This window comes from Amblyraja radiata, chromosome 30, assembly GCF_010909765.2.
Source record: "Amblyraja radiata isolate CabotCenter1 chromosome 30, sAmbRad1.1.pri, whole genome shotgun sequence".
In the NCBI taxonomy this organism is placed as follows: Eukaryota; Metazoa; Chordata; class Chondrichthyes; order Rajiformes; family Rajidae; genus Amblyraja; species Amblyraja radiata.
The window spans coordinates 28,572,103-28,716,281 of NC_045985.1; the positions used below are offsets into that span (position 1 = coordinate 28,572,103).

Genomic DNA, 144,179 nt, shown 5'->3' on the forward strand with positions numbered 1-144,179 from the left:
CAGTAGATATCGGCAGGTATTGTGAAAGTCCTCTGTGATCATTCCCTCTCAAACACACACCAACCATTCTGGATATCGTGAAGGGTGAGCTTGTCAGGGGAAAACAGCACCAGCCTCGTCTGTAGCATCAAGGAGGTTTGGCTGGACATCATGGGAGGGGAAAAACCAGGAGAGTGATATAGAGCCCAGAAACAGGCCTTTCGGCCCAGCTAGTCTATAACAACCAAGATGGCCTGTCCCAAGCTAGTCCCATTGGTCTATATTTGCTTACAGAATAAAATTCTAGCCTGACAAACTTCTGACTATAGCTCAGGCCCTCAAATCCTGGCAACATCCTCGTAAATCTTATCTGCACCCGTTCCAGCTTATTGACATCCGTTCCGTAGCAAGGTGACCAAAACCCAACACCATCGTTGAGGTATAACCTCACCAATGCCTTGTACAACTGTAACATAACATCAAACATCAATATGCAATACCCTTACTGATGAAGGCCAATGTACCAAAAGGCTTCTTGAGCACCTTATCTACTTGTGACATCACTTTCAGGGAACTATGTACACGAACATCTTGATTCCTCTGCTCTGGAAGTTCGGCATGTCCTCAATAACCTTCACCAACTTCTACAGAAGTGACATCAAAAATATTTTATTGGGATGCATCACAGCCTGGTTTGGGAACAGCTCCATCCAAGACCACAAGAAATTGCAGACATAATCCAGACCATCACCTTCCATTGACTCTATCTACACTTCACGCTGCCATGGCAAGGCCACCAACATAATCAAGAATCAGACTTACTCTTCTCCCCTCTCCCATCATGCAAGAGGTACAGAAGTTTAAAAATGTATATCTACAGATTTAGTGAGTTTCTTCCCAGTTATTATAAGGCAACTGAACAGCACAACATTATCCACTCTCCAGTCACCAGGCTCCTCGCCCAGCTGTTGATTTGTGTATCTGTCCATATGGTGCCAGCGCAATAACCTGGCCCTCAACACCAGCAAAACCAAGGAACTGATTGTGGACTTTGGAAGGAGTAGGAGGGGGACCCACAGCCCCATTTATATCAATGGGTCGATGGTTGAAAGGGTCAAGGGCTTCAAATTCCTGGGCGTGCACATCTCTGAAGATCTTTCCTGGTCCGAGAACACTAATAAGATAAGATAAGATAAGATAAGATAAGATAAGATAAGATAAGATAAGATAAGATAACCTTTAATGTCATTCAGACCGAAGTCTGAACGAAATTGAAGCAGTCATACATACAATACAATACAATAAAAAACAACAATAAACACATATTAACATCCACCACAGTGAGTCCACCCAGCATCTCCTCACTGTGATGCAGGCAAAAGTCTTAGGTCTCCAGTCTCTTCCCTCCTCTACTCCCTCTGCGCTGAGGCGATACCCCCGGGCGATGTTAAAACCTGTCCCGCGGCTCAAACACCGCGGCCCGGGGTGGTCGAAGCTGCCGCCCACCAGTCCTGCTGACGCAGCCGCTGGCCCGCGGCCGAACCCTGGACTCAGGCCACCGCCGCCAGAACACCGTCCAAGCCACCGGAGCACACTTCCAGCACCGAGCCGGATCGCCCTCACGTGAGTACTGCCACCGTCTCAGCCCCGCGCCAGGCCGCCCCGACTGGGCGCCGCTCCTCCCTCGGGCTGGGCCGCCCCGACCGGGCGCCGCTCCTCCCTCGGGCTGGGCCACCCCGACTGGGCGCCGCTCCTCCCTCGGGCTGGGCCGCCCCGACCAGGCGCCGCTCCTCCCTCGGGCTGGGCCGCCCCGACAGGGCACCGCTCCTCCCTCGAGCTGGGAACGCCGTACCTCCCCGAGCTCGGCCACTCCGACGGGAGCACCGTTCCTTCCTCGGGCCGGCCGTCCTCACGGGAGCGTCACAGTCCTTCACGGAAGCCCTGTTCCAGCCCCAAGCCGGGCCGCCCTCACGGGAGCGAGCCCAGTGCGAGTCCTGGCGGGCTCTGCCTCCTGAGCCTCGAGGTCGCCAGCTCCGCCATTAGGCCTCAGCGCAGACGGAGGCAGAGAAGGGGAATACGACAAAAAGTCGCATACTCCCGCAGGGAGAGACAGCAAGCCCCGTTTCAACCCCCCCCAAAACAGAAACTAAAAACCAAAACTAGACTAACCAAAACGAAAATAAACAACACAAAAAACACAAAACAAACAGGACTGCCGGAGAGCCGCTGCAGCCAGAGCCGCGCCGCCACTAGGAGATCAAGAAAGCTCATCAGCGCCTCTACTTCATGAGAAGATTACGGAGAGTCGGTTTGTCAAGGAAGACTCTCTCTAACATCTACAGGTGCACAGTAGAGAGCATGCTGACCGGTTGCATCGTGACTTGGTTCGGCAATTTGAGCGCCCTGGAGAGGAAAAGACTACAAAAAGTAGTAAACACTGCCCAGTCCATCATCGGCTCTGACCTTCCTTCCATCGAGGGGATTTATCGCAGTCGCTGCCTCAAAAAGGCTGGCAGTATCATCAGAGACCCACACCATCCTGGCCACACACTCATCTCCCTGCTACCTTCAGGTAGAAGGTACAGGAGCCTGAAGACTGCAACAACCAGGTTCAGGAATAGCTACTTCCCCACAGCCATCAGGCTATTAAACCTGGCTCGGATAAAACTCTGATTATTAATAACCACTTTCTGTTATTTGCACGTTATCAGTTTATTTATTCATGTGTGTATATATTTATATTATGGTATATGGACACACTTATCTGTACTGTAGTAAATGCCTACTATGTTCTGTGTGCTGAAGCAAAGCAAGAATTTCATTGTCCTATACAGGGACACATGACAATAAACTCACATGACTTGACTTGACTTGATCTCAGGGTGCTTGAAATTTATTCTCTAGCTTCCTACAATGTCCCTGGATATATCTGATCGGACTCGGGAGATTTATCCACATTCATACACCATAGGATGTCCAGCACCTCATCGATGGTAATATGGATGTCCTCAAGACATCAACTGTCCCAAGTTCCCCAGTCTTACAGTAAAAACTGAGGAGAAATCTTTGCATCTTCCTTGCCTTGGTACAACAAATATTATTCATTTATTCAAGAAGGCCCAGTGAGTCTTACATCAGTGTTGGGAAATTATTGGAAACAAATTGGAGCAACATTATTTATCTTCAATAGGAAAGGCAGGGTTTTATTTGGGATTGTCCATGTGATATTTTTCATGGGAAGACATGTCTCACTAATTTGACTCATTTATTTGGAGGCTAAACATAACGGTGAGGGTAGTGAAGTAGCTGTGGGCTACAAGAACTTTAGTAAGGGTCACATGGCAGGCTGGTACAACGGGTTTCAGTCCATGGGATCCAAGGAAAATTGACAAATTGGATACCAAACTTATAGGAAGCAGAAGGTGGTGGTAACAAGGTTAGGATGTGCACAGTGAATGTTCAGGCACAGGCAGAGCTGATGAACAGAGGAATCTAGGGTACATCCACATACTGGGGAAAGTAGCTGCAGCACAGGTGGATAATGTGATGAAGAAGAAGTAAGGGATGGTTATCTTCGTCAGGTATGGCACAGAATATAAGAACAGGGAACTCAAGGTAGTTAGACTTCATTATTAGGAGGATCGATAGGGGCAGGTAATACAGATCTTTGTTGCCATCATGGGGGTGTTTAAGACAAATAGGCAGAGGTTTCGCGTGAGGTGCTAGGTAGGGATGTTTTACCCCAGAGCGTGGCTGCAATCTGGAAGGCACTGCGTTAGTGGTCGGTGGAGGCAGAGATTCGCACAATTATTTAAACACACTCTTCAATGGTCGAGGCACAGGAGGGTACGGATCTCATGGGGTCAGTGTAGATATGTACAGTGGGCTCTATGTAAATGGTGGGCCGTTCCTGTTATATGCGACTCTAGGAATCATTCTCTTCAGTCCCAGCAGTGAAGGACGGGTGAAACTGCGTGAGGAAGCTGCTGGAGGCGTGACCGTGATGGAAAGTCCCGGCTCCGCTTCCCCGGCCCCTGCACTGATCCCTGTCCGGTAACAACTGCGGGCGGTCTGATAGGAGCAGCGGGAACCCAGCGCTTTGGTGGAAAGTCCCTGTGTCACAGGTTGGACCAGTCGGGGCTCAACCCTCGGGGCAATGACAGCTTGTGTTTACAATCCACAATAGCAACGGGCTGCTTTATTGTTTGATTTCAGATATCACATTCATCAACAGACTCAGTCTGACAGACAACACACTCTGTGGCTCGGGTCACGGGTGGATCTGCCGAAGTCAGCATTGAATCACTCAGGGAGTGATATATATCAGGAGCCTACAGCTAGGATTAAGGTAAATGGAAACATATCAAAAAGGATCCAGTTAGAGAGGGGCACAGGGCAAGGATGCTGTCTTTCTCCTACTCTCTTTGTTTTGTATATCGAACCCTTAGCACAAGCAATAAGGCAGAGAGAAGACCTGCACGGGGTCAAAATAGGGGGGAAAGAACATATAATTGGTCTTTTCGCTGATGATATCATTATTTTTCATGAACGACCAGATATATGTCTCCCAAATCTAACGAACCTATTTGAAACATATGGGTACTACTCAGGGTATAAACTGAATATAACAAAAACACAAATTCTTTCATTCAATTATTCTCCATCCCAACAAATCAGAGATGCATATAATCTGAAATGGAACTCTAAAACAATGCAGTATCTTGGTGTAACTATAACCAAAACACTTTCCAACTTGTTTGAAACTAATTATAACAAAATTGAAGAAAACATCAAAAAGGATGTTGAGAGGTGGTCGACCCTTCCTCTAGACTTCAGTGCCAGAATACAAACGGTAAAAATGAATATCCTACCTAAACTACTATATTTATTCCAATCTCTCCCAATTAATGTTCCCCGGGATAAATTCATAGCCTGGGATAAAATGATCTCTAGATTCATTTGGAATAGCAAAAAACCAAGAATAAAACTAACAACACTTCAACTGCCGAAAAGCAAGGGTGGAATGGCTTTACCAAACCTGAAGAAATACTTTTATGCAGCTCAACTCAGACCTCTGGCTTGTTGGTGTAGACCTGATTATGAATCTCGATGGAAAGAAATGGAAAGGGAGATACAGGGTTACCAGACCCAGATTTTGGTGGGAGACAAATATCTGAGAGGGGCTTTGAGACATGCTATGGATCCAATAGTAGCATTTACGTTAGAAATATGGAATGTTATAGTGGAAAAACACAAATTAAAAAGAGGGGTTCACGCATTGAAGTGGTTCGCATATGACTCAAAGTTTAAGCCAGGAATGTATGATTCAAAATCCAAAGAATGGGCACAAAAAGGCATAACGGCAATGTGTACCGTTTCAGAAAATGGCGAGTTTATGAGCTTCCAAGATTTAAAGTCAAAGTATGGTCTCGGAAACAAAGATTTTTTTAGATACTTGCAATTAAGAGACTACTTTATAAAAGAGATAAGGCCAGAACTAGATGAAACTTCAAATAATGTGATCAAGGTGATTGTGGATGCATACAAACAGAAGGGGTCTCGGGTCATCTCTGCTTTCTACCAAGCTCTGGTGGAAAGCGGGGGAGAATCAACGCTCTACATAAAAACAAAATGGGAAGCAGAATTAAAGTTTCAAATAACAGAAGAAGAATGGTATCAAATGTGTGAAACACAATGTTCATCCACAAGCTCACTAGTATGGAGAGAATTTTGCTGGAAGAATCTATCTCGCTTTTTTATAACACCAAAAATAAAAAGCAGACAACTTGCTGTCCAACAACACTGTTGGAGGCTGTGTGGGAGTACGGAGGCAGACCACTCGCATATTTTATGGAACTGTGTAAAGATAAGGCCATACTGGGAAAATGTTAATGCAGGTGTAAAAAATATCTTGGGTTATAAAATCCCAAATACTTGCCCTGTGATGTATCTGGGGCGTATTAAAGATATTGTAAAAATAGAAGATACATATTTGATTAAAGTTTTGCTTGCAGCAAGTAAGAAGGCCATTACCAGGCAGTAGCTTAATGAAAAAAGTCCAAAACAGGAACAGTGGCTAGAAATTGTGCGAGACATCTTTAATATGGAGAAATTGACATATTCCTTGAGGGTCAAGGAGAATTCATTTGAGAAGATCTGGGAAAAATGGACTGTTTATTTGAGTCATGACACCAATTAGATAAATGCCGAGCTAGATATGGGAAGATTGCGTTATATAGAACTAGATGGTATGTTTGTATGAATGTTGAATTATCTCCAGATAACTAATCAATGTAATGGTTTTTCTTTTTTTAATTTGGTAAGTGAACCACACGGTCTTATTCCAATTTTTTTAATTTATTTACTTCTTCCCCCCCCCCCCCCCCCCCCCCCCCCTCCCATCTACTTATTTTTTAAATTTTGATTGCTGTTTTTCTTACTTTGTTTTATTTATGGTGATGGTGTTGCACTGTTTTGAAAATATCTCTTAAAAATCAATAAAAATTTAAGTAAAAAATAAAAGAATCACTCAGGGAGATGTCAGCGGCAAACAAACCACACATTGTGTCCCGGGATCAGTCCCACCTCACGGAACGCCATTAAAATAAAGCCCAGCAAAGTAGACCTTGTGTCGGGAAGCATTAAAGTGGCGGCAATCGGAAGTCTATCATCAAGTTTTAGAGCAGATAATTAAAGAGAAATGCTGGAAGACAAGGTTATTGGGCGAGAGCCCCGGCTACTGTGGGAGTTCCCTCCCGACAGACAATCAGTCGGCAACAGAGAGCGCCGCTGAAAGTTTCCTCCCGGAGCGGGCAGTCCCGACCCCACAGTCAGGAGTCAGTATTATACACCTTGGCTGGAGGCCCCTACATTTTGAGGCCCTATGCTTCAGCCTATCAAGCCTATAGGTAAATCTAGCACTGCTTCATATAGTGTGGTGACTACAGCTGTGACTGAAACAATGTTGTAGAAATTTGGAGCATAACTTCCATTCTCGTGTGTGCTGTGTCCAGATAATAAACGCAAGTACCTCATGTCTAAATTACTACCATATCTACCCATACTTCCACCTTCAGGGATCCTTGCACTGGCACACCAAACATCGTGTTCCAATCCTCCTTCAGGTCTGACCATTCAGTGTGTCTTACCTTTATTGGTCCCCCCAAAGTACACATCACAATAATGAAGATTAAATTCCATGTCACATTGGCTGAGACCATCCTTCTCACAGTCAACATACCAATTTTCCTGCATTCTGCAAACTTAGTGTTCACACCTCCGTCATTGAGACTTACCAACCTTAGGGAAAAGAGGGACTCCTGTGTTTTACAGAGACATGACTCACCCCTTCCTCATCTGACTGTGCCATTCAACCTGAGAGCCTCTTGCTGCATTGGATGGACTGCATATCATCCTCAGGCAAAGTAAAGGGTAGAGGTGTTTGCTTTCTAATTAACTCCACATGGTGCTTGAACGTGACAGTCCCCATAACTGAAATATCTTACGGTGAAGTGTCGACCCTACTACAGGTTGAATACTAATTTTCCGGCACCCTCGATGTAGGAGGGAATTTTGTGCTATACCCATTTACTCAGATAGGCACAGGCACAAAATAAAACAGTTCGTAGATCAGTGGTGAGTCTATTGAACAAGTTGGTTTATTGAAAGCCTTATCAATGCACACCGGGAACACTGATGAAACCCAAAGTAAACCGCATCCACTGACTCGCCATTGTCTATCCTGCTATTTACCCCGAGGTCGGGTCGGGCTAGGGGACGAGGTCGGGTCGGGCCGGGGACGAGGTCGGGCCGGGGACGAGGTCGGGTCGGGCCGGGGACGAGGTCGGGTCGGGCCGGGGACGAGGTCGGGTCGGGCCGGGGACGAGGTCGGGTCGGGCCGGGGACGAGGTCGGGTCGGGCCGGGGACGAGGTCGGGCCGGGGACCTGGTCGGGTCGGGCCGGGGACGAGGTCGGGTCGGGGACGAGGTCGGGTCGGGTCGGGGACGAGGTCGGGTCGGGCCGGGGACGAGGTCGGGTCGGGGACGAGGTCGTGTCGGGCCGGGGACGAGGTCGGGTCGGGTCGGGGACGAGGTCGGGTCGGGGACGAGGTCGGGTCGGGTCGGGGACGAGGTCGGGCCGGGGACGAGGTCGGGTCGGGCCGGGGACGAGGTCGGGTCGGGCCGGGGACGAGGTCGGGTCGGGTTGGGGACGAGGTCGGGTCGGGCCGGGGACGAGGTCGGGTCGGGTCGGGTCGGGGACGAGGTCGGGCCAGGGACGAGGTCGGGTCGGGCCGGGGACGAGGTCGGGTCGGGCCGGGGACGAGGTCGGGCCGGGGACGAGGTCGGGTCGGGTCGGGGACGAGGTCGGGTCGGGGACGAGGTCGGGTCGGGTCGGGCCGTGGACGAGGTCGGGTCGGGGACGAGGTCGGGTCGGGTCGGGGACGAGGTCGGGTCGGGCCGGGGACGAGGTCGGGTCGGGTCGGGGACGAGGTCGGGTCGGGTCGGGGACGAGGTCGGGTCGGGCCGGGGACGAGGTCGGGTCGGGCCGGGGACGAGGTCGGGTCGGGTCGGGGACGAGGTCGGGTCGGGTTGGGCCGGGGACGAGGTCGGGTCGGGGACGAGGTTGGGCCGGGGACGAGGTCGGGCCGGGGACGAGGTCGGGCCGGGGACGAGGTCGGGCCGGGGACGAGGTCGGGTCGGGCCGGGGACGAGGTCAGGTCGGGGACGAGGTCGGGTCGGGGACGGGGTCGGGTCGGGCCGGGGACGAGGTCGGGTCGGGTCGGGGACGAGGTCGGGTCGGGGACGAGGTCGGGTCGGGGACGGGGTCGGGTCGGGCCGGGGACGAGGTCGGGTCGGGCCGGGGACGAGGTCGGGTCGGGCCGGGGATGAGGTCAGGTCGGGCCGGGGACGAGGTCAGGTCGGGCTGGGGACGAGGTCGGGTCGGGCCGGGGATGAGGTCGGGTCGGGTCGGGGACGAGGTCGGGTCGGGCCGGGGATGAGGTCGGGTCGGGGACGAGGTCGGGTCGGGGACGAGGTTGGGTCGGGGACGAGGTCGGGTCGGGCTGGGGACGAGGTCGGGTCGGGCCGGGGACGAGGTCGGGTCGGGCTGGGACGAGGTCAGGTCGGGCCGGGGACGAGGTGAGATTAGTTTGAGGACGAGATTGTCGAGATGGTTCAAGAACGAGGTGAGGTTGGTTTGAGGACAGGGTCGGGTCGGGTCGAGGGCTGTGTTAGGTCGGGACGAGGACGGGGTTAGGTCGGGTTTGAGCTTCGAACGGTCGGGCCTAGGATGGAGCCTCGGGTCGAGACAGGCCCACAACAAGGTTAGGTAGGCTCAAGGACGGGGTCGGGTCGGGTCGAGGACTGGGTTAGGTCGGGCCTAGGATGGAGCCTCGGGTCTAGACAGGCCAAGGACAAGGTCCGGCTGAGGATGGGGTCGGGCTGAGGTGGACGGGTTATGTCACCAAGAACAAAGGGGCACCTGGTGGGGGGGATGAAAATGGGTGAGTACTTTTAGTTGCTTTTTCAGTGCATTTGTGGCGACTCTTTTGTGTACTTTGTGTCATAAACCACATCGGCTGTGATGTACAAAGAATTTTACTGCAGAGATTACCCAGCTTGGTACAAGTGACAATAAAGTATCATCATCATCATCATCACTCCCTTGGGAGAATGAGGAAACTCAGCATGAATGTCTCCAATGACTCTAACAAACTTCTATAGGTGCACCATGGAAAGCGTACTGTTGGGTGGCATCACAGCTTGGTTTGGGAGCAGCTCTGCTCAAGACCAAATAAATTACAGAGTTGAAGCTGTAGCCCAGTCCATCACACAGACCAAAGTCCTCACCATTGACCACGCTATGTTGGAATACCAGCCAACATAATCAAGTACAAGGCTCACTCCGGTCATTCCATTTTCTCCATGTTCCCGTCAGACAGAATGTACAGAAGCTTGAACGTGAACACCAACCGACTCAGGAAGAGCTTCTTCCCCTCTGTTATCAGGCTACTGAATGGTCCCTCCCATAAGCTAGGTACTGTTATTTTCACCTCTACCCCATTGCAGACATTGGACTTTGTGTATGAAAATGATGCACTACAGTGCTGAGAACTATGTATATTCTGCACTCTATCTACTTTACTCTACCTATTATACTTATGTTTGACTTGAAAGTATTCTTGCACAGTATTATCTGATCTGATTGCATAACATGCAAAACAAAGATTCTCATTTAACTTCAGTACACGTGACAAAATAAACCTAAATGATATTAGAACAAATTTGGATTGTTTTCTCTGGAATGTCAGAGGTTGAGGCCAGACATATATAGAGTACACAGGCACAGACATATATAGAGTACACAGGCACAGACATATATAGAGTACACAGGCACAGACATATATAGAGTACACAGGCACATACATATATAGAGTACACAGGCACAGACATATATAGAGTACACAATCAAAGTCATATATAGAGTACACAGTCACAGACATATATAGAGTACACAGGCACAGGCATATATAGAGTACACAGTCACAGACATATATAGAGTACACAGGCACAGACATATATAGAGTACACAGTCACAGACATATATAGAGTACACAGGCACAGACATATATATAGAGTACACAGGCACAGACATATATAGAGTACACATACACAGACATATATAGAGGACACAGTCACAGACATATATAGAGTACACAGGCACAGACATATATAGAGTACACAGGCACAGACATATATAGAGTACACAGGCACAGACATATATAGTACACAGGCACAGACATATATAGAGTACACAGGCACAGACATATATAGAGGACACAGGCAGAAGTTTTTTTGCAGGCTGGTAAAGTCAAAGACTAAAGGGCATAACTTTAAGGTGAGAGGGCCAAACTGCGTAGGAGATGTGAAGGGCAAGTATTTTATACAGAGGGTGGTGGATGCCGATGGTGGAGGCAGATATGATAGTGGCCATTACGAGTCTTTTAGATGGGCACATTGAAATGCAGAGAATGGAGGGATTACCTGCTTTTTATTCTACCTATTATACTTATGCAGAGTTATTAGTTTAAATTCGCATTATGTTCAACACAGACATTGTGCGCCACTGTTCTGTGCTATGTTAATCAGATCAAAATCGTTAATGCTTATAAGAATTAGTAAGTGCCCAGCTCCACTCGTTCTAGTTAGACATCCAATCACAAAAGTACCAAGACCCTCTGTCTCTAATTACCTGCCAAATTTAGATCTAATTAGCTCACTTGCCCTGTTCCACAGGCTCTAACCTTTTGGACCAGTGTCACATGTGCAACCTTATCAAAGGCTCGTAAACCACATCGACTGTGCTGTCTTCATTGTCAGACAGGATCTCCCACCAACTAGGTCAAGCTGACTCTGTGATTAATCTCTAACTTCGCAAGGGTAGATTAATATTGTCCCTCAGATATCTTTTTCCAATAATTTCCCTAGAACTGACATAAGGTTCAAGAAGGGTCTCGACCTGAAACGTCACCTATTCCATCTCTCCATAGATGCTGCCTCACCCACTGAATTTCTGCAGCTTTTTTGTCTACCTAAGGCTAGAAGCTAAAGCTAGCGTGAGGGCTCAATGGTGGAGGACACAGTCTAGGGTCCTTCTGCTGCTGGACTTGAGGGGCTGAGTCCGTGTAGAAATCTCTCAGACACATGAAGTTTGTCTCATCCCAGGAGGTGATGTACTCTGTACATGGAGGGTGTTCGTACTACAGACTTATGGAACCAATAATACCATGAGCATAGTGAGCCATGCACTGTTATAGTATTTCATGCACCTGGGCCGCGGATCAAACAGCACGGGCTTGATCGCTTACAACTGCAGATCGCTTACACCGAAGACAGACACAAAATGCTGGAGTAACTCGGTGGGACAGACATCATCTCTGGATAGAAGGGTCTATTCCTTCTATACACAGATGCTGCTTATCTCGCTGTTACCTGATCGGTCAGTGAATGATTCGCCTCACAGACATGTGAGCGCTGGCAGCAGCAGTGGTTTATCTGCAGTCCCACCAGCGGCCTCTGGGGGTCAATCCTCACCACTGGGGCAGATAAACACCGTCAACAGTGCAGTTCACCCAGCAACTGATGACGCGCAAGGGACTAGGCCTGTGATTGGGGAATACTGGTAGGGAAGTGGGAGATGTGACAGGACTCAATGGTTTCTGTTGTTTCCTGGTTTCACTTCTGGGGACTTTCCAGCCCAGATCCAGTTCCCATTGTCTGAAACCAGAGTGACTGGTTGGACAGGGACAAGCTGCAGCTTAGGGGGGCGAGGAGATGGGAGACAAGTTCACCTCATTTACTGGGGTCACTCACATTGACCCACATAAGAGATTAGTTTACAAACTTAAAGCACATGGCATTGGGGGTTCAGTATTGAAGTGGATAGAGAACTGGCTGGCAGACAGGAAGCAAAGAGTAGGAGTAAACGGGTCCTTTTCACAATGGCAGGCACTGACTAGTGGGGTACCGCAAGGCTCGGTGCTGGGACCCCAGCTATTTACAATATATATTAATGATTTGGACAAGGGAATTGAATGCAACATCTCCAAGTTTGCGGATGACACAAAGCTGGGGGCAGTGTTAGCTGTGAGGAGGATGCTAGGGGGCTGCAAGTTGACTTGGATAGGCTGGGTGAGTGGGCAAATGCATGGCAGATGTAGTATAATGTGGATAAATGTGAGGTTGTCCACTTTGGTGACAAAAACAGGAAAGTAGACTTTTATCTGAATGGTGGCCGATTAGGAAAAGGGGGAGATGCAACGAGACCTGGGTGTCATGGTACACCGGTCATTAAAAGTAGGCATGCAGGTGCAGCAGGCAGTGAAGAAGGCGAATGGTATGTTAGCATTCATAGCAAAAGGATTTGAGTATAGGAGCAGGGAGGTTCTACTGCAGTTGTACAGGGTCTTGGTGAGACCACACCTGGAGTATTGCATGCAACTTTGGTCTCCTAATCTGAGGAAAGACATTCTTGCCATAGAGGGAGTACAGAGAAGGTTCACCAGACTGATTCCTGGGATGTCAGGACTTTCATATGAAGAAAGACTGGATAGACTCGGTTTGTACTCGCTAGAATTTAGAAGATTGAGGGGGGATCTTATAGAAACTTACAAAATTCTTAAGGGGTTGGACAGGCTAGATGCAGGAAGATTGTTCCCGATGTTGGGGAAGTCCAGAACAAAGGGTCACAGTTTAAGGATAAGGGGGAAATCTTTTAGAACCGAGATGAGAAAAAAAAATTCACACAGAGAGTGGTGAATCTGTGGAATCCACTGCCACAGAAGGTAGTTGAGGCCAGTTCATTGGCTATATTTAAGAGGGAGTTAGATGTGGCCCTTGTGGCTAAAGGGATCAGGGGGTATGGAGAGAAGGCAGGTACGGGATAATCAACGTTGTATGATCAGCCATGATCATATTGAATGGCGGTGCAGGCTCGAAGGGCCGAATGGCCTACTCTTGCACCTATTTTCTATGTCTATGAATCAACTCCACAGCATCCCGCGATATCTATTAATGCCGGAACCACCTTGATTGCTGACCCCCATTAATCTTTGACTTGTTTAACCGCTCAAACTGGAGAGCCATCAGACGTAGCCTCCGTCCCTGTTGCCACACAGGATTTCACACGATCTGTGGCCGGGATTTCCCCGCGGTCTGTGGCCGGGCTTCCCCGAGGTCGTGACCGGGATTCCTCATGGTCCGTGACTGGGACGCGGTCCATAAAGGTTTCCCCGCGGCCCGTCCCGCCTTCGCCCCGAAATCCAGCAGGAACTCTATAAAAGAGATTCCTGCAGAAAAACCTAACCTGGAAAGTTAAAAACTCACCTGTTGGTTTCACTTACCACTCTCTCACCAGTGGAAACATCCACTCTATCCAAGCCTTTCACTATAGGGTAAGTTTCAATGAGTCAGCCGTTTGCGCAATGCGGATGACATAATGACGCGCAAGCTGGACTGGCGGACTCTTCACGTAGTCATTCACGTGACTCTGAAGTAAAATGATAGGAGCAGAATCAAGCCATTTGGCGCATCAAGTCTGCTCCACCATTCAATCATATAACCATATAACAATTACAGCACGGAAACAGGCCATCTCGGCCCTACAAGTCCGTGCCGAACACTTATTTTCCCCTAGTCCCACCTACCTGCACTCAGACCATAACCCTCCATTCCTTTCCCGTCAATATACATATCCAGTTTATTTTTAAATTATAAAATCGAACCAGCCTCCACCACTTCCACTGGAAGCTCATTCCACACCGCTACCACTCTCTGAGTAAAGAAGTTCCCCCTCATGTTACCCCTAAACTTCTGCCCCTTAATTCTCAAGTCATGTCCTCTTGTTTGAAGCTTCCCTACTCTCAATGGGAAAAGCTTATCCACGTCAACTCTGTCTATCCCTCTCATCATTTTAAAGACCTCTATCAAGTCCCCCCTTAACCTTCTGAGCTCCAAAGAATAAAGACCTAACTTATTCAACCTTTCTCTGTAACTTAGCTGCTGAAACCCAAGCAAGATTCTAGTAAATCTCCTCTGTACTCTCTCTATTTTGTTGACATCCTTCCTATAATTAGGCGACCAAAATTGTACACCATACTCCAGAATTGGCCTCACCAATGCCTTGTACAATTTTAACATTACATCCCAACTTCTATACTCAATGCTCTGATTTATAAAGGCCAGCACACCAAAAGCTTTCTTTACCACCCTATCTACGTGAGATTCCACCTTCAGGGAACTATGCACAGTTATTCCTAGATCCTTCTGTTCAACTGCATTCCTCAATTCGCTACCATTTACCATGTATGTCCTATTTTGATTTGTCCTGCCAAGATGTAACACCTCACACTTATCAGCATTAAACTCCATCTGCCATCTTTCAGCCCACTCTTTTAAATGGCCTAGATCTCTCTGTAGACTTTGAAATCATGGCTGATCAATCTCTTCCTCCTAAACCCATTCTCCTGTCTTCTCCCCATAACCCTTGACACCCGTACTAATCAATAATCTGTCTATTTCTGCCTTTAAAATATCCATTCATGACCTCCACGCCTTCTATGATCTCTGGCCCCGGGCTCTCTCACCAGTGGTAACATCCACTCTATCCAAGCCTTTCACTATAGGGTAAGATTCAATTACAAATACTAAGCCTTTGTAAACTCCAGCGTGTAGATGAGGCCCAGTGCCAACAAATGCTCATCATATTCCTGGACTCATTCTTGTAAACCTCCTCTGGACCCTCTCGAGAGCCAGCACACCCTTCCTCAGATATGGGGCCCAAAATTCAAAGATCAAAGAGAGAGATTATTTATTAGTCACATACACCTAGGTGTAGTGAAATGCTTCTTGCCAATGCAGCACATGAAGAAGGAATACAGACATAACATTAATAAGAGATTTAAACATAAAGAACATCCCCCCACAATGGCTCCCACCATGAGGGAAGGCACAAAGTCCAGTCCCCAACCCCAGTTCACCCATAGTCGGGCCCATTGAGGCCTCCACAGTTCCCTCTACGGAGGCCCGATGTTCCAGGCCGTTCTCGCCAGGTGATGTTGCTCCGGCGTCGGGAGAATCCTCGCAGCGGCCTGGGAACCCTGGAACGGCCGCTTCCGTACTGGAGGCCGCGGCTTCCAAAGCCGACAAGGCCGCGCCGGTTGGAGCTCCACTACTGGCGATCTCGTCGCGAGATCCCAGGCTCCCGGTGTAAAGTTCAGCGCCGCCGCCCGCAGCTGGTCGCTCCACAGACCCGCAGCTCCGCGATGTTTTACTCGGCGGTCTTCAGCTCACCGGAGCTCCAGCGCGGTGAACCGGGCAAGGCATCGCCCGCTCCGCGATAGCGCTCCAGCGCTGTGCCGCCGCCGAAGCCGTGGTTCTGGGCGGTCCCCGACAGGAAACGCCGCTCCAGGCCCGCTGGTAGGCCGCGAGGATGGGTCGAAGCTGCAGCTCGGAGAAAAGCTGCCTCTCCGACCAGGTAGGGACCCTGAAAAGTAGTTTCCCCCCCCCCCCTCCCCCACCCCCCACATAAAAAAGTCTAGAACTCCAGAAACAAAAACACTTTAACTAACTAAAAATAAAAAAAAGATGAAAAGACAGACAGCTGCTGGCTGGGCAGCCATACACAGGTCAGCGCCCCCTGTTGAAATTGCTCACGAAACTCCAATTTCGGCCTGACCAGCGCCTTATAGAGCCCCAGAATGACATCCCTGTTTTTATATTCTAGCCCTGTAGAAGTAAATTGGGTCTCACTCCTGAGTGTGGGGTCGGGACTGCCCGCTCCGGGAGGAAACTTTCAGCGGCGCTCTCTGTCCGGCGACTGCAGACCGATTGTCTGTCGGGAGGGAACTCCCACAGTAGCCGGGGCTCTCGCCCAATAACCTTGTCTTCCAGCATTTCTCTTTAATTATCTGCTCTAAAACTAGATGATAGACTTCCGATTGCCGCCACTTTAATGCTTCCCGACACAAGGTCTACTTTGCTGGGCTTTATTTTTTTATTTTAACGGCGTTCCGTGAGGTGGGACTGATCCCGGGACACAATGTGTGGTTTGTTTGCCGCTGACATCTCCCTGAGTGATTCAATGCTGACTTCGGCAGATTCACCCGTGACCCGAGCCACAGAGTGTGTTGTCCAAAGATCTTATAGCGAAGTGCGCGGCCCGGGGCAGCGGGGAGAGGGAGTGTGGGGCCCGGGGAGAGAGGCATAGGAGGGGGGGAGACATTGTAGTGAGGGGGCAGGCGAGGGAGTGCCGGGGGGGGGGGGGGGGGGGGGGGGGGGGATATATGGCCTAGTGTGTGTGAAGTTGCGGGGAGGTTTACAATGTTTCTTATTTACAATGTTTCTTATTTAATGTCCCTTGTCTAGTCTGAAATAAAGTTCGTTCTTGGATCAGAAGAAATATAATTGTGTGTGTTTTATGATTATATACATTTATATCACATTCATGTATGTGTGTTTATAAACATTTTATTCTTTAACAAGAATTAACAGAATTATGAACTAACAGAATTATGAATCTAACCCTATATCACACACACAAACTGTTCCCCCGCAATGTCAATTACCCTGCGAGTCGGGTCGGTTCCGGTTACTACAAAATCAACCCAAACACTGCTTGTGAACCATTTAAAAAGAAATGATTTAAAAAACATTAAAAAAGACAATTACCAGAGTCAAATGTTATTGTTGACAAGAAGTATGAACTGACAGATTTATGAATCTAACCCATACAAACTGTTGCCCCACAACATTGATTACACTGCGAGTCGGGTCGGGTCAGGTAGGCTCAGGTTACTAAAATGGGCGGGGAAAAATGCCCATGATCCCCTCCATAGCGTACTACACGTCAGCCCATTGCATTTCGCAGGAGTAGCCTATCTTGCTCCGCTATAAGATCTTTGGTGTTGTCTGTCAGACTGAGTCTGTTGATGAATGTGATATCTGAAATCAACCAATAAAGCAGCCCGTTGCTATTGTGGACTGTAAACACAAGCTGTCATTGCCCCGAGGGTTGAGCCCCGACTGGTCCAACCTGTGACACAGGGACTTTCCACCAAAGCGCTGGGTTCCCGCTGCTCCAATCAGACCGCCCGCAGTTGTTACCGGACAGGGATCAGTGCAGGGGCCGGGGAAGCGGAGCCGGGACTTTCCATCACGGTCACGCCTCCAGCAGCTTCCTCACGCAGATTCACCCGTCCTTCACTGCTGGGACTGAAGAGAATGATTCCTAGAGTCGCATATAACAGGAACGGCCCACCATTTACATGGAGCCCACTGTACATATCTACACTGACCCCATGAGATCCGTACCCTCCTGTGCCTCGACCATTGAAGAGTTTAAATAACTGTGCGAATCTCTGCCTCCACCGCCCACTCACGCAGTGCCTTCCAGATTGCAGCCACGCTCTGGGGTAAAACATCCCTCCTAAGATTCGCTCTAAACCAACCTCCCCCCCCCCCCCCCCCACCCCACCCCACCCCACACCACACCACACCTAGCATCACACGTTAAACCTCTGCCTATTTGTCTTAAACACCCCCATGATGGCAACAAAGATCTGTATTACCTGCCCCTATTGATCCTCCTCCTAATAATGAAGTCTAACTACCTTGAGTTCCCTGTTCTTATATTCTGTGCCACACCTGATGAAGATAACCATCCCTTACTTCTTCTTCATCACATTATCCACCTGTGCTGCAGCTACTTTCCCCAGTATGTGGATGTACCCTAGATTTCTCTGTTCATCAGCTCTGCCTGTGCCTGAACATTCACTGTGCACATCCTAACCTTGTTACCACCACCTTCTTCTTCCTATCAGTTTGGTATCCAATTTGTCAATTTTCCTTGGATCCCATGGACTGAAACCCATTGGACCAGCCTGCCATGTGACCCTTACTAAAGTTCTTGTAGCCCACAGCTACTTCACTACCCTCACCATTATGTTTAGCCTCCAAATAAATGAGTCAAATTAGTGAGACATATCTTCCCATGAAAAATATCACATGGACAATCCCAAATAAAACCCTGCCTTTCCTATTGAAGATAAATAATGTTGCTCCAATTTGTTTCCAATAATTTCCCAACACTGATGTAAGACTCACTGGGCCTTCTTGAATAAATGAACAATATTTGTCGTACCAAGGCAAGGAAGATGCAAAGATTTCTCCTCATTTTTTACTGTAAGACTGGGGAACTTGGGACAGTTGATGTCTTGAGGACATCCATATTACCATCAATGAGGTGCTGGACATCCTAAGACATATGAATGTGGATAAATGTCCCAGGTCTGATCGAATATATCCAGGGACATTGTAGGAAGCTAGAGAATAAATTTAAGGCACACTGAGATACACAAATCAACAGCTGGGTGAGGAGCCTGGTGACTGGAGAGTGGATAATGTTGTGATGTTCAGTTGCATTTTAATAGCTGGGAAGAAATTCACTAAATCTGTAGATATACATTTTTAAACTTCTGTACCTCTTGCATGATGGGAGAGGGGAGAAGAGTAAGTCTGATTCTTGATTATGTTGGTGGCCTTGCCATGGCAGCGTGAAGTGTAGATAGAGTCAATGGAAGGTGATGGTCTGGACTATGTCTGCAATTTCTTGCGGTCTTGGATGGAGCTGTTCCCAAACCAGGCTGTGATGCATCCCGATAAAATGTTTTTGATGTCGCTTCTGTAGATGTTGGTGAAGGTTATTGACGACATGCCGAACTTCCAGAGCAGAGGAATCAAGATGTTTGTGTACTTAGTTCCCTGAAAGTGATGTCACAAGTAGATAAGGTGCTCAAGAAGCCTTTTGGTACATTGGCCTTCATCAGTCAGGGTGTTGCCTGTTGATGTTTGATGTTATGTTACAGTTGTATAAGGCATTGGTGAGGTTATACCTCGACGATGGTGTTGGGTTTTGGTCACCTTGCTATTGAACGGATGTCAATAAGCTGGAACGGGTGCAGAGAAGATTTACGAGGATGTTGCCAGGATTTGAGGCCCTGAGCTATAGTCAGAAGTTTGACAGGCTAGAATTCTATTCTGTGCATCGCAGGAGTGAGAGGTTATCTTATGGAGGTGTCTAAAATCATGAGGGGAATACATTTGGTGAATGCACAGATTCTTTTACCCAGAGTAGAGGAATCAAGAACCAGAGGACATGAGTTTAAGGTGAGAGAGGAACATTGTAATAGGAACCTGAGGGGTAACCTTTTAACATATAGGATGGTGCGTGTATAGGAACAAGTTACCGGAGCTGGTAGCTGAGGCAGGTACTTTCACAGCATTTAAAAGACATTTGGACAGGTACATGAATAGAAAAGGTTTAGAGGGATATGAACTAAATGTGGGCAGATGGGACCTGTGCAGATGGGGCATCTTGGTCAGCATGGGCAACGTGGGCCAACAGGCCTACTTGAGTACTGAATGACTCCATGTCTGTTAGGTCCCAGCTATCTGCTCCCTTGCCTCCCAAAAACAGCCTGTGATCTATCTCATTGGGCCCTGGGCATTTCACTACTATTTTTGGCCTGAGGCATCTTCCACCTTCCAAATGTTAACATGTTACAGAATATCTCCGCCCCTCTTCCTTAAATTTCCCTCCACCACATCCTTCTCCTTTGGTGAATACAGAAAAGGTATTGACTTACAATATTGTCCACATCCCTTGACTCTAACCCAGATTGTGGCTTCATGTCCCTGCAGGGGCCCCACCTATTTCCTGACTACACTTTTTCTCTTAATACAGTTTGAACACCAATATTCCTGCACCCTCTGTTTCAGACCTTTCTGGATTATCAAATTTTCTGGACCTACAGAGGTCACTTGATAATACAACGACATCACACACCTGGCCCTCTAATGACCCCCCTCCCATCTCTCTAAAGTAGCATGGAGTGCCAGAAATAAATAAAACAAGTATAAAATGTAAACCGAATGTGAATGGAATGACCTGTTGATCCATTCCTGGCTCAGACTGTCTCCCTGGCCGTTTAGAGTCACAGTTTCTGACCCCACCCCGACTCACAAGGTGCAACAGCGAGCCCTACTTCATCCACCGCACCTTCCCGTGACACGGCTGTTGTTGTGAGTCTCGTTGTAGCCCCTGGCGACAGAGCTTTCTTCGAGTCATCGGCCCCTCCTCCCCCTGCCCTCCACCCCCACCCCCTCCTCCCCATTCAAAATCATTAGGAGAGAAGATTGAGAGCATAGTTGGTGCTCTCACACTGGAGGGACACGATGGAAAGAGCACTCGCTTTTCAGATGGCACAGATGCAAAAATACAGTTCAGTGGTGAGTCTATCAAACAAGTCAGTTTATTAAAAGGTCTTATCAATGTACGTAGGGAAAGCGTGAGCAAGCCCAAACTGCTTTAACAAGCCATAGTAACTGTACAATTGTTATATCCTCATGACACAATGGTTACTTGTGGAGTTGAAATAAACCATTAATCAATGTATCTGTAACCATCCATCTTTGTCTTTCCACATAGTTAACCTTAATCTTCGGTTTCCTGTTGTTTTGAAACTCTCCCTCTCATATATCTAAGTAAATACCATAAATATCAATGTACCTGAAGAGAGAATTGATGGGGTCTATTTATTTTTAAAAAGGCCGTTTGTCAACTTTTGGGAGACTAGCCTCCTAAACACAGTGACAACGTGCAGTTGTAATTTCAAGGTTGTATTGAATAAGCACCAAGACAGAACAGTGAACGACTATCGCCCTCAATACGTACGGAAGATCCAGCTATTTTAATTAAGCTGTGCTGTGAATGTTAAATACATTGACACATCTATTTATTACCTTCCTAACATTCTATGTTGGCCATTATTCCCATCATGCTTCCCCAGTATGTGAGCTCTAGTGTTAACCGTATTGTACCATCTTGCTTACAATTTCCAAATTTCTGACAACAGCTTCTGTTAGAGACAATCATAAATTGTCCCTAGTATGTAGAATAGTTCAAGTGGACGAGGTGATTGTTGGTCGACGCGAACTTTGTGCGGCCTGTTTCTGCGCTGTATCTCCAAACTTTAAAGCATAGGAATTGGGATATCTTTGATCAAATAGAAATAACCATCTTAGTGGTTTTGAAGCACATTAAGGTGGATAAATCCCCAGGCCCTGACCTTGTGCATACTTTAAGGAAGCTAGGGAAGAAATTGCAGAGGCCCTTGTAGAGATATTTACATCATCGTTAACCACGGGTGAAGTTCTGGAGGATTGAAGTGTGGTTAATGCTGTACCATTGTTTAAGAAGGTTCACAAGGACACGCCAGGGAACTGCTGGTTACTTAGCCTGATGGCAATGATGGATGATGCTGTTTTTAGCTTTAGTTTAATTTAGCTTATTATCACATGTGAAGGTACAGTGTAAAGCTTTTGTTGCATGCTAACCAGTCAGTGGAAAGACAATACATGATTACAATCGAGCCATCCACAGTGTACAGATATGTGATAGAGCAAATAATGTGAATAACATTTAGTGCAAGATAAATTCCAGTAAAGTCCAATTAAATATCATCTAAGGGACTCTAATGAGCTAGATAGTAGCTCAGGACACTCTCAGTGTTGGTAAGATGATTCAGTTGCCTGATAAATACTGGGAAGAAACTGTCCCTGAACCAGGAGGCGAGCCTTTTCACATTTCTGTACCGCTTGCCTGATGGGAGAGGGGAGAAGGGGAGTGGCCGAGTTGCGACTCGTCCTTGATTATTGCTGCTGGCCTTGCTGAGGCAACGTGAAGCGTAAATGAAGTCAATGGAAGGGAGGTGGGTTTGTGTGTGGGTCTGGGCTGTGTCTACAATTCTCTGCAATTTCTTGTAGTCTTGGATGGTGCTGTTCCCAAACCGTGCTGTGATGCATCCCCATAAAATGCTCTCTATGGTGCATCTGTGTAGATGTGGGTGTGAGTTGTTGGGGACATGCAAATTCCCTAAGCCTTCTTAAGGAAGTAGGAGTGTTGGTGTGTGTTCTTGGCCGTTACTGCAGTATGGGTGGTCCAGGACAAGTTGCTGGTGATGTGTAGGTATTTAAAGCTTTCAACCATCTCTACTTCGGTCATGTTTTATGAGGTTACACACCAGCGTGGCATGTCAGCACCTTTTTAATAAGTTAAACATTATTATTTGGTTTTCTGCTCACCTGGCACATATGTTTATTACCAACATCTTTTGGTCTACGAAACAAGCACTGGGGGTGGGCAAGTTACTGGAGGAGATTCCAAGGGACAGGAACTACCTGCCTTTGGATAGACAAGGATGAGTAAGGGAATGTTAGCACAGATTTGTATGTGTGAAATCATATCTCACAAATCTGTTTGAGTTTGTTGAAGAGGTAATCAAAAGTATTAACAAAGTTGTCCATATGGTCTTCAGCAAGGCCTTTGACAAAGTCCCACATAATCAGCTTGGCTGGAAGGTTAGATCACATTGGATCCAGGGAGAGCAAGCTAATTGCTTACATAATTGGCTTCAGGGTCGGAAGCAGAGGGTGATGGTGGAAGGTTGATTTGTGGACTGGAGACCCATGACCAGTGGTGTGCCTCAGGGATTGGTGTTGGGCCCAGTGGAGTTTGTAATTTATATAAACAGGGCTGCCAACTCTCACGCTTTGAGCGTGAGACTCACGCCCTCAAGCAAACTCTCACGCCCTCACGCTCATCGGACATTTCTCACGCTCAGTGGTGAGAAATGTTGTAATCACCGAAAATGTCAAAACTCGGATAAACTGCATGGTCCACGGGTGCTGGAGAGCAGGGGCTGCGGGAGGGATGGAAGCAGAACCAGCGGTGGGAACAGATGCGGGGAGCCGAGACTGGTGAGTTTGCGGCGCTGTCGAGTGTTTGCGCGGCTAGCGAGTCGCTCACTGCAGCTCTGGCCATGGAGCGCTCCGGACAGTGCGAGTGTCCCGGGCCGCGGAGCCGTCGGAAGCGTTGCGCCGCTGCCGCTGCAGCGAGAGTCTCTGTGCCGAAGGGACAGACTCTCAAAGGGAGGTGGAGAGAGAGAGGGGAAGGAGACAGGGAGACAGTGGGGGGAGAGAGAGGGGGGGGGGGGGGTGAGAGGAGAGAGAGGGGCGAGACAGAGGGGGCGGGAATGGAGAGAGAGAAGAGGGAGAGGGAGAGAGAGGTGGAGGAGGGGGGAAGAGAGAGAGAGGGAAGAGAGAGAGAGGGGCGAGAGGGAAGAAAGAGGGAAAAGAGAGGGAGGAGAGGGGAGAGAGAGAGGGGAGAGGGGAAAAGATAGAGAGATGGGGGGCAAAGAGAAAGAGGAGATAGAGACAGAGGAGAAAGAGAGAGGGGAGAGAAAGCCAGGGGGAGAGTGAGGTGGGAGGGAGAAATGGGGGAGAGAGGGAGAGAGATGAGAGAGGTGAGAGGAGAGACAGAGAGAGGGGAGAGTGTGTAGAGAGGGAGAAAGAGAGAGATAGAGAGGGAGGGAGAAAGAGAGAGAGAGGGGGGAGAGAAGGGGAAGAGAGGGAGGGAGAGAGAGGAGGGGGGGAGAGAGAGGGGGGAGATAGAGTTTGGGGAAAGAGAGGGGTGAGAGAGTTAGGGGAAAGAGAAGGGAGAGAGGGGGAGAGAGAGGGGAGAGATAGGGGAAGATAGGAGAGAGAGGGGGAGCGAGAGGGGGGGCAGAGAGAGTTAGGGGAAAGAGAGGGGAGAGAGAGTTAGGGGAAATAGAGGGGGGAGAGAGAGGGGACGTGAGAAAGGGGGAGAGTGAGGTGGGAGGGAGAGAGGGGGAAGAGAGAGAGAGGGAGAGAGAGAGGGGGAGAGAGAGGGGAGAGAGGGGAAGAGAGGAGAGAGAGAGGGGGGGAAGGGGGGAGAGAGAGGGGGAGAGAGAAGAGAGAGGGAAGGGGAGAGTGAGGGGTGAGACAGGGGAGAGAGGAGAGAGAGAGGGGGAGGGGGAGAGAGAGGGAGGTTGAGAGGAGAGAGAGCGGAAGAGAGGGTGAGAGAGAGAGGGATGAGAGTGAGGTGGGAGGGAGAGAGAGAGAAGGGAGAGAAAGAGAGGTGGAGAGAGAGAGGAGAGAGTGGGAGAGGGGGAGAGAGAGAGGGGGGGAGAGGGAGAGGGGGATAGAGAGGCAGGGCTGCCAACTCCCATGCATTGAGCGTGAGAATCACGCATTTCACTAAATTCTCATGCTGATCACAAATTTATCTCGCTCTGTTGTGAGAAATTCTGTGATCAACGAAAATTTCAAACCACTTATCAACCTCATGGGCCGCGGGTGTTGGAAGCAGAAGCAGTGGCGGGGACAGATGCGGACGGGGAGCGGGGCTGGCGAGTGTTTGCCGGGCTGGTGAGTCGCTCACTGCAGCTCCGGCCATGGAGCAGCCTCAGTGCAAGAGTCCCAGGCCGTTGGAGGCGTCGGAGGCGTCGAAGCGTTGCGCCGCTGCCGTGAGAGTCTCTGTGCCGAATTCGCCCGGGTGACCGGCATGGATCAGGCCAAAGATCAGGCCAAAGATCTTTGGATCAGGCTGCGGCTCGGTGCATCCTGGAGGACAACCAGTGGCTGCTGGAAGTACCAAGCACTGGGTAGATACGGTGGAAGATAGTGGACTTCAAATGGGGCTGGTTGGTGAAAGCATCCTGCTTGCCTGCTAGATTTTCACTTACTGTAACTGCAGGAAAAATGTTCCCGATGTTGGGGGCGTTCAGAACCATGGGTCACAGTTTAAGAATAAAGGGGGGGGCAGTTAGGACTGAGATGAGAACAAACTTTCTTCACGCAGAGAGTTGTGAATCTGTGGAATTCTCTGCCACAGAAGGCAGTGCAGGCCAATACACTGGATGTTTTCAAGAGAGAGTTACATTTAGTTCTTGGGGCTAATGACATCAATATGGGAAAAAAACAGGAAAGAGGTACTGATTTTAGATGAATAGCCATGAATAGCCATGATCATATTGAATGGCAGTGCTGGCTCGAAGGGCCGATGGCCTATTCCTGCACCTATTTTCTATGTTTCTATGCTTGAGTATACGGCAATAAAACTCGATCACTTGATTCTGAAGCATTCATGCATGGTGGAGGTATAATGTAGTCATAGAGTGATACAGTGTGAAAACAGGCCCTTCAGCGCAACTTGCCCACACCCGCCAACATGTCCCAGCTACGCCACCTGCTTTTGGTCCATACCTCCAAACCTGTCCTATCCATGTATCAGTCTAACTTTTTCTTAAATGTTGGGATGGTCCCTGCCTCAACTACCTCCTCTGGCAGCTTGTTCCATACACCCATCACCCTTTGTGTGGATAAAGTTACCCCTTAAAAAGTTACCTCTTAAAAATACTTCATACAAAAATCATTGAAATCATACTTCTACAGTGCACTAAAACATGATTTTAATACATTAAATTTCAAAAGGTTCCTACCCTGGGAGGGGGGACACCCTTCTTCCACACCCTCTCCCCACTCGGTTGCTCCACTCCCTCACCGGGTACCCCCAGGTCCAGTGATCAGTGATCGCACAGCCTCCCCCCTTTCAAAAACGCTCCAATCCAATTTAAAGCATATATATTGCATTCAAGTGTAAGTTAAAAGACTCGCTACAGTATGCACCATATTGCACAATTTCAAGCTGAAAAATGCAAATATTCCGTACCAATGGGAGAGGGACACCCTCCTCCCCCCCCCCCCCCCCCCCCCCCCCCCCCCCCCCCCCCCCGGTCGCTAGGCTCCCTCGGGCTTGGTCTTTCGCAATTTCTCACTCCCAACTCACCCAATGTTGGCAGCCCTGTATAAATCATTTAGATGAGAATGTACCATGAGTGGTTAGTAAGTTTGGAGATGACACCTGAATATGTGGTATCATATTCAGTGAAGAAAATTACAGTGGGATCTTAATCAGTTTGGTACTGGGCTAAGAAATGGTAAATGGTGTTCAATTCATATAAGTGTGAGGTATTGCATTTTGGAAGTCAGACCAGGGTAGCATTTTCACAATGAATGGTGGAGTTCTGAGAATGTTGTAGAACATAGGGTCCAAAGAGTAAGTGTACATAGTTCGCTGAAAGTAGTGTCATAGATAGGCAGCATGGTAAAGAAGGTGTTTGACACATATGCCTTCACATTCAGGACTATGAATACAGGGGATGAGGTTTTACATTACAGTTATATAAGACTTTACTTTGAGCATTGTGTAAAGTTCTGGTTGTGTAGAGGGCTGAACTATAGGGAGAGGTTGGACAGTCTCGGACTTCATTCTTTGGAGTGCAGGAGGCTGAGAGGTGACCTTACAGAGGTATACAAGATTATGAGAGGAATAGATTCGATGAATACATAAATCCTATTCTGGGCGAGTGGAATCAAAAACTAGAGGGCATAGGTTGAATGTGAGGGGGGAAACATTTTAAAGTATCATGAGGGGCAACATTATCACACAAAGAGTGGTGAGTGTACGGAACACACTGCCAGAGGAATAGTTGAGACATGTACTGTAACAGCATTTAAAAAGCATTTGGACATGCATAGGAAAGGTTTAGCGTGGGCAAATATAGGCAAATAAAGGCCAATGGGACTAGCTTGGGACAGGCCATCTTGGTTGTTATAGACTAGCTGGGCCGAAAGGCCTGTTTCTGGGCTCTATATGACTCTCCTGGTTTTTCCCCTCCCATGCTGTCCAGCCAAACCTCCTTGATGCTACAAACGAGGCTGGTGCTGTTTTCCCCTGACAAGCTCACCCCTCACGATATCCAGAATGGTAGGTGTGTGTTTGAGAGGGAATGATCACAGAGGACTTTCACGATACCACTGCTTGTCCTGACAGTGACCTATCACTGTCTGTCCAGTCCTATGGTGTAACCAGGCAGCCAAACATGCAGCCCGGGTTCAGCAAACTTTATGAGCAGCCTTGTGAAAATGGGCCCCTTCTGTGGCATTAGGTGGCAGTAACCCTTCCTCAGAACCCAGCTGTGATCACAATCACCTCATCTATTCACGCCTACGATTGCAGGCTCACCCAGCTCAACTTTACCTCATGGGAGAACCCATTTACCCCAGGAATGAACACAGTGAACCAGCATGCACTCTCCCCCCTGCAGGTACTTCCCTCCCTCAATAAAGAAAGTGAACCTGTGGGAGTACTCCAGCACGTGGCCTCACAGTTCCCTGTATGGTCAGACATCTTCAAACGTCACCCATTCCTTCTCTACAGAGATGCTGCCTGTCCCGCTGAGTTACTCCAGCATTTTGTGTCTATCTTCAGTTTAAACCAGCATCTGCAGTTCTTTCACACACATCTTCACTTTTATACCTTGTCCTTTGTAATAAAGGCTGCCATTCTCTGAGCCTGCTGCTGACTCCTTGAATCTGAATGCTGTGTATTTGTGTGTATCCTGGGTATATCCATGTGCCTGCCTAAATTTGTTGATATACTTGATAAATAGCAATGGGCCCAGTATGAATCCCTGAGGCATACCAGGTCCGTGACTGGTGCAGGAGGATCTGCCCTGGGAACTTAATATTCAGGGTTATACATCCTATAGAAAGGACAGGCAGGTGGCCAGAGGAAGGGGGGGTAGCTCTGCTGGTGAGGGAGGGAATTCAGTCCCTTGCGAGGGAAGATATAGCGACTGATGAGGTAGAGTCACTGTGGATTGAGTTGAGGAATTGTAAAGGCAAGAAGACACTAATTGGAGTTATCTACAGACCCCCAAATAGTAGCCCGGATGTAGGGTGTAAGTTGCAGCAGGAGTTAAAACTGCCATGTAACAAAGATAATGCCACTGTGGTGATGGGGGATTTCAATATGCAGGTAGACTGGGAAAATCAGGTCGGTTCAGGACCCCAAGAAAGAGAGTTTGTAGAATGCCTCCGAGATGGATTCTTAGAGCAGCTGGTAATGGAGCCGACCAGAGAAAAGGCAATTCTGGATTTAGTGTTGTCCAATGAACCAGATATGATAAGAGAACTCGAGGTAAAGGAACCGCTTGGAGGTAGTGATCATAATATGATTAGATTTAATCTGCAATTTGAGAAGGAGAACGTTATATCGGAAGTGGCAGTGATGCAGTTGAACAAAGGGGACTATGAAGCCATGAGAGGGGAGCTGGCCAAAGTAGACTGGAAAGGGATCCTAGCAGGAATGACAGTGGAACAGTAATGGCAGGAATTTCTGGGCATAATCCGGAAGACACAGGATCATTTCATTCCAAAAAGGAAGAAAGATTCTAAGGGGAGTTGGAGGAGACCGTGGCTCACAAGAGAAGTTAGGGATAGAATAAAACTAAAAGAAAAGATGTATAACACAGCAAAGTGTAGCCGGAAGCCAGAGGATTGGGAAACTTTCATAGGACAACAGAAGGAAACAAAACGGGCAATACGGGCTGAAAAGATGAAGTACGAGGGGAATCTGGCTAGAAATATAAAGAAGGACAGTAAAAGCTTCTTTAGATATGTTAAGGGTAAAAGAGTAGCAAAGTCAAATGTGGGTCCCTTGAAGGCAGACATGGGTGAAATTATTATGGGCAACAAGGAAATGGCAGAAGAGTTGAATAGGTACTTTGGATCTGTCTTCACTAAGGAAGGCACAAACAATCTCCCAGATGTACTGGAGGACAGAGGATCTAAGGGGGTAGAGGAACTGAAATAAATTTTCATTAGGCGAGAAATAGTATTGGGTAGGCTAATGGGACTGGAGGATGATAAATCCCCTGGGCCTGATGGTCTGCATCCCAGGGTCCTCAGGGAGGTGGCTCTAGAAATAGTGGACGCATTGGTGATCATTTTCCAATGTTCAATAGATTCAGGATCAGTTCCTGTGGATTGGAGGATTGCTAATGCTATCCCACTTTTCAAGAAAGGAGCGAGAGAGAAAACGTGGAATTACAGACCAGTTAGCCTGACTTCGGTGGTGGGAAAGATGCTGGAGTCAATTATTAAAGAGGTAATAATGGGGCATTTGGATAGCAGTAAAAGGATTAGTCCAAGTCAACATGGATTTATAAAAAGGGAAATCATGCTTGACTAATCTTCTGGAATTTTTTGAGGATGTGACAAATAAAATGTATGAAGGGGTGCCAGTGGATGGAGTGTATCTAGACTTCCAGAAAGACTTTTATAAGGTCCCGCATGGGAGACTGGTGACTAAACTTAGAGCACATGGTATTGGGGGTAGGGTGTTGACATGGTTAGAAAATTGGTTGGCAGACCGGAAGCAAAGAGTAGGAGTGAACGGGTCCTTTTCAGAATGGCAGGCAGTGGCGAGTGGAGTGCCGCAAGGCTCGGTGTTGGGGCCGCAACTGTTTACCATATATATTAATCATTTGGAAGAGGGAATTAGGAGCAACACTAGCAAGTTGGCGGATGACACAAAGCTGGGTGGCAGTGTGATCTGTGAAGAGGATGTTAGGAGGATGCAGGGTGACCTGGACAGGTTGAGTGAGTGGGCAGATGTGTGGCAGATGCAGTATAATATAGAGAAATGTGAGGTTATCCACTTTGGCGGCAAAAACAAGGGGGCAGATTATTAACTCAATGGGGTTAGGTTAGGTAAGGGGGAGATTATAACCATATAACCATATAACAATTACAGCACGGAAACAGGCCAACTCGGCACTTCTAGTCCGTGCCGAACACTTATTCTCCCCTAGTCCCATCCACCTGCACTCAGACCATGACCCTCAATTTCTTTCCCATCCATATACCTATCCAATTTATTTTTAAATTATAAAATCGAACCTGCTTCCACCACTTCCACTGGAAGCTCAGTCCTGACTAAAGCTCATATCGGGCCGCCCGTAGCTGCAACTGCGGAGGGCTTGGGGAGGCCCTGACCACGCGGAACAGTGGAGGAAGAGACTGACTTTGGTGCCTTCCCACACAGTGGGAAACTTTGATTCTGCTGTGTGGGGATGTTTTATGTCAAATTCCATAGTGTGTTGTGCTCTTTATTTTTTTAATTGTATGGCTGTATGGGAATTTCATTTCACTGTGCCATCTGGCATATGTGACAATTAAATGTATCTTGAATCTTGAATCTTGAATCTTGAAGCTTCCACACAGCCACCACTCTCTGAGTAAAGATGTTCCCCCTCATGTTACCCCTAAACTTCTGTCCCTTAATTCTCAAGTCAAGTTCAGCGAGACCTGGGCGTCTTTGTACACCGGTCACTGAAAGTTGGCGTGCAGGTACAGCAGGCAGTGAAGAACGCTAATGGAATGTTGGCCTTCATAACGAGGATTTCAGTATAGGAGTAAAGAGGTTCTTCTGCAGTTGTATAGGGCTCTGGTGAGACCGCATCTGGAGTATTGTGTACAGTTTTGGTCCCCTAATTTGAGGAAGGACATCCTTGTGATTGAGGCAGTGCAGCGTAGGTTCACCAGATTGATCCCTGGGATGGCGGGACTGTCATATGAGGAAAGATTGAAAAGACTAGGCTTGTATTCACTGGAGTTTAGAAGGATGAGGGGATATCTTATAGAAACATATAAAATTGTAAAAGGACTGGGCAAGCTAGATACAGGAAAAATGTTCCCAATGTTGGGCGAGTCCAGAACCAGGGGCCACAGTCTTAGAATAAAGGGGAGGTCATTTAAGACTGAGGTGAGAAAAAACTTTTTCACCCAGAGAGTTGTGAATTTGTGGAATTCCCTGCCACAGAGGGCAGTGGAGGCCAAGTCACTGGATGGATTTAAGAGAGAGTTAGATAGAGCTCTAGTGGAGTCAAGGGATATGGGGAGAAGGCAGGCACGGGTTATTGATAGGGGTCGATCAGCCATGATCACAATGAATGGCGGTGCTGGCTTGAAGGGCTGAATGGCCTCCTCCTGCACCTATTTTCTATGTTTCTATGTCCGAAAAACAACCTTACCATCACCCCCTACTTCCTTCCATTAAGCCAATTCTCTATTCAGTTAGCAAGCTTATAGAAACATAGAAAATAAGTGCAGTAGGAGGCCATTTGGCCCTTCTACCCATATCCCTTTATTCCGCTAGCCCCTAGAGACTAGTGGAATCTTTCATGACACTCTACCCCCCTAGAACCCCTCCCTTCCCCCGCACCTCCCCCCTGCCCATCCACCCCCCTATCCCTCCCCCCTGCCCATCCACCCCCCTATCCCCTCCCCCCTGCCCATCCACCCCCCTATCCCTCCCCCCTGCCCATCCACCCCCCTATCCCCTCCCCCCTGCCCATCCACCCCCCTATCCCCTCCCCCCTGCCCATCCACCCCCTTATCCCCTCCTCCCTTTTGTATTTACACTTAATTCTTCCTCTCCTTATATAACAGCCTTTTGTCTATTTTTCACCTCAGCCTTTGGATTGGGCACTGAGAGCCTGGAGCTGCGCTGGAGCTCAGACCAGGAGTGTTAACACAGAGCCCATCTCCCCACTGCCCAGACACCCTCTCCTTAGTTACATCTTCACCAACACTTCACCCCAGTCTTTGCCCCATGTAAACAGTAACGTGGGTCTCTCAATGGGCAATGCCCAGTGCCCACCGTCCAGTCTGGCAACATGTGTGTTTCACATTCCTGGATCCACCCAAAATGTGCACTGATTCTCACTTTCACAGCAGCTTCTGCCTGACAACCGGTGACTCAGACAATCTACAGTCTCACCTCACCGGGAATGTGGGAATCTGTAGAGGGCTGCTGAAGACATGGGTAGCTAATAGACTGGTTCCTCCAATTTGTGTGTGGCCTCACTCTGACAGTGAAGGAGGGTCAGGACAGAAAGGTCAGTATGGGAATGGGAATGGAAATGAAAATGTTTGGCAACCGGGAGATTGCATAGACCAAGGTGGACTGAGTATAAGCTTTCAGCGAAACGATCGCCCAGTCTGCGCTTGGTCTCGCTGATAGATAGGAGCCCACATGGAGAACATTGGATACAGTAGATGAGGTTGGAGGATGTACAAGTGAACCTCTGCCTCACCTGAAAGTACTGTCAGAGTCCCTGGATGGAGTTGGGCGAGGAGTTGTAGGGACAGGTGTTACACCACCTGCAGTTTCAGGTAAAAGTTCCTGGGGAGGGGGTGGTTTGGGCGGGAAGGGAAGAGTGATCCAGAGAGTTGCAGAGAAAATGGTCTTTGCAGAAAGCAGAAAGGAGTGGAGATGGGAAGTTGTGACTAGTGGTGGGATCCTGTTGGAGGTATTGAAAATGTCAGAGAATGATGTGTTGTATGCGACAGCTGATGGGGTGAAAGGTGAGGACTCGGGGACTGTCCCCGTTATGATTGGAGGCAGGGGGAACAAGAGTGGAACTACGGGCTACAGAGGAGACACATGTGAGGGTCTCATACATGATAGAAGAGGGGAGCGCCAGTTCCCTAAAGAATTAGGGCATCTCGGATAGAACAGGATGGGAACACCTCATCTTGGGAGCAGATGCAGCGGAGATGGAGGAATTGGGAGTAGGGGATAGAGTCTTTACAGGAGGCAAGGTGGAAAACAGTGTAGTCAAGATATCTGTGGGGGTCAGTGGTTTGTAATCAACGTTAGTTGAAAGTCTATCTCCGGTGAGATCAAGAAAGGGGAGGGAGGTGGAGATGGTCGAGGTGAATTTGAGTGCAGGGTGAAAGTTAGTAGTGGCTACTAAAGTCTATGAGTTCTGCATGGGTGCAGGAGGTAGCCCCCATGCAGTTATCAATGTAGCAGAGATAGACTTCGGGGATAGGCCCAGTGTTTGCCTGGAACAGGGATAGATCGACGTACCCAACAAAAAGCCATGGGCATGTACTCAAGAAAGCCATGCATGTGCCCATAGCTACACCTTTGATTTAGAAGAAGTGGGAGGAGTCGCAAGAGAAGTTATTGAGAATAAGGACCAGATCCACTAGGTTGTGGAGACAGTTCGTAGAGGAAAATGGGCTGGGTCTGCGGTTGAAGAAGAAACGGAAGGCTTTAAGGCCTTCCTGGTGGAGGATGGAAGTATAGAGTGACTGAACATTCATAGTAAAAATGAGGGAACAATCCCTGTTCCAGGCATCACATATAGTACAGCCCAGGAGCAGCCCTTCAGCCCATGATGTCTGTGTCAAACATGATGTCAATATAAAGTAATATCTTCTGCTTGCACATAATTCATATCTCTCTATTTGCTGCATATCCATGTCTAAAAGTCTCTTAAACACCATTATTGTATCTGCCTCCACAACCACACCAGGCACCATGTTCCAGGCACCCACCATTCTGTTAAAAAAAAAGTTGCACACATCTCTTCTGAACTTTACCCCTTGTACCTTAAAGCTATGCCCTCTAGTCTTTGACATTTCCTTCCTGAGAAAAAGCATCCGACTGTCTAACCGATCGATGCCTCTCACAATTTTATATACTTCTATCACATCAGTTACTAATGCTGGGGACAGATCAGTCTAACCTCTCTTTACATCTAATACCCTCCCATACAGGCAGCATTCTGGCAAACCTCTTGCACCCGCTCGCTCCAAAGCCCCCACATCCTTCCTGTAACGGGGTGACCAGAACTACACAATACTCCAAATGCTCTTAGCAAAATACTTTAAAGCTGCAACATGACTTGTTGATTCTTATACTTCATGCCCGGACCAAGAAAGCAATCTCACAATCTGCCTTTTTTGACAGTTTAATTACTTGTGTTATGGACCCCAAGATCCCTCAGTACACAGTTAAACAGATAAACTTAATCTCCAGTCACACACACACTGCACAGGCATACAATTTGATGGCTCTGTTCTAAATCCATTTTGGTTGCATGAATACTGTTTGTGTACAAACATGTCAGGTTTGAACCAGATTGGCCAGTTTATGGTTAGCCCCCTCTCTCAGAGAGCGATACTGTAACCACCGGACAAGTACTGTTTATAATGTGATTCGCCGGTCTGTGGGAGTAACTGCTCCATTCCATGGATCATTATCCGTGTCTATGAGAACTGACATTAGCACTTCATCTGTAAATGGGCCCCACACTGTAAGTCAGCATTGTCCCCAGTTGTGTGGCCTCCCTCCAACAGAACACAAACACCAGTGGTGGTGATTCAGCAGAAAGCAGCAGGATGAGAGTCTGTAACCAGTGTTATTGTCATCCCTATCACCAGGGAATTTGCTTCATATCAGACATGCAGGAGTAATCAATCATGGGCTCCACCTTTCCTTGGTCATCAGTGATTTGTTCAGCACCTTTCCATAGCTTTAGTTTTCCTCTCCCCTGAATCACAGTCTGAAAAAGGGTCTTGACCCAAAATGTCACCTATTCCTTTTCTCCAGAGATGCTGCTTGACTGGGTACAGCAGTGGGTACAGCAGTGGGTACAGCAGTGGGTACAGCAGTGGGTACAGCAGTGGGTACAGCAGACTGAGTACAGCAGACTGGGTACAGCAGTGGGTACAGCAGTGGGTACAGCAGACTGAGTACAGCAGACTGGGTACAGCAGTGGGTACAGCAGTGGGTACAGCAGACTGGGTACAGCAGACTGGGTACAGCAGTGGGTACAGCAGTGGGTACAGCAGACTGGGTACAGCAGACTGGGTACAGCAGTGGGTACAGCAGTGGGTACAGCAGTGGGTACAGCAGTGGGTACAGCAGTGGGTACAGCAGTGGGTACAGCAGTGGGTACAGCAGTGGGTACAGCAGTGGGTACAGCAGACTGGGTACAGCAGACTGGGTACAGCAGTGGGTACAGCAGTGGGTACAGCAGTGGGTACAGCAGTGGGTACAGCAGTGGGTACAGCAGTGGGTACAGCAGTGGGTACAGCAGTGGGTACAGCAGTGGGTACAGCAGTGGGTACAGCAGTGGGTACAGCAGTGGGTACAGCAGTGGGTACAGCAGTGGGTACAGCAGTGGGTACAGCAGTGGGTACAGCAGTGGGTACAGCAGTGGGTACAGCAGACTGGGTACAGCAGACTGGGTACAGCAGTGGGTACAGCAGTGGGTACAGCAGTGGGTACAGCAGTGGGTACAGCAGTGGGTACAGCAGTGGGTACAGCAGTGGGTACAGCAGTGGGTACAGCAGACACGGGGTGAAGTGCGATGGCGAGGAGGTCATAGAGTCATAGTGATACAGTGTGGAAACAGGCCCTTCGGCCCAACTTGCCCACACCGGCCAACAATGTCGCAGCTACACTCATCCCACCTGCCTGCGCTTGGTCCATATCCCTCCAAACCTGTCCTATCCATGTACCTGTCTGTTTCTTAAACAATGGGATAGTCCCAGCCTCAACTACCACCTCTGGCAGCTTGTTCCATACACCCACAACCCTCTGTGTGAAAAAGTTACCCCTCAAATCCTATAAAATCTTTTCCCCTTGAACCTGTGCCTACTGGTCCTCGATTCCCCAACTCTGGGCAAGAGACTCTGTGCATCGATCTGATCTATTCCTCTGATAATTCTGGATGGCAGAAGTTTCACAATGTGTGAGTCCAACAGTGGGCACTAGGTGGGTGGTGCGAAGATACAAACTCTGGTGCATCAACATAAATTTACCTCCTGACTGCTAACAATGAAACCCAGGTGAGGGGACATTGGAGGCCTTGCACAGACTGGAGGGGCCTGGCCCAGACCTGACAGTTAGTGTCCTGGTGACGGAGCTATTGGCTCTGTACCTGGAGCTCCTGAATGGTGACTCAGGGCCTGAGATTATTTAGTTTAGTTTAGAGATACAGCATTGAAACGGACCCTTCAGCCACTACTCACACTAGTTCTATGTTACCCAATAACCTCACTCCCTACATATTCCGGGCAATTTACAGCGGTCAATTAATCTACAAACCAGCAAGTATTTGGGATGTGGATGGAAATCGGAACACCCAAAAGAAACCCATGCAGTCACAGGGAGAACGTGCAAACTCCATACAGGCAGCACCTGAGGTCAGAATGAGAACACGTGTCTCTGGCACTGAGGCATCGGCTCCACCAGCTGTGCCACTGTGTTGCCTGAACTACAGAGAGGTTGAACAGGCCAGGACTTTATTCCTTTAAGCCCATGAGGATGAGTGGTGATCTGATAGAGATGTATAAAATAGCAGGCATGGATACAGGGTAAATGCACATTGTTTTATTTTCTCCAGTTTGACGAATCAAGAATTAGAGGACATTAAAGTGAAAGGGGAAAGATTTAATAGGAACCTGGTGGGTGTGTGGAACGAGCTGCCAGAAGTTGTTGAGGCAGGAACAATACTTCCTCTGACATATTGTTCCCTCTATTCACCTGGATCCAATCTGACATATGGAACCCAATAGGAATATATGTGGAGGAAAGATCATGAAATCATGTGATAGGAGCAGAATTAGGCCATTCGGCCCATCAAGTCTCCTCCTCCATTCAATCATGGCTGATCTATCTCTCCCTCCTAATCCCATTCTCCTGCCTTCTCCCCATAACCTCTGACACCTGTCGTGTTAGGTTAGATTGCAAGATTTAGAGGCATATGTGCCAAACGTGCAAATGGAACTAACAGTTGGGGCATGTTGGTCGACGTGTTGGGCTGGACGGCCTGTTACTGTGCTGTGGGCTCCCCCTCATCCCCACACACGCTGCTTGACCTGCCGTGTGTGCCCAACATTCCCTGCACATTGCAGTGTCTGCAGTGGTTTCCAATCCACAGTGGGGAGTGTGTATGGGGGCTTGAGTGGGTCGAGGGGGCAGGAGGATCACTGCGGGTTTGCCCTGCCTTCCTGTGGCAAGGCTGTGCGGAGAGATCGGTCGGGTGGTCCAGTGGAGGTCACTCATTGCTGGTGCAGGAAAGCCTAATCCTGCAGACAACCCGCTGCCGTTTCAGACTCTCACTGATCCATTCCAACCCCCAACCGGTGACGCCTGTGTGCTGTCACCTTTCACAGGCTGCTGCTGGGCTGTGGGGCGGAGATCCAGCCGGGCGAATCACCAGGCCGTGGGTTGGTTCATTCTGGTCCAGGGACTTTCCAGTTAGCACTTCCCACCCAGTACAACGCACGTCGCTGCTCGGTCAGACTCAGCTCTGATGCCGTTCCACAAGGTGTGCAGCCAAAGTTAACCCTTTACAGTCCAGTGCTTCCCTCTGAATCCAGGTAGCACCCCATCAGAGATTCCGTTGCAGGGAGCCAGGCCATTCGGCCCATCACGTCCACACTGACCAGTGGTGACAGTTACTGAAGAAGGGTCTCGTCCCGAAACGTCACCCATTCCTTCTCTCCAGAGATGCTGCCTGTCTCGCTGAGTTACTCCAGCATTTTGTGTCTACCTTACTAATGAATCCCATCTTCCTGTATTTATCACCATCGACGCCCTGGCGGTTCAAGTTGCTCATCGAGACTTGTTAGATGCTGTCAGTGACTCTGTTTCCATCACTCTGTCTGGCAGTGTGTTCCATGTGTTCACCAGTCCCCCTCCTAATCTCCTCCTCCGTATCCTAAATCCATTCCAGTACTCCAGTTTTATTCAACTCTGATATGAGAATATTGTCCCTTAGTCATTGTATTTACCTCAATCATGTCCCCTCTCAACCTCCTCCTCTACAGAGGGAACAGACACAGCCTCTCCAGATCACTGAACCGCTCCAACCTGGGGACTCTCCTCTGTACCCTCTCCATTGTAATGACATCCCCCCTCGGATGGGGTGACCAGAACTGCACAAAGTATTCCAGGTCATGTCCAACCATTATTGGTGCATAACGCCTTTACACTCTCATCTCAGCCCTCACACGCCCACCTCACCTGCCTTGCAGAACATGACCTTTCCTACCCGATCCTACTCTCTGTTTAAGGTGGGACCCCAATATCCGAGGGTCCCAGTGAGTCCCCAAACTCCATCATCCACAGCGAGTGTCCACAAACACGGCAGGAGGAGGAGCACATTCTCTCTCTCCTGTCCCATAATAGACAGAGGTAACTGATGGCAGGACAGCGTCCCATCTTGGCTTTATGACCCTCAATGGCCTTGGCTATTAATTGTGCTCACCATGTGTCATTGGATTTGTTCAAGAAAGTTTCACCCCTCCATTGCTCTGTACAAATTTCCATGAACAGTCACGAGTTAAGAGTGCTTTATTGTCATTTGTCCCCAAAACAGAACAATAACATTTTTACCTGCAGCAGACCAACAGATTTGTAAATATAGTACTCAGTAAATAATAAATAAACAGAAAAACTTAAATAAATAAAAACATAAGGAGGAAAGGGATAACTAGAGAGACAGTGGGACCCCTCAGGAATCAAGGCAGTCAGCTCTGTGTGGAGCCGCAGGAGATGGGCAAGGTCTTCACTGAGTATTTCTCCTCTGTATTTACCGTGGAGAAAGACAGGAAGACGGAGGAACTTGGGGCTGTAAATGGAATTGTCTTGAAAGCTGGAAGTCATAAGGTCATACATGTTAGGAGTAGAATTAGGCCACTCAGCCCATCAAGTCCCACCATTCAATCTTGGCTGATCTATCTCCTTTCTAACCCCATTCTCATGCCTTCTCCCCATAACCTCTGACACCTGTACTAATTAAGAATCTATCTATCTCTCACTTAAAAATATCCACTGACTTGGCCTCCACAGTGTCTGTGGCAAAGAATTCCTCAGATTCATAACCCTCTGACTAAACAAATTTTTCCTCATCTCCTTCTTTAATTTTGAGGCTATGATCTCTAGTCCTAGAGTCTCCCACTAGTGGAAACATCCTCTCCATATCTACTCTATCCAAGCCTTTCACTGTTCTGTATGTGTCAATGAGGTCCCCCCTCATTCTTCTAAACTCCAGCGAGTACAGGCCCAGTGCCAACAAACGCTCATCATAGATTAACCTACTCCTTCCTGGGATCATTCTTGTAAACCTCTGGATCGTCTCCAGAGCCAGCACATCCTTCCTCACATATGGTGCCCAAAATTGCTCACATTATTCCAATTGCGGCCTCACCATCACCTTAGAGAGCCTCAGCATTACATCCCTAGAAGACATGTGTTATGGACGAGGAGTTGCTAAAGGTACTATCGTGTTCGAAGGTAGACAAATCTCCAGGGCCTGAATAGATATATCTGAGGATATTGTGGAAAGCCCTGGTTCAAATTCACAAGGCGTCTTTAAATACAGGAGAGTTTCCGGAGAGACTGAAGGGTGGCAAATGTTGTGCCTCTTTTCAAGAAGGGTTGAAGGGAAAATGCTGGGAACTATAGGCCAGTGAGCTTAACATCTGTAGTTGGAAAGTTATTGGAGAATATTCTGAGGGATGGGATATACATGCATTTAGTTGGACAAGGGCTGATTAGGGATAGTCAACATGGTTTTGTACGTGGGAGGTTGTGTCTCACAAATCTAATTGAGCTTTTTGAAGACGTAACCAAAAAGGTTGATGAGGGCAGAGCTGTAGATGCTGTATATATGGACTTCAGCAAAGCAACCATTTTAAGCATGATATTTCAGTTAGGACATTTTACACACTTTACACAGGCCTTGCAAGTATAACCTCAACCTTTCCTCTCCCTAACGCGGCTAGGCGACGGCTGGAGGCCCTGCAGCAGCCTGGAGCTCACCTTGTTCGGGAGCCACTACAAAAGACTTAGTGTGCGGACCAAACTCTGGAAATGGAGCAAAATTTAGCAACTATCACCTAGACAACATGATTTTAGAAAGAGCAATTTTTATTCAGCAACAATAGAACAAACTGAGACGTCTCCTCGATTGTCCAAACAACTAACTAACAAAGTGTCAGACCCTCTGGCGAGGTGGGCCCATGTTCTGGCTGACATCAGTGGTGATGAATGAAGCACACTTTATTAGGAGTCTCACAGCAGTCAGTTAGGGCGTTTGGCCCATTGAGACAGTTTCCATCATCACATTTACACAAATCTTATGTTGATCTATTTTACTCTCCCCACATTCCTGTAAATCTCCCCCTTCTAGTGTTTGACGTCCACCCTGGGAGAAAAGTTCTGACTGTTTGTTTTATGCATGCATCTCATCATTTTATATACCTCTATCAGGCCTCCCATCAGCATTCTGGAGAAAACCATGCAAGATTTTCCACCCTCTGCCTATTGCTAATAACCCTGCACTTCAGGCAGCATTCTACTTGTAACCCTGCACTCCATGCAGCATTCTACTTGACAGAGAGCAACTCCTGATGTTATTGGAGACAGGCATCAAGTGGTGCTGAAAGACCATCAGACGGTGAAAGACTCTCCTTGGCCTGCCTGATACTTGGTTTCCCAGCACAGCAAGTGGTCCATCAGGGAATGTTGCCAATTGGCCCATTCCAGACTGCAGGACTACATGCTGATGGATGCACTGAAGCTTGATGCAGACAACACCAAGGCTCTTGGGGAGGATCACAGTCTAGAGCTTTGTTTATTGTATAAGCCCACGGACTCCCACGGCTATTTAGATGACACGTCTTCCCACCCCGCTTCCTGTATTCGGCTACACCACATCTGCACCCAGGATGAAGTGTACCGTACCAGGATATTGACGATGTCCTTATTCTTTAGGCAATGGGGGTTCCCCTCTCCAATCATAGTTGAGGCCCTCACTAGGGTCTCGATATCTCGCAGCTCTGCACTTGCTCCACCTCTCCCTGGTCATCACAGGGACAGAGTCCACCTAGTCCTCACCTTCCACCCCATCAGCACATGATCCGCCAACATTTTCCCCACCTCCAACGAGATCCCACCACCAGGCACATTTTCCCATCTCCACCCCCATTCCGCTATCCGCAGAGATCGTTTCCACCACAATTCCTGATCAACTCATCCCTTCCCACCCAAACCATCCATTCCCCAGGTACTTTCCCCCGCAACCGCAGGAGATGCAACACCTGTCCCTATACCTCCCCCTTTAACTCCATCCAAGGAGCCGTTCACTTCCACCTCCTCCATCCTCATCTCCTGTATCCGCTGTTCCAGGCGTGGACTCCTATATATTGACGAGACCAAGCGCAGGCTCGGCTATCGTTTCTCTGGCACCTCCTATCAGTCCGCCTAAACCCACCTGATCTCCTTGTTGCTAAATACTTTAACTTCCCCCTCCCATTCCCACACGGACCTTTTTGTCCTGCGCCTCCACTTTATAATTCAGCGTTAAATTTACTGTACGGAATCCTCCAGCACTAGTTTTTCACACAGGATTGTACCATGTATGGAACTGGTGTGACAATAAACCCCTTGAATCATGAATCCATTGTCAGACTGAGGCCCAATGCAAATTGGAGGAACAACACCTCATATTTTGCTTGGGTAGCTTACACCCCAGTGGGATGAACATTGACTTCTCTAACTTCAAGCAACACTTGCTTTCCCTCTCTCTCCATCCTTTCCCCAACCCAGTTCTCCAACCAGTCTTACTGTCTCCACCTACATATTATCTCTGTTTGCTTTGTTGTTACCTTCTCCCAGCTAATATAGAAACATAGAAAGTAGGTGCAGGAGTTGGCCATTAAGCCCTTCGAGCCAACACCACCATTCAATATGATCATGGCTGATCATCCAGAATCGGTACCCCGTTCCTACTTTTTCCTCATATCCCTTTATTCCATTAGCCCTAAGAGCTATATCTAACTCTCTCTTGAATACATCAAATAACAATGATCTATTCTTCATTTTTCTTGATCTCCATTCCCTTTGTCATATTTTCACACCTGACAATTCCTTATCTATGTATCTCCCACTTCCCTGGCATCAGTCTGAAGAAGGGTCTCGACCCAAAACGTCCCCCATTCCTTCTCTCCAGAGATGCTGCCAGTCCCACTGTGTTTCTCCAGCATTTTGTGTCTATCTTCAGTTTAAATCAGCATCTGCAGTTCCTTCCTACATATTTGTTTATTAATTTGTTGTCACATGTGCTGAGGTACAGTGAAAAGCTTTTTTATTTTGTGCTATCTAATCAAAGGAAATACTATACATGATTACAATCGACAAATACATGATAAAGGAAATAGCGTTTAGTGCAAAATAAAGTCCACTAAAGTCCGAATGAAGATCTCTGGTGAGATAGATGGGTCTCTGAGGTAGAAAGGTCTCCGATGCGGTAGACAGCGGCAGATAGCTGATGTATGTAGAATGTATTGACTTATAGGACTGTAATTGTTTGTATTGTGTTTCCTGTTTATATGTTTACTAATTAGATTTGAAATAAAATAAATGTGTGTGAAGACAGGCCAAACTCAACGATTTAGTCTCAAGGGGTTATAGATGCTGATTTCCAAAAAAAGACACAATGTGCTGGAGTAATTCAGTGGGTCAGTCAGCATTTGTGGAGAAGCTGATAGTAGGAGGGTGAAGAGAACTGGAAGAGAGGTAGGGGCAGGATAAAGCTTGGTAATTGATAGTTGGTGCAGACAAAATATGTACGAAGGAAGTTCAGATGCTGGTGTACATTGAAAATAACCCGTCTGTCTGCTGTCTGTTTGTCTGCTGAAGTCTGCTCGTTTGTCTGCTGAAGTCTGATGAATTACTTTTCTCCAGAGATGCTGCCTGACCCGCTGAGTTACTCCAGCATTTTGTGTCTGTCTGATTGGTAGGTGAATACAGGTGAGGGTTATTTTTATTGTCAAATGGTTAGACAAAGGCAAGAGACAAGGAGACAACAAGTCTGAGAAGAATATAAGGGTAGAAGAGGCATGAAATGTGAAGCCAGAGGAAAGAACAAAAGTGATCCAAACTCAACAATATTAGATTGACATTGACCCACTTTAGCCGGCAACTGATGACGACTCTCTGTTCCCTCGTCTCACTGGGTGAGGGTGGGAATAGGGCGGAGTCAATGTTGTGCAAATCAGTAGATTGTTTTGTTCGAACAAATACGGAACTGCAGATGCCTGTTTACCAAAGAAAGATACATAGGGCTGGAGTAACGCAGTGGGTCAGGCTGCATCCGTGGAGAACGTGGACATGTGATGTTTCGGGTCGGGATCGTTCTCCAGACTGATTACGGGGGGGGGACTGGAGTAGAATTATTTTGTTAAACCAGTTTCTAACAGGGTTGAACCTCATCCTGGGACTTTCCCGTTTTCACTTCCTTGCTTCTATTTAAAGGTTCTCTCACCAGCATGATGTATATTGCTGTTTGGCCAATAGTACGCTTGGTTTGTGCACGGAAGGTGCCTTCATTTGATGCTTCTCAACCTTTAACCAGTAGATTGGGAGTAGCTAAAGACATGCCAGCTATTTCCCACACATCTGTTCTCATTCCCACAGCAACCCCCCACACACTCACGCACACAACCCCCCCCCCCCCCCCCCCCTCCCCCCCCACCCCCCCTCCCCCACCTTCTGGATTGGCTCAGGATACTTCTCCTAGCCCATACCTTCCATTCCACCAGTCTCCACCTGCACACATCATCCTTCACAGTTTTCACCAGCTCCAGCAAGATTCCTCCACCAGACACAACTTCCAATTTCCTCTGCCTTCAGTAATTCAATGGGATCATTCACCATCATTCCCTGCTCCATCCTTCCATCCACTAACCACTCCGTGTTTTATAGCAGTTCCCAGACAAATGCAGGAATCCTTTCACCTCTTCTCTCCCCACCGCCCAGATACCAGCAGTGATTGACTAGCACTTATCATTACAGAGATACAGCACAGAAACAGGCCCTTCAGCCCACCGAGCCCACAACGATCTGTTTCCACATTCAATTATAAACTTGGGGCAATTTACAGTGGATAATTAACCCACATTATTGAGGATGTGGGAGGAAAGAAGAGCAACCAGAGGAACCCACACAGTCCCAGGGACAACGTGTAAACTCTCCACGGATATTTGAGGTCAGGATGGAACCGGGGTCGCCGGCTCTGGGCAGCATCTCTACTGGGCAGCACTATTGTCCACATCCCTGATCTCATTGAGTTATCTCATTATTCCAATGTAGTGGAAAAGACAAGCAGATTGGTAAATGGTTTGGCATAAAACGTGTGTTTAGTCCGTGATTTTGAGCTCCATGTTGCTTGTTGCTTCAATTGCAGAAACCCCACTCCACCCTGACCGTTCTGTCTGTGTGTGTCTACACTGTTACAGCCAGGCCCAACACACGCATCAATGCCTCATCTTCTGTCTGGGCAATTACAGACTTCTGGACTCAATATTGAATTATTCCACTTGAGGTATCTCATTCTTTACTTCTGTGATTCTGACTCTGTGTTTCTCTCTCCATTAATGTTGACCTGACATCAGGTCAGTAAAGGGTTCATGAGCCTGAGACCCGTGAGCTCCAGGTTCAAGAGCACCTTCTGCCCAACAATAATCAGCCTCTTGAACTACACTGCACAACATTGACCACAATTAACCATTCTTGACTCTCCTGAAACTGTTTCTTTCTCTATAGATGCTGCTCGACCTGTTGAACAAACACAATAGACCTGGTTCTCGCTCACAACTCAGCGACTGGAGGGGGAAGTGAATCTAAACGCATAAACTATTCAGTTCAACGCCAGTCAACAAATATCTTCACCGCGAATCATCTCCACTGACAGCAGCGCCTCCTCTCGGCACAATCCTGCCTCAATGCCGCAAGTTCAAGGCTTGGTGAAATTCAGAGCAAGTTTGTGTGTAGTTCACCTGGAAACTGCTGTCGCGTACGAATCCCAGCTGGTGATTGGCTCATCGGCCCTCAGTCGCATGTCAGTTATAGACAGATCCATCAGAAAGCGAGTGAGATAGAAACTGGCTTCAGAGAGAAACCGGCGCCACATTGAGCGGAGCTGGTGCTGGTGCTGGTGCTGGCGAGGAGACGTCGCGATTGTGGGACAAGGGAGATCGAACATGGGAGCTGTTTACTTGTCTATGTTAGCGATGGCTGTAATATGCGGAGCCCGGGCTGGAGAATGTAAGTCATTCAATTGTAACATTTAACAGAAATTGACGTCGGAACTCTCGGGATTAGCTGGTGTTATAATGAGTACACAAGAATAATTCTGATCTCACTTGGGTCTATTGTAACTGCATAAAGATACAACATATTGGAGAAACTCAGTCTGAAGAAGCGTCCCCGGTCCGAAATGTCACCTGTTGATGTTCTCTAGTGATCGTGTCTGATTCGCTAAATGATTCCATCATGTTGTGTTGTTTGGTGACCCAGCTTGTGCAGTTCCTTCATTCTCTATTATAACTGGGTCTCAGGATCTCTTATTTTCACAACGCTGAAGTAACCCTCACCTCGTTGATGTCTCTCGGCGAGTACAGTCCGGGTCACACAACCCTCACGGTGTCTAGAATCCCGAGCTCACTCTCTTTATATGGAAACGTTGCTGGTCTGAGATTGTACTGGATTGATCCAGGGAATTTGAGACGTCTGTTCCGAGTGAAGGAACAGTCTGTGACCGGATGGGAGTGGGAGCGGGGAGAAAGCCGGGGGGTGACGGGGAGGCAGCGAGGGTCGGTGAAGATCTCTTCCGCCCGATAAACCCTGGGAGTGGTGGGAGTGAATTGAAGTGGAGACTGTGGTGTGTGTGTCGGTTGAGGAGGTGTCGGGGTAGGGGGTTACATTGACTGCCAGAAACTGGCTGGCCGGTGTTTAGGGTGAATAGTAGGTAGGATGCATTGGATCTGAGGAGGATATTTTTCCACCTGGAGAGTCGTTGGCATCTCGCCCTGTCCCGGTCTTACATCTGCAAGTTATTGGTGACAGACTTTATCTTCATGTGGAAAGGCAGGTTGAATAGGAATAGTCGTCATAGGTTTGATCATGGGAAATCCTGCCTCACTAGTTCGTATGAGCCCCATTGTTCAGCTCTTTGCTCCCCCCAGATATAAAATACCTGAAGAAGGGTTTCGGCCCGAAACGTTGCCTATTTCCTTCGCTCCATAGATGCTGCTGCACCCGCTGAGTTTCTCCAGCACTTTTCTGTACCTTCGATTTTCCAGCATCTGCAGTTCTTTCTTAAACACAAATATAGAGTTCCCCGGGACCACGCCTTTCATGCCACTGGCTCCATATCCAACAAATCATTCTCCAACATCCCCACTGCCTTCAACATGATCCAATGCCCAGTCACATATTCCGATCGCCACCCATTTCTGCTTTCTACCGAGACCGCTCCCTCGGCAACTCCTTGGATCACTCATTCCTTCCCACCCACTCTCCAGGATAAGTCATTATCCCCATTAACCGCCGGATAAGTATCACTTAGCCCTCTACCTCCACTCTCGACTCCATCCAGGGACCACAGCAGCCCTTCCAGTTGAGACAGAGGTTGACGAGCACCTCCTCAAACCGCGTCTATTACAATCAGTGCTCCCGGTGTAACCTCCTTTGCATCGGCAAAGCCAAGCATAGACCAGGCAACCATTTTGCTGAACACTTGCACTCGATCTGCCAAGGCCGGCAGGAACTCCCAGTTGCTAACTGTTATGACTCCCCTACCCATTCCCACACTGATCTTTCTGTCCTGGGCCTCCTCCATTGCTGGAGTGAAGCAACATACACATTAGAACAGTACCTAATATTCTGCTTGGGTAGCTTACAACCCAACGGTATGAACATTGAATTCTCCAATTTCATATAATACCCCCCCCCCCCCCCCCCACACACACACACACAGTAACCCCACCATTTTGCCTAACCCCTCCCATTCACACCACCCCAGTCATCGGGCTACTTTCACCTTCCTTGTACATTCAGCTCCCATTCTCGAATCACCAATTTTCATTTTATCCCCCTGTTTCTCTTCCCCCTAACCCCATTCCACTCATATCCCGCCCTCTGGCTTTACATTTCACTCCTCTCCTTTGACATTTGTTTGACTCCTTCATTCATATGGCAACCACCCCCAGCACCTGTATCCACCGCTCACTTTGACAGGTTTTGTCCTGCCCCACCCGTTTTTCAGCTTTCTCTCTCCACTACAATCAGTCTGAAGAATGGATTTATAATTGTTCACCATTAGGATCATAGTTTAATATCTGTGTATATATATATTTTAAAGTCAGTATTTATTCTGTTTAATATTTGGGTTGATCAGTTCAATGTTGCAGCTTATTAATGTTCAATATCAGTGTGTGTGTCTTTGCTCCACACTGATCTCACTGTCCTACATTTCCTTCACCTTGGAGAAAATTGATGCAAAGTATTCATTTATTACCTCTCCTACATCCCCAGACTCCAAGCACAAAATGCTGGAGTAACTCAGCGGGCCAGGCAATGGGTGACGTTTCGGGTCGAGACCCTTCCTCAGACTGATGTCAGGGGAGTGGGCGGGACAGAGATATAATGTAGTCGGAGACAGTAAACCTGGTGGGAGAACTGGGAAGGGGGAGGGGGGAAGTAAGGGCTATTTGAAGTTAGAGAAGTCAATGTTCATACCAGTAAGCTACTCAAGCAAAATATGAAATGCTGTTCCTCCAATTTGCGCTGGGCCTCACTCTGACAATGGAGGATGCCCAGGACACCAGGAGTTTGTAGTTTGTCTTTCTCCAGTTTAATACATTCCCACAAGGTCCAGCCCTCTCCCTATTCAAAACAATCTTAAAACTTATGAATAGACACAAAATTCTTAGTAACTCGGCAGATCAGGCAGCATCTTTGGTGAAAGTGTATAGGTGATGTTTTGGGTTGGGCCTGAAGGTGCTGCCTGTCCCGCTGAGTTACTCCAGCACTTTGTGTCTAACCAGCATCTGCAGTTCCTTTGATTAAAACTGGCACTGGAGAGGCAACATGCCACCCCTGAGTCCTGTTTGCTGCCACTGAATCTCCTGTCCGTACCCCTAACTAATGAGTCTTCTATCACGATGGTTCTGTCTGACTGTTCCCTTCCCTGCCTCAGAGCCAGGCCTGACACTGCAGACCAGACCACAGTTGCTGCTCACCCCCGGCCAATCCTTCCTCCACAACAGCATGCAAAGGGGCATATCAGTGGTGGAGGGGAATGGCCCTCTCTGCCTACTCCCTTTCCTGGTGGTCACCCATCAGGTGAAACCCAGTTAAGGGATTCATTTTTTTTACTATTCTGGGTTTAATATTGTGGAACTTGGGTTTAATAACAACAAGCATAAATATTAAATTATGTTCATAAGTTCTAGGAGGAGAATTAGGCCATTCGGCCCATCAAGTCTACTTAAGTAATTTAATGGCGGCTGATGTATTGTTCCCTCTCAACCCCATTCTCCTGCCTTCTCACCATAATGCCTGACCCCTGTACTAATCAAGAATCTGTCCATCTCCACCTTAAAAAGTTCAATTGACATGGCTCAGCTGATCGTGATAATGAATTCCACAGATTCACCACCCTGACTAAAAAAATTCTCTTCCTCCTTCCTAAAGCAATGTCCTTTTATTCTGAGGCTATGGCCTCTGGTCCTCTAAATCATATTCATATTTGTAACATTACACAGGATCCATAGTGAGGATCCCACACAATAATGCTCAACACTTCTGCTCTGCAAGGATGTGATCTCGCCCCTTAACAGAGTCCTTATTCATTCACGACTGTGCCAAATCTGGTTCCAACTTACAAGTTTGCAGATGACACCTCTGTAGTGGGCCAGATCTCAAGCAATGACATCATGGAGTAACGAAAGAGATAGAGAGCTTGGTAACATGGTGTCAAGACAATAAACCCTACCTTGATGTTAGCAAGGCAGGAGCCAGTTATTGACTTCAGGAACGGTAGTTAAGGGTTATGGGGGGGAAGGCAGGAAAATGGGATTAGGAGGCAGAGATCAGCCACGATTGAATGGTGGAGTAGACTCGATGGACCGAATGGCCTAATTCTACTCCTATAACCTGTGAAGCATGGCCCCGCCACATCAATGGTGCTGAAGTGGAGATGGTTGAGAGTTTCAGGAGCCTAGACGTAAATATCACCAACAATTTGTCCTAGACCAACCCACAGCCAAGAATGTACACCAAATTCCTCATACTACATACTTGCTCAGAAAATGAAAGATTTTTGGCATGTCCACAATAACTCACCAATACTACAGATGCAGTGTTGGGATGCATTACAGCTCGGTACGGCAACTGTTGGCCCATGATTGCAGACAGTCGTGAATAAAGCCCAGCCTTTCAACACCCACCTCCACCCCCATCAACACCATTTACAATTCATGCTGTCTCGGGAAAGCAGCCAACAAAATCAAGAAACACTCACACTGTTGTTCCCTCTTCTCCCCTCTCCCATCAGACAGAATATATCATAGAAACACAGAACATAGGTGCAGGAGGAGGCCGTTTGGCCCTTCGAGCACATACCGCTTTAGTCTTTGGTGAATCTGTGGAATTCTTTGCCACAGACGGCTGTGGGGGCCGTTAATGGATACTTTTAAGGTAGAGATTGATCAGTGATTGTGTGGAAAAGGTATGAGAGTGGGGTTGAGAGGGAAAGATATATCAGCCATGATTGAATGGCGGAGTAGGCTTGATGGGCCGAATGGCCTAATTCTGCTCCTTCAACTTAAGAACAAAAGCTTGAAAGTACGTATCACTCGATTCAGGAATAACTTTTCCGCTACTGAATGTCCCTCTCGTAAGCTTAGGATCTTCCAATGTACCTCATTGCAGCACTTGCACTTCCCACCTCCTTCCTCCCTCTTGCCACCTCCCTTCTCCTCCCCTCTCACCTCCTCTCCCCTTTGTCCCTCTCACCCCTCCCCTCTCCCCATATCACTCCCCCCTCCCCCCCCCCCCCTTACTGCCCCACCTCTCCACTCTTGCTCCGTCACTCACTCCCTCCTCATTTACCCCCCTCCCCTCTCACCCTCTTCCCCCTCACTCTATCACTCCCCCATCAACTACCCACCTCACCTTCCTTTACCCTCCTGCCCCCCCTACTCGGCCCTCCCCTTCTCCATTCTCTCTTTACCCTACTGCCTGCCCTACCCATATTCCTACCCCCTTTCCCCTGTATTCCCTCTACTCCCGAACACCCTCTCCTCACTCCCCACTTCCACACCACCTTACCACACCCCTCCACCCCCTCCTGCACTCCTCCCCTCCCCTCAGCCCCCCTTCTCCCCACCCCTACACACTCTCTTGTCCCTCTACCTCCACTCCCTCCACTACCACTCTCCCACTCCCCCACTCCCCAAACCAGAGGACTGGGAGAGATTTAGAATTCAACAGAGGAGGGCAAAGGGGTTAATTAAGAGAGGGAAATAGAGTATGAAAGAAAGCTTGCAGGGAATATAAAAACTGACTGTAAAAGTTTCTATAGATATGTAAAAAGGAAAAGATTTGTGATGACAAATGTAGGTCCCTTACAGTCAGAAACAGGTGAATTTATAATAAGAAACAAGGAAATGGTAGGCCAGTTAAATAAATACTTTGGTTCTGTCTTCACTAAGGAAGACACAAACAATCGCCCAGAAATACTAGGGGACCGAGGATCTAGTGGGAGGGAGGAACTGGAGTAAATTCACATTAGTCAGGAAATGGTTTAGTTTAGTTTAGTTTAGTTTAGAGATAGAGCATAGAAACAGGCCCTTCGGCCCACTGGGTCCGTGCCGACCAGCAATCCCCGCACATTAACACCATCCTACACCCTCTTGGGACAATTTTACATTTACCAAGCCAATTAATTTACAAACCTGTACTTCTTTGGAGTGTAGGAGGAAATCGAAGATCTCGGAGAAAACCCATGCAGGTCACGGTGAGAACGTACAAACCACGTACAGACAGAACCCATAGTCGGGATCGAACCAGGGTCTCCGGCGCTGCATTCACTGTAGGGCACCAACTCTACTGCTGGACCACCTTGTCTAATGGTCTTAGGTAAACTGTTGGGACTGAAGGCAGGGACTAACGTGTGGCACGGTGGCGCAGCGGTAGAGTTGCTGCCTTACAGCAAATGCAGCGTCAGAGACTCGGGTTCGATCCTGATTACGGGTGCTGTCTGTACGGAGTTTGTATGTTCTCCCCCTGACCTGCGTGTTTAATTTTTCAAGATCTTCGGTTTCCTCCCACACTCCGAAGACGTTCAGGAGAGAGAAAATGGGGAATTTTACTTCGGAGTCACGTGAGTGACTACGTGAAGAAGACCCCGTCCAGCTGCACACGCGTCATAACGTCAGACGCATTGCGCAGCAACCGGTTGTAGAGGGGCAGAGCTCCTCCAGCGGTAAGTTTTAAAAAGCCTGAAGGTAAGTGCTTTCACTTTACTACAGGTCGCTTTCTTCGGGGAATAGACTTGTAGTTTGTATGATACAAGTTTATAATGGAGAAAGTGCGTAAAGGAAAGGGGAGGCGTACCGCAAGCAAAACTCGGGTAGACCGCGGGTCTGCGAGTAGTGGGCGCCCGCTTAACTAGTCGGTGGCAGCGAGGCCATCGAATGCAGAAGTAGCATTGCAGAATGCAGAAGCCATTGAAAGCACCGTCGCAACGCCGTTGGGTCGCAAGGCCAGCAAAATGTCTGTTCGGTCAGTGGACTCTGAGGAGTCAGACCCAGAGGGTTCCCCTCCTCAGGCAGACATTATGTCTGCTTGGGTCACAAATTTAGAATGCCTCATGGAAAAAATTATTTGTCAGGACCCACTCCAGGTGGAGTACAGTCCGCGTTGGCCTACGGGAGAGCCAGCGCAGGCAGCGCCTGAAAAAGGTCAGGCTAGGCGTTGGCCTACAGGACAGCCAGCGCCAGCAGCGCCTGAAAGAGGGCTGCCTATGCGTGGGCCTACGTGAGAGCCCGCGCGGGGAGCGCCCATAAGAGTGTTTCCTATGCGTTGGCCTACGGGAGAGCACCTGAAGCAGGGATACCACATCGCCCTCACCATGAGGGGGATTATTTCACGGGTCAACAAGATTCAGATGACGAATCATATGAGGACTAGAGCCCAATAACAGAGCATAAAATACCAGGCCTGGCCCAAAAGTTTGCCATTCCCAGACTAACTGGGGAACCATTGGGGGATGAATTGGCAATGACAATAAATTACTTGCTCTCCCATCAGCTCCAGGAACTCACTATGGACGAGGCTGTCAAAAAATATGAAATCCCGCAGAATTGTGCACTTTTAGCAGTCCCAGCAGCTAGTAATGTAATATGGGGCTATTTGGGCATTGCAGTACGCACACAAGAAATGAAATTACAGCGGGTACTGAAGTTGCTGGGATCAGGCATTACGGCTTTCGCCAGAGGCTTGGATGAGGAGCACGTGTCAGTATCACAACAGGATGCCTTAGCACGCATGTGTAGTGCGCACTTTGAAATAAACCGTATTCATAAAAGTGCTATAAGGCCTAACATACACCCTAAGTTTGCGGGGTTCTGTAAACCAACTAATATTCAATTACCTAATCTGCTTTTTGGAGAGGATCTGGCCAAAAGGGTAAAAGACCTGAATGAAGAGTCAAAAACCGTGGGGATGATGAAGCTACCGGTGCTCGGCAGATCAATTCGAAGGCAGTTTCCCTACCGACGTGGGGTGACTGGGGCCGGGGAAGGAACAAGTCGGTCTTTCCCGTATATGCGTTATTGCCGCACTGCTCCTGGGACACGTGGAGGTTACAGTTTTCCCACTAGGAGCAGGGAACAACATTTTTCACCAGCAAACCCCGAGGTAGTTGGGTCTGGTCCTGATAGAAACATATTAAGTGTTTCACACTTACAAGTTGGAGGGAGGTTACATTTCTTCCTAAAAGAATGGCAAGAAATAACATCTGATGCATTTATACTGTGCAGTATAGTGGGGTTTAGAATTGAATTCTACCCAAATTTGGGTCCCCCTACTCAGCATGTTTCAAGCCGGACACGTATTTTCTCACAAGAAGAGAATAAGGAGATTCAGTCAGAACTTGAAAAATTGTGTAAAAAAGGGGTAATTGAGAAGTCAGTTCGCCAACGCCACCAATTTGTGTCAAGTATTTTTCCTAGAGCAAAAAAGGATGGTGGGTGTAGAATCATTCTCGATCTGACGAGTCTTAACCCCTTTGTACAGTATAAACATTCAAAAATTGAGACATTTGCCAATGCTATACAGCTAATTTCGAGAAAATGCTATATGGCTAGCATAGATCTTCACGATGCATATTACTCTGTGCCTGTGCATGGTAATGATCGGAGATATTTAAAATTTAGCTGGATGAGTCAATAATGGCAATTTAAAGCATTGCCTAATGTGTTAACCTCAGGTCCTAGATTATTTACCAAATTGTTAAAACCAGTCTTAGCACTACTAAGAGCTCAGGGCCATTTGGTAATGGCCTATTTGGATGATATTTTGATTGTGGGGGACACTCGGGCTACAGCGGAAGCCCGAGTGTCCCCCAATTTTCAATTCCAAGCCTCCTAGACCCAGGTATACAGTAATCTGGAATATAAGGGATTTGCTGATGCTCCTTCGTCAATGGACTCCTATTTCAGCTGTCTTTGGCCAAAGTTACCATGAAGGTAGTCATGCTCATGACACTGGTTTCAGCACAGAGTTCAGACATTGCAGAAACTACGAATAGACAGGATGGAAATAGCTGCCATTACGTTCTATGTCTATGATTTGCTCAAACAGGTCACAGGGTGTAAGTTGATTTTTTCAGTATATCCTACAGATCCACGTCTATGTGTAGTGTCACATTTATGATGTTACATTGAAGCCACCAGAATCTTAAGAGGGGAAGAATCAGCATTCTTTATCAGCCATAAGAAGCCGCATAAGAAAGTGTTCAGACTATCTCAAGCTGGCTAAAGCAGATGCTGGTTGATGCAGGTATTGATACTGACAAATTTAAATCTCATTCCACCAGGGCTGCATCAACATCGGCGGCCAGGGATTTGGACGTCCTAATAAACCATATCCTCGCGGCCGCAGGATGGGCAAGTGAACGGATGTTTCACAAGTATTACAATAAGGCGATTACAAAACCTGGGATATTTGGTGGTGCTGTTTTGGATTAAGTTTTAAGTTTCCCCCTGGGATAGAGAGGTTACTATTGTTTTTGTTGTGATAAATAAACCATTAACTGTTTGCATCAATGTTATGGTTATGCATTGTTGATTACTTTACTCATTCAGATTCAATCAGTGCAGTGAGACGCCTGGATTTGAATCTACGGCTTGAAATCACAGAACTTTAAAATCTTCATGTAGTCACTCACGTGACTCCGAAGTAAAATAGTAAGATTAAACGAGAACTTACCAGTTTGAAGTTTGATCTTTATTTTATGAGTTACGATGAGGGATTACGTGCCCTCCGCCCCTACCCCTCATAAAGGTCATCTGGTAGTTCTAGTTTTCACATCTTACTATTATACTTCAGTCACTATTATTTGTGATTTCACACCACTGCTTTGAAGATTGATGCGTGTGCGGCTGGACGGGGTCTTCTTCACGTAGTCCCTCATCGTAACTCCTCATAAAATAAAGATCAAACTTCAAACTAGTAAGTTCTCGTTTAATCTTACTATTTTATTATTGAGCGGCGGTGCGACTCACATGTCTGTCTTTTAAATTTTTTTATGTCTAGTTAAATGTAGTTGTTCGTGTTTTTAATAGTGTTTTTAACTGTGTATATGTGGGGGGCTGGGGGACTTAAAAAAAATCTCTTCCCTATACAGGAGACCCGACCTTTTCCCTGTCGGGTCTCCGTTGTCGTTGGGGCCTAGCACCGTGGAGTGGCCTCCAGCTGGAACGACCTGGAGGCTCCAGTCACGGAGCTTGCGGAGCTGCGGACTTACCATCGTGGGGCTAGCCAGCCTCGGAGCGTGGGGAGCGGTGGTGGCTTGCTGCTGCGGCCCGACTCTGGAGCTCGGAGGCCACAGAAATGCAGCTTCTGTGGACTGTCAGGATATCGGGAGCTCGCGGGTCCGGGTGGAGACCGCTTTCCGGAGCTCCCGCAACGCAACTTCTCCAGCCCGTGTCGCGGGTTTGGAACGACCCGGAGCGGGGCCGTACATCGCCCGGCGCGGCTTAATGGCCGCGGGACATTCCAGCGCCCGCCGGGGGCTCCAACTTTGTGGCATTTAGACCGGGAGCGGAGCCGTACATCGCCCGGCGCGGCCAAAAATGGCCGTGGGACTTAACATCGCCTGCCTGGGGCTTCAACATCGGGGGGAAAATGGAGAACAGGGGAGAGAAAAGACTTTGCCTTCCATCACAGTGAAGAGGTTCACTGTGATGGATGTTTCTGTAAATTGAATTGTGTGTATGTCTGTAGGAAATTGTCTTTGTTTGTATGGCTGTGGAAACAGAGTTTTGTTTGATCCTCACTGAGGTTCAAATGACATGTAATGTAATTAATATTGTATTGTATTGACCAGTTAGCCTTACATCAGTAGTGAGGAAGATGCTGGAGTCATTTATTAAAGATGTGAAAGCAGCGTACTTGGAAAGCAGTGTCAGGATCGGTCAAAGTCAATATGGATTTATGAATGGGAAATCATGCTTGACTAATCTTCTGGAATTATTTGAGGATGTAAGTAGAATGGATAAGGGAGAGCCAGTGGATGTAGTGTACCTGGACTTTCAAAAAGCATTTGAGATTAGTGTGCAAAATTGCAGCACATGGTATTGGGGTTAGAGTTTTGACATGGATAGAGAACTGGTTAGCAGACAGGAAGCAATGAGTTCAAATTAACAAGTCATTTTCAGAATGGCAGGCAATGACTAGTGGGGTGAATAGAGAGAGTACAGAGGAGATTTACTTGAATGTTGCCTGGGTTTCAACAACTAAGTTACAGAGAAAGGTTGAATAAGTTAGGTCTTTATTCTCTGGAGCGCAGAAGGTTAAGGGGGACTTGATAGAGGTCTTTAAAATGATGAGAGGGATAGACAGAGTTGATGTGGACAAGCTTTTTCCTTTGAGAATAGGGAAGATTCAAACAAGAGGACATGACTTCAGAATTAAGGGACAGAAGTTTAGGGGTAACATGAGGGGGAACTTCTTTACTCAGAGAATGGTAGCGGTGTGGAATGAGCTTCCAGTGGAAGTGGTGGAGGCAGGTTCGTTGGTATCATTTAAAAATAAATTGGATAGACATATGAATGAGAATGGAATGGAGGGTTATGGTATGAGTGCAGGCAGGTGGGACTAAGGGAAAAAAAGTTGTTCGGCACGGACTTGTAGGGCCGAGATGGCATGTTTCCGTGCTGTAATTGTTATATGGTTATATGGGTGCCACAAGTCTCAGTGCTGAAATCCCAGTTATTTACAATATATATTAACGATTTAGACAAAGGAATTAAATGTAACATCTCCAAGTTTGCGGAAGACATAAAGCTGGGTGGCAGTGTGAGCTGCGAGGAGGATGCTATGAGGCTGCAGGGTGACTTGGACATCAATCACTGAAAGTAAGCATGCAGGTACAGCAAGCAGTGAAGAAAGCTAATTACATGGAGGTCCTTCTGTAGTTGCACAGGGCCCTGGTGAGACCACACCTGGAGTATTGTGTGCAGTTTTTGTCTCCTAATTTGAGGAAGGACATTATTGCTTATGAGGGCGTGCAGTGTAGGTTAATGAGGTACAATCCCATGATGGCGGGACTGACATATTCACTAGAATTATGGAGGATGAGAGGGTATCTTGCAGAAACATATACAATTCTTAAGGGATTCTTAAGGGATTGCACAGGCTAGATACAGGAAAATGTCCCTGATGTTGGGGGAGTCCAGAAATGAGCTTTCAAGCTTATTTCTAGGAAAGGCAAGATGTCTGCAAATATTTTTTTAATTTTCACCTATTTACATTTAAACCATGAACTAAATAATTGCAAACAGGTTGACTGTAAACTGTTGGGAGTTCTAAATGAAGTATATTCAATTCAATTCAACTTTAATGTGATTGCATAAATACAAGTATGGGTACAACGAAATGCAGTTTAGCGTCAGTCCGTAGTAATAGTACAATATAGAAATAAAAATACAGAATAAGCAAACAATGTGGACAGAGAGACTGGAGAAATCTATCGGCGGGACTCCAAGTTCAGCAATGTGATAGTGTTGTTGTAGAAGCTGTTCCTCATCCTACTAGTACGAGACCTGAGGATCCTGTACCGCCTCCCGGATGGGAGGAGGGCAAACAGTCCATGGTTGGGGTGGGAGGGGTCTTTGATGAGCTTCCCGGCCTGTCTCAGACACCGTTTTCTGTGGAGGGCATCCATGGCAGGGAGCGGGGCACCGATGATGTACTGAGCGGTTTTCACCACCCATTGTAGTGCCTTCCTGTCCGCTACGGTGTATATATATTTAGAGAGTGATGATACTGGAAAACTTACAATGAATTTCTCACCAAAACAGGACCTTCAGCCTTTTAATTTGTACCGTTGATGGTTTCAGAGGCAAAGCGCAGGTAGCGACGACAAATGTAAACTTCAGAGATTTTACAGCAATGATATGTAGTGTACGGCATCAATAATGGGGAGAAGGCAGGCACGGGTTATTGATTGGGGACGATCTGCCATGATCACAATGAATGGCAGTGCTGGCTCGAAGGGCCGAATGGCCTCCTCTTGCACCTATTTTCCATGTTTCTAAAAAAAAACCAGGGGTCACCGTTTAAAAATAATGGGTAGGCCTACTCCTACACCTATTTTTCTATCCTCCCTCTACCATCTTCTCCCCCTCCCTCACCTCTCCCTGCTCCCTCTTCACCCCCATGTCCCCTTCACTCCTGCTTCCGTCCCATCTCTCCCTCCACCACCCCACCCATCCCTCCCCTTCACCTACTCCTACTCCTCCCTACCCGTCCCCTCCCACCCTCCATCTCCCACCCCCCTCGCCATCATCTGCTTCCCCCCCACCCCCTCCCTCTCCCCACCTCATTCCCTCTCCCTCTCCCCACCCCCTCCCAGTCCCCCTCCCTACATCTCCACCTCCGTCCCTCCCCGTCTTCCCTCTCCCTCTGCCACCTTCACCCACCCATTCCCTCCCCATCTGCTCCCCTCCCTCTCTGCCCTCATACACTCCCACTCACCACCTTCCTCTCTCCCTCCCTCCTCCATCTCTCACCCCCCTCCATCCCTTCCTCTTCCCCCTCAATATCCACCCTCTCCAGCCTTCCATCTGTTTCCTCCTCCCTCCTTCCTCTCCCCATCCCTCCCTCTACAACCTCTTATGCCTACATCTCCCTCCCACACTCCCTACCTCCATCTCTCCCTTCTCCATCCCAGTACCTCCCTATCCCCCCTAGCACCCTCCCCTCCTCATTCCTTCCCCTCTTGCACCCCTTTTCCCCTGTCCCTCACTCCCTCTCCATCCACCCTCCCATCTACTCCCACCATGCCTCTCACCCTCACTTCCCTCCCCCCTACACCTCCCCTCTCCATCCATACCCCTCCATCTCCTCCACCCAACTGAACCCCCTCCCACTTCTTCCCCTCCATCCATCCATCCTCCCCTTCCCTTCACACCCCTCCCTCTACCCTCTCCCCATCTTCTCCCACCCCCCTCCCTTCATCTCCCCCCTGCCTCCCTCTCCATCTCACTCACTCCTCATCCCTTCCCTCTTCCACCCCTGCCTTCCTCTTCCCTGCTCCCTTCTCCCCCTCGCTCCCTCACACCATTACTCACTCCCTCTATCATCCCCCTCCTATTGTCTCTCCCCCTTTTCACCTCCCTCTCTCACTACCCCTCCCAACCTACCCCCTCCCTCCCTCTCACTACAGCTCACTCTTCCCCCTCCCTCCCTCTCCCCCTCCCACCCACCCCGCCACCCTCCCTCTCCCCAACACCCTTACCCCGCTCTCCACCTGCTCCCCCTCCCCCAATCACTCACCACCCTATCCCTTCTTCGCCCTCCCTCAACCCCTCCCTTCTTCCTATCTCTTCCCTCGTTCCCCCATCTCTTCCTCTCCCTCTCCCCATCCATTCCCTCCCTTTCTCTCCCTCCTACCCTCATTCCCTCCCCTCCATCTACCCCCTCCCTCTACCACTCCCTCTCTCGTGCCTCCCTCCCTCCCCCTCTCCCCGACTACCCACCCTCTCCCCACCACTCCATCCCTCTCGCTCTACACCTCCCACACTACCCCTCTCTCCATTTCCCCCTCCCCCCCTACTCCACTTTCCTCCTCCCTCATTCGTCCACTCTCCCTCTCCCTCCCAATCTCCCCTCCTTTCCTATCCCCCCTCCCTTCTCCCTCTACCCCACTCCCCTCCTTCATTTGCTCACACCCCTTCCTTCCCTCCCCCCCTCTCCATCCTCTCTCCGCTCCACTTCCTCCCTCCTCTCCGTCTGTACCCCTCTTATTCCTCTGACCAACTCCAACCCTTCCAACCTATTTCCCTCCATCCATCCTCTTCTTCCTCCCACTAGTCTCTCCCGCCCTATCCCCCTCTCCCTTCCTCCGTCCTCCTCCCCTTCCTTGCTCTCCCCCAGCCTCCCTCTAGACCTTCCTCCCTCCTTCTCACCCTCCCCCCTGCCTCCCTCTCTCCAGCTCTCTTCCCCCTCCTTCTCCCTCTCCCCATCACACTGTTACTCTCTCCCTCTATCTCCTCCCCTCCCTCCATCTTCCCCCTTCTGTCTCTCTCTCCCCCGCTCCCCTTCCTCCCATTCCACCTCCATCCCTCTCCCTGCCCCCCTCCCATTCCTTCCCTACCCTGCCTCCCTCCCCCCCCCTCTCTCTACCTCCTCCCTCTCCACCACAGTGCCTCTGGCCCCCCTCTCACCACATCCTTTCTCTTCCTCTCCCACCCTCCCTCTCCCCCTTCCGTTCACCCACCCTGCCTCGCCTCTTCCCTCTCACCCTCACTACCCTTCTTCCCACCTCCCTCCCTCCCAATCCTCCATTCCCCCCTCCCAATTCTTGCCCTCAATCCATCCTCCTCCAACCTCCACCTCCCCTCGTTCCTCCTTCTCCCTCTCCCCGCTTCCACCCCTCCCTCCTTCTCTCCCTCTCTAACCCTCATACCGTTCCTCCCTCCTCCTTCCCTCCCTTTCACCCGCTGACCCCCCTCTCTGCCTCTCCCTGAAATTCCTTCCCTCCCTCTCCACCTGCTCACCCTCCCTACATCTCCCCCCTCTCCCCCCTCACTCCCCCTGCTCCTCCTCACTCTCTCCCCTCCCCCCATCCATCCCGCTCCTTTCTCCATCCACCGCTCCCTCTCTCCCCCTACTTCCATTACCTCACATCCTCCCCCTCTTACCCTCTCCATCCCTACCCACTCTCCTCCCTTTCCCCTCCCCGCCTCTCCTAATCCCTACTCTCTCCCCCATCCCTCACACCTCCTTCCCTCTCCCTCTCCTCCCCCTCCCTCACTCTCCTCTTCCCCTCCCTCCCTTGCCCCATCCCTCTCTCCACCCTCCCTCTTACCATTACATCTCCCCTCCCTCTTCCCCTCGCACCCACCCCCTCATTCTCTCCACTCTTTAATCTCCCTACCTCCCTCTCCCCTTCCCAACATCATCCCCCCATCCTCCCTCACTCCCGCTCTTCCCCTCCCTTTATCCCTCTTCATCCTCCCTCCCAACCTTCCCTTCCTATCCCATTTCCCCTTGCTCCCTCTCCCACCCTCCCTCTCCACCCCTCCATCTGCTCACCTACCCTCCCTCTCCCCCTCCTTCCTCCCCCTCTCCCTCCCTCCAATCCCCCCCCCCCTCTTCTCCCTCCCCCTCCTTCCCTACACGCTCTCTCCCTCGTCTCCCTTCCACTCTGCCCCTCCCTTACCCTCCCTCTTCCCCCTCCCTCCGCTCTCTATCCCTCCCTCCCCCTTCATCTCCATCTCCCGCTTCCCTCCTCCCACTCCCCCTGCCTTGCTCCCACCATTCCCCTCTCTCCCTTTCCCCGTCTCTCCCTCCCTCTCCCCCTCCTTTTCCTCCCCCCTTCTCCCTCCCTCTCCCCCTCCTTAGCCACCCTTCCATCTGTACCGCCTCCGTGCCTTCCCCCTCTCCCCGCCCCCTTCCTGCCACTTCCCCCTCCCTCGCTCCCCCTACGTTCCTCTCCCCCATCCCTTCCTCCCTCGATCCCACTCCGTCCCCCCTCCATCTCCCTCCCCCTCAATCTTCTCTCTCTCTTCCCCCTCCCCTTCATTTCCTCCCTCTCACCACCTGCTTTTCTCACACACAGACCAACATGAGGATCTCCTGGTCTACGTGGTCCAGGACGGCAGCCCCGCCAAGCAGTTTGACCTGTTGGTGGATGACGATGAGGTTCTCTACATGGACTTCGGGCTGAAGAAGGAGGTGGCGCGGATCCCCGAGTTCCAGCACATCGCGATGCAGGGAGGAGAGGCGGGGATCACGGCTAACATCGCCATCACTAAACAGAGTTTCAGTGCTTGGAAGAACCTGTCGCACGGGAGCCCGGACCTCAAAGGTGAGCGTTGGGGCCGGGTAACCCGGGCTGTCCGCAACAGGGAGCCGCTCCCCATCCCTGACCGTCCCGTCCCCTTGTAGCACAAGCCCGGACCCCTCACCCGTCCCCTCCATCCCCTCCCTGACCGATCCCTGCTGTGGAACTAATCCAGCTCCAGCTTCAGGGCCACTAATCCCAGGGGCCCCAGAGCGACTTTAGTCCAGATATTCTTCCCATTTAATGCGGAATCAACATCATCCCCGCCCCGACTAATCTTCACCTGACACATCATCCCCGCCCCGACTAATCGACTAATCGCCTCCTCGCTCCCGCTCAACGCCAGCGCGCATGCGTCCCGCCCCCCCCCCCCGGGCAATGCGCCTGCGCCGCTCTCCGCTCTAGGCCCCGCCCCCGGGTTGGAGCGGGTGCGCGCACGTGAGGCGCCGCCAACGGCCGGGAGCGGGAGCGGGAACGATGCGGCCACTGTGTGACGCTGGGGTTTTAGTGAAGACCAGACTAAGTGGGGCCCAGTGGGTCGCCGTCGTGTGAGGTCGAGGCTAGGGGATTAGTCGAGGTGTAGGTGAGGTTGAGTGAGCGTATGTGAGGTGAGGGGGAAGTGGGTGCCTGAGCTCGGGGGAGGGGAGGTCGAGGAGCTGCTGAAGGAGACGAGAGCGACAACTACCGTCTGTAGCAGACAATTCCACTAATTCACATCTCTGGGTGGAAACGTTTATTCTCATCTCAGTGCGGGGCAAAGAGACATTTCCGGTAACATAGTTTTTGTAAAGATTTTTAGCTGTATGAGGCCATTTATTGAAACATAAGATTATTAATGGTTTGGACATGCTTGAGGCAGGAAGCTTGTTTCCATTACTGGGAGAGTCCAGAACCAGGGGCCACCTCCATCGCAGGTGATAGACTACTGACCGACATCCACTGACTCCCATGGCTATTTGGACTATACTTCTTCCCACCATACTTCCTGTATGGACTCCATCCCCTACTCCCAATTCCTCCGTCTACGCCGCATCTGCACCCAAGATGAGGTGTTCCAAACTAGGGCACTGGAGGTGTCCTCATTCTTCAGGGAATGGGGGTTCCCCTCTTCTACTATAGATGAGGCTCTCACCAGGGTCTCTCTATACCCCGTGACTGTGCTCTGACTCCCCATCCCCCCCCCCCCCCACTCGTAACAATATGCAGAGTCCCCCTTGTCCTCACCTACCACCCTACCAGCTGTCGCATACAACAAATAATCCTCTGACATTTTTGCCACTTCCAACATGATCCCACCACTTCATCTACATCTTCCCATCTCCTCCCCTGTCTGCTTTCCGCAGAGACCGCTCCCTCCGTAACTCCCTGGTCAATTTGTCATAATTCGTCATATTTCGCTTGGGGCCATTTCTCTGGAGGTTATCAAGAGAGAGATAGAGCTCTTAAAGATTGCGCAGTGAAGAGATACGGGGAGATAGCAAGAACGGGGCACTGACAGGTCAGTAAAACCACTCACAGTTTAGTAGACGTGTGTTCAGTGTTATTCACAGCTCAGCCTGAGAATTGGGATCTCTCGCCTCCCCCATTTTGCAGAGAACTGAGGCACCTCCACACTTCCGGGTTTTATAGTCCCTCCGGAAGGGGCTTGGCCTTCAGGAGAGAAAATCTCAACATTTTTAAAACGCTAATTACTCTTTTAGTTTTCATCGATGAGAAAAATCCTCGGCACCTGATGAGCGGAGGGGGACTCTGAGTAAGATGGCCAAAAATCGCAGCCGTACGTGGTAGCGTTCTTTCTAAAATCAAGATTAGACTTTTAATTATATAGAAGGCAAGGCAGCTCTAATTAGGCAAGGCAGCTTTTGTGCTTTCAAAATCAAAGGCAAGGCAGCTGGCTTTAGCACTTTCAAAACCAAAGCAAGGCAGCTTGTTTTAGCGCTTTCAAAACCAAAGGCAACACAGCTTTAGCACTTTCAATCCAAAACACACTTTTGCACTTTCAAAATACATTTTCAAACCACATTAAGGGCACTGATAGGTCAGTAAAACCACGCACAGTTTAGTCGACATGTGTTCAGTGTTATTCACAGCTCAGACTGAGAATTGTGACCCATCTTGCAGAGAACTGAGGCACCTCAACACTTCCGGGTTTTATAGTCCCTCCGGAAGGGGCATGGCCTTCAGGAGAGAGAATCTCAACGTTTTTTAAACTCTAATAACTCTTTTATTTTTCATTGATGGGAAAAATCCTCTTGTTCTGCACAGCGGAGGGGGGCTCTGAGTACGATGGCCAACAATCACGGCCATAAGTGGCAGCGTTTTTTCTAAAATCAATATACAGAACTACAGGAAGTGGTCAAGATCAGACTTTTAGTAATATAGATAAAATTATTATAACTAATTTAAAACACTATTAACATTTTATGACAGAAATTAAAATTTGTGGTGATCTAGCATGGGACAACCCCATTGAATAAGATAACAGTGGTTACCCAGACCTTGTTGCTGGTTGTGAAGGGGCCCCCATAACAGTTCAATCTTCAGGGCCCCAAAAATGTAGGTCCGCCACTAGGCCCACAGTAACTCGCATCCTCCCCGCAACCTGCGGACTGGGCTGGTGCCGGTGATGATGGACTAGATGCCCTGAAATGAGGAGCCCGTGATGGACTGGACTGTTCACCACTCTCTGCGGGGCCAGGCGGTTGAGCACTTGCCATACCAGGCTGTCATGCATCCCGTCAGAATACTTTCCCCACCACAACCGTAGAAGTTTCACACAATCCTTGTTGACATGCTGATGAATCTTCTCAGAATGGCTACGTAAATTTACTGCTAAACTGTAAGGAATCCATCCCCTACTCCCAATTCCTCCGTCTACGCTGCATCTGCACCCAGGATGAGGTGCTCCAAACCAGGGCATCGGAGATGTTCTCTAAAGAATGAGGACATCTCCGATGCCCTGGTTTGGAACACCTCTACTTCTATAGATGAGGCTCTCACCAGTGTCTCTTCTATACACCGTAACCCTGCTCTCACCTCCCCCCCCCCCCCCCCCCCATTCGTAACAAGGGCAGAGTCCCCCTTGTCCTCACCTTCCACCCTACCAGCCGTCACATACAACGGATAATCATACGACATTTCCGCCACCTCCAATGGGATCCCACCACTGGCCATATCTTCCCATTTCCTCCCCTTTCGGCTTTCCGCAGAGACTGCTCCCTCCATAACTCCCTGGTCAATGCATCCCTTCCCACCCAAACCACCCCCTCTCCTGGTACTTTCCCTCGCAACTGCAGGAAATGCTACACTTGTCGCTTTACCTCCCCCCTTGACTCCATCCAAGGACCTAAGCAGTCTTTCCAGGTGCGACAGTTCACCTGCATCTCCTCCAACCTCATCTATTGCATCTGCTGCTCTAGGTGTCAGCTGCTCTACATCGGTGAGACCAAGTGTAGGCTTGGCGATCGCTTCACCTAACACTGGTTCGCAATAACCAACCTGATCTACCAGTGGCTCAGTACTTCAACTCCCCCTCCCATTCCGAATCCGACCTTTTGTAAGGCACTATATCCCACGTACAAAGCCATGCTGTCTATCCTTAATTAGGCACAGTCCATCTACATCTTATCCCTCAGAATCCTCTCCAGTAATTTGCCTACCTCAGACGTTAGCCTCACTGATCTATAGTTCCCAGGCTTTTCCTTGCAGCCCTTCTTAAATTGAGGCACAACATTAGCCACCTTCCAGTCTTCTGGAACTTCACCCATGTCTAACGATGATTCATAAATCTCAGCCAGGGCTCCTGTAATTTATTCTCTAGCTTCCTGCAGTGCCCTTGTATATATCCAGTCAGGCCTGGGAGATTGATCTATCTTCATACGCCTTTGGATGTGTAGCACCTATTGCCATAGTTTGCAAGAATGGTTGAAGACGTGATCAGAAAGTAGTCTCAGTACCTTATTTCTCAGATCACCCAATTTTTGACAACCAGCCAGAGGACTTGGCTGTTCACAGAGTCGTGGTGAGGCCCATGAAGGCCCTGTATAGGGACTGTATCTGCTCTTTACAGTTGTCTTGTTGCTGTTGGGGCCTGAAAATCAGGTCTGTTGTGCCTCTGGCTGGGCATAAGCTGCAGTGGAATTGGGGCAGGATTTCTTCAGGCAGTGGGAAGAGTTGGTTGGAGAGAACTGCAGCCGATTATCTTTCCAATAATGAACAGAAGTTAGATGCCCCTATAGCTTCCACACTCTGTCCTGTCCCCCTTTTTATGTATAATGACAATCCGGGAATCTAGGAAATCATTGGGTAGAATTTCATTCTGCCAGATTTTTACCATCAGTGTCCGTATTCTTGTTGTTCCTCTTCTTCAGGATGGCATCTGCTGACTTCCTGTAAGCTTGGAGGATCTTCCATATTCTCCCTCATGGGGCTCTGGGCGATGCATGATACTATACGATATAACTTTATTGACCTCAGGAGGGAAATTGATATACCAACAGTCATTAAACACAAATTACATGAAATATGAAATGAATGTGATGAGTGGAAAGGATTGGGGATGTGCAAAGATTGGGGAGGGAGCGGAAGTAAATCTACCCCACCATAGATTGGGGAGGAGTTGTACTGTTTGATAGCCACAGGGAAGACAGATCTCTTGTGGTCTTGTGAGGGGAGGATGCTCCACAGTTTGAGGAGCATCCTCTCCTCCAAGACCACCTCCCATGAATCCAACTCCTCCCCAGGACAGAGCCAGCCTTCCTGATGAATTTGTTAATCTATTGGCTGCCCCAGCACACGACAGCGAAGAAGCTGGCACTCGCTACCACCGATTGGTAGAACATTTGCATGTCCTCGGGGAGCCATGTCTCCGTGAAAACACATCACACTGCTCTCACGGTGTTCCCTCTGTGTCCTCAATAGTACAGCTAGCTCATCAATCTTGTTAGCCAGCGATCAATGGATTGTGCTGGAAGGCAAGTATGGCTTGTTCCTCCTTTTCTGCGCACGTTATTTTACTCCCGACCGGCATCCCCTGTATTTCATCCTCTGTTCCGGGGGGATTTCTGATCTAACTCTGTTGAAGTCAGCTGGTCGGGGTGGTCGAAGCTCCAGCAGTTGATCCCTGGTGTAGACAACAAACAGACCAGCTCCTCGATGTTGCAGTGATTGTTCAGAGATACGCTGAAATAGTATTCTTCAACGAGGAGATAAAAAGTTTCCCCACCACAGCATGGTGAAAAAAAATGAACTAACTAAAAAACACAAAATAAATAGGAATTAAATAAGTAAAAATGGAGGAAAAGATGATAGACCGTTGCCTGGCTGCCGTGTGCACAGCGCTGGAAACCGGAAGCAAAAAAAGTGGATAACCTCCATATCAACAGTTATTTCCCGGCTGTTCAAAGTGTTCTCACCATTCATAAATGATTGCTCATTCCCCTTCAGAAGAAGTTTGTCCATCTTTTGAGCACAGCCGGTTGTGCCCTTGCTGGATGGGGCCATAGATGGCCTTGGTGGCATTGAAGAGAGCCTGGTGTCACTGAGTCAACAAGATGCTGGATCTCTCGAGATTTTATTGGTCCAACATTTGCTTTTCAGTTCCCTCATTCAGCACTGGACATTAGCCATGGCTCTGGAATACAGTTCCCTTTTGCCCTGGCATTTGATGTGATTCTGCCAGGAACAAAACGTTTTCTCTTTCAATGTCATTGTCGTCATGCCAGTCCTGATGTTTTTGGTGCCAATGATGTTGCTGTTGGCATCAAGAATTATTGTCTTTACCATATCCTAATGCGTCTCAATATCATTGGGCTATTCTGCAGGTAGATTCTTATTGAGGGCAGCTTGGGAAAGTTGCTGTATCTTAATATCTTCTTGGCTCAATATTTTAGGATCGCCCACCCTGGTTAGACAGCACCAGCCACACTCACTCCGCGAGCAGGACACATTCACCGGTCTAGAACCCCACGGTACACGGTGGTACCCAGCACTCCGGCTGCTTGTAGCTGGAACAGCAATATCGGACAGCTCCGTTTCTTCTGCAACTTTTTGTACAGTTCTAGTCACCACACACTATGAAGGATGTGATTACACTCCAGGAAGTGCAAAGGAGATTCACGGGATTTATGTTGCCTGGATTTATGGAGATAGTGAGTTACAGTGGGAGTCATGGTGATCGGTGATTGGGGAGTTTATAATAGCGAGCATCATTGTGATAGGGATGATATGATGGTGGGTTTACAGTGATGCAACAGATTATGGTTTTGAGAGGGATTACCGTGATGTAGGCCGAGTATCAAAAATATGTCTAGAAATCGGTTTTCGTGACCCAGGTCACAGAACTACATTAAATTTTCCACAGATTTAGATGAAATACTAGACGAAGTGCAGACCCGTTGCGTCTGTTGCCCCAATGCGCGTTTGCGGGGGGGGGTGGGGGTGCTGCGGCCTCACACAAACCACCCCCCAAACACACAAGAGGGGGGAGACGGGAGGTAGAGGTGAGGTAGAGGGAGACGGGGTGGGTGAGGGGAGAGAGGGGGAGGGGGAAACAGGAGAGATTGGGGAGGAAGCGGAGAGCGGGGTAGGGGGAGAGAACGGGGAGGGGGAGGAAAGTGGGGAGTGGTTGGAGAGCGGGGAGGGCAGGAAGAGGGAGAGGGGTAGGGGGGTGAGAGGTGTAGTGGGGAGTGGTGCAAGAGAGAAGGGAAGGGGGTGGGGGGGAGATGGGGTTGAAGAGGGGTGAGAGAGGGGGAAAGGGGAGAAGGAGGGGGAAGAGTGGTGAGGGAGGGGGGCGGGTAAGAGTGGGGAAGAGGGGCCGAGGGGTAGGGGGAGTGGTGGAAGAGGCAGAGATGGGTAGAGGTGGGGGGAGGAGGGAGAGGGGGAAAGTGAGGAGGAGAGAGGGGTGGGGAGGGGGTGAGAGTGGGTGGGGGAGGGAGGAAAGAGGATGGGGGAGAGAGGAGGGAGAGGTGGAAGAGTGGAGGGAGGGGAAGAGGGGTAGGGGGGAGATAGGGGGAAGAGCATGGAGGGAGGGGGAGAGCGGAGAGAGTGGGGAGGGAGAGGGAAGGGAGGGGGGCAGAGAGAGGGGTGGGGAGGGGTGGGGGGAGATGTGAAAGAATGGGGAAGGAGGGGGAGAGGTGTAGGGGTGGTGGGAGGGGTGGTGGGAGAGGGAGGGGGAGTGGTGGAAGAGAGAGGGTAGGGGAAGGGGGGAGGGAGGGATGGGAGACAGAGGGAGACGGAGAGGGGAGGGGGAGGGGGAGAGGTGTGGAGGGGGGAGGGATATGGGGTAGGGGACGGAGGGGGAAGAGTGGAGGGAGGGGTGGGGAGAGAGGGAAGGGGGTGGGGGAGAGTGGGAAGGGGGTGGGGAGAGAGGGAAGGGGTGAGAGGGTTGGGGGAGAGAGAGGGTTGGGGGAGAGAGGTTGGAGGGAGGGGAGGGGGAGAGAGGGAGGGAGGGGAGGGGGAGAGGTGTGGGGGAGGGAGGGTAGGGGGAGGGAGGGTAGGGGGAGGGAGGGAGGGTAGGGGGAGGAGGGAGATGGGGGTGGGGGGGAGGGAAGGGGGTGGGGGAGAGAGGGAGGGGGAGATGGAGAGAGGGAGGTGAGAGGGGTGGGGGAGGGGGGAGAGGTGTAGGGGAGGGAGAGGAGGAGGGAGATGGGGTAGGGGGGAGAGGGAAGAGTGTGATGGGAGGGGGAGGGGAGGGGTAGGTGCAGCCCATCTATTCCCCATTCCCTATTACCCCCAATCCTCTTTCTCTATTCCCACACGTGATCACGCGCTTCGACACAGGTTGCGGGGGTGGGGTGGCTGGGGCTGGTGCAAGGGCATATGTAAATGAGATCTATTCCGATTGGACATCTGTGAGCATTGGGCATTGTGACATCACACGATGGAACATTCACCAACATTCTATGGGTGAGAGCTGTTTTTTTTTTACATTTTGACATATTTTGGGGGGGGGGGGGGGAAGGATTTTATTTAAAATGTGTACTTAAACACGACGAAATTTAATGAGGAGTGGATTAGCGAATGCAAAATTGAAATCTCTACCGAAATTGAAAAAATCTCGGTGTTTCAGCGTGTGGTATTGGTGGACCAAGGAATCAAAGGCCAAAAATCTAATCTGAAAATGGAATCTGACACACACACACAAACACGCGCACATGCACACGCACACACACACACAGCACACACAGTTTTAATATATAGACTAGACCAAGTGCAGACCCGTTGGGTCTGTTTCCCCAAAGAGCGTTTGCGGGGGGGGGGGGGTGGAGGGGGACTGCTGCATAACACTCACACTAACCACCCCCCAAACACTCAGGCGGGGGGAGAGGGAGACGGGGTGGGGAGAGAAGAGAGGAGGGAGGGGCGAGGGGGAGGAGAGCTGGGTGGGGGAAAGGGAGGGGGAGGACAGTGGGGAGTGGGAGTAGAGCAGGGAGGACAGGATGGGGGGGAGAGGGGTAGGGGGTGGGAGACGGGAGAGGGGATGTCAGAGGTGGAGAGAGGGGATGAGGGGAAGGGGAGAGAGGGGTAGGGGAAGGGAGGGGGAGAGAGAGGGAGGGGGGAAGGGAGGGGGAGAGGTGGGGGAGGGGGAAGAGAGAGGTGGGGGTGGGAGGAAGAGAGAGGTGGGGGAGAGCGGAAGAGTGGGGAGTAAGGGAGAGGGGTAGCGGTGCAAGAGAGAGGGGAAAGGGGGTGGAGGGGAGATGGGGGTGAAGAGAGGGGGGAGAGAGGTTGGGAGGAGGAAGAGGGGTGAGGAGAGTGGGAGGGAGGGGAGGGGGGGGGTGAGGGGAGGGGGGAGAGAGGGAGGAGAAGGAGGAGGGAGAGGGGGAAGAGTGTGGAGGGAAGGGGAGAGTGGTAGGGGGGAGGGGGAACAGTGGGGAGGGGGAGAGGGGAACAGTGGTGATGGAGGGTAAGAGTGGGAGAGGGGTAGGGGGAGTGGTGGAAGAGGCAGAGATGGGTGGGGGGAGAAGGGTGGGGGTTGGGGTGGGAGGGGAGGAGGGAGAGGTGAGGAGAGAAGGAGAGGGGCGAAAGGGAGGAGAGGGGGGTGGGGAGGGGGTGAAAGGGTGGGGGGAAAGAGGGTGGGGAGGAGGAGAGGGTCGGGAGGGAGGAGCGGAAGAGTGTGGAGGGAGGCGGAGAGAGGGAAGAGTGGGGAGGGGTGGGGGGGAGATAAATGGAAGAATGGGGGGCGAGGGGGAGTGGTGGAAGTGGGAGAGGGGGAGGGTGGTAGGGGGAGTGGTGGAAGAGGGAGAGAGGGGTAGGGTAAGGGAGTGGGGGGAGAGAGAGGGTGGGGGAAGGGGGAGAGAAGTGGAAGAGTGGGGAGTTCATGTAGTTCTGTGACGGGTCACGAAACAGTAGAATAAAGCTCCTCGGCCCACAGCCTATATTGAGGGTTATTTATTGGTTGATGTGGGTTGACGATGAAATCACAACCAAAGTTCCTGCCCCAGCCCACACCTCCAGCTCCAGGTGACCCGTTCACATCACGTCCACTGTCCCCAGGGTTTACTGATGGAACTCACTGCCGGTGAAGACCACAGGGCAGATGCTGGGACACAAATAAACCAACCATTTATCAGCTTCCACTGTTGGTTGTAAATCTGCGATTGCATTTCTGCTCTGCCTGTTAGTTGTGAACTAGTCCTGGTCTCTGCTCCCTACATTCCCCACCCACACTCATTGCATTCTGGTTTTCAGTGTCCAGTCACCTTGGTTAACCTGTTGTCACCCTGTCTGCCCACAGTGCCTCCTCAGGCTGCCATGTACCCCGAGGATCCCGTGGAGTGGGGTCAGCCCAACACCTTGATCTGTCTGGCTGACGGATTCGCACCTCCGCGCATCAATATGAAGTGGAAACGGAACGATGAGCCTGTGACTGAGGGAATAGACACCACGGAGTATTACATGAAGAGAGATTACACCTTCCAGAGGTTCACCTACCTGAGCTTCATCCCGAGCCCGGGAGACATGTACTCCTGCCACGTGGAGCACGAGGGTCTGGAGAGGCCGACCACTGTCTTCTGGGGTCAGTATGGACCAGGTTAACGGGGCTGATCTACGCGGGGTTGGGACTGGTTGGTGGTATGTGTGCACATTCACCTGGTCCAGTAGCAAGGCCTCGGCTTTCTGTTCCAGCTACAAGTAGGTGGAGTGCTGGGTACCACCGTGTACCGTGGGGTTCATGACCAGTGAATGTGTCCTGCTTGCGCAGTGAGTGTTGCTGGTGCTGTCTAACCAGGGTGGGCGATTGTAAAACAAGTCTAGACGCTGACAAATGGCAAATAGAGCTGTCATTGTCCATGTTGTCCACATAGTGATGAGGAGGGCACTGTGTCCCTGCCATGATTGGATTCCCAGTCAGTAATGAAACAGGCTTGGTTGTCAGAAACTAGATGAGGACGAGGCTCACATTCCCGGCCACATCCTGGGGCAATGTTCAGGACCTATTCTGACTGCATGTTGTGGATGTTCTGATTAGATTGTTCCCCGGGCAGTTGTCCATCTTGAGTGTCTCCAGACCATTTCAGTCCTGGGATTTTAGTGTATTCTGACAGAGTGCCCATAATAATGAATCTTTCCTGCTGGGAGATTTACTCAGACCTCCACAAATTGGGGTACGGTATCCAACACAGTAAAGTCTTCACTGGTAATGCACAACCATTGATTGAGCCAAACCAGTGAGTTTACATCATTGATACTCTTTCTCCTTACAACTAAAGGGCGATCGCACTCTTCAATTAGTCTGTTAACTAATCTAATAATAATAATAATAATAATAATATCTATTATTGTCATTGCACGTAAGTGCAACAAGATTTAGTATGCAGCTCCACGATGTACAAGAAAAGTAAAATAAATAAATAAGCAAGCTGAGTGACGTGACCATCCGAGGGAGACTATTCAGGGGGGTGGGTGGGTGGGGGGGCCACTCAGTAGGGCCGGATCTCACCCCAAATTCTATCCCTCACCCACACTTTGGATCAATTTACAGCAGCCACTAAACCTGCCAACCCACATGTTTTTGAGATGTTCGGGGAAACCACACCACCCAGTGAATACCCGCACAGTCACAGGGAGAAAGTGCAAACTCCACACATACAAGGTTATGATTGAACCCAGTTTCTTGGAGTTGTGAGGCTGTGGTCTTACCCACCGCACCACTTTGTCACCCAAAGTTAATCCCCTTGGTTTATCAGCGGATAAAATTGCTTCTATTGGCTTTTGACAGCCTTTCATTGTACAACAGAGAGAATGGGCAGCTAAAAACAAAATGGGAATTAAGGACTAAACAGAAATGAACAGGGAGAAATTCTGTCTTCTCATCACCTCTTCTTTTGCTGCCAATTCTCTCTGATGTACAATGAAAATGTTGCTTGCACCAGACTCATAAAATATGTGTTCTTTCACATGGGTATGAAAGCATGAATAAACTGGAGGGCATAGACATATATGACAAACAAATCAAATTATATATAAAAATAAATTATACATAAATTACACTAAAAATTAAGCAAGGCTGCGCAAAAAAACAAGATAGTGCAAAACGCAATTACAGTTTGTCTCATCACTCTTTGTCTCTCAGCCATTCCCCATCTCCATCTATTACTCCTGCCCCACTCATACTTGTCTGTTTTCCCCTTTATCTCTGCTCCCCAGCTCCGTCTCTCGCCTCCTTTCACTCATCCTCTCTATCTCCTTCTCTCAACCCCTTTCCTTCTCTGCACAATTTATTGTTGTCCTCATAACATCACACCTGTGGAGTCAACAAAGATCCTCTTCCTTGCCTGTTCTTTCCCCGTCTTTAAAATGCATTGCCTACCTTTTAACTAAGTAACACACAGAAACCTGATTCAAACATAATGGGATTAGAAACAACATGAATAAACCATTACATCAAAGGGAGAAAACAGAGGGATCTGGTGAGTGGAAAAGACAAATACAGGCAACCTGGAAATCTGAAATACTGGATTCAGTCAACAGGAGATAGAGGGACAGATATAAAGGCATTTACCAGAGCTATATGTTAAAATTGTGTAATGATACTAGGAGATTTCATACTTGGGAAGTTAAAGGACACCATTTTTGAGGTTTGTCCAGGAGAGTTTTTTGACATAGTATATAGTAGACCAATGAGGGAAGGAGCAGCACTGGATCTCGGGGAATGTAACCGGTCAACTGGAGGAGCATTTTGGAGATAGTGATGAGAACTAATGACACAGAGCCTGTCAAGAGTATAAAGAGTGTCAGGAGGAGCTTGAAACAGAAATTGGAAAGGAAAAGAGGGGTCATGAGAAAACACTGGCTGACAGGACTAAGTTAAGTTGGAAAGTCTATTGTAAGTACATTAAGAATAAAAGAAACAGGGTAAGGGCAGAGCCCATTATGGACATCGGGGGCAATTCATGAGTAGAACCAGAAGATGGAGGTGAGGTCCTAATTACACACTTTGTATCAATATTCCCAAATGAAACAGACTTTGTAGTTGGAGGATTCAGCAAAAACGTTGGTGAGGTTCATGCAAGTCTCCATAAATAAAATGGATGTATAGAATGCCTTAATGACTTGGATCCCATGTGATGTGATGGTTCCAAGGAGTGATAGGTGAATAAATAGAAAATTGGCTTAATAGAAGAGAACAAAGGGTGATGGTGGAAGGTTGTTTTTCAGGCTGGAGGCCCGTGGACTAGTGGTGTGCCTCAGAGTTCAGTGGTGGGCCCATTGCTGTCTGTCATCTATATCAATCATTTGGATGAGATTGTAAATGGCATTATTAGCAAGTTTGCTGATGACACTAAAATGGGTGGTATTGTAGATAGTGAAGATGGTTGTCAAAAATTGCAGCAGGATCGTGATCGGCTGGCCAGGTGGGCTGAGGAATAGTTGATGAAAGTTAAAACATAGTGTTGCATTTTAAGTTGCATTTTAACCAGGGCAGGACCTACAAAGTGAATGTTAGGGCTCTGGGAAATGTTATAGAGCAGATGGATCTAGGAGTGCAGCTACATAGTTGCCTGTAAGAAACATCACTGATAGGTTGACATTGGGTGGTTAAGAAGGCTTTTAGCACATTGGCTTTCATAAGTCAGAGTACTGATTATGGAAGTTGGAAGGCCATGTTACAGTTGTACAATACATTGGCAAAGCCACATTTAGAGCATTCTGTTCAATTTGGCACTATGTTCTAGGAAAAATGTTGTCAAGCTGGAAAAGGTGCAGAGAAGATATTGGCAGGACTCGAGGGGCTGAGTTATAGAGAATAGTTGAGCAGGCTAGGACTGCTCTTTGGAGCATAGGAGAAAGTGGGGTGATCTAATGCAGGTGTATAAGATAAGGAGATGGATATATAGGGTAAGTGCATGGTCTTTTACCCAAAATAAGAGAACCAAGAACCAGAGGGCACAAGGGGAAAATATTTAATAACTTGAGGGGCATTTTTTTTTACACAAGGGGTAACAGGTATATGGTATGTGCTGCCAGAGGAGGTAGTTGTGGCAGGTACAAGCGCAATGTACAAAAAACATTTAGACAGGTACATGGATAGGATAGGTTTAGAGAGATATGGGCCAAATGCGGGCAGGTGGGACTAGTGTAGATGGGGCATGTTGGTTGGTGTGGGCAAATTGGACCGAAGGGCCTGTTTCCACACTATCTCACTCTGGCTTAAAGTTGAATAAATCTCTAAAATAGTGTAGAATAGTAAGATTAAACGAGAACTTACCAGTTTGATCTTTATTTTATGAGGAGTTACGTTGGTGATTACGCGAAGAAGACCCGCCAGTGCGCATGCACGTCAAACTTCAAAGCAGCGGTATGCAATCACAGATAACAGAATATTTGAAGTAACATAGTAAGATCAGCAACATGAGAACGACCATATGATCTTTATGAGAGAGAGGGTTGGGCGTGGTGGGCACGTAATCACCAACGTAATCAAACTTCTAACTGGTAAGTTCTCGTTTAATCTTACTGTTTTACTTCGGAGTCACGTGAGTGATTCCGTGAAGAGTTTAAAGCTCTGTGATTTCATGCCGCTGATTCAAATCCCGGCGTCTCACTGCATCGATTGACTCAGAATGAGTGAATAATCAACAATGAATTAAGCATAACATTGATTCAAATGTATTAATGGCTTATGTGAATAAAGCAATCAATAGCAACCCCTCTATGTCAGGAGAGGCTAAAGTGAACGCAAAACAGAATGGTCAAAACAGCCCTGGTCGGCAATCAGCCTATGGTAAAAAAAAAAATTTGAGATGCATTCACTTGACCATCCTGCGGTCGCGAGGATATGGCCGATGAGAACGTCCATTGTCCTAGCCGCTGACGTTGATGCCGTCCTGATGGAATGAGATGTAAAATCGTCAGTGTTTATACGTGCATAAAACCAGAACCTGCTTCAGCAGTCTGACTATCCCTTGTGTGACTGTTTGTGGCTAAACCCAATGCTGATTCCACACCTTGTAGGGTTCTAGTGGCCTCGATATAATATAGCAAACATGCCCTCACACATAGATGTGAGTCTGTGGGGTATGTCGCAATACGATCTTAAATTCTGCCACCCTTGGTCTGCTCTGCTTGTGTAGATCAGAATGTAAAACGTAATGGCATCTGTAGCCATTTCCATCCTATCTAGACGCAGCGTCTGCAATGTCTGCCTCACTGTGCTGATCCTAGTGTCATGACTAAAGGATGTAGCTGGCTCTGGTTAAAAATTGTTAACCCAATGTCAATATCCCATACTACGTATACGTATACTGGGAGAAACTTGCGTTAGAGACATCGTTTGCAACTCGATATCCGGGGTTGAAAAAACCCGACTGTAAAAACGTCAGTAATCTGTACCATATTAAATGTAACATTAACATGAAACAAACCCTTTTCCAATATCCTGAATAGGAATATACTGCTTTTTTGGTGCTTTCCCTGCAATCTGCAGTGAGCACCTGCATGTGCATTCAGAATGTGTAAATCACTAATGTTTATTATACGGAGGCTGGTTTCCTAACTCACTGTTTGAACCAGCAAAGTTTTCGTTTTTTAAAGTAACCTTATATGGTTGTATTATCATGCCTGACGGAAGCAGGAAGCATGGCTGCACAGCCAGACAGAAAACTAAAGCGAGATCTTGCTGACTTTATTTCAAGACCCGTCTGATGAGGCAAAAAAGGAGAAAGCATAAAAGAAACATTCCCCCTTGTTGTGTCGAGAGTGTATCTCTCACCACTGATACCACATATTTCTGCAATCAATGAAAAGCATGAAGCATATTTTATAAAATACTTTGGGATTCAACACTATTCTGCGTTGTCCTGAATCGGAACTTGATGATACACCCGTGGCAAGGAATTAGGTAAATATTACCGGATACTTTGCTTGACTGCCATGTGGCTAACATCTGCCACCACCGTAGTGTATCAACTTGAAGTTGGGCTTGTAGATTATGTATTTGCTCAATAGCCCTTTACCCATTAGATGCGTCTAGCGTCTATACCTAGATTATACCAAGACTGAAGACTTGGCAACTCGTGTAACTCTCCAATTTTCCCATCTTAGAGCTCTTAGCTGGAGCAATGCTGAATACTGTTCATCGTTGTGACTTTGGTAGCTTCAGCTGACCATAGCATAAGCCTGTTAACAATCAACCACATGCTCATTAGAGAGATTGCTAATTTCGATTTGCACAGCTGAATCACAGCTACTATCTTGCCAATACTCAGGATGAATAGAATTCAGCTTCATGACATGTTTTAATTAACTCCAATCTGGTGCCCCAAGTCGGAATCAGAACTAATCAATAGTTAAAGATACATCCCAATGACCAACGAGTCTAATTGGTAACAACTTAAAGTTAGCTGGATGAATGTCCAATTTCTCAAGTATAGTTTGAGACTGAACCGGTGGTTTTACAAATCTAGCATTAGAATCTCATCCAGTCAAACATAACAAGTGTTTTCGAACTTTGAGTTCAAACACCAATTTTATAATTGTTTAAATAACCTTGGAATATAATTTATCCCATTTTGCAATGTTTTACTGTTATTAATACAGTTAAACGACATTCTCCATTTTGCATAATGAACTGGCCACTCCTGCCATCATTGCATGGGTGCTTTGCATGATAACTCTGCCCAATTTAGAGCCTGTCTTGAAATGACAATTCTAGCTCTAATTCCAGCCTTAGCTTGGAATGCTATTATTGTGTCTAAGCAGATGGCAAAGCTTTTATCGTTTGTATGTTGCTTAAACAAATGTAAATATAACCAACTTGTGAATGGTCAACTAACCCACGTTCGGAGTGCCAGACCCACCTTGTTGATTAGGACTGGTAGGGTGCATGGAACCTGTGCCCAGCTGTTATGGTACCACCAGCTTCAGTGAACAGCCCACTGCCGATGAAGGCATAGGATGCGTTGTCGCCAAACTGATGAAGCTCTGTTCATCCGTGGCCCTGCCACAGAGCGCCAGTTGCGCATCTGAGTCGACGGCCAGCTTGTTGCTGGGCCAAACCCAGAATCTGCATCTCTTTTGTAGGGATACCTTTCCTCAGATTTGTCGACCTCCAGTGGCTTAACCTTCCTGCGTCTCGGACAGCAGCTTCATTTGCTGGGCACGCATGTTCATCTGACCCCATATCACCTGGTTTACTGCCGGCACCTTAAGTAACTCATAGTTCCCCGGGGTCTTGTGATTCTTTGCGGTCTCATCGATCGTGAGCTCCTGTAGCTGATGGGAGACTAAATAATTTATCGTGGAGGCCAACTCATCTCCCAGTGGCTCTCCTGACTCTGACGGGACAGCGAATTGTACTGCCAGGATGGGACATCTGGCAGCTGCCATTCTTCGCCTGGATTGAACTCACTGTCCGAGTCGGGGTCAGAACTCAGCTGATCCATGGCACACGCCTCATCAATGAGGGTGCTATCGAACAGCCCTTTACTAGGTGTCTTCTCCAGCCTACCGCCGACACCACTCCTGCTCCTGGAGTGTGCCCTGGGGAAACAAGCTCTGCAAGAGGTGCTCCATTTGGGATAACCGTTGAAAAAACGGTATCCAGCCCCGGAGAGGAATTCTCCGCTCCTGACTCTGGCTGGTCAGTGGGCCTAACAGACTTGCTGGTGGCCTTACGCCCGACTGGTGCTGGCTCTGTGCTTTGCAGCACCCAAGTCTGCAGTCGCCGGCGACTGCGATTTTCTTGCGGCTTGCCTCTTTCCCTTGGTCGTCTTGTCCATGTCGTTGTCCTGGAAGAAATACACAGCACAGCACCACAACAAAACAACCCGAACTTCAGCTAAGTTTGTGGCAATTACCTAGAGATTTAAATCCTCACAGCCTCCGTGCGCCAATGCAGTTGGTGCGCTCACACACTATACAGACCTGTTTCAGGTGCTGCTGACGCGGCCTGTACCCTAGGCCAGCACTCACCCACTAAGCAGACCTGTTTCAGGTGCTGCTGACACGGCCTGTACCATAGGCCCGCGCTGGTGCCTGTGAAGGGTTAAAAATAACCAACACAATGCATACACATACATACATATTCGGAAGGGAAACCTTTCAGCCCGACTTCCAAGTTCTATGGTTGTTCGATTCCCTCTGTGCTCTCCACCCCATGCCTGGAGACACATCCACACATATCAACTATCCTGTGAGCCATTGAGCTTCCTGTCAGCAACTGGCGGTAGCCCCATGCCCCACCTGCTTGTTTTACCCGGCCTGGGAACACACAGCAGGCTTGAAACCACTGAACTTATCAGTGGATTAAATCGCGAAATTCCCGACTCTACCCGACTATCCGCATTCGCGGTCGGAACCGGGGTCTCCCCACAGCCCATAGCCGGTTCACTCATGACTTCGTGAAATCCTGCAGGATACTTCTGTGAAGAGAAGTTCCTGCATGAACATCAAACCTGGTAAGTAATATAAATCTTGCCTACAGGTTTCACTTTACCATTGCCAGGGTGTGAAGCCCTGCACGTCCGGTGCCTTGCCGTGCGGACAACGTAATGACGTGCATGCGCACTGGCGGGTCTTCTTCACGGAATCACTCGCGTGACTCCAAAGTAAAATTTATCCCAGGCTGCTATGGGAGGCAAGGAAAAGATTAAGGGGTTCTGGCTCATATTTGTAAATGCCACTGTCCATGGTGGCTTACTCATAGAATTGTAGAGGTGAAAGGGTATTATTCTGGCTTAAGGTCTGTGACTAGTGGAGTTCCACAGGGATCTTTGGTGAGACCTCTGTTGTTTGTGATATATGTATAAACCACTTGGATGTAATATAGATGGTTTGATTAGTAAGTTTGCATTTGACACCAAAATTGACAGTTGTGGAAGTGAGGAAGGCTGTCAAAGTATGCAGTGGAATATAGATCAGCTACAGAAGTGGGTGGAGAAATGGTGAATGGACATTAATCTGAGCGAGTATAAGGTGTTGCACTTTGGGAGCTCAAATGTAAGGGGAAAGTATATAGTTAATGGCAAGACCTTAACAGCTTTGATGTAGAGAAAGATATTGAGCCCAAGTTCACAGCTTCCTCAAAGTGATATAATAGTAAAGAAGTTGTCCACCACTCTCAATGGGTACATATCCTCTGACGTCTCCTACTGTCTCGCAATCTCAACTCGTTTATTATCAGTAAAACTTGGAAACACGACATATGGCCCTTCATTGATACAGATTGTGAATAATTTGGACCTGTGCACCAGTCCCTGCTGAACTGATAATTCACAGCCAGCCTGGTGATTCCCACTATGTACTTTCTGTACAATAACCAATTCTCAGTCCATGTCATGTATTGTCCATGTGATCCTCCATTGATGACAAACCTGTGTTGGACTTTATTGAAACTCCCCAATCCACTGGTCCCCCCTGACCTATTTCACCACCCACAGTCTTGGAGAACTCCAATTAGGGAGTGGAAACTCTTCCTGTTATGGCCATGCTCCAAATCGCAGCACCTGCGACATCACTTCCACCTTACGGAAATGAAAGACAAAATTCTTCCTCGGTGAGCAGGAAGCCAGGACGACCTTCTTGATAGCAGGGATTGGATGTGGTCACCTAGAAAGATTCCTTGGAAGGAAGTTGAGAATCAATGCGACCTTGACCTCCACAGCAAGTATGGCAGAAGGTTTTCATACAGTGTGTCTATAACCTGGTGAGGACAACATGGAGATCCTGAGCCTGGAGTACGCAGATGCTCAGAAGGCTCAGGATGGGATGTGATGTTTCTGAATCTGCTGTAAAATGGGCTCTTCACTAATGAACATGTCTGTGCATCCCATCCCGAGGTCCCATCCACCCCGAGTGTCCAGTCACGGCCATACTGACACCCTCGGTGAAGGAGGACCTCATGATGTCTTCACTGATATTCATTGACTGAGAATCTCAGCTGCTAAGTTACATCAGCTCGGTCCATGGGCTTTGGAGGGTGTGTGAGCTGTCTTGATCACTGCTGAAGCTGCCCAGTCAGGTCCCAGCAAATCTGTGGTAAACATAGAAACATAGAAAATAGGTGCAGGAGTAGGCCATTCAGCCCTTCGAGCCTGCACCGCCATTCAATATGATCATGGCTGATCATTCAACTCAGTATCCTGTACCTGCCTTCTCTCCATACCCCCTGATCCCTTTATCCCTCTTAAATATAGCCAATGAACTGGCCTCAACAAAGTGGGAAGAGTAAAGTAGGTAAAGTGGGAAACAGCCAAGCCTGTTTCCTGATGCTTTGTGTTTGGTGGCTGAGCTCACACTTATGCTGCCACAGGTGGGAAAGAGCCCTGTATAAGTAGTGACTTCATTGGATGTGTTCCCAACACTGGACGAGCCTCAGGATTCGGTGGTGGATTGTGACAGGAAGTGCCCAGTCCAATATTGAGATTTGTGGTGTCACCGGGAGATGATCACCATTTACTCCAGATAGACCCGACCGTGGATCACAGAGTGCTGGCAGACAGGGCTGGGCAATCCAGCCTTTAATCCGTAACACAGGGCTGTAGGGGGAGACTGGGAAACGTGACTGAATGACATTCACCCTATGGGCTTAATGGTGTCTATGCCATACTATTCTGTGTTCAACTTCCTACCTCTCTCTATTACCTCCTTGCCCTGGTCAATGGGAGGGACAGGAAGGCACCACCTTATCAATGACCCAGGTGAGGGGCTCCAGGATTGATATCTGCCAGTGACAGGGAACATAAAACATGGGGCGTTCCAAATTTCTGATGCTCAGCTGTGGGGCAGGGCAGCGGGGGTTGAAGAGGAGATTCAGATTCATAGAATAGAGGTTCAATATTCTATATATATCCTGTTTATTTCTCATAAAATGAAAGGACCATTAGCTCATCAAGTCTGTCAGAGCAACTCTATTAATTCCCTCCCTCCTCCCTCATGTGCCCATTAACAACCCCAGATTCTACTATTCACCCACACACTTTGGGTAATTAATACACTAACCTGCACATCTTTGGGATGTGAGAGGAAACCAGAGCATACGGAGGAAACCCACACAGTCACAGAGAGAACATGCAGACTCCATGCATTCATGGGTGGGTTTACAGGGCAGCTTGGTGAGCAGCCATTAGCAAGAGATTACACTGAGAGGGCGAGGGGAGGGAGGGAAATGACACATTGAGTGTGACGGGGAAGGACCGAGAGAGAGAGTGAGAGAGTGAATGGGAGGGGAAGGACACACAGAGGGAGGGTGGGGGGAAGGACATGCAGGGAGAGTGGGGGAATGACATGCACAGAGAGAGTGGAGGGATGGAGGTGAAGGACACACAGAATGAAGGGAGGAAGGGGGAGGGAAAGGACAGTGAGTGGAGGGACGGAGAGAAAGGACACACTGAGGGAATGACAGAAAGGAAGGAGAGGAGGGAAAGGACAGATAGTGAGGAAAAGGAATTAAGGGAAGGGCGGGCTGAGGGGAAGGAGGGAAAGTACACACTGAGAGGGTGGAGATGAAGAAATAAGGAAGCTGTACAATCTATATACCCTGGTGAGGTACAATTCCCAGACAGAGAAGTTCACATTATTCTCGATTTTGACAACCATCCAGTATCAGTGCTTGATCTACAAGTAACTCCTCCATTTGACCCGTCCATTTGATCATAACCTCTCCTTAGTTTAAAGTTCTCTGTTACCTCTAAGCATTTGTTCATCGTTCATAAGTCATAGGATCGGAATTAGGCCATTCAGTCCACTAAGTCTACTCCGCCATGGCTGATCTATCTTTCCCTCTCAACCCCTCTCTCTTGCATTCTCCACATAAACCTTGACATCCTTACTAATCAAGAACCTGTCAATCTCCGTCTTAAAAATACCCAACAGACTCACCAACCTCTGACTAGGAAATTCCTCCTCATTTTAAACATAGAAACATAGAAAATAGGTGCAGTAGTAGGCCATTTGGCCCTTCGAGCCTGCACCGCCATTCAATATGATCATGGCTGATCATCCAACTCAGTATCCTGGACCTGTGAGATGAGGAAGAACTTCTTCACCAAGAGGGTGGTTAATTTGTGGAATTCACTGCCCCAGGGAGCAGTGGAAGCAGAAACGTTAAATATATTTAAGTCTAGAATCGATGGTTTTTTAGCTGCCGAGGGGATAAGGGGCTACGGGGAGAGGGCAGGGATATGGACCTAGGTATGGTTAGTATAGTGAGACCTGAGTGATCTCCTGGACAAGTGTCGATCGCCTGGATTGGGGTCGGAGAGGAATTTCCCGGATTTTTTTTCCCCGAATTGGACCTGGGTTTTTATCCGTTTTTTTGCCTCCCCCAGGAGATCACGCGGTTCTTGGGGTGGAGAGGGGTGATAGCGGTATGAAGGGGAGGGTAGTGTCTTGTGTTCTGTGTCTTGTGTCTACTGTTTGTGGGTAAGTGTGTCTGTTTAGTGTTCAGCCATGAGCGAATGGCGGTGCGGGCTCGACGGACCTGGTGGTCTACTCTCGCACCTACTTTCTATGTTTCTATGTTTCCCCATACCCCCTGATCCCTTTAGCCACAAGGGCCACATCTAACTCCCTCTTAAATATAGCCAATGAACTGGCATCAACTACCTTCTGTGGCAGAGAGTTCCACAGATCCACCACTCTCTTCTTTCTATATGCATGTCCTTTTATTCTGTGGCTGTGCCCTCTGTTCCTAGACTCTCCCATGAGTGGAAACATCCTCTCCACATCCACTCTATCCAGGCCTTTCACTATTGGGTAAGTTTCACTTGTCAAGGAGGAGACCAAGCATGTGCACCATTCCCCAGCAGATATACAAAATTGCTGGAGGAACTCAGCGGGTGCAGCAGCATCTATGCAGCATCTATGGAGCTCCATAGATGCTGCTGCAACCGCTGAGTTCCTCCAGCAATTTTGTGTACCTTCGATATTCCAGCATCTGCAGTTCCCTTTTGAACACCCCAGCAGATATAGTCAGGATCCCTCTTGAAATAAACCCCAGGGCTCACTGCCCGCAATGCAGCTTCATTAACCTCTGTCACCATGTTTAATGAATGAATGAATGAATATGTTTATTGGCCAAGTATTCACATACAAGGAATTTGCCTTGGTGCTCCGCCCGCAAGTGACAACGACTTATAGTGACAGGAATGACACTTTAAACATTAATAATAAAACATTATCGATTAAACTTGTGAATTAAATAAAATACCAGAGCAAAAGGAGGCAACAGATTTTTGGTTATTGAGTAGAACCACTACTCGTGGATAAAAACAGTTTTTATGTCTGGCTGTGGCAGCTTTGACAGTCCAGAGTCACCTTCCAGAGGGAAGTGATTCAAAGAATTTGTGGGCAGGATGAGAGGGGTCAGAGATGATCTTACCCGCTCACTTCCTGGCCCTTGCAGTGTACAGTTCGTCAATGGAGGGAAGGTTGCAGACAATAACCTTCTTAATGATCAATGATTTCAACCCTGACTGTTCTCTCCACCACCTGCATTCCAGTTAGATTCTTATCTTTGTTTTCTTCACACTAAAATGCACCAAAACTCTCATGGTTACACTATTTGGGAGTGCAAACTTAATACCATGTTTCCATTGCTTTGTAACAACCCCAGACCAATTCCATTCCCCACATTCTCCCCCTGATCATTCCCAAACTAATCCCATTGCCCAGACTCTCCACCTGATCATTCCTAGACCAATCCCATTGTCGACACACTCCCCACTTGATCAGTCCCAGACTATTCCCACTGCTCTGCTCTCCACATAGCTCCAGTTCAGTCTGAAGTGAATCCCACAGGTGTGCACATTTCCTGCACTTGTAAACAAGGTAGATCTACTCAGAACTGTTGTAGTTTTGGGAGCAACAACAGCAGCAGGAGCTTAGCAAGAGATACGACTGATTGGCTCTAGCCCAAGTGGGAGGAGAGAAGTGAAAACAGTTAAAGTACAGGTCAAGGACAGGCAGACTTGACTCAGAACTGCTGTAGTTTTGGGAGCAACAACAGCAGCAGGAGCTTAGCAAGAGATACGACTGATTGGCTCTAGCCCAAGTGGGAGGAGAGAAGTGAGTCAGTGCCGGGAAAACAGTTGAAAACTGAGGAATTTGGGTTGTAAATTGGTAAATCAGGCAATTTATCAGGCAATTTAAGCAAGACGGCTCTTAGCGAGCGGCAGTGAGTGAGCGGCCTTGTGAGGGAAGTGCCCTGTGAGGGAAGTGTGAGTCTTTGGCGTGGAGACCACGCAATACGCTTAAGAGGTAGAGACGAAAGAAGGAGATGTCAGGCAAGCTGATTCAGTGCGATGCTTGCAGTATGTGGGAGGTCAAGGACACCGCTGGTGCCTCTGGCTGCTACAAATGCGAGAAGTGCATCCAGGTAGAGCTCCTGAAGGGCCGTGTTGGGGAACTTGAGAAGCAAGTGGATGACCTCCGGTTCGTCCGAGAAACGGAGTCGTTCCTCGACAAGTCCTACAGTACGATTGTTACACCTAAGGTACTGGAAAAGAGAAAGTGGGAGACAGTGAGAATGGGAGGGAAGCATGGAATGCCAACTTCCCCGGGTGTTGTACCTCTTGTGAACAGGTTCACCCACTTAGAAGCTGTCAGGACAGAAGAGGTGTTTACACTGGGCGACGGACTGGCTTGTGATGCGAATAGGGCTGTTGAGCCAAAACCAAAAAGGCCTAAGGCAGGCAACGCCATTGTAGTGGGAGACTCCATTGTAAGAGGTACGGACAGGGGTTTCTGCGGCAACAGACGGGATGCGAGGATGGTGTGCTGCCTTCCTGGTGCCAGGATCCAGGATGTCACGGACAGAGTGCAGAAAATCCTCAAGGGCGAAGGTGAACATCCGGAAGTGGTAGTGCATGTCGGCACAAACGATGTCGGAAAGAAGGGGATGAATATTCTGCAGCGTGACTTTAGAGAGCTCGGAAAAATGCTGAAAAGCAGGACCTCCAGGGTTGTTATCTCCGGTTTGCTTCCAGTTCCTCGTGCTGGCGAGAGCAGGAACAGGGAGATACGGGACCTGAACGTGTGGCTCAGGAACTGGTGCACGGGGCAGGGATTTAGATTCTTAGATCACTGGGATCTGTTTTGGGGTAAGGGGGAACTGTACAAAAGGGACGGATTGCATCTTAACAGGTGTGGCACCAGCATTCTGGCAGGCAGGTTTGCCACTGCTACACGGGTGGTTTTAAACTGAATAAGGGGGGTGGGGTGTTGAATGGGCTAGTGGAGGATGGAGTGAAAGGGAAAGGGTTTCTTAAATGTGTGAGCGTAGAGACAGAGGGGTGTAAAATGAGGGTAGAAGCAATAGGTAGCAAGGTGAAAAGTAAAAGGGGCAGGCTGGAAAATCCAGGGCAAAAATCAAAAAGGGCCACTTTTCAACAAAATTGTATAAGGGGTAAGAGTGTTGTAAAAACAAGCCTGAAGGCTTTGTGTCTCAATGCAAGGAGCATTCGTAATAAGGTGGATGAGTTGAATGTGCAGATATCTATTAATGACTATGATATAGTTGGGATCACGGGGACATGGCTCCAGGGTGACCAAGGCTGGGAGCTGAACATCCAGGGATATTCAATATTCAGGAGGGATAGAGAGAAAGGAAAAGGAGGTGGGGTAGCGTTGCTGATTAGAGAGGAGATTAACGCAATGGAAAGGAAGGACATTAGTTTGGAGGATGTGGAATCGGTATGGGTAGAGCTGCGAAACACTAAGGGGCAGAAAACGCTGGTGGGTGTTGTGTACAGGCCACCTAACAGTAGTAGTGAAGTTGGAGATGGTATCAAACAGGAAATTAGAAATGCGTGCGACAAAGGCAAAACCGTTATAATGGGTGACTTCAATCTACATATAGATTGGGTGAATCAAATTGGCAGGGGTGCTGAGGAAGAGGATTTTTTGGAATGTATGCGGGATAGTTATCTAAATCAACATGTAGAGGAACCAACGAGAGAGCAGGCTATTTTAGACTGGGTATTGAGTAATGAGGAAGGGTTAGTTAGCAGTCTTGTTGTACGTGCCCCCTTGGGCAAGAGTGACCATAATATGGTTGAGTTCTTCATTAGGATGGAGAGTGACATTGTTAATTCAGAAACAATGGTTCTGAACTTAAAGAAAGGTAACTTTGAGGGTATGAGACGTGAATTGGCCAAGATTGACTGGCAATTAATTCTAAAAGGGTTGACGGTGGATATGCAATGGAAGACATTTAAAGACTGCATGGATGAACTACAAAAATTGTTCATCCCAGTTTGGCAAAAGAATAAATCAGGGAAGGTAGTGCATCCGTGGATAACAAGGGAAATCAGGGATAGTATCAAAGCGAAGGATGATGCGTACAAATTAGCCAGAAAAAGCAGCATACCGGAGGACTGGGAGAAATTCAGAGACCAGCAGAGGAGGACAAAGGGCTTAATTAGGAAAGGAAAAATAGATTATGAAAGAAAATTGGCAGGGAACATAAAAACTGACTGCAAAAGTTTTTATAGATATGTGAAAAGAAAGAGATTAGTTAAAACAAATGTAGATCCCTTGCAGTCAGAAACAGGTGAGTTGAACATGGGGAACAAGGATATGGCGGACCAATTGAATAACTACTTTGGTTCCGTCTTCACTAAGGAAGACATAAATAATCTGCCGGAAATAGCGGGAAGTGGTGTTGGGTAAATTACATGGATTAAAGGCCGATAAATCCCCAGGGCCAGATAGGCTGCATCCCAGAGTACTTAAGGAAGTAGCTCCAGAAATAGTGGATGCATTAGTAATAATCTTTCAAAACTCTTTAGATTCTGGAGTAGTTCCTGAGGATTGGCAGGTAGCAAACGTAACCCCACTTTTTAAGAAGGGAGGGAGAGAGAAAACGGGGAATTACAGACCAGTTAGTCTAACATCGGTAGTGGGGAAACTGCTAGAGTCAGTTATTAAAGATGGGATAGCAGCACATTTGGAAAGTGGTGAAATCATTGGACAAAGTCAGCATGGATTTACAAAAGGTAAATCATGTCTGACGAATCTTATAGAATTTTTCGAGGATGTAACTAGTAGCGTGGATAGGGGAGAACCAGTGGATTGTGGTGTATCTGGACTTCCAGAAGGCTTTCGACAAGGTCCCACATAAGAGATTAGTTTACAAACTTAAAGCACACGGCATTGGGGGTTCAGTATTGATGTGGATAGAGAACTGGCTGGCAAACAGGAAGCAAAGAGTAGGAGTAAACGGGTCCTTTTCACAATGGCAGGCAGTGACTAGTGGGGTACCGCAAGGCTCAGTGCTGGGACCCCAGCTATTTACAATATATATTAATGATCTGGATGAGGGAATTGAAGGCAATATCTCCAAGTTTGCAGATGACACTAAGCTGGGGGGCAGTGTTAGCTGTGAGGAGGATGCTAGGAGACTGCAAGGTGACTTGGATAGGCTGGGTGAGTGGGCAAATGTTTGGCAGATGCAGTATAATGTGGATAAATGTGAGGTTATCCATTTTGGTGGCAAAAACAGGAAAGCAGACTATTATCTAAATGGTGGCCGACTAGGAAAAGGGGAGATGCAGCGAGACCTGGGTGTCATGGTACACCAGTCATTGAAAGTGGGCATGCAGGTGCAGCAGGCAGTGAAGAAAGCGAATGGTATGTTAGCTTTCATAGCAAAAGGATTTGAGTACAGCAGCAGGGAGGTTCTACTGCAGTTGTACAGGGTCTTGGTGAGACCACACCTGGAGTATTGCGTACAGTTTTGGTCTCCAAATCTGAGGAAGGACATTATTGCCATAGAGGGAGTGCAGAGAAGGTTCACCAGACTGATTCCTGGGATGTCAGGACTGTCTTATGAAGAAAGACTGGATAGACTTGGTTTATACTCTCTAGAATTTAGGAGATTGAGAGGGGATCTTATAGAAACTTACAACATTCTTAAGGGGTTGGACAGGCTAGATGCAGGAAGATTGCTCCCGATGTTGGGGAAGTCCAGGACAAGGGGTCACAGCTTAAGGATAAGGGGGAAATCCTTTAAAACCGAGATGAGAAGAACTTTTTTCACACAGAGTGGTGAATCTCTGGAACTCCCTGCCACAGAGGGTAGTCGAGGCCAGTTCATTGGCTATATTTAAGAGGGAGTTAGATGTGGCCCTTGTGGCTAAGGGGATCAGAGGGTATGGAGAGAAGGCAGGTACGGGATACTGAGTTCGATGATCAGCCATGATCATATTGAATGGCGGTGCAGGCTTGAAGGGCCGAATGGCCTACTCCTGCACCTAATTTCTATGTTTCTATGTTTCACCCCTCACCCCACTCTCTCCTCAGATCCTGCGATCTGCTTCTATTTCACCGATTTGTCCAAACTTTACTTACATGTTCCCGGGCTCTGGTACAACAATTGCTGTGACCTCAGACAGCTCCTCCCTGTGTATATGCTCTGTTGATGCCCATCTTATATTGCCGACCCTCTATCACTCTCATGTGGGGTGTGGAGAAGTTAGATGTGTCTCCGAGGCAGAGAAGATTGGACAGGTATATGTGATGAGGTCTTGATCATGAAGGGTTCTCACACGGCAGACAGGTGAAGTTGTTTCTGCTGCCATGGGTCAGGAACCAGATGAGGTGGATACAAGACGTGAGATTTTTAAGCAGCAATCTCCTGTGATCTGGAATTCCGTGTTGAATCTGGAAATAAGTTGAATAATTATACTAGATAACGGGATATAGAGCTGAAGGAAATGCCATGTAGTTGCAGGGCAGGCTGGATGCTGCTTTCACATCGCTGGTACCGTGAGAATGTTAAACGTTTGCTGTTTGATATTGTGAGTATTTCACACAGATCGGGGAATTACTGACGTGTGGGGCCAGGGTTTGCTGACGTAAGTGTGTATTTGGGGTGAGACTGGCTCCCCTCCACCCAGGTGGGCTTGGTGTCCCAGCTCTCTGCTCTATGTGTTCACCCCAGGCTCTCTGTTGGATCCTCACCCTTCCCTCGTCTCTCCCCAGAGTCCGAGGTACCCGAGGAAGTGTCCGGCCCTGGAACCGTGATCTGTGCTCTGGGAATCACTCTGGGAATCATCAGCGCCGTGGTGGGAATCATCTTACTGATCAAAGAGAGGCAGCGGCTGCAGGCTCAGCAGCAGGGCATCTAGTGGTGAGTGTGGGGAATGTGATGGTCACAGTCTGTGCCCAGTCCCATCACTGGGAGAGATTCTCCATCAGAAACTCCCAAGGCTGCTCCTTGTTCACCCCTCTGGTACCAGGGCTCCACCGTTCACCCTCCGACCAGACACATTATCCGCACCTTCAGTAAAAATGGAAATCCAGGGAGGTTTAAAACTTGGAAGGCCAATTTCATTAAATAAGGGAAAACCTGACAAAGTTAGAGACACAAGAGACTGCAGATGCTGGAATCTGGAGCAACACACAAGCTGCTGGGGAAACTCAGGCTGACACAGGGTTTCAAACTGAAATGTCAACATCTCATTCTCCGCATGATGCTGCTCAACACGTTGGTTTGTTGCTCTTGGCCCAGGTGAATCGAGAGCATCTACTTACAGTAAGTCTACATCTACACAATGGGATGGGAAGCATTCAAAGGAGAAATAACGAGAATTAGCCCAATCAATCACCGGACCAGACTCCCCATTATTGACTCCATCAATGATTGTACTCCACCGTTAACTCCACCACTGACATGAGGGCGACGCAGTGGCAGAGTTGCTGCCTTACAGCACCATATACCTGAGTTCAATCCTGACTACAGAGTTTATACGTTCTCCCTGTGTCTGCGTGGGTTTTCTCTGGTTGCTCCAGTTTCTACCCACACTCCAACGACATACAAGTTTGTAGGTTCATTTAGCTTCTGTTAATTGTAATTTGTTCCTAGTGTGCAGGATAGTGCTAGTATACAGTTACTGTTGGTTGGCGCAGACTCTGTTGGCGGAAGAGCCTGTTACCATGCTGTATATTCTAATGTCTAAAATAAAGTAAATCCACACTATGCTGCCTCAAGAAAGCAGCAAATATAATCTGAAGAAGGGTCTCGACTCAAAATATCGCCTATTCCTTTTCTCCAGTGTTGCTGTCTGACCCGCTGAGTTACTCCAGCTTAGAATCAAAGACTTGTCATACCCCGGTCATTCCTTTTTTCTCCCCGCTCCTTTCCAAAAGAAGGTACAGATGCTTTAAATCGCTGCACCAGTCTCAGGAACTGCCTCTTCCCCTCTGTTATCAGGCTACTGAACGGTCTTTCCATAAGCTAAGTAGTGTCCAATTCACCTCTACCTCATTAAGACATCGGACTTTGTCTATAACGCTATTGCACTATAAGCTCTTAGAGCTAAAGGAATCAAGGGATATGGGGGAAAAAGCAGGAATGGGGTACTGATTTTAGATGATCAGCCATGATCAGATTGAATGGCGGTGCTGACTAGAAGGGCCGAATGGTCAACTCCTGCACCTATTTTTCTATGCTTCTAATGGTGAGAACTCTATTCTGCCCTCTGTATCTTCCCCTTTGCTCCATCTATTGTACTTATTATTGGCAGAATTGTATTTATTTGTGGCATATCTCATCTGATTAGATAGCATGCAAAGCAAAGCAAATTGAATAATTGAATTGAATCATTAAAGTACTGTACCCCAGTACACTTGACTATAATAAATCTAACCTAAACCGAAACTGAAACATGTCCCAGTGAGGGGAAAAACAGAGGTGACAAGTATAGAGAGCCTGGATTTAGAGGGCCATTGAGGGTTAGATTAAGAGTGCAAAGATGGCATGTGACAGTTATAGGGGACTAAAAAACTATAGGAGATGCTTCAAATGGACAAACTGAGTCCAAAATTAGCAGCAATCAGAGAAAGAGTGGTGGTAGAGAATTATTTCTATTAGTGGAAGACTGAGTACTGGTGTTCCACAGGGATTGGTGCTGCTATCCGGGCTTGTAATATATGTCAATGACTAGGATGTGGGTGTAATGTTCGGTAAATTCGTGGATGAGATGAAGATTGATAGAGCAATTTGGTAGTGTGGACGATAGTCAGGTGGCAGAAAGATGCCAGGGTGTTGGTTATATGGGCTGATAAATGGCAGATAGTGTTTAATTCAGACAAATGTGAGGTGATATTTTTGTAAGTATTAATGAGGCTAGGGCATTGTCCATGAAGGTGTGCGGTAGTATTGAGGAACAGAGGGGCCTTGAAGTACGTCCATAGATCCCAGACATTACATTACATGTAGTTAACATGGTTAGGAAGCCCTATGCTATACTATTAGTCTGGGCACTGAATACAGATATCAGGTAGTTATGCTCTAACTCAGCTAGGGCAGTGCATGCAGTTCTGATCATCTTGCTGTACAAATAATCTGATAGCACTGGAGAAGATGGAAAGGAGAATAACCAGGAGTTTGCCTGAGATGGAGAAGGTCAGTTATCAGGAACATAAAATATAAAGCAATGCAGTACAGGCACAGGCCCTTTGGATCATAAAGTTGATGTCAAATTAAATTAATCCCTTCTGCCTGCACATGATGCATATCCTCCATTCCCTGCATATCCATGTGCTCATCTAAAAGCTCTTAAATGTCACTATTGTATCTACTTCCACCACCACTCCCAGCAGAACGTTCCATGGACCCACCAATCTGTGTGTAAAAAAAAACGTACATCTATATCTTTCATCATATCTATCTATCTATCTATCTATCTATCTATCTATCTCTATATAATATTAAAAGTGTGTGTGCGTGCGTGCGCGCGCATGTGTGTGTGTGTGTGCGTTTCTGCCTGACTTGTGGGTGACAGCCTTTGATTCGTTGCTACGACAACGCCAGAAGCTGAAACGCCGAGATTTTTTCCATTTCGGTCGAGATTTCACTTTTCATTCCAAGTATCCACTCCCGATTAAATTTTGTCGTGTTTATATACACATTTTTAATAAAATCCTTCGTCCCCCCCCCCCCCCCCCTCACTGACTCATTTTGTCGCCTCCTGCTGGCTAGCGACCATAACGGCTGCTGGCGCCCGCCTCTCGCCTCAAAGACGCCATTTAAAAACAGCCGCACTGCTGAGTGCTGGAATCTTATGTTCGGGAACGGCTTCAGTTGGAGGACCACGTCTCCCGTGGGGGCTACGGGTAGGGAACGGGTGCGTTTGGGGAGCAGACCCAACCTGCACTTGGTCTAGTATACTTTTAAAACTGTGTGTGTGTGTGACTATATCTATCTATATACTTTCCCCCTCCCCCCCCCCCCCCCGTACTCGGGGTCTAAAGCACGTTCGGAACGTGTGTGTGTGCCTTTGCCTTTGCCATGTATCTCCTCGAAAACCAGACACCGAAACGGGGGATTTTTTACATATTTCAGTAGAGATTTTCCTTGTCATTTTAGAAATCAAATCCTCTGTGCATTTGGTACATTATTTTCCCAACCCTTCTATTAAATTTGTTGACCAATCTGATCTTTTTTAGCCCATCTGCTGACGTTACAATAACAGTGACATTTTTGCAACTTCTGATAGAAATCGTCCTTATGATTTAAATCGTCCTTATGATCAAAAATCCACTTCTCTATACATTTGGTCAATTATTTCCCGAGATATTTACTAAGATTTATCACCAAACTGACAGATCCGGTGGTCTCAGCTGCTCCCTCACAGCCGCTCGCTAGAGGCGTCGCTCGCAGCCGCTCGCTAGAGGCGTCGCTTGCAGCCGCTCACTCACAGCCGGAGGCCACTGGCTTCTGAATCCTCTCCGTCTCCCCCGTCCGATCGTAGAACATGGCGGCGGCGGTCGTTTTTGTCGCGCGGGGCACGCGATGAGAAGGTGGCCTTGCCGGCCATTACTCCCTCTGGGAAAACTGCAATTCCACCGTTGATCGCAGGGACTCGGGGAATCGTGACGTGAATGCTGTCGAGGCTCTCCACGCCGCCCGAGGTCCAGAGAGCTGCCGATGCTCGCTGCCCTTTCGCAATCGGCCCCGTCCGAGCCGCCCGCTCACCAAGTTCAAGTCCGCCCTCTCCCCATTCTCCCCCATCCTCTCCCCATCCACCTCCCCACTGCCCCCTTTCCCCCTCCTCCCTCCCCCATTCCCTCCTACCCCCCGCTTCCTCTCCCCCCTTCATCCCCACTCGGCTCCCCCCCTTCCTCCCCGTATCCCTTCCTCCCTCTCCTTTCCTCCACACCCCCCTCATCTCCCGCCCCTTCACCCGTCTCCCTCTCCCTAACTCTCCCCACTCTTCCCCCTCTCTCCTCCCTCCCCCCACCCCTCTCCCCCTCCTTCCCCACTCCCTCCCCCCCATCTCCCCTTCCCTCTCTCCCCCTCTCTCCCTCTCACCCCCCTCTCTCCCTCCCCACCCTTCCTCTACCCCTCCCCCCTTCCCCAACCCCTCCCCCCTTCCCCATTCTCCTCCCCCACCACTTCTCTCCCTCCCTTCCCCCCACCTCTCCCCCTCACTTCCTCTCCCCCCCTCTCTCTCCCCCTCTTTCTCTCCTCCCCCTCTCCCCTCCCCTTTCTCTCCTCCCCTCTCTCCTCTGCCCCTCCTCCCCTTCCTCTCCGCCACTCCCTCCCCTTCACCACCCTCTCTCTCTGTCTCTGCCCATCTCTGTCTCTGCGCCCTCACTCTCTACCCCCCACCCCCCCTAGATGCGCCTGTGAGTTAGGGGCTATGCATCAGTGGATAGGGCAGTTATGGGGTAAAAGGAGCAAATGGATAATATTAATATCAAGGGTGGTAGTTCGCATGTGCGCTGGGGTAGTTAGTGTGCGTGATGCCGCCCCCTAAACTGCCCTCCCCCCGCCCCCGCAACCGCACGTTGGGGGACCAGACCCGTTCTGCACTTGGCCTAGTACTTATTTAAACTGCGTGTGTGTCATTTTGACTTCGAAACGTATCTCCTTGAAAACCAGACGCCAAAACGGGGAAATGTTTACATATTTCAGTAGCAATTTACCTTTTGATTGTTGAAATCCACTCCACTGTAAATTTGGTCAATTATTTCCCGAGATTTTCACTAAAATTATTCACGAAACTGACTTTTATTCAATTATCGCTGCTTGCCAGCTGCTGACGTCACAATGCCCTTGATCGAGGCCCACCTGCCTCCTGGCCCCGCTCCTAGCAGTGGATTAAAGCATTGTTTATTTTTATTTTTTTCATAACATTGAATTTTATTGTTTCTCATTTAACTGCACTAATTATTGTCGATTCCATTGTTTTTCATTGAATTGAATTGAATTATTTCTCACTTGACATCACTAATTCTTAACATTAACTTTTACATTCAAAGACAGCTTTTAAAAATAAATTTGCTGTCTCTTCATTGACAGCTTAGATGAGAAGGAACCCGCTGTTTGTGGGGGCGGGTGGTTAGTGTGTGTGAGACGCGACCGGCTCCTCCCCCCGAATTCCATACAGCTGCCGACAGCTTTCCTGCATGAGACGCGCACGCTTCATTTCCAGAACATTCTGAACGCTTCAGCGGTTGACGCACGCTGGCATTTTGCTCTCTCTGCCTCTGTCCCTCCCTGTTCCACCCCCCCCCCCCCCCCCCCCCCGGCTCGGCTCTGGATTAAACATCTGCTGTTTAGCACGAGTTAAGTCACCTCCCCCCTCCCTCCCGTTGCTAACCGTACGCGATGCCAGTTGCGTCGCTCCAAGGCCTTTGATAAAAAACACGCTGTCTTGCAGCGAGGGAGCAAGTAATTATTGCGTTCAAGAACCAGCCCTCAGCTCTAACGATGCACCCGCCCCACAACCCCTCAAACTCCCCCCTCCCTCTCCCCCACTACTCCTCTGCCCCCCTCACGTTTCCTCTCTCCCTCCTCCCCATTCCACTCCCCCACACCCCCTCCTCTCCCACTCCTTCCCCCCTCTTTCGCCACCCTCCCACTCTCTCCCTCCCCACCTTCCAACCCCTCCCCCTCCCTCCCCCCTCCCCCTCTCCACCTACCCCTCTCACCCCCACTCTTCTCCCTCTCTCCCTCCTCTCCCCTACCCCTATCTCCCTGCCCCTCTCCCCCCTAGCCCTTTCCCCTCCCTTCCCCCTAACCCTCTCCCCCCTCCCTCCCCACTCTTCCCCCCCTCCCTTTCACAATCCTCCCCTCCCCCTCTCTCAATTCTCCCCTCCATCCTCCTCCTCCCTCCCCCCTCCCCACCCCTCTCTCCCCCTCCTCACCCACCCCCTACCCCACTCTCCTCTTCCCCCTCTCCGTTCTCTCCATCCCCCTCTCTCCCTCTCCTCCCCCCTCTCCTTCCCCCAATTCCCACTCTCCCCTTCTCGCTCCCCCTCTCTCCCCCTCCAGCCCCCTTCCTCCACTCCCCTCCCTCTACACTACAATCTTTCTCCTCCTTTCTCGCCATTCTCTGCGCTGTAAGTGCAACAAGTTTTCTTCCGATTGCTGACATATTACAAAAGTTATGAATGTTTAAAGATTGTAAAAACTGCCCCATCCAGCACCCGCTGTCAATCACCGGTGGCAAGGAGAATAAAGCTGAGTGTATTTAATAAAGCTGGGGACGGGACGACTGCAGGCAGAGGCCAGTGGTGGGGGGCATCCTCCGGCGAGGGAGGGGGATGGCTTCAGGAGGGGGCTGTTGGGGGCTGGGGTGGAGGGTCCTACAGCAGTCGGCCATGGCAGCGCTGCCACCACCGGCCCCTGACAGGCTCTTCCTGAAGCTGTCCCCCTTCCCTGGGTGCAGGACGCTCCTCCCTCCTCCACCGGCCCCCGACAGCCCCCACCTGAAGAATGCAACAAGAGACGCAGCACATACACACCTCCCTTCCCCCCCACACCACCCCCCACCCCATCCCCCACACCATGCGCTCCCCCCCCTCCAACCCCTTGCCCACTTCCCTCCTCCCCTCCCACCGCACACCCGCCTCCACGCCTCCCCTCCCACACTTGAAGAGGAAGGGGGGGGGGGGGGGTGCTGGAGATGAGGGGAAATGAGCCACGTCCGTGCAGTTAGGGGTTATGGGTGAGTGGTGGAATATTGCTTTGGGGGAACGGGTTACGTTGGGGGAACAGGTGAGTGGCGGAATATTGCTTTGGGGAATGGGTTGCGTTCGAGGGACCCGGCCTCCTGTGTGACTGGGACCCAATGGGTCCCACTTAGTCTAGTCTATATACTAAAAGTCCTGTATGTTGTATGTATGTTTTGTATCTTCCTCAAATGTAGCTAGCTCTTAAATTTTTACATATTCTTACACATTTTTCCTCTCCACGCTGTAATCAGGTTCAATTAGGATTTCATCTTATATTTCACGTTGTTCAGATTAAAGTTTTTTTAACAATACAATACAATACAACTTTATTGTCATTTGAGCCTCAGTGAGACTCAAACGAAATTTCGTTTCCACAGCCATACAAACAAAGACAATGTCCTACAGACATACACACAATTTAATTCACACAAACACCCATCACAGTGAACCCACTGTGATGGAAGGCAAAGTCTTTTCTCTCCCCTGCTCTCAATTTCTCTCCCGATGTCCAAGCCCCAGGCGGGCGATGATAAGTCCCACGGCCATTTTAGGCCGCGCGGGGCGATTTACGGCCCCGCTCCCGGTCTAAAAGTCACAATGTTGGAGCCCACGGCGGGCGCTGGAATGCCCCACGGCCATGAAGCCGCGCCAGGTGATGTACCACTTGTACATCGTTCCAACCCCGCGACACGGGCTGGAGAAGTCGCGTTGCGGGAGCTCCGGGAAGCGGTCTCTCTCTCCCCCCGGACCCGCGAGCTCCCGATGTCCCAGTCCACCGGACCTGCGGCTGCGTTGCTGGAGCCTCCGAGCCCCAGGAGTCGAGTCGCAGCAGCGAGTCACCACCGCTCCCCACGCTCCGAGGCCGGCCAGCCCCACGATGGTGAGTATTCCGCAGCTCCGCAGTCTCCCGAGCCCCCGGGTCGTTCAGGTTAGAAGCCGCTCCACGGTGCTAGGCCCCAACGACAACGGAGACCCGACAGGGAAAAGGTCGTGTCTCCCAGATAGGGAAGAGATTTTAAATAGTTTCACCCTCCCCCCACATATACACATTTAAAACTAGTATTAAAAAACACCAAACACTACATTTAACTAGACAAAAAATTTAAAAAAGACAGACAGGCTGTAGGGGCCGCTACAACGGGTGAGTCGCGCCGCCGACCTAAAAGGCAAAAACAGCTTCTCACAGAGGAAGGACATTCTTGCTATTGAGGGAGTGCAGCGTAGGTTTACAAGGTTAATTCCCGGGAAGGTTAATTCATTTATTGAAACTGAAAACCCTGATATCCTTATCGGGTCTGAATCTTGGCTGGACCCATAAATCAAATCTGCTGAGATTTTCCCTCCTCACCTCCAAATTTTTAGAAAGGACAGAACCACGCATGGAGGCGGTGTCTTCATTGGAGTTAACAATACCATTCCTTGTATTGAAAGAACAGACTTATACAGCGACTTTGAGCAAATCTGGTGTCAAGCTACACTCGAGGGTCAGTCGTTACAGATCGGAAGCTTTTACCGACCACCTGACATGAAAACGGAGCCTCTTTTAGATCTTGGATCAAACATCTCCAAAATTAACGCCTCGTCATACTCTCCACATCATCCTGGGGGGCGATTTCAATGTCCCGGGTGTAGATTGATCTGACGGCATACAAAGTGAACCAAAAGGGGCTCTCCAGGAAGCACTAGCTGACCTTACTCTGGAAAATCACCTGTCCCAAAAAGTCTCTTTCTCTACCAGGCGTGATGAGACAAGTGGCACAGAAAATACTTTAGATTTACTGTTCACTTCACACCCAGATTTAATCTCAGAAGTTTCATCGTGTGCTGGAATTAGCGATCATTATATTATCCAAACAAAACGGCACTTAAAGTTCCTTCAAAACCACCACGTAAAATTTCCCTCTGGAAAAAAGTGAACAGCGAGGAATTTAAAGTCTTAGCAAAAAAACTGGGAAAGATTTCTTCAACCTGCAACCAGATAAAAGATCCGTAAATGACAACTGGGTGTGGCTGAGAAACTCCTTAAATAATATTGTTACAAATCACGGTCCTCAAATACTAATTAAGGGCCGTGAGCGTCCTTGGTTTTCAGCAAAACTGAAACGTCTCTGAAGTAAGAAAGAGAAGTTTTATATCCGTGCCAAAAAGGGGTACAAAACTGGACTGGGACAATTTTACTAGAGTGCGAAATCAAGTCGATCGTGCAATTAGGAGTGCTCATAGACAACATGTTTCTTCTATTCTTGGGCGAGAGCAACCCAAGGCTTTTTGGAGATATGTGAAATCCAGACGGACAGACAACACTGGTGTCCAGATGCTTAAAATGAACAACTGTCTGTTCACCGAAGACCAGGCGAAAGCAGAAGCTCTTGCAAACCAATTTCAACACGTTTTCGCCCGGGAAGATGTGGAGCCTTCATCATTTCCTGTCCTACCGCCCAGCCCATATGCTGATATGCCTGCTATTAAAATGGAGGTTGAAGGTGTCAAGAAGTTATTGCTCAACATTAATACCACAAAAGCAAGTGGACCAGATCAGATACAGAATCAAGCCCTCAAGATCGCAGCCGAAGAAATGGCTCCAGTTTTGCCGTTCATTTTCCAACAATAGCTTGACTCGGGTGATGTTCCGCTGGATTGGAGGAAGGCTAACATCACTCCTCGCTTTAAGAAGGGTTCAACCACCAACCCAGCGAATTATCGTCATGTTTCATTAACAAGTACTTGCTGCAAATTGCTGGAGCATATCATTGATAGTAATCTGATGCAACACATGAGCAAACATAATATTCTTGCCGACAACCAACATGCATTTAGGAGGCATAGATCATGCGAGTCTCAGCTTATACTGACGACAAATGACCTGGCCAAGCACCTTGATAGTAACGTCATCACGGATTTAGTTGTGTTGGACTTTTCTAAAGCATTTGATGTTATGCCACACCAGAGACTACTTGGAAGCTTGACTTCTATGGTATTCGTTCCAACACGAAACGATGGATTTCCAGTTTCCTGACAAAACATCTCCAGCGTGTGTGTGTGAACGGAAAGAGCTCCAATTGGCATCCAGTGTTGAGTTGTACACCTCAGGGCACAGTATTTGGCCCACACCTATTTTTGCTTTACATAAATGACATCCATGAAAAAGTCGCAAGTACGACCAGACTTTTCGCTGATGATTGTTTGCTGTACCGTCCAATTAAGTCAGCTGATGATGAAGATGCTCTCCAAAAGGATCTCGATACTATGGTTGAGTGGTCACAACAATGGGGCATGCAGTTCAACCCTTCCAAATGTGAAACCATGCGTGTCACCAGAAAGAGGAATCCAGGTGAAACATCTTACAATATACTTGGTGTCACCCTTGTAGAATCCAAACAAACCAAGTATCTTGGCATCAAATTGGTATCCTGGTGGCGGCGCGACTCGTTGCAGCGGCTCCTACAGCCTGTCTGTCTTTTTTTTATTTTTGTCTAGTTAAATGTAGTGTTTGTGTTTTTTTTAAGCTTGGTTTTAAATGTGTATATGTGGGGGGCGGGGGGGGGGAGGGGGAAACCGTTTTAAATCTCTTCCCTGTTCGGGAGACCCGACCTTTTCCCTGTCGGGTCTCCGTTGTCGTTGGGGCCTAGTACCGTGGAGCGGCCTCCAACCTGAACGACCCGGGGGCTCGGGAGACTGCGGACTGCGGACTACTCACCATCGTGGGGCTGGCCGGCCTCGGAACGTGGGGAGCGGTGGTGACTCGCTGCTGCGACTCGACTCCTGGGGCTCGGAGGCTCCAGCAACGCAGCCGCAGGTCCGGTGGACTGGGACATCGGGAGCTCGCGGGTCCGGGGGGAGAGAGAGACCGCTTCCCGGAGCTCCCGCAACGCGACTTCTCCAGCCCGTGTCGCGGGGTTGGAACGACCCGGAGCGGGGTCATACATCGCCCGGCACGGCTTCATGGCCGTGGGACATTACAGCGCCCGCCGGGGCTCCGACCTTGTACTTTCAGACCGGGAGCGGGGCCGTAAATCGCCCCGCGCGGCCTAAAATGGCCGTGGGACTTATCATCACCCGCCTGGGGCTTGGACATCGGGAGAGACATGGCGAGCAGGGGGGAGAAAATACTTTACCTTCCATCACAGTGGGTTCACTGTGATGGATGTTTGTGTGAACTTAATTGTGTGTATGTCTGTAGGACATTGTTTTTGTTTGTATGGCTGTGGAAACAAAATTTCGTTTGAGTCTCACTGGGGCTCAAATGACAATAAATTTGTATTGTATATTGAAATTGCAGAATGATCTGCGTTGGAATGGTCAGACTCATCATGCAACGGTGAAAGCAACAGGTGTCCTAAACTTCCTGAGGCGCAACTTTCATCATTGTTCAACTTCTGTCAAGGAGAAGCTATACTTCACCCTCGTTAGACATCATTTGGGCTACGCAGTTGCAGCATGGGACCCATACACAAATAAAAACATTTCATTCATCGAACGTGTCCAAAGACAGGCAGCTCGATTTGTTACTAACACCTATGAGAGAGAAGCGAGTGTCACCAAACTTCTGAATTCTCTGGGGTGGAACCCTCTCCAAGACAGACGTGAAGTTCACTGTTTGACCTGTTTTTACAAAATGTTAAATGGTCAGCTCGACATAGATTACAAGACCTACACCAAACCCAAACCAATTAGGAGCAGACGAGGGCATTCGATCCAATTTGTGATCCCAGCTACAAAGACAGATGTGTTTAGCAATCCGTTCTTCCCCCGCACAATTAAAGCATGGAATAATCTCCACCCAACTATAGTTACCCAACCAGATGCAACTAAATTTAAAGTAGCACTTTCTTCCCAATAAGCCTTTCTGGCTTAATCCCTCCCTTCACCACCTCCAGTTTAAATTCCATTTGGAATATTTTGGAGGACCAAGAAACCAAGAACCAAGAAGGCGGGACTGTCATATGCTGAGAGAATGGAGCAGCTGGGCTTGTACACTCTGGAGTTTAGAAGGATGAGAGGTGATCTCATTGAAACATATAAGATTGTTAAGTGCTTGGACACGCTAGAGGCAGGAAACATGTTCCCGATGTTGGGGGAGTCCAGAACTTGGGGCCACAGTTTAAGAATAAGGAGTAAGCCATTTAGAACGGAGACGAGGAAACACTTTTTCTCACAGAGAGTGGTGAGTCTGTGGAATTCTCTGCCTCAGAGGGCAGTGGAGGCAGGTTCTCTGGATGCTTTCAAGAGAGAGCTAGATAGGGCTCTTAAAAATAGCGGAGTCAGGGGATGTGGGGAGAAGGCAGGAATGGGGTACTGATTGGGGATGATCAGCCATGATCACATTGAATGGCGATGCTGGCTCGAAGGGCCAAATGGCCTACTCCTGCACCTATTGTCTATTGTCTATTATCCCTTCTTAAACTTTCTGTCCAATTAGTTCTTCTGGAAACTTCAGTAACCTCTTCTGCATTCTCCTTCCCCTTTAAATTCATCCATACATTTCCAATTTGGTGAATCCACCCTCCTACTGTTTTAGATTAAAGCCCTATCAACGGCGGTTCGTCAGGACCCTGGTCCCAGCAGGGTTCATGTGGACTCTGTCCCATCAGAACAGCTGCCTCCTTTCCCAAAACCGATGCCAATGTCCCATGAATTCAAACCCACTTCTTCCAATGAAATCTTTGAGCCATGTGTTCAACTCTTTAATCTTCTCGACCCTACACCAATTTGCTCATGGCTCAGGTAGAAATCCAGAGATTATTACTGATACTGTGGCAATGTGTCGAGGGACTATTGCAGTATTCTAGGATAGAACTTCATTTATCCCAGGAGGGAAATGGGAAATTGATCTGCCACAGTCATAAAACACAAGATACATGAAATTAAAGTGATGAGTGGAAATGATTAGGGATGTGCAAAGATTGATAGAAGTGGGGGGGGAAGGGAGTCAGTCTACCCCTCAACAGGAAGGCGAGGAATTGTACAGTTCGGCAGCCACAGGGAAGTAGGATCTCCTGTGGTGTTCTGTGCTGCATCTTGGTGAAACCAAGCGGCTGCTGAAGATACTCCTCAGGATGACCAGTGTGTCATGGAGGGGATGAGCAGTATTATCCAGGATGCTCCTCAGTTTGTGGAATATCCTCCCCTCCAAGACCACCTCCAATCCAATTCCGCCACCAAGATGGAACCAGCCTTCCTGATAAGCTTGTTAAATCTTGTTGGCATCTGTGGCCTTTGCCCTGATGCCCCAGCACACGATAGTGAAGAAGATGGCACTGGCTACCACTGATTGGTAGAACATCTGCAGCATCTTACTACAGTACTGTGGAAGAGAGGAATAACTTGAGGGTGTGGAGTGAAACGCTGGGGAAAAGGTGCAGAGAGGGAGGGAGTCAAGCAATAGGGTATCAGAGGGGGAAGGAAGGAGGGAGTTGGAAGGAAGGGTTCTAAGTTGGGAAGGGGAACTGGAAATGTGCATTTATGTAGGACGTCCAGGTATGACCTTGTGTATGGAACGGATGTTCAGCAGCTGTGCCTGGGCCTGTTCACCATCACAAGGCAAAACTAAGTGGGTTGCAGACACCCTGGGGACAGGAGGGATCACAGGGACTGGGAAACCAGGGGAGGGATCTTCAGGGATGTTCAGTTACATTGTGGCACCAATAATGATTTGTTCAACGTGCCAGGCGGTGTGGAGTCCCTGTTGCCCAGTGGGTTACCTCCAGTTGTTCAGTTGCCCAATGTAGATGCCCCTCCTCCCCGGTTGAACCTCACTAACCTCCTTTTCTTTCTCCAGACATTTCCTTGCCGACGTCCCCGGTGTCTCTGCCTCCAGACGCTGCGTCTCCACCGGGAGATCTGTACTTGTTACACAGACCACGGCTACATACTCCGTGATTGGATCCTGTACCAATAAACCCACAAATTAACCCACCAGTCGCCATCTCTGTCTGTTTATTGTTGGTTAATCATAGTTGTAATTATGTACAGCACATAAACAGGCCCTTTGGCCTAACTCATCCATGTCAACCAAGGTGTCTTCCTGACCTAGTCTATTTACCTACGTTTGGCCCATATCTCTCTCAATTTTTCTATCCATGTACCTGTCCAAATGTCCTTTAAATATTGTTACTATACCTGCCTCAACAACCTCTTCTGGCAGCATGTTCCATATACACCATCCTCTGTGTGAAAATTCTCCCTTGGATCCTCTCAGAATCCCCTCCAATAACTCTGCCAACAGTAATGTTAGACTCACCTGTCAGTGGTTCCCTGGTGTGTCTTACTTAAATAACGGTACTATATTCACTGCTGTCCAGTGGCCTGGAACCTCACCCCTGGACAAAAGATTATATAAATATCCCTAAAGGACACAAAGTGCTGGAGTAACTCAACGTCACTGGAGAGCAGATAGATGACATTTCGAGTCTGAACCCTTCTTCAGACTGACAGGGGGGAGCAGGGGGAGAGGAAGGGTCTCAACCCCAAACTATTCATGTTCTCCAGGAATTCTACATGACCATATAACAATTACAGCACGGAAACAGGCCATCTCGACCCTTCTAGTCCATGCCGAACACATAATCTCCCCTAGTCCCATATACCTGCGCTCAGACCATAACCCTCCATTCCTTTCCCATCCATATAACTATCCAATTTATTTTTAAATGATAAAAACGAACCTGCCTCCACCACCTTCACTGGAAGCTCATTCCACACAGCTACCACTCTCTGAGTAAAGAAGTTCCCCCTCATGTTACCCCTAAACTTCAGTCCCTTAATTCTCAAGTCATGTCCCCTTGTTTGAATCTTCCCTACTCTCAGTGGGAAAAGCTTTTCCACGTCAACTCTGTCTATCCCTCTCATCATTTTTAAAACCTCTATCAAGTCCCCCCTTAACCTTCTGCGCTCCAAAGAATGACCCTTTGAGTTACTCTAGCACTTTGTGTCCTTTTGTGTATTAACCAGCATCTGCAGTTCTTTTTGTTCCAAACCTCCCCACAATGTCTGAGATACACTTGTCAGGCCCCAGGAACTTACGTGCCTCAAGACTTCTTTGTAAGGTGGATGCATTTCAGGACATCACGATTCTCTTGACTGAATTGCCTCATTTCCATGACGTTCATAATCTTCCAATGTAGAGAATTACAAAGATTCTACCTTTTTGGAGAAGAGTCACTCTTCACTCTTTTAAATGGCCAAACTCTTCGTCTCAGAAGGTTCTTCCTGGATCCTAGATTCCTCAACAGAAGAAAAATATCTCATTGTGTGGAAGAACTTAAAACATTTTTAATGAATCCTCCCATCATCATTCAAACCACTGGAGGATACAGTCCCAGTTTACTGAGTCACTCTTCAGACTAACCCATCATTCGTTTCACCGTGTCTCCCTGTCCCAGACTAACCCATCATCAATGGATGACGGATTAGTCCCCGTCTCCATGTCACCATGTCCCCCCTGTCCTCATTTCACCGTGTCCCCCTGTCCCCACATCACCGTGTCCCCATGTAACCCTGTCACCACGTAACTTTGCCCCGCTGTCGCCACGTAAACGTGTCCCCATGTCTCCCTGTCCCCCTGTCCCCACTTCACTGTGTCCCATCCCCATTTCAGTGAGTCCCCGTCTCCACGTCACTCTGTCACCGTGTCCCCTGTCCCCATTTCACCGTATCCCCGTCCCCACATCCCCAGTTCCACAAATCACCGTGTCTCCCTGTTCCCACATCACCCTGTCCCCTCATCACTGTGTCCCGCTGTCACCGTGTCCCGTCCTCACGTCACCATCCCCCATCCCTAAATCACCGTATCCCCAGTCCCCACTTCACTTCACTTCAGTGGGCGGCGCGACTCACCCGTTACAGCGGCCCCTACAGCCTGTCTGTCTTTTTTTTATTTTTTGTCTAGTTGAATGTAGTGTTGGTTGGTGTTTTTTAATACTGGTTTTAACTGTGTATATGTGGGGGGGGGGGGGAGGGGGAAACTGTTTGAAATCTCTTCCCTGTCTGGGAGACCCGACCTTTTCCCTGTCGGGTCTCCGTTGTCGTTGGGGCCCAGCACCGTGGAGCGGCCTCCAACCTGAACGACCCGGGGGCTCGGGAGACTGCGGAGCTGCGGAGCTGCGGACTACTCACCATCGTGGGGCTGGCCGGCATTGGAGCGTGGGGAGCGGTGGTGACTCGCTGCTGCGACTCGACTCCTGGGGCTCGGAGGCTCCAGCAACGCAGCCGCAGGTCCGGTGGACTGGGACATCGGGAGCTCGCGGGTCCGGGGGGAGAGAGAGACCGCTTCCCGGGGCTCCCGCAACGCGACTTCTCCAGCCCGTGTCGCGGGGTTTGGAACGACCTGGAGCGGGGTCATACATCACCCGGCGCGGCTTCATGGCCGTGGGACTCACCATCGCACGCTGGGGCTCCAACTTTGTGACATTTGGACCGGGAGCGGGGCCGTAAATCGCCCGGCGCGGCCTAAAATGGCCGTGGGGCTTATCATCGCCCGCCTGGGGCTTGGACATCGGGAGAGACATGGCGAGCAGGGGAGAGAAAAGACTTTGCCTTCCATCACAGTGGGTTCACTGTGATGGATGTTTGTGTGAATTAAATTGTGTGTATGTCTAGGAATTGTCTTTGTTTGTATGGCTGTGGAAACAGAATCACTGAGGCTCAAATGACAATAAATTGTATTGTATTGTATTGTATTGTCCCCTGTCCCCACATCACCGTGTCCCCCTGTCCCCACATCACCGTGTCCCCACATCACCGTGTCCCCACATCACCGTGTCCCCACATCACCGTGTCCCCACATCACCGTGTCCCCACATCACCGTGTCCCCACATCACCGTGTCCCCCTGTCCCCACATCACCGTGTCCCCCTGTCCCCACATCACCGTGTCCCCACATCACCGTGTCCCCCTGTCCCCACATCACCGTGTCCCCACATCACCGTGTCCCACTGTCCCCCCATCACCGTGTCCCACTGTCCCCACATCACCGTGTCCCCACATCACCGTGTCCCACTGTCCCCACATCACCGTGTCCCCACATCACCGTGTCCCCACATCACCGTGTCCCACTGTCCCCCCATCACCGTGTCCCACTGTCCCCACATCACCGTGTCCCCACATCACCGTGTCCCCCCATCACCGTGTCCCACTGTCCCCACATCACCGTGTCCCACTGTCCCCATCACCGTGTCCCACTGTCCCCACATCACCGTGTCCCCCTGTCCCCACATCACCGTGTCCCCACATCACCATGTCCCCCTGTCCCCACATCACCGTGTCCCCACATCACCGTGCCCCCCTGTCCCCACATCACCGTGTCCCACTGTCCCCACATCACCGTGTCCCCACATCACCGTGTCCCACTGTCCCCCCATCACCGTGTCCCACTGTCCCCACATCACCGTGTCCCCACATCACCGTGTCCCACTGTCCCCCCATCACCGTGTCCCACTGTCCCCACATCACCGTGTCCCCACATCACCGTGCCCCACTGTCCCCACATCACCGTGTCCCACTGTCCCCACATCACCGTGTCCCCCTGTCCCCACATCACCGTGTCCCCACATCACCGTGTCCCACTGTCCCCACATCACCGTGTCCCACTGTCCCCACACCGTGTCCCACTGTCCCCACATCACCGTGTCCCCACATCACCGTGTCCCCCATCACCGTGTCCCACTGTCCCCACATCACCGTGTCCCCACATCACCGTGTCCCCCTGTCCCCACATCACCGTGTCCCCACATCACCGTGTCCCCCTGTCCCCACATCACCGTGTCCCCCCATCACCGTGTCCCCCTGTCCCCACATCACCGTGTCCCCCTGTCCCCACATCACCGTGTCCCCACTTCACCGTGTCCCACTGTCCCCACATCACCGTGTCCCCCTGTCCCCACATCACCGTGTCCCCCTGTCCCCACATCACCGTGTCCCCCCATCACCGTGTCCCCCTGTCCCCACATCACCGTGTCCCCCCATCACCGTGTCCCCCTGTCCCCACATCACCGTGTCCCCACATCACCGTGTCCCCCTGTCCCCACATCACCGTGTCCCCCTGTCCCCACATCACCGTGTCCCCCCATCACCGTGTCCCACTGTCCCCCCATCACCGTGTCCCCCTGTCCCCACATCACCGTGTCCCCACATCACCGTGTCCCCCTGTCCCCACATCACCGTGTCCCCCTGTCCCCACATCACCGTGTCCCCCCATCACCGTGTCCCCCTGTCCCCACATCACCGTGTCCCCACATCACCGTGTCCCCCTGTCCCCACATCACCGTGTCCCCCTGTCCCCACATCACCGTGTCCCCACATCACCGTCCCACTGTCCCCCCATCACCGTGTCCCCCTGTCCCCACATCACCGTGTCCCCACATCACCGTGTCCCACTGTCCCCACATCACCGTGTCCCCCTGTCCCCACATCACCGTGTCCCCCCATCACCGTCCCCCTGTCCCCCCATCACCGTGTCCCCCTGTCCCCACATCACCGTGTCCCCCTGTCCCCACATCACCGTGTCCCCACATCACCATGTCCCCCTGTCCCCACATCACCGTGTCCCCCTGTCCCCACATCACCGTGTCCCCCTGTCCCCACATCACCGTGTCCCCCTGTCCCCACATCACCGTGTCCCCACATCACCGTGTCCCCCCATCACCGTGTCCCACTGTCCCCACATCACCGTGTCCCCCCATCACCGTGTCCCACTGTCCCCACATCACCGTGTCCCCACATCACCGTGTCCCCCTGTCCCCACATCACCGTGTCCCCACATCACCGTGTCCCCCTGTCCCCACATCACCGTGTCCCCACATCACCGTGTCCCCCTGTCCCCACATCACCGTGTCCCCCATCACCGTGTCCCCCTGTCCCCACATCACCGTGTCCCCCTGTCCCCACATCACCGTGTCCCCACTTCACCGTGTCCCCCTGTCCCCACATCACCGTGTCCCCACATCACCGTGTCCCCTGTCCCCACATCACCGTGTCCCCCTGTCCCCACATCACCGTGTCCCCACATCACCGTGTCCCCCTGTCCCCACATCACCGTGTCCCCCTGTCCCCCCATCACCGTGTCCCACTGTCCCCACATCACCGTGTCCCCACATCACCGTGTCCCCCGTCCCCACATCACCGTGTCCCCCTGTCCCCACATCACCGTGTCCCCCCATCACCGTGTCCCCCTGTCCCCACATCACCGTGTCCCCCCATCACCGTGTCCCACTGTCCCCACATCACCGTGTCCCCACATCACCGTCCCACTGTCCCCCCATCACCGTGTCCCCCTGTCCCCACATCACCGTGTCCCCACATCACCGTGTCCCCCTGTCCCCACATCACCGTGTCCCCACATCACCGTGTCCCACTGTCCCCACATCACCGTGTCCCCACATCACCGTGTCCCACTGTCCCCACATCACCGTGTCCCCCTGTCCCCACATCACCGTGTCCCACTGTCCCCCCATCACCGTGTCCCCCTGTCCCCACATCACCGTGTCCCCCTGTCCCCACATCACCGTGTCCCCACATCACCATGTCCCCCTGTCCCCACATCACCGTGTCCCCCTGTCCCCACATCACCGTGTCCCCACATCACCGTGTCCCCCTGTCCCCACATCACCGTGTCCCCCTGTCCCCACATCACCGTGTCCCCCTGTCCCCACATCACCGTGTCCCCACATCACCGTTTTTTAAATTTTTTTATTTATTTTTTAATTTTATTCAATTATTAAAAATAATATTACACTACAATAAAACAAGCCAGAACCCACCACCATAATACAATACAAACATGTATCCATAATAACCTACTATACAACTATGATACAATCCTTATTGAGGATACATTCAACACCCTGCGGAGCCCAGCGGTCCCGGAACTCCCTCAGGGTGTCCGCAGACAGGGCGTATTCCCTTTCTAACCCCACCCGGGCACGGACGTAACCCCGGAAAAGGGGCAGGCAGCTGGCTCGGGTAGAGCCCTCCACCGCCTGGCGCCGTGACTCGCGGATGGCCAGCTTGGCCAGGCCCAGGAGCAACCCAACCAGGACATCTTCAGCCCTACCCTCTCCCCTACGCACAGGGTGTCCAAAGATGAGGATGGTGGGTGAAAAATGCAGCCAGAAGGCAAGGAGCAGCCCCTTTAGATATTCAAACAGTGGCTGCAGCCTCACGCACTCCATGTACACGTGGTACACAGACTCTTCCAGCCCGCAAAAGTGACAGGCGGCTGGCGTGTCTGAACCACGAGAGAAACAGGTTGCAGGGAACATCTCGGTGCAATACCCTCCACCCCAAGTCCCCAATGTAGAGGGGGAGAATCCCTGCATAGAGGGACCCTCACCGGGGGCCCCCCTCGCGACCGGAAGGCAACACCGACCGCCACTTGGTGTCCGGACGGTGGACCAGGGCGAGGAAGTGCAGGGTGTGGAGGAGGAGCCTGTACAGGACACGCCTCCCTGCGTCTTGGAGGGAGACGAAGGGTGTCGAGGAAAGGCGGCTCAAATTGTGTGGGACCGGCTCCCGGGATGGATTACGGCGCCTTGGGAGGGGCTTGCGGGGTCTTGCTCAACCACCAGTACTCCACACGTTTGAGCCCCCCGGTCACCCGGTGGGGCGGGACAAGGACCGGCTGCTCTCACGCCCGGGCCGTCACCCTCCGCCGGCGGAGGTGGGGCCCGGTCAACGGCAACCAGGTTCCAGACTCTCAACAAGTCCCTGTAGAAGCCAGGCATCCCCATCAGGACCGCACGGCTGACCCCCACCATCGGGATCCGCGTACCTCCTTGAAGACAACGACTCCGTTGGACAAAGTGCGTTGCCAGCGCGTGCCACCTGGGAGGATGCCCTGAGTACAGGTATCTCTGCAAGGTCCTGAGGCGGAGAGCCGCCAACTTGGTGCGAATGCACACCAGCGACTGACCGCCCTCCTCGATCGGGAGACTCAGGACCACTGCAGAGACCCAGTGCTTTCCGTTGCCCTAGAAGAAGTCCACCAACTTCTTCTGGATGATCCCAGCAAAGGTGGCTGATGGGACCAATGTGGTCAATCTGTACCAGAGCATGGAGGCCACGAGTTGGTTAATGACCAACACCCTGCCCCGGTAGGAAAGCACTCTGAGGAGACCCGCCCAGCGCCCCAGCCGGGTGACGACTTTCACCTCCAGCTCCTGCCAGTTCGCCAGCCAGGTCTCCGCACCGGGACTCAGGTAGACTCCCAGGTAGAGGAGGTGTGTGGTACTCCACGTGAAAGACCTCATCTCCTCCGGGAGGGAGTCCACCTGCCAGGGACCCACCAAGAGTCCAGAACATTTCCCCCAGTTGATCCTGGCAGAGGAGGCGGCCGAGAAGACTCGTTGGCACTCATGCATCCTCTGCAGGTCGACGGGGTCGGTGACCATGAGGAGCACGTCATCGGCGTAGACCGAGAGGACCACCTCCATGTCCGGCTCGCGTAGAACCATGCCCGTCAACTTCCTCCGAAGCAGACTAAGGAATGGCTCCACGCAGATGGCGTACAGTTGGCCAGACATGGGGCATCCCTGACGTACTCCTCTGTGGAAGGGAATGGGGGCCGTCAAGGATCCATTGACTTTCACGAGGCACTCTGCGGTGGCGTATAAAAGTCGGATCCGGGACACAAAGTGCGGTCCGAACCCAAACGCCCGCAGAGTCCTCAACAGATACTCGTGATCCACCCTGTCAAAAGCCTTCTCCTGGTCGAGGGAGAGAAAGGCAGTGGGTACACCGGTCTCCTGAGCCAGGTAGACCAGATGGATATTGTCCTGGATGGACCGGCCTGGGACCGTGTAAGACTGGTCAGGGTGGATCACTTGAGCCAGCACTGGGCCCAGACGGTTTGCCATTGCCTTGGCAAAGACCTTGTAGTCGGTACAGAGGAGGGAGACTGGGCGCCAGTTTTTTAGATGGCGGAGATCGCCCTTCTTGGGCAGAAGGACCACGACAGCCCTTCGCCACGACAGGGGCATCTCTCCAGTCGCCAGGCTCTCCCTCAATACCATGGTGTAGTCCTCCCCAAGGATCCCCCAGAAAGTGCGGAGGAACTCTGCTGTCAGTCCGTCCAGGTCAGGGGATTTGCCCTTTCCAATCTGATGGAGGGCCGCGGTCAGTTCATCCAGTGTCAGGGGGGCACCCAGACGCTCGGCACCCTCCGGGTCGACCGTGGCTAGACCTTCCCACAGATCACTGCACTCGTCCCCGCCAGAGCTATCTGGTGAGAACAAGGTCCCATAAAAGGAACGAACTGCTGCGTTAATGTCCTCTGGTTCAGTGACGGAGGAGTCATCATCAGTGAGCAGCTCCACTAACTGCTGACGGACTACCCGCCACTTCTCCAGCGAGTAGAAGAAGGGTGAACCGCGGTCCAAATCGTGGAGCAATTGGATCCGCGACCTCACGTACGCGCCTCGAGATTGCTCCAACTGTAGCTCCTTCAGCGCGTCCTTCTTCTCCTGGTATTCCCTCCAGAGGATCGTGTCCCCGACGGTCTGACTTAGAAGCGAATCCAACTCGAGCAGCTCGCTCCCGAGCTGTCTGATCTTGGAATCGCGTCTCTTGGTCGACCCTCTAGTGTACTCCTGACAGAAACTCCGGATGTGGGCCTTGCCCACGTCCCACCAAAGCCGCAGGGAGTGAAATCCTCCCCGCTTCCTCTTCCAGGTATTCCAGAACCTCGCAAACGAGTCCCGGAAGCGGCGATCCTCCAGCAGCCGGTTGTTAAAATGCCAGTACGCGGACCCTCCCCTCGTGCGCAGCGGGTTAAACTCCGCCCACACCAGGTGGTGGTCCGAGCACGGCACCGGCAGCATGGAGGCCGCCGAGACGCGGGAGACGTACGCCCTAGAAATGTACAGGCGGTCGATGCGAGACCCACCCCCCTCTGACCTCCTGGAGAAGGCCCTAGAGTCGGGGTGGAGGTTCCTCCAGGTGTCTACCAAGTCAAAGGAGCCCATGAGCTCCTTCAACTTCTTCACCGACTCCTGACCACGGTCTCCTTCCTCGAGGGTACAGTTGAAATCCCCCCCGAGGATCACGCAGTCACCAGGGTCGATGGAGCTCAGCAGCGTAGACACCTCCCGGAACAGGCGCGTCTGCAACACGGCAAGCTTGGGGGCGTACACGTTGACAAAATGCAACGGCACGCCATCCAGGCGCACGGCCAAGTGAAGCAAGCGGCCTGGCACCAGTTCCTGGACCTTTAGGATCTCAGGCCAGAAAATCGGGGCCAACAAAATGGCCACCCCACTGGACATGGAGCTGAGGTGGCTCATGAAGACCTCGCCACCCCACTTCAGCAGCCAAGTGGACTTGTCTCCTGGGGTGGTGTGGGTTTCCTGCAGGAAGCTCACCGCATATTTCCCATCCCTCAGCGTTGAGAGATGGTTAAACCTGCGGAGAGGCCTCCTGCTGCCATTTATGTTGTAACTGGCTATGGTGATCGCCATGTCAGGAGTACACTAGATCCCCTCACCAGTCCCCCGGTCGCTGACAGCAGAGCTGCTCCTCCCCCTCCTAGGTGGATTGGCGGTAGGGTTTACCTTCCGGATCCTGGCTACAAGGGACGCTCTACGGCTCCCTCTACCCTCAGCAGGAACAACGCTGCTCTCGGCCTTGGCCTCCTTCTCCAGGTCGTCCAAAAAGGACCTGAGCTGATGCCGGTCGTTCCCCTTCACCCCCTTTGACCCCTTGCCCCTCACCCTCTTTTTGAGGATGAGTTTTAGCGAGCTAGTGAGCCCTTTTATGTTCGGCCACCGAAGGGAGGCCAGTCTGGGCCGATGTTGGGCTCCTTCGGTGGCCGTGATGAACTCGCGGATCTCCTCCACTGAAATGAGTGGAGTGGCGTCAGGGGGAGCGAGAACATCCATTGACTCATTGCCCGAGGAGTCCCCTTCCACCTGCTCACTGCAGATGGAGTCACCATCCCCAACTCCGGACACACCTTCCATGCTTATGTTCACCGTGTCCCTCTGTCCCCACATCACCGTGTCCCCACATCACCGTGTCCCCCTGTCCCCACATCACCGTGTCCCCACATCACCGTGTCCCCCTGTCCCCACATCACCGTGTCCCCCTGTCCCCACATCACCGTGTCCCCACATCACCGTGTCCCACTGTCCCCACATCACCGTGTCCCCACATCACCGTGTCCCCCTGTCCCCACATCACCGTGTCCCACTGTCCCCACATCACCGTGTCCCCACATCACCGTGTCCCACTGTCCCCACATCACCGTGTCCCCCTGTCCCCACATCACCGTGTCCCCCTGTCCCCACATCACCGTGTCCCCCTGTCCCCACATCACCGTGTCCCCCTGTCCCCACATCACCGTGTCCCCCTGTCCGCATGTCACTGTGTCCCCACCTCACCTTCACCAATCGAGGCATCAGACATGAGGACACTGGGTGACATCCACGTGCCTGTGTCACCATCACCAGACATCAGACGGAGGGACACAGTGGACATCCACGTGCCCGTCTAGACCATACCAAACTCGTCCAGACAAACATATCCAGACCAAACCAAACCGGTCCAGTCCTAACTAGCCTGGCCCGCCGAGTTCCTCAAGCATCTTATCTCATTTATTGGGATATAATGCTGAGGCCCTTTAAGGCGCTGGTGGCCGCATTTGGAGTACTGAGCAAATATGGGCCCCATATCTGAGGAAGGATGTGCTGGCTCTGGAGAGGGTCCAGAGGAGGTTTACAAGAATTATTCCAGTAATGAGTGGGTTAACATATAATGAGCGTTTGACAGCACTGGGCCTCTACTCGCTGGAGTTTAGAAGGTTGAGGGGGGACCTCATTGAAACTTACAGAATAATGAAAGGCATAACTAGAGTGGATGTGGAGTGGATTTTTCCACTAGTGGGAGAGTCTAGGACCAGAGGTCAGAGCCTCAGAATTAAAGGGCGTTTCTTTAGAAAGGAGGTGAGGAGAAACTTCTTTAGTCAGCAAGTAGTTAATCTGTGAAATATTTAAGGCAGGGATAGACAGATTCTTGATTAGAACGGGTCTCAAGGGTTCTGGGGAGAAGGCAGGAAATGGGATTAGGAGGCAGAGATCAGCCAATGATTGAATGACGGGGTGGATTCGATGGGCCGAATGGACTAATTCTCATCCTATCACTTGTGAACATGCCCACCTCCACCCGGCTGTGATTGGCCCCTTTCTGCCCGGCTGTGATTGGCCCCTCTCTGCCCGGCTGTGATTGGCTCCTCTCTGCCCGGCTGTGATTGGTTTGTGCTGCTGGGTCCGTATATAAAGCGGGTGTGGACGAGTCGCTGCTGTTTAGTTGGTGTCTGTCGGATCTTTGCTTTAGTTGGTGTCTGTCGGATCTTTACTTTAGTTGGTGTCCAGTGAGCGGCGATGAAGGACGGCGCCGCCCAGCTCCGCGCCCTGTGGCTCAGGCTTCCGCTCTTGTTCTGTTCGCTGCTGCTCTGTGGACAGCAAGATGCTGGAGTCGGTGAGTAGCGACTGTGTAGCGCGACTCGGAGACGTGTTTGTGATGGATCTGTCCCGATCTGGCATCTTGCCGGGTCTCAGCGCTCACTCGCGGCTCCGAGTGATTCCGCGTCCACGGAGCTGGTAGTGGGAGGACACGGGCTTTAGGGTGATGTAGGGATGCTGTCCACACTAGTAATGCAAGTGGGACTGCAAGCGCCTCCAATTTACCTCTGATCTTCGGCACCATCTCCCTGCACGATTCCGTATTCCTTGTTTTCTCGCTGCCCTGAAACACACCGTTCTCATTTTGCACAGTCGCGACTTCCGCAACCAACCTGAGTACCAGAAGTTCAGTAACCTCTAAGTGAAGAATTTCGCGAGAAATTTTCATTTTACTCCCGTTATTACCTCTTTAATAATTGTCTACAACATCGGTGGTGGGGAAGCTGCTGGAGTCCATTATTAAAGAAGTAATAACGGCGCAATAATGGCAGACAGTGAAGAAAGATCCTAATTTGAGGAAGGACATCCTTGTGATTGAGGCAGTGCAACTTAGGTTCATGAGGTTAATCCCTGGGATGGTGGGACTGTCATATGGGGAGAGATTGGAAAGACCGGGTTTGTATTCACTGGAGTTTAGAAGGATGAGGGGATATCTTATAGAAACATATAAAATTATAAAAGGACTGGACAAGCTAGATGCAGGAAAAATGTTCCCAATGTTGGGCAAGTCCAGAACCAGGGGCCATTGTCCAAGAATAAAGGGGAGATCATTTAAGACTGAGGTGAGAAAAAACTTTTTCACCCAGAGAGTTGTGAATTTGTGGAATTCCCTGCCACAGAGGGCAGTGGAGGCCAAATCACTGGATGGATTTAAGAGAGTTAGATAGAGCTCTAGGGGCTAGTGGAGTCAAGGGATATGGGGAGAAGGCAGGCACGGGGTACTGATTATGGACGATCAGCCATGATCACAATGAATGGCGGTGCTGGCTCGAAGGGCCGAATGGCCAACTCCACCTATTTTCTATGTAACTCTTAAACCATCCCGAGACACGCCCCTGTCATCCAGCCGGTCTGGCTCCGTAACAATTGTTTACGTTTTAATGTCAATTCTACCATTGTTCAGACGCATCAGGCTAATTAGTTGGTTGTCAGTTTGTTCTCGCTCATTTGTTAAACATTAGTATCACATTTGCTGTCCCAACTCAGAAGCTATGATATTTTGGGGGATGACAATGAGTGTATCCAGATTCTACATCCACCCTTTAAAACACGAGGGCAGAATATGGGTCCTTGGCGTATGTACCTCGCAGCATGTGTAATGTGAGATGTGTTACTTTTGTAAGAAGGCTTCGTCTGAATGAGAATGTAGCGCCGAGATGTAGAGGGATATGGATGTCCTGTGCAAAAGTTGTCACAAGCAATTTTTTGGGTACAACATTTAATTAGGAAATCTACACTTGCTCATTACTGAGGAAATTGAATACAAATATAGGCAGGTTGTCCTCATGATACTTGTCTTGGACAGCCTGTTGGTGTTAAGATAGACACAACATGCTGGAACAACTCTGTTGGACAGGCAGCATCTCTGGAGAGCAGGAATGGGTGATGTTTTGGATTGAGACCTTAGATGGAAAGTCAGGGGAGAGGGAGTCTCGAGTATAAAGAATGTAAAAAGAATCTTAAGAAAGAAATTAGAAAAGCTAAAAGAAGATATGAGGTTGCTTTGGCAAGTAAGGTGAAAGTAAATCCAAAGTGTTTCTACAGCTATATCAATAGCAAAAGGATAACGAGGGACAAAATTGGTCCATTGGAGAGACAGAGTGGACAGCTATCTGCAGAGCCAAAAGAGATGGGGGAGATATTGAATAATTTCTTTTCTTCGGTATTCACCAAGGAGAAGGATATTGAATTATGTGAGGTAAGGGAAACTAGTAGAGTAGCTATGGATACTATGAGTTTCAAAGTAAAAGAAGTACTGACACTTTGAAAAATATAAAAGTGGATAAGTCTCCAGGTCCTGAAAGGATATTCCCTAGGACATTGAGGGAAGTTAGTGTAGAAATAGCCAGGGCTATGACAGAAATATTTCAAATGTCATTAGAAACGGGAATAGTCCCCGAGGATTGGCGTACTGCGCATGTTGTTCCATTGTTTAAAAAGGGTTCTAAGAGTAAACCTAGCAATTATAGACCTGTTAGTTTGACTTCAGTGGTGGGCAAATTAATGGAAAAGGTACTTAGAGATAATATATATATAAGCATCTGGATAAACAGGGTCTGATTAGGAACAGTCAACATGGATTTGTGCCTGGAAGGTCATGTTTGACTAATCTTCTTGAATTTTTTGAAGAGGTTACTAGGAAAATTGACGAGGGTAAAGCAGTGGATGTTGTCTATATGGACTTTAGTAAGGCCTTTGACAAGGTTCCTCATGGAAGGTTGGTTAAGAAGGTTCAATTGTTGGGTATAAATGCAGGAGTAGCAAGATGGATTCAACAGTGGCTGAATGGGAGAAGCCAGAGGGTAATGGTGGATGTGTTCAAAAGGGAACTGCAGATGCTGGAATATCGAAGGTACACAAAATTGCTGGGGAAACTCAGCGGGTGCAGCAGCATCTATGGAGCGAAGTCTGAAGAAGGGTTTCGGCCCGAAACGTCGCCTATTTCCTTCGCTCCATAGATGCTGCTGCACCCGCTGAGTTTCCCCAGCAATTTTGGGTAATGGTGGATGGTTGTTTGTCGGGTTGGAGGCAGGTGACTAGTGGGGTGCCTCAGGGATCTGTGTTGGGTCCTTTGTTGTTTGTCATGTACATCAATGATGTGGATGAAGGTGTGGTAAATTGGATTAGTAAGTATGCTGATGATACCAAGATAGGGGGTGTTGTGGATAATGAGGATTTCCAAAGTATACAGAGTGATTTAGGCCATTTGGAAGAATGGGCTGAAAGATGGCAGATGGAGTTTAATGCTGATAAATGTGAGGTGTTACACCTCGGCAGGACAAATCAAAATAGGACGTACATGGTAAATGGTAGGGAATTGAAGAATACAGTTGAACAGAGGGATCCGGGAATAACCGTGCATAGTTCCTTGAAGGTGGAATCTCATATAGATAGGGTGGTAAAGAAAGCTTTTGGTATGCTAGCCTTTATAAATCAGTGCATTGAGTATAGATTAGTATCTCGGTTACAGCACCTTGTGGGCATTTGTGGCAGTGCCCTGGAATGGTTCAGATCTTATCTGGCAGACAGAACTATGTGTGTAAGCCTTGCTGGTTTTGAATCCTCCTCCGCTCCTCTGTCATATGGGGTTCCACAGGGCTCAATTTTAGGGCCCCTGCTTTTCTCACTGTACTTACTTCCTCTGGGTTCCATTCTTAGAAAGCATGGCATCTCTTTTCATTGTTATGCTGATGATAGCCAACTATATATGCCGCTGAGGAAGGAAGATGCATTCTCTGTCAAACCACTTCTGTTATGTCTTGATGACATTAAGTCCTGGATGGCCTTAAACTTTCTAGGTTTTAATGAAAGGAAGACAGAGGTGATAGTGTTTGGTCCCAATGGCTGCCGTGAACCTCCCCCCTTGTTGACTTGGGTCCCCTGGCACGGTACGTGAAGCCAACAGTTTTAAACTTGGGTTTTAGGATGGACAGTGATTTTAAATTAGATCATCAAATAGGCGCGGTGGTTAAGTCCAACTTCTTTCATTTAAGGCAGCTGGCAAAGGTGAAGCCCATTCTTGAGCGGCAGCATTTTGAAACAGTAATCATGCCTTTATTACGTCTAGGCTGGATTACTGTAACGCACTCTATTTTGGAGTTGCTCGTTCTTCACTGGCTCGTCTCCAGTTGGTTCAGAATGCTGCTGCTCGCCTCTTAACTGGAACTCGAAAGAGGGAGCACATAACGCCAATTCTGGCCTTCCTCCACTGGCTCCCGGTGTACTTTCGAGTTCATTTTAAGATTCTTTTATTCGTTTTTAAATCTTTAAATGGCCTCGCCCCGCCTTACCTCTCTGAGCTGCTTCATCCATACGCTCCTGCCCGGTGCCTCAGGTCAGCTGATCAGCTGCTCCTGGAGGTACCGAGGTCTATGCGGAAGCTCAGAGGGGATAGAGCCTTCTCTGTTGCTGCTCCGGCGTTATGGAACACTCTGCCGTTGCACATCAGACAGGCCCCCTCACTGTCCATCTTCAAATCCAGTATTAAAACCCTTTTCTATTCCTTGGCTTTTGACCCTGCATGAGACTTTGCTCCTGTTTTAGTGTTTTTAATGTTTTTTTATTGTTTTTACTCTCTTTTAATGTTTTTATTGTCTTGTAATAATTTTTTGTTCATGATTAGTCATGTACAGCACTTTGTTGCAACAGTGGTTGTTTTTAAAGTGCTCTATAAATAAAGTTATTATTATTATTATAGAAGCTGGGATGTAATGTTAAAATTGTACAAGGCATTGGTGAGACCAAATCTGGAGTATGGGGTACAATTCTGGTCGCCCAATTATAGGAAGGATGTCAACAAAATAGAGAGAGTACAGAGGAGATTTACTAGAATGTTGCCTGGGTTTCAACAACTAAGTTACAGAGAAAGGTTGAACAAGTTAGGTCTTTATTCTCTGGAGCGCAGAAGGTTAAGGGGGGACATGATAGAGGTCTTTAAAATGATGAGAGGGATAGACAGAGTTGATGTGGACAAGCTTTTCCCTTTGAGAATATGGAAGAATCAAACAAGAGGACATGACTTCAGAATTAAGGGACAGAAGTTTAGGGGTAACATGAGGGGGAACTTCTTTACTCTGTTGTACTTCCGGTGGTGCTGGTGCCAGCAGCCTCCACCTACAGCCCGGTATCTTTTTGTTTTTTTGTTTATTTAGTTATGTAAAAGTGTGTTTTTTTGTGGGTTTTTGTGTTTTTATGTGGGGGAAGAGGGTACGGTGCGGGGGATACCGTCCTTCAGCCGCTTCCTGGTGAAGACGCGACTATTATTCGACTCGCGTCCTCGCCCCCCCCCCCCCCCCCAGCGGCCTACCTACTGGATTGGCGCGGCCTTTCCTGCTGGGATCGACCAGAGCTCCAGCAGCGGCGGGACAGCGCTGATACATCGCGGGGCTGGCGATGCCTTACCGGGGATTGCCGTCTGGAGCCCGGAGTGCTGGACCTGCTGCGCCGACATCCTGGAGCTGCGGTTTGCGGGGCTCCCAACGCGGGCGGTGCTGATGGACAACGCGGGGTCCTGCGACTCTGCCCGGCTCGGCCTGCGGACACGGGAGCTGCGGACTCCGGCTGCGGGAGGCGGCTGATCAGGAGGTCCGGGCCGCTGAGGAGGAGGATGTTCACCGTCAGGGTTCGGCGTCGGCGTTCCACCAGCCCGGAGTGAGGGCCTGAACATCGGGCCGCCCGGGGCGGCGACTGCGGGTGCTAGGAAGGCCTCGACCACGAGTGAACATCTGGGAAGAACGGAGTGGAGGCTGGCTGGACTATGGTGCCTTCCTCACCTTGGTGCCACTGTGTTATGTTGTGTCGTGGACTTTCTGTGATTGTGCTTTTTTTAAATTCTATTTTATTTTTAATATGTTTTATTATTTATTATTATTTATTTATTTTTATTTTTATGATACTGCCTGTAAGGGAAATTCATTTCGTTGTCTCTAACTGAGACAATGACAATAAATTTGAATACAATACAAAAGAATACAATACAATACTCAGAGAGTGGTAGCGGTGTGGAATGAGCTTCCAGTGGAAGTGGTGGAGGCAGGTTCGTTGGTATTTAAAAATAAATTGGATAGCATATGGATGAGAAGGGAATGGAGGGTTATGGTATGAGTGCAGGCAGGTGGGACTAAGGGTAAAAAGTTGTTCGGCACGGACTTGTGGGACCAAGATGGCCTGTTTCCGTGCTGTAATTGTTATATGGTTAAATGGTTGTATGGAAGGGTAAGGTGTGAAAACAACAGATGACAGCAGAATGGTAGAATGGTTCATTGTTGGCCGATGGGAAGGTGACAAGGATGCACGCAAACAGTAAAATTAATCAGATGGACAGTGAAACTAATCGGAGAACTAGTGTGGGGGAGGGATGGAGTGAGAGAAAGCTGCCCAAACAAAATGAGGTGCTGTTCCTCCAATTTGCATTGGGCCTCACTTCTTCTTTCATGTCCATCTTCCATGTTTCAAATGTTCACATCATTGTCATAGTCCGTCCTGAAAAGGGTGTAAGCTTCTGTCGACAATCAGTGGGAGCCATCAGTTGTTGCAATCGATGATGGTGGTAGCAGAATTAGCTCGGGATACTTCCAGTTTCCAGCCTCGCCACGTGGAAGCTTCTCCTATGGGGCCTGGGCCTCACAGAGTGGAGGAAGCCCAGGACAAAAAGGTCAGTGTGGGAATGGGAGGGGGAGTTACAGTGTTTAGCAGCTGGGAGTTCGCGTAGGCCTAGGCAGACTGAGCGGAGGTGTTCAGTGAAACCTGAACACAACAAAGACTAAAGAGATGGTGGTTAACTTTGGCAGGTCCAAGCTCCCCCTTCAGCCGGTCAACGCTGCAGGGGCTGACATTGAGGTGGTGCAGACATATAAATACCTTGGAGTGCACCTTGATAACAAACTGGACTGGTCTGTCAACTCTGACTCCCTCTACAAAAAAGGCCAGAGCAGACTCTTTTTCCTCAGAAGGCTCAAATCCTTCAATGTGTGTAAGGATATGCTGCACATGTTTTACAACACAGTGGTCGCAAGCGTTATTTTCTACGCTGTTGTCTGCTGGGGCAACAGCATTAGTGCAAAAAACAATAGGAAGCTGGTCAAACTGGTTAAACAAGCTAGCTCAGTGCTGGAGGGGAGAGTAGACTCTGGGATGGAGGTGCTTGAGAGGCGTATGAGGCACAAGGTGCAGGTCATCCTGAAAAACCCCGGGCATCCCCTCCATATAATTCTGGAGAGTCAAAAGAGCACTCGGAACAACAACCGGCTCCTCTCCCTGCCCTGTAGAACGGAGCGGTTCAGGAGATCCTTCACCCCTGCAGCCATTAGATTTTATAATTCGGACCGCTAGGCTGTAGGGGGATGCATTTTGCAATTATTAATTTTTAACTATTAATTATTGGTCTTTTTAAGTATTTATTGCTCTCAGGTAGTGACCACATTGTATTCTATGTATTTTCTGTCTGCGTTCGTTTTGAATCTGTGGGTTTGTTGGTTGGGAGCTTCTGGACATCTGAATTTCCCTGAGGGGATCAATAAAGTATTTATTATTATTATTATTATTATTATTATTATTATTAAACAATCGCCGAGTCTGCGCTTGGGTCTCGCCAGTATATAGGAGTCCACACCTGGAACAGTGAATTCAGTAGATGAGGTTGCAGGAGATGCAGTGAACCTCCGCCTCACCTGAAAGAACTGTCAGGGTCGTTAAACGGAGTCGATGGGGGGAGGTAAAGGGACAGTTGTTGCATCTCCTGCGGTTGCAGGGGAAAGTACCTGGGGAGGGGATGGTTGGGAGGGATGTGATGAGTTAACCAGGGAGTGGCGGAGGGAACGGTCTCTACGGAAAGGGGGTGATGATGGGAAGATGCGGCTAGTGATGGGATCCCGTTGGAGGTGCCGACAATATCGGATGATTATGTGCTGTATGCAACAGCTGATGGGGTGAAAGGTGAAAGGTGAAGACTAACGGGAGGGGGAGCAAGGGCGGAGCTGTGGGGTACTGAGGAGATTTGCATGAGGGCCTCATCCATAATGGACGAGGGGGACCCCCGTTCCCATAAGAACGAGAACATCTGGGATGTCCTGGTATGGAACACGTTGTCTTGGGGAAGATGTAGTGTAGATGGAGGAATTGAGAGAAGGGGATAGCCTTTTCAAGAGGCAGGATGGGAAGAAGTGTAGTCCAGATAGATGTCAGTCGATAGTCTGTCTTCAAATTCCTGGGCGTGCACACCTCTGAAGATTTTTCCTGGTCCGAGAACACTAATGCAATTATCAAGAAAGCTCATCAACGCCTCTACTTCCTGAGAAGATTACGGAGAGTCGGTTTGTCAAGGAGGACTCTCTCTAACTTCTACAGGTGCACAGTAGAGAGCATGCTGACCGGTTGCATCGTGGCTTGGTTCGGCAATTTGAGCGCCCTGGAGAGGAACAGACTACAAAAAGTAGTAAACACTGCCCAGTCCATCATCGGCTCTGACCTTCCTTCCATCGAGGGGATTTATCACAGTCGCTGCCTCAAAAAGGCTGGCAGTATCACCAGAGACCCACACCATCCTGGCCACACACTCATCTCCCTGCTACCTTCAGGTACAAGGTACAGGAGCCTGAAGACTGTAACAACCAGGTTCAGGAATAGCTACTTCCCCACAGCCATCAGGCTATTAAACCTGGCTCGGACAAAACTCTGATTATTAATAACCCATTATCTGTTATTTGCACTTTATCAGTTTATTTATTCATGTGTGTATATATTTATATTATGGTATATGGACACACAGATAAGTTTAGTAGTGAATGCCTACTATGTTCTGTGTGCTGAAGCAAAGCAAGAATTTCATTGTCCTATCAGGGACACATGACAATAAACTCACTTGAACTTGAACGTGATGGAGACGGTGAGATCCAGAAACGGATGGTCCAAGTGAATTTGATTGCAGGAGGTAGCCCCGATACAGTCGTCAATGTAACGGAGATGGAGTTTTGGGATAAGGCCAGTGTACACCTGGAACAGGGATTGTTCAACGTACCCTACAAAAGGGCAGGCTTAGCTGGGGCCCATAGCTACGCCTTGGATTTGGAGGAAATGGGAGGAGTCAAAGTTGTTGAGAGTAAGGACCAGCTCTGCTAGGCGGAGGAGAGTGGAGGGATATTGGTTAGTTCTGCAGTCGAGGAAGAAACTAAGGGCTTTAAGGCGGGGGGTAGGTGTAAACTTTATTTCTAGGTCCCTACCTGGTCGGTGTGGCAGCCTTTTCTCCGGGCTGCCTGTCGACCCGTCCTCGTGACCTACCAGCGGGCTTGGAACGCTTGCTCTCAGGTAGTGTCCACATTGTATTCTAAGTATTTTCTGTCTGCGTTCGTTTTTGAATCTGTGGGTTTGTTGGTTGGGAGCTTCTGGACATCTGAATTTCCCTGAGGGGATCAATAAAGTATTTATTATTATTATTATTATTATTATTGTTCGCTGGCGGGGACTGCCCAGCGCTTCGTCCTCGGTGGCGGCACAGCGCTGAAGCACTACCGTGGAGTGGAGTGGGCGATGCCTTGCCTGGGTCGCCGCGCTGGAGCTCCGGTGAGCTGGACCGCCGAGAGCAACATCTCCGGGCTGCGGGTCTGCGGAGCGGAGAGGCGGCAGTGCGGCTCCAACCAGGAAGCGGCCATTCCAGGTGGCCCAGCTGCCGAGAGGACTCTCCCGACGCCGGGGCAAGACCACCCGGTGAGAACGGCCAGGGACATCGGGCCTCCGTAGAGGCAATTGCGGTGGCCTCAATAGGCCTGACTTTGGGGTGAACATTGTGCCTTCCCCCACAGTGCTATCCACTGTGGGGGGATGATTTTTTTTGTCTAATTGTAATCCTGTAAGTCTGTGTCCATGATGGCTGCCGTGAAGGGAGAGTGGACGCTGGCGCGCTTTAGCTGCCGCTGCTCTCTCTTCACATTGTGTTTTTGATTTTCTGTTTTTGGACTGAATTCTGTTTTTAATTTGTGTCTCTGATGTCTTTATTATTTATTTTATTCTGATTATATGTTTTTATTCCGATTAATCTATGTAAGGTGTCCTTGAGATGTCTGAAAGGCGCCCAATAAATACAATTTATTATTATTGTTATTATTAAGGCCTTCCTGGTGGGAGATGGAGGTGGAGGGGGAGAGTGACTGAACATCCACAGTGACGATGAGGGAGTGGGGGCTGTCATTGAAGAGACAAAGGGGATCTGAGGTGTCTTGGACATGGGTCAGGGGGGGATAAGATGCAGTGGAGGTATGTGGAAATTAATTCAGTGGGACAGGAGCAACAGGAACAATGGGTGCGCCAGTTGTGTTTATGGATTTTGGGGAGGAGGTTAAGCCGGGCCGTGCGGGGTTGGGAAATGACAAGGTTGGAGGCTGCAGAGGGCTGACAACCAAAAGTGATAACATCAGAAATACTCCGATTATGGCTTGTTGGTCGTCTGTGGTCCAAGGGCAAGTCAGGTGTCTGAGAGCTAGTGCCTGGTGTCACTAGAGAGGTCAGCTCACCAGTCTATTACGGCACCTCCCTTGACGGTGGGTTTGATATAATGTTGGGGTTGGTGCAGAGTGAGCGGAGGCCTGTACGTTCAGATGGGGGAGAGGTTGGAGCAGGTGAGGTGAGTGGAAAAGTTGAGACTGTTGATGTCACACCGATAGTTACAAATAAAGATCTAAAGAGGGTAGACGGCTGCCTGGGAGAGTGCAGAGGAGTGGGACTGGTGGGGAAGGGGTCATCACTGAGTGGTGAGGAACCCTTCCTGTAGAGTGAGGAGTGGAGGTAATGGAAGAAAAGCTCTGTCCTGGGGCAAAACTCATTGATGTGGGGCAGAGGGGAACGAAGGTGAGGCCTCTGAGGACAGACTGGCATGGTCCAGCTGTGGGCGGTCATGGTGTCATGGAGTGTTGGTGGGGGGACCAGTCTGGAGGCAGGCAAGCTAGTGCTCCTTAGTAGAGTCCGTGGTGAGGAACTGGTTGTTGAGGGATTGGACCTGGTGTAGAATGTTGTGAGAGGCATAGATACATTCAGAATTTTTCCCAGGGTGGACATGTTCAACAATAGAGAGTTAAGGTGAGATGAAGAAAGTTTTATGGAGATGTGCAAGGCAAGTTTTTTTGAATGGTAGTGGAGGCCTGGAGCACGTTGCCAGTGGTGGTGGTGACGACAGACACGGTGGTAGTGACAACAGTGACATTTAGGAGACTTTTGGATAGGCACATGGAAGCGCAGAGGATAGAGGGATATGGATCATGTGCAGGTGGATATGATCTGTTTATGTTTGGGGCAAACATTGTGGGCTGAAGGGCCATTCATGTGCAGTACTGTCCTAGACTAAACTGAAAAGGTTATGTGGTCTTTTAAAACTGAGCTTGTATCTGCTGGAATTCAAGATAACAGTGGATTGAATCAAGTTCCCGATGGATGAGGAGGATATTTTCTCTTTTGGGAGAATCCAGACCGCTGTTTAACATAGCTCGGGCAATTTTTAAAATTTTTATTTATTACTCTGGTCAGGCGAGCACAGTGTTGGAACAAATGAGTAGATTATTTGAAGAGCAAGTGTGTGAAAGGTTAGCCAGGCTGGAGGGAAATATTGAGCTAAGGTTAGTTGGATCAACCATTGTCTTGTTATTGACAGAGGGGCTGAGTGGCCTAATTTGCATATTTTTCCCTTCACTCTCCCTGCAAGTAAATGCTAAATCACCCAATGTCCTTCTCTTCTGGAGTGAGCCAGTCAGTTCCATTCATTGAATTGAATAATCAAATACATTTTATTCCAATCCACACATACAAGGAATTTGCCTTGGTGCTTTGCTCACAAGTAACACTGGCTTTTCCACCACTGTTTTCCTTGTTTATCTGACTATTTTGGAAGGCACATGCAGCTGGCATTCATTACTTTCAGGCAAGAAATTCCAGATCGTAACTGTTTGATCAATAAATCTGTGACCGTTGGAGCTGGTTTCCCAAACAGGAATAATCATAACCTGGTATCCAACAGAGTTAAAACACCTCTTGCCTCCCCAAACCAAATCACCAATGGGAAGAGAAGCCATTCAGATTTCAGGGCATGCATGGTGCCATCCACTGCTAGTTAGTTGTAAATTGGTTGTTGGTTTATCTTGAGTAACCACTGATTGTCACAATATGTGTAACCGGAATATTGTCCCAATGCAGGGGGGGGGGGGGGGGGACGGGACAATAACACTCATGTTTTGTAATCTGGACCTTTATCAGACGCTTATTTATTTATTTATTTTTATTAGAAGCATGTATTCAAATAATAGTAAGTGACAATTCAATTACAGATTTCTTACATAGCTACAGTTTTTAATTTTTTTTAAAGAATAAAGATAAAGAGAGAAAAAGATAAGGGAGACTGTAATCTTATAGAGAGAAAAAGAAGACGGAAAAATAAATTATAAATAAGAAGATTTTGGAGCTAGATCCAGGAGATCTAGCTCCACTTAGCATTCATAGCAAAAGGATTTGAGTATAGGAGCAGGGAGGTTCTACTGCAGTTGTACAGGGTCTTGGTGAGACCACACCTGGAGTATTGCGTACAGTTTTGGTCTCCGAATCGGAGGAAAGACATTCTTGCCATAGAGGGAGTGCAGAGAAGGTTCACCAGACTGATTCCTGTGATGTCAGGACTTTCATATGAAGAAAGACTGGATAGACTCGGCTTGTACTCGCTAGATTTTAGAAGATTGAGGGGGGATCTTATAGAAACTTACAAAATTCTTAAGGGGTTGGACAGGCTAGAAGCAGGATGATTGTTCCCGATGTTGGGGGAGTCCAGGACAAGAGGTCGCAGTTTAAGGATAAAGGGGAAATCCTTTAAAACCGAGATGAGAAAACATTTTTCAAACAGAGTGGTGAATCTCTGGAATTCTCTGCCACAGAAGGTAGTTGAGGCCAGTTCATTGGCTATATTTAAGAGGGAGTTAGATGTGGACCTTGTTAGTAAAGGGATCAGGGGGTATGGAGAGAAGGCAGGTACAGGATACTGAGATGGATGATCAGCCGTGATCGTATTGAATGGCGGTGCAGGCTCGAAGGGCCGAATGGCCTACTCCTGCACCTATTTTCTATGTATCTATGAGATGTTGAGTATAACTATTCATCCAAAACCAAAGTCAAGTTTCAACCCTGGTTTGTGTTAAACCAATTCACTTTTTAAGAATTCAATAAATGGTGACAATATTCTAAGAAATAATTCTGGTTTGTCAATTAAGACAAATCTTATTTTTTCCAAATACAAGGTCTCAGTCATTTCCGTAATCCACATTTTAATTGTGGGGGCTGCTGGTTTTTTCCAAAATTTTAGTATTAATTTTAGTATTAATTTTTTCACAGTTATTAGACTGTAATCAAGAAAGTGTCTCTGACTTATCGTAAAGTTTGTGCTATGTTCTGATAATCCTAATATAATTATTAATTTTGGACCTGGGTCCAGTTGGTTATTGATAACTTCAGAAATAATTTTTAAAATGTCCGCCCAAAAATTTTGAATTTTTATCCAAGTTACAAAGGTATGAGATTGAAATTCTTGAAATTGACATTTATTACAAAGAGGGGAAATATTTGGAAAAATCCTATTTAATTTTGTCTTTGAATAATGTAATTATTAGTATTTTAAATTGTCGCAAGGAGTGTCTAGCATTTAGAAACATAGAAACATAGAAATTAGGTGCAGGAGTAGGCCATTCGGCCCTTCGAGCCTGCACCGCCATTCAATATGATCATGGCTGATCATCCAACTCAGTATCCCGTACCTGCCTTCTCTCCATACCCTCTGATCCCCTTAGCCACAAGTGCCACATCTAACTCCCTTGTATTTAACGAACAGTGGTTTATATATTTCAGCTTTCATCCCATGTGTCTTTTATTATGGGTTGAGCCAACTCGTCCTCCCATGCTCATCTGTATGATTCTGAAGGTGGAACCTCAATATTTAAGAGGATATTGTAGATATAAGATATTAATTTATTTGTATTGGGATGTCTATTCAAACATTCATCAAGGGTTTCTGGACCCCTAAATCTATAGTCTTGCATGTGTAGTTTTACATATACAGGTGCACAACCTTTTATCCGAAAGCCTTGGGACCAGACACTTTTCGTAATTCGGAATTTGTCGGCCTTCGGAATGGAATTTTTTTTGCGTAGATTTTAATGGCTGGCTCAGTGGTAGAGTGCTCGGCTCATATCCGCAAGGTCGCGAGTTTGCGCCTTGATCCCGTCAGTTCCTCGGTCGCGAGTTTGAGTCTTCAATTTAGTTTTTTCTTGCAGAATAAATGTCTGTATGAAATGCAGTGTGTTGAATGAATTCCTCAATTTGTAAATGTGACCGCAGCATTGAATCACCTCTCGCACTCATGTCACCCTAGCGGGGCTACATGCCCTTAGGCGGCCTAAGGCGACATTTTCACACTCTTATATCCGTGTGCAGCAGAGGCGACGTGCGTTTGGCGCCAAACGTGAGCTTTGGTGAGCAGACGACATCCTGGAAAAAATGTCCGGTTTCTTCCAGGTAGGCGATATACCCTCCCGGGCAATATACCCTCACCTTCTCTTTTATGAAGGGGATTTAGTTCCCCTTTCTTCCAGGACCGACCGGAGGTTCCGCTGTCACCTCTGCGGGCCGCCCTCGGTGAACGTCCTGTCTCCCTGTCCCTGGGATAGTAGGGGGCGATCAAACAGCACAATACCCCCCTCCCCCTCCAACTCCAGAGGAATCCGCTCCCCGATGGGCCGCTACGGCGACAAGTGGCAGTTCGCCCACAGCCCGAGCTGCGCCCCCCCCCCCCCCCCCCCCAAGAACAAGACGTACCTGGAGCGGGGCTGGGCTGGAGTTGCTGATCTGGGATCTCCGTGCTTGCCTGGGGGTCGGTGTCCCGATGAGGGGGCACAGCTCGGGCTGTGGGCGAACTGCCACTTGTCGCCGTAGCGGCCCATCGGGGAACGGCTTCTGGTGGTCCTGACGTCTCCGGCCAGTTTGCAGTTTTCCTCTGGAGTTGGAACGGGGCTGGGCTGCTGCTGGCTGTGGGTCTCTGGGATCTCAATGCTTGCAGTGGGCCTGGGGGTCGGTGTCCCGTTGGTCCTGACGTCTCCGGTGACTGTCAATGACCTCCTGACGTTGCCGACGTGAAGACAGTGCAAAGCCCCCGCGCCGGTGCAATGGGCGGGGAGCTGGAGAGGGGAGGGAAGGGGTCACACACATGGCCGGGAAGCAGAGGGGTGTAGGTGAGGTGAAACTTAAGGGAGCGACAATCTGCTGCTGCCTGCCCGCTGAGTTAAAACGTTCCCACGCAAGACTCACGATACACTGTGTATCGTGAGTCTACCGTGGGAACGTTTTAACTCAGCGGGCAGGCAGCAGCATATTGTCAATTATTAACCCTCCCGCGCAATATACCCTCCCCTTCTCTTTTATGAATGGGGATTTAGTTCCCCTTTCTTCGAGGACCGACCGGAGGTTCCGCTGTCACCTCTGCGGGCCGCCCTCGGTGAACGTTTTCAAGGACCTTTCTTCAAGGACCGAAAAAATGTCCGTTATTCGGAGGTTTTCGTTATTTGGATCTTCGGATAAAAGGTTGTGCACCTGTATCTAATAAGTTGAATATATCTAAAAAAATTATTAGCATTTAACTCGTATTTCTGCTGTAATTCCTGAAATGAGAGAAAAATGCCTTTTGATAAATGTCTCCCACCATTTTAATTCCATGGGTTTTCCATTGAACAAATCTTCTATCTAAAACAGACGGTTTGAAAGAAGGGTTATTTGCAATCGGGAGAATAAGTGATAAACGACCCAATTTTAGAGTGGGTTTTAATTGTTTCCACATACGTATAGCACTATGTATAATCGGGTTTCCTCCATATATATTTTTTATTCAAATTAATCGGAGCTTAAAGAATCGAGCCTATTTCAAAAAGTAAGCAGTCCTCCTTCTCCATCTTTAGCCAGTCTGGCTGTTGATCAATGTCATCCAGCCAGAAGGTAATATTTTTAATATTAATTGCCCAGTAATAAAATAGAAAGTATGGTAAAGCTAATCCTCCATTAACTTTGGACTTGCATAGGTGTATTTTATTTATTCTGTGGTTCTTATAATGCCAAATAAAATTTGTAACAGTTGAGACCATTTTTTATAATAATTTATTTGGAAGATATATCGGAATTGATTGGAATAAGTATAATAATTGTGGGAGAAAAATCATCTTTATAGCATTAATTCTTTTTTTTTAATATATTTTTTTATTAAAGGTAATCAATTACAATGCTTCAAACAACTTTATATCAAATTAATTCAATTTGCATTAAGTAAAACACTAGTAATACTTATCTACTATTTTTTTAGAAATAATGATAGAGAAAGAATAGAACAGTTATAAATCATTAAGAGAGTGATTAAATAATAATTTGATTATATATAAGAAAGAAAAGAGAAACGAAAAAAAAAAAAAAAAAATTTTTTAGTAACCACAATATGTATTATTAATAACACTACTACAAGTGATAGTATCAATAAAGACATATATGTTAATTCCAATATAAAAATGAATTATTCTCACCAAATCCCGCAGGGTGCACGCCGAGCTGTGTTGCCAAGAACAGCTACTTCTCTAAATACTGTATATATGGAGACCATATCTGTTCAAAAGAATTATACTTGTCCAATAGGACAAATCTAATTCTTTCCAGATGTAACGTCTCCATCATCTCTGTTGCCCACATTTTGGTTGTGGGGGATAATGTTCCCTTCCAAAATTTCAATATGATTTTTTTTCCAATTATCAAACAGTAATCAAAGAAATTTCTTTGATTTACTGTAAGTGATAGATGTAAATCCGGAATTCCAAATATTATTAGCTTTGGGTTAGGGTCCAATTTAACTTTGATGACTTCAGAAATAACTTTTAAAATTTCTGTCCAGTAATAATTCAATTTAGGACATGTAACGAAACTATGTATTAAATTTGCCTCTGCTTTCTTGCACTTATCACAAATAGCGGAGAGATTCGGAAAAATACTATTTAATTTAGTTTTCGAATAATGTAACCTATATAATACTTTAAATTGTATCAGTATATGTCTGGCGTTTAATGAACACCGGTGTATTCGTTGTAGACTTTCTTCCCAGTTTTCTTTTGTTATAGCCAATCCCATTTCATTTTCCCATGCTTGACGATATAGCATTAATTCTACCAACTAAAGAGATGGGAAGTGTTTTCCAATATTGGATATTTCTGGGTAATTTAGTAAGTAAAGGAGGAAAATTTGATTGAATAAAGAAGTATATTTCTTGGTCACAGATTCCAAGGTATTTAAACTTTTCATAGACAATTTTAAAAGAATACTGTTGAAGTATTAAAAAGGATACTGGGATAGTATTAAATGTTTTCTTAAAACATAACGGGTCATCAAAGTTTGGTGCATAGATATTAACCAATATCAATCTTGTTGAGTGCAATTCACCCACTAATATAACATATCTACCTTGGATAAAATTGGTCCATTAGAGAGTCAGAGTGGCCAACTATCTGCAGAGCCAAAAGAGATGGGGGAGATATTGAACAGTTTCTTTTCTTCGGTATTCACCAAGGAGAAGGATATTGAATTATGTGAGGTAAGGGAAACAAGTAGAGTAGCTATGGAAACTATGAGGATCAAAGAAGAGGAAGTACTGACACTTTTGAGAAATATAAATGCGGATAAGTCTCCAGGTCCGGACAGGATATTCCCTAGGACATTGAGGGAAGTTAGTGTAGAAATAGCAGGGGCTATGGCAGAAATATTTCAAATGTCATTAGAAACGGGAATAGTGCCGGAGGATTGGCGTACTGCGCATGTTGTTCCATTGTTTAAAAAGGGGTCTAAGAGTAAACCTAGCAATTATAGACCTGTTAGTTTGACGTCAGTGGTGGGCAAATTAATGGAAAGAATACTTAGAGATAATATATATAAGCATCTGGATAAACAGGGTCTGATTAGGAACAGTCAACATGGATTTGTGCCTGGAAGGTCATGTTTAACTAATCTTCTTGAATTTTTTGAAGATGTTACTCGGGAAATTGATGAGGGTAAAGCAGTGGATGTTGTGTATATGGACATCAGTAAGGCCTTTGACAAGGTTCCTCATGGAAGGTTGGTTAAGAAGGTTCAATGGTTGGGTATTAATGGTGGAGTAGCAAGATGGATTCAACAGTGGCTGAATGGGAGATAGAGAGTAATGGTGGATGGTTGTTTGTCAGGTTGGAGGCCAGTGACGAGTGGGGTGCCACAGGGATCTGTGTTGGGTCCACTGTTGTTTGTCATGTACATCAATGATCTGGACGATGGTGTGGTAAATTGGATTAGTAAGTATGCAGATGATACTAAGATAGGTGGGGTTGCGGGTAATGAAGTACAGTTTCAAAGTCTACAGAGAGATTTATGCCAGTTGGAAGAGTGGGCTGAAAGTTGGCAGATGGAGTTTAATGCTGATAAGTGTGAGGTGCTACATCTTGGCAGGACAAATCAAAATAGGACGTACATGGTAAATGGTAGGGAATTGAAGAATGTAGGTGAACAGAGGGATCTGGGAATAACTGTGCACAGTTCCCTGAAAGTGGAATCTCATGTAGATGGGGTGGTAAAGAAAGCTTTTGGTGTGCTGGCCTTTATAAATCAGAGCATTGAGTATAGAAGTTGGGATGTAATGTTAAAATTGTACAAGGCATTGGTGAGGCCAATTCTGGAGTATGGTGTACAATTTTGGTCGCCTAATTATAGGAAGGATGTCAACAAAATAGAGAGAGTACAGAGGAGATTTACTAGAATGTGGCCGGGGTTTCAGCAACTAAGTTACAGAGAAAGGTTGAACAAGTTAGGGCTTTATTCTTTGGAGCGCAGAAGGTTAAGGGGGGGACTTGATAGAGGTTTTTAAAATGATGAGAGGGATAGACAGAGTTGACGTGGAAAAGCTTTTCCTACTGAGAGTAGGGAAGATTCAAACAAGGGGACATGACTTGAGAATTAAGGGACTGAAGTTTAGGGGTAACATGAGGGGGAACTTCTTTACTCAGAGAGTGGTGGCTGTGTGGAATGAGCTTCCAGTGGAAGTGGTGGAGGCAGGTTAGTTTTTATCATTTAAAAATAAATTGGATAGTTATATGGATGGGAAAGGAATGGAGGGTAATGGTCTGAGCGCAGGTATATGGGACTAGGGGAGAATACGTGTTCGGCACGGACTAGAAGGGTCGAGATGGCCTGTTTCCGTGCTGTAATTGTTATATGGTTATATGGTTATATGGTACCTTCGGTATCAATGAGAGATGAGATATGTTTGAATGGTAAACCCTTCCGAATTAAGATAGCTACCCCTCTTGACATAAGAGAATAATGAATGGTATGATTTGTCAATCCATTTGGCTTTCAATCTATTATGTGCCTTATTTTTAAGATGGGTTTCATGAAGTAACATTATATCAGCCTTAAGTAATTTTAAATGTGTAATTTTAAACTTTACCTCTTTTAATTGGTTCATTAACGCCCGTGACTGTCCAACTGCAGAACGTAATTCCTTTACCCCCAATTTTCATGGTAGTGTCTTGCATCTTATGGGTTAAATAGTCTGTAGAAAAGTAAATGGTTTAACACATTAAACACAGCGTTCCACCTGACTGTACGATGGATGGGTTTTGGATCTATTTGATCTTTCTCCCGAAAGTGTCTCCTTTAAAAAAAAAAAAATCTTAATAGTGAGGTGAAAATTAGAAATAAGAAAAGTGAGTACAGAATTGGAAGAGTGCCGTAAAAGTAAAAAAACAACTAAAATTCCAACTACAGTTAGTGGAGTTAGTGATGTGGCAAAAAATCTAATGACAGCCGTAGCTTTTGTTAAAATAACACCAGCTCCGTTTAAAAAAAAAAAAAAAATCCAGTAAAAAAATGATATAAAAAAAGGGAAGCAAACAGGACAGGTCCAAGGGAAATTAATCCAACAGTAGGACAGTTTTTCTCCCCTAAAAAGTGTTAGTTAAATGTTAAAGATAAACATAAATCAAATATTGCTTAAGTTTCTTATTTATAGTAATTTACTAGACTAAGTGGGACCTGTTGGGTCCCAGCATGTCACCCAACTGGTCATCCAACGCAATATTCCACCTCTCCACCAATTCCAATATTGCTGGCCAGCGATGGAGGGGGGGGGGGGGGGTTCTGTTGCACTAGTATGGGTGTTGTGAGCTGAAGGGACTGGTTTCTAGAGGGCTAGTCTGGACATTGTGGGCTGAATAGATTCTTGGACTGGCAGCTCAATCACTAGGCCAGGCAGCTCAGTCACTGAGGCCTGGTGGGCTGGCTGTTCACTTACTCACGGCTGGTGGGCTGGCAATGCAGTCACTCACGGCTGGTGGAATGGCAGTGCAGTCACTCGCGGCTGGTGGGCTGGCAGTTCAGTCACTTACAGCTGGTGGGCTGGTAGTTCACTTAAGGCTGGTGGGCTGGCAGTGCAGTCACTCACGGCTGGTGGGCTGGCAGTTCAGTCACTCACAGCTGGTGGGCTGGCAGTTCACTTACTCATGACTGGTGGGCTGGCAGTGCAGTCACTCGCGGCTGGTGGGCTGGCAGTTCAGTCACTGACAGCTGGTGTGCTGGCAGTTCACTTGCTCACGGCTCGTGGGCTGGCTGTGCAGTCACTCACGCCTGGTACGCTGGCAGTTAACTCACTCACCCCTCCTCCCTTCACCCCCCCCCCACTCTACTCCTTGCCATTCCCCTCCCCCCCCACGCATTCAGTCCATCTCCCCACAACCTCCCCCCATGCACTCTTAGTGGCTCTCCCACAGAGCAGCCATTCCCGCCTAATAGGTTCCCATTGTGATGAAGAACACGCAGACATGAAAAGTGGAAAAAGGATTTATTAAAGTTTAAAATATGAATAACTTAAAATATAAGAACAATTTACGTTAAAGATGCGAATTATTAAGTTCTTTCTCGTTTATTAAGTTCTTTCTCGAATTGTTAAGTTATTTCACTGCGTCTTTATGTCTCTTTGATGTTGATAAAAATATATAATTTAGAGAGATTGAGCGGTCAAATTTTAACAAAGAAAATCTGACTAATTCTTGGAGGGAGTTCGATTGCAAAATTAAAATGAGAGTATTTAGGACCCCTCTAGTGCTGGCAAGATACAGTAACACCTCAAATTTATGCTGGAGACAATGTGGGAAGATGGTGATCACACACATTTTTTGGGATTGTCCCAAATTGTACCAATACTGGAGAGACATCCAGGTAGAGATTAAATTATTTCTGGGAGTGGATCTACCTTTGGAACCGGCTTGTTTCATATTAGGAGAAACTCCAGCAGAGACAGAAATATTTGCTTGGGGTGATGCTGTTGATTGCTAAAAAGATGATAACAGTGCTTTGGAGAAAGGAAATGCCACCGAATGTTCAACAGTGGAGGGAAAGATTGAAAAATGTATACTTGATAGAAAGTATAACGGCTAAACTCCAGTTGAGGACTGATGCCTTTAATATTATATGGAAACCTGTACTATTACAAATGCCAAGATTGATTAAGGATATGAATGGATGAGCTTGCTCTGGTGCCTGTGAATAAGATGCTTTTATGATAGAATGTTAAGAGGATTTGATGAGATGATTTGATGCGATGCTAATAGAGGTCAGGTGATTTGTATTTTGTCATTTTGCGACTGCCTTTTGTGTGTTTCTTTGTTTTGTCTGCATGTGTATTTTGTTATGTCAATAAATGTTGAGTTCCAAAAAAAAAGATGCGAATTATTAGGTTCTTTCTCGTTGTGTCTCTTGTTGCTGTTCACTGCGTCTTTATGTCTCTTTGCTGTTGATAAAAATATATAATTTAGAGAGGTTGAGCGGTCAAATTTTAACAAAGAAAATCTGAGAAGTTATCTCAGAAGTCATCTTTCAACGAAGCACGCTATTAATAACAACATTCTTGGTCGATGTTCCATTCTTCAGGGAAACTTTGACATTTCCCTTCATCTTTCCTCATCTAAGAGCCACATACAGTTGTCCATGCTGAAATACCAGTTTGTCGAGGTAGATCAATACCTTCTGCATTGTTTGTTCTTGTGCTTTGTGGATCGTCATAGCAAAACTTGATTAAATGGGGAATTGGGTCCGCTGAAGGGGAATGTCTTCACTTTCTGTTAAATTGAGTGCATACACTTCTCTCCGCTCAGCATTCAGCAGAGACCCATACTCCTCAACAAATTGCTGTTCAGTTCTATCGTATTGCAATCCCTGCAGCAAATCTGGATTGTCATCATCAACGTGCATCCTTCCATTTCTTGGTTGTGGAAAATTAAAGAATTCCGTTGTTGTAATTTTGGTTCTGTCTTCACTAAGGAAGACATAAATAATCTGCCGGATATAGCAGGGGACCGGGGGTCAAATGAGATGGAGGAACTGAGTGAAATCCAGGTTAGCCGGGAAGTGGTGTTAGGTAAATTGAATGGATTAAAGGCCGATAAATCCCCAGGGCCAGATAGGCTGCATCCCAGAGTACTTAAGGAAATAGCCCCAGAAATAGTGGATACATTAGTGATAATTTTTCAAAACTCTTTAGATTCTGGAGTAGTTCCTGAGGATTGGCGGGTAGCTAATGTAACCCCACTTTTTAAAAAGGGAGAGAGAGAAAAGGGGGAATTACAAACCAGTTAGTCTAACATCGGTAGTGGGGAAACTGCTAGAGTCAGTTATTAAAGATGGGTTAGCAGCACATTTGGAAAGTGGTGAAATCATCGGACAAAGTCAGCATGGATTTATGAAAGGTAAATCATGTCTGACGAATCTAATAGAATTTTTCGAGGATGTAACTAGTGGAGTGGATAAGGGAGAACCAGTGGATGTGTTATATCTGGACTTTCAGAAGGCTTTCGACCATGTACCACATAAGAGATTAGTATACAAACTTAAAGCACACGGTATTGGGGGTTCAGTATTGATGTGGATAGAGAACTGGCTGGCAGACAGGAAGCAAAGAGTAGGAGTAAACGGGTCCTTTTCTGAATGGCAGGCAGTGATTAGCGGGGTACCGCAAGGCTCAGTGCTGGGACCCCAGCTATTTACAATACATATTAATGATTTGGACGAGGGAATTGAATGCAACATCTCCAAGTTTGCGGATGACACGAAGCTGGGGGGCAGTGTTAGCTGTGAGGAGGATGCTAGGAGGCTGCAAGGTGACTTGGATAGGCTGGGTGAGTGGGCAAATGCATGGCAGATGCAGGACAATGTGGATAAATGTGAGGTTATCCACTTTGGTGGCAAAAACAGGAAAGTAGACTTATCTAAATGGTGGCCGATTAGCAAAAGGGGAGATGCAACGAGACATGGGTGTCATGGTGCACCAGTCATTGAAAGTAGGCATGCAGGTGCAGCAGGCAGTGAAGAAAGCCAATGGTATGTTAGCTTTCATAGCAAAAGGATTTGAGTATAGGAGCAGGGAGGTTCTACTGCAGTTGTACAGGGTCTTAGTGAGACCACACCTGGAGTATTGCATATAGTTTTGGTCTCCAAACCTGAGGAAAGACATTCTTGCCTTAGAGGGAGTACATAGAAGGTTCACCAGACTGATTCCTGGGATGTCAGGACTTTCACATGAAGAAAGACTGGATAGACTCGGCTTGTACTCGCTAGAATTTAGAAGATTGGCGGGACTGTCATATGAGGAAAAGATTGAAAAGACTAGGCTTGTGTTCACTGGAGTTTAGAAGGATGAGGGGGCATCTTATAGAAACATATAAATTTATAAAGAGGACTGGTCAAGCTAGATGCAGGAAAAATGTTCCCAATGTTGGGCGAGTCCAGAACCAGGAGCCACAGTCTTAGAATAATAATAATAATAATACATTTTATTTATGGGCGCCTTTCAAGAGTCTCAAGGACACCTTACAAAAATTGAGCATGTATAGGAAAAACATGTAAGGGGAATGAAATAAATAGTAGAGACATGACTAGTACACAAAGGAAAGACAGAATTCAATACAAAACACAGCATGAGGCAATTAATGCACAGATGAAAAGGGACGGGGACGTGGGGCTAAGGATAGGCAGAGGTGAAGAGATGGGTCTTGAGGCGGGACTGGAAGATGGGGAGGGACACGGAATTGCGGATCAGTTGGGGGAGGGAGTACCAGAGCCTGGGAGCTGCCCTGGAGAAGGCTCTGTCCCCAAAACTGCGGAGGTTGGACTTGTGGATGGAGAGGAGACCGGCTGATGTGGATCTGAGGGACCGTGAGGGTTGGTAGGGGGAGAGGAGGTCAATGAGATATGTGGGGGCCAGATGGTGGAGGGCTTTGTAGGTGAGGACCAGGATTTTGTAGGTGATCCGGTGGGAGATGGGAAGCCAGTGAAGTTTTTTGAGGACTGGAGTGATGTGATGCCAGGATTTGGTGTGGGTGATGAGTCGGGCGGCTGCGTTCTGGACCAGTTGGAGTCGGTTGATGTAGGTGGAGCTGATGCCAAGGAGAAGTGAGTTGCAATAGTCCAGTCGGGAGGAGATGAAGGCATGGATGAGTCTTTCAGCAGCAGGCGGAGTGAGAGAGGGTCTGAGTTTGGCGATGTTGCGGAGATGAAAGAAGGAGGTTTTAATGACATGGCGGATGTGAGGCTCAAGGGAGAGGGTGGAATCAAAGATCACGCCAAGGTTGCGGGCCTGGGGAGATGGGGAGACAGTGGTGCCGTCGATGGTGAGAGTGGGGTTATTGATTTTGCTGAGTGTGGCTTTGGAGCCTATGAGGAGGAATTCTGTCTTATCGCTGTTGAGTTTGAGGAAATTATGTTGCATCCAGGTTTTTATAGCTGACAAACAGGAGTTGATATGGGAGAGGGGGGGGTTGTGGGGGGATTTGGTGCCAAGGTAAATCTGGGTGTCATCAGCGTAACAGTGGAAGTCCAGATTGAAGTGGCGGAGTATCTGACCAAGGGGGAGGATGTAGATGATGAAGAGGAGGGGGCCGAGTACGGAGCCTTGGGGAACGCCTTGAGTGACTGCGGCTGTAGCAGAGGTGTGGTTGTGGAGAGAGATGAAGTGGGATCTGTTGGAAAGGTAGGAACGGAGCCAGCTGAGTGCAGAGCCTTCAATGCCGAGGTCCTTGAGTCTGGTGAGCAGGATGTTATGGTTCACTGTATCGAAGGCTGCGCTCAGGTCGAGGAGGATGAGGATGTTGAGGGAACCAGTGTCAGCAGAGGTGAGGAGGTCGTTGAGGACTTTGAGGAGAGCAGTTTCTGTGCTATGGAGGGGGCGAAAGCCAGATTGGAGGGGTTCAAGTAGGTTATACGCAAGGAGGTGGGAATGAAGTTACGACGCAACGATACGCTCCAGGGTTTTTGAAAGGAAAGGGAGGTTTGAGATTGGGCGGTAGTTAATGAGAGAAGAGGGATCAAGACCAGGTTTCTTTAGGATTGGTGTAACGGCAGCAGTTTTGAAAGCGGAGGGGACAATTCCTTGGGACAATGAGGAGTTGAAGAGATTAGTGATGTAGGGGCAGAGAACGGGGAGGCAGGACTTCAGCAGGGGAGTGGGGAGAGTGTTGAGGGAGCAGGTGGTGGGTTTGGAAGAGCTGATGAGTTTGGAGATTTCAATAGGGGTGACCAGGTCAAACTGGGAGAGGGGGCAGTGTGGAGGAGGGGTAAGGAGGTCAGTGGAGATGTTGAAAGGAGGGGCCGTGGTAGGTGGTGGAGTAGATGCTGAGGAGTCGGGCACAGGGGATAAAGATTGATAGATGGTGCTGATTTTATCAGCGAAAAAGTGGAGGAATGAGTTGCAGAGAACCGGAGTGGAGGTAGGGAGAGTGTTGGCTCGAGGCTTGAGGAGGTTGACCACTGTGGAGAAGAGGGTTCTGTGGTTTAGGCAGGGATCGGTGAATATGGAGGAGAGGTAGGCAGATTTTGCAGCAATGAGGGCATCTTGGTAGTCAGTGAGGTGTAGTTTGTAAGCTTCAAGGTGGACTGTGAGAGATGATTTCTTTATTAGTCGTTCGAGTTGGCGACCAGTCTGTTTCAGTTTACGAAGTGCAGGTGTGTACCAGGGTGAGGATGTGTTGAAAGTTACGGTTCTTGTTTTGAGGGGGGCCAGAGTGTTGAGGGAGGTGGACAAGGTGGAGTTGAGATGGTTTGTGAGATCATCAGGTGAGATGGGGGAGGCCATTTAAGACTGAGGTGAGAAACCTTTTCACCCAGAGAGTTGTGAATTTATGGAATTCCCTGCCACAGAGTGCAGTGGAGGCCAAGTCCCTGGATGGATTTAAGAGAGAGTTAGATAGAGTTCTAGGGTCTTGTGGAGTCAAGGGATATGGGGAGAAGGCAGGCACGGGTTATTGATGGGGGACGATCAGCCATGATCACAATGAATGGCGGTGCTGGCTCGAAGGGCCGAATGGCCTCCTCCTGCACCTATTTAAAAAAAAAAAAGAATGTTGTAAAAGTTCAGCAGGGAAATCACAGATGTTTTTATCTTTCTCTCTGCCCTCTGTAAGTCCAGCAATCCTTAAGTTCTGACGTTTAGAACGTCCCTCTAAATCAATACATTTTTCAGTTACTTTACTTAACTCAGATAGGCGCTGAACTCCGTTAATAACCTTTTTGTAGTATCAGCACTTGACTCAGTGTTTCCAATGCACGTATAGCCTGACCATGTTATTCACCGTATCGATAGGATCCAACGCTGTTAAATTTGAGTTTCAGCTTTTGAAAGTTAGAATTTACCTCTACCATTTGGTCCATTTTTCTCCATATTTCATCCTTCACAGTAGGTAATCCTTTCCCGAAAAAAGATGACAATTGTTCCTTCAATCCTTTTTCAATACTGATATTTCTTTACTGATGGTAGTTGATATTTCTGCCTTCAAATTCTTCAATTCCTCCTTCATAGTTGAGAGTTCTTCCCCAACTATATTTTGAAATTCATCCATTCCAACTCTTCTTGGCTTTACCTTTGGAAGCTGTTTAGAAGCTTCTTCTTGGGCTGGTGCTGAAATTGAGGCCGAGGCTTCAGTCGGGCCTGTTCGTCTTGTAACGGTTTTCGACGGGGGTGTGCGACTTACCGACATTTAACTGGCCGGAGTCACTCACCCCTCGACGCAAGCTGTCGGTAAGTTTCAGCAGGCCCGTCCTGTTTTTCACCCCTTTTAGTTGGATTTTCTCGGAGCTAGCTGGCACGTGGCTTTACCCTAGCATAGCGCCACTGGAAGTCCTCAGACGCTTTCTAAGGGCTGAATCGGCATGTTCGCGGGATCTTTCATCGCCCTGCTCTCCTTAAAATCTAAATGAAAGGCCCTGCGAACGGGCCGATTCAAGCCCCACGATTCGGGGCGGACGAAGTTGCTGAAGTTCGGAGTCGGCCAGCTCCCTATGGTACCGTCCACGGGGGCCATGACTGAAGCCTCGTGTGTGTGTGTGTGTGTGTGCGGCCGCCAAGAGATTGTGCCCCCCCCATGTTTTGATAGCGATTTCCGTGCCTGCAGCAGCCAATTAACACACTGACTACACGCCTTTGCGATGTGGGAGGAAACTGGAGCACCCAGAGGAAACTTAAAGGTCACAGGGAGAACATGCAAACTCCACACAGCAACTGAGGATTGAAACCAGGTCACTGGTCCTATGAAGCAAGCACTCTAATGTTACTGCTGCCCAAGCCAGAATCCAAATTTGAGACCAAACGCAAATAATCCAGCTGTAATTGTTGTGATGCCGCAAGTGGTCGAGGCTCAGACTTTCCCAGGTGTAATCAGTGATCCTTGTGGGTTCCAACTCACCCTGCAGCATTGCTGTACCTGCCTCAGATGTGACTGTCGTTGTAGTTGCCTGAACAGTGTGGGCTGGTTATATTAAATACTCAATCCCACAGTCAGATCTCTGTACCTACTTTATGTCTGTGGAATGTGCCCAGAATGATTCATTCCCAAATCTAACTGGGCATTTTGCATGTTGGAACCTTGCACAGACAACATGCCTCACCCTTGTCCCTCACTCCGTCCATGTTCTGTTTTGTCCATCCAACCTTCGTTCCCTGAACCCTGGTTTCCTCTGCAAGCCTCATGTCCCCGCTGATTAATCTACAAACAAGAGTAAAATGAGATTTAAAATACATTTACATAATATAATGGATATGAAGTGTTTGGACAACTATGGACAAAGTGCAGGCATTTGGGATTTGTGCAGAATGGACAAAGTTGGGCCAATGGACCTGTTTCTGTGCTGTCCAACTGACTCCAAATCTGATTTATCCCACTCCTATCAAACTTGACCCCTGCATACTGATCATTAATTTCCCCAGATATTGATCTCATTCCCAGCAAGTTATGCCCCCACCAAACACCTGGTCCCCTCATTGTAAACCACGTTGCCCCCTTAAAATATCAGTTTGGATCAGTGACGGCATCCCTTGATACAGTTCCCATCTGTGAACCAGTTGTAACTGCTGACTGACCGCTGGCCTGGTCTTCACCCTCCAGCACTTGTGATGGTCAAGGATCAAGACCAGGTCTGCTGAAAGGAAGCTGTTGTCATCTACAGGGAACTTCCTACAGCTCTGGGTATGACTGCCCTGTCTCCATTCTGTGGGTTGATTTACCGCAAATGTTACTGACTCTCATGTACGGGATTGGCCCTCTGGCCGCGGGGACTGGACCATGGTGGTGGCACCAGGACTAGTGTTAGTTGTTGACCAGCAGGTGAGGTGTTAGTCAGGACAGGACACATGTCTTCAGTGGGGCGAGGGGAAGAGAAGGATGGCCCCTCGGGTGCACTCTGCTCACTTCCTGAGCCCAAGGGGTGAGAGTGTCCAGTGTGGGAGTAATTTTTTATCCTTCCCCCCCCCCCCCCCACCCACTACAGGGGCCCACTGGGGTTGCCAGATGGAGGGCTGTTTGTTTAACAGCAGTGACACCAAGCACTGGACCTACATTTATCAGGAAGTCTATGATGGCGAGCGCATCGACTTCTTTGACTTTGACCAGAGGAAGATGGTAGCAACAAAGGACTGGATGCAGAGCAACGTGGACAGATGGAATAAGGACGGGACAGCAGAA

At 48.6% G+C, this 144,179-nt stretch overlaps 1 protein-coding gene across 2 annotated transcripts; it reads left to right on the forward strand.

Annotated features, from left to right (window-relative positions):
* Positions 1 to 45,062: 45,062 nt before the first annotated feature.
* On the forward strand, positions 45,063 to 103,861 carry LOC116990219 (RLA class II histocompatibility antigen, DP alpha-1 chain-like). 2 transcript variants are annotated; one of them, XM_033047763.1, is made up of 5 exons: positions 45,063 to 45,219; positions 61,313 to 61,561; positions 71,271 to 71,552; positions 89,960 to 90,107; positions 103,722 to 103,861. In XM_033047763.1, exons 1-4 carry the CDS (start codon positions 45,156 to 45,158, stop codon positions 90,103 to 90,105), a joined length of 741 nt encoding a protein of 246 aa, XP_032903654.1. In that variant the 5' UTR covers positions 45,063 to 45,155; the 3' UTR covers positions 90,106 to 90,107; positions 103,722 to 103,861. The 2 variants fall into 2 exon arrangements, with proteins under 2 accessions (XP_032903654.1, XP_032903655.1); XM_033047764.1 differs by lacking the exon at positions 89,960 to 90,107.
* Positions 103,862 to 144,179: the final 40,318 nt, after the last annotated feature.

Bases quoted from the DNA above. Each gene is read 5' to 3' on its own strand.
- LOC116990219 (XM_033047763.1), top strand. From the start codon at position 45,156: ATGGGAGCTGTTTACTTGTCTATGTTAGCGATGGCTGTAATATGCGGA. The intron at 45,220-61,312 runs GTAAGTCATTCA...TCTCACACACAG, and splicing joins CGGAGCCCGGGCTGGAGAAT to ACCAACATGAGGATCTCCTG. The intron at 61,562-71,270 runs GTGAGCGTTGGG...GTCTGCCCACAG, and splicing joins CGGGAGCCCGGACCTCAAAG to TGCCTCCTCAGGCTGCCATG.